This window comes from Tachyglossus aculeatus, chromosome 2 (assembly GCF_015852505.1).
Source record: "Tachyglossus aculeatus isolate mTacAcu1 chromosome 2, mTacAcu1.pri, whole genome shotgun sequence".
In the NCBI taxonomy this organism is placed as follows: Eukaryota; Metazoa; Chordata; class Mammalia; order Monotremata; family Tachyglossidae; genus Tachyglossus; species Tachyglossus aculeatus.
Genome location: NC_052067.1, coordinates 22,340,562 through 22,461,845, shown reverse-complemented (window position 1 = coordinate 22,461,845; position 121,284 = coordinate 22,340,562). Strand labels below are relative to the sequence as shown.

The 121,284-nt window shown below is 42.0% G+C and overlaps 1 protein-coding gene and 1 long non-coding RNA gene across 3 annotated transcripts; one reads left to right on the top strand and one right to left on the bottom strand.

Moving 5' to 3' along the window:
- The first annotated feature begins 43,190 nt into the window (after positions 1 to 43,190).
- Positions 43,191 to 111,710, top strand: CNOT10 (CCR4-NOT transcription complex subunit 10). Of its 2 annotated transcripts, none has more exons than XM_038770148.1 (19): positions 43,191 to 43,371; positions 56,657 to 56,751; positions 59,280 to 59,441; positions 61,689 to 61,839; positions 69,132 to 69,277; positions 71,990 to 72,076; positions 74,437 to 74,520; positions 75,531 to 75,648; positions 78,239 to 78,388; positions 81,040 to 81,242; positions 82,291 to 82,412; positions 85,187 to 85,363; positions 90,143 to 90,220; positions 100,866 to 100,979; positions 105,444 to 105,574; positions 106,074 to 106,109; positions 106,599 to 106,726; positions 109,779 to 109,854; positions 111,454 to 111,710. In XM_038770148.1, the coding sequence occupies exons 1-19, from the start codon at positions 43,350 to 43,352 to the stop codon at positions 111,606 to 111,608; spliced, it is 2,235 nt and encodes a 744-aa protein (XP_038626076.1). In that variant the 5' UTR covers positions 43,191 to 43,349; the 3' UTR covers positions 111,609 to 111,710. The 2 variants fall into 2 exon arrangements, with proteins under 2 accessions (XP_038626076.1, XP_038626075.1); XM_038770147.1 differs by having other exon boundaries at positions 90,140 to 90,220.
- On the bottom strand, positions 108,872 to 120,259 carry LOC119948549. The gene is made up of 3 exons (XR_005456943.1): positions 120,175 to 120,259; positions 112,056 to 112,130; positions 108,872 to 108,972 (listed from the first exon to the last, which is right to left on the bottom strand). It is a non-coding gene; the product is annotated as an uncharacterized LOC119948549 (long non-coding RNA).
- Between the last annotated feature and the right edge of the window lie 1,025 nt (positions 120,260 to 121,284).

Genomic DNA, 121,284 nt, shown 5'->3' with positions numbered 1-121,284 from the left:
CTCTGCAAAGGATGGCTCATCTGCTTGCATAAAACAGCCTGTCAAATCTGGTTCCATAAAAGCACTTATTCTTTTTACTTAAAAAAATTAGAGCCATCACCTGATAATAAGAGTGATTGATTAACCACTTAAATGCACCAGTGGCAGCTATGCAAAGTCTGAGGGTCTTTGGGTACCAACCTTGCTCTCCTGACAGTTAATGAAATGGGGAGAGAGAATAAGGAGGGTTATTGGGGCAGTTGCCCAGATGCCTCTCCAAAGGGTTATGGGGGCAAGGGGCAGATGGCACGTACTACTACCATGAATCAGGATCCTAGATCCCCAAGTATTGCTGGGGGTCATGAGTCAAATTAATTTTTTTTAGGTCATACTGTGGTATATTTTCAGGCAAAGCACAGTGATGACTTTCCTGCCTTTTCCATCTTATAGAAATGTTCAGGACACACCAACGTCTTCCCTCTCCTGTCTCACACTTGCCAGGGGTGGTTCCAAAGAGTGTTGCTGCAAAACGGACAGTTCCACTAAGCTCCCACCCCAAGTTCTGCACCACACTACCTTTGCTCTGATTGCTGGAGAAGCAAAGAAAATAAGGATTTCAACTTCTCAAAGATGACTCACCCCATCACCTTGGGATTTCCAGGGATAGGCTCAAAATTCCTGTTTCCCAAAATGTTTCAAAGAAGTGCTTATTCTTGCCTTTTATTCCCATATAAACCATACATAATCCCTTGTCCTTTGCTCAGAGGCCAATATGGCAACCATCCAGTTCAAATTACATCTGTATTTCTTATCCAAGATGACTCCTGCTTGCTCCCCTCCCTTCTAGCTCTGCATGGGAACTGGTTCGCCAAGATGTAACCATGCAGTGGTTAGGAAAGATAAAAGTAAACAAACTATAACCGATAGGTAGGATGTGAATTTTGAAGGGCACCTTTACATTTTTCCTTTTTGCAAATAGGCGCTCCGTCTAAATTCTGTTTTAAGAAAGTTTGGCCACACTTTGTTTTTAAAAATTGTTTCAATAATCCCTACTGACAAATTCCAAAATTTATGTGTGACTTGCAGACCAATTTCCAACCACTGATTGATATTTCATTGCTTAACCAGATACGGGTAAGATGCTGAGGGAGTAGGGTATATTTTATGCACAGATAGTTTATCTTTATAAGTCATATATAGGATATGTTCAAAACCTAAAGCCTTAAGGTTTCTTAGAGAAAACAAATGAACTTGCATAAATTTACCATTAACCCATTTTTATATCTAGTCCATATAAACAAAGTCAGTTGGGCATTTTTTAAAAAACCATTTCAATACTGTTCATTTTTACTGGCATGTAAGGCAGCCAAAACAGCTTTGTTGATTAGGGAGAAATCTGAAACTTCTTTCCTCTGCTAAATCTCAACATCAGTCCTTTCTTCTCTATATCTTCTGTCATGACACCTGTCAGTACTCTTTTTCTTATTCCTATTGCAAGGGGTCTGATTTGTGTTTGGTCATAAAGCAAAAAACAAGGCAAGATGCAGAAGAGACATTACACTGTAAGAGCTAAATAAGACACCAAAAAGGTGAAAAATGTCCATGTTTAGTAAGATAGTTGAGACACTAGAAGCCTCAACCACTGATAAAGAGTGAGGCGAAAATGCTCCTGTAAGTGGTAAAGTCATTCTGACAACAGGTTCTTGGATGAAAATCTAGGAGAAAAAATTCGGTTAACAGACTCAGAGATTTCCAACATCCATCTTGCCCTTCTCCAATCAGGACTCTGCTCCCAACCCACTATTCCTTTTGTGCTATTCTTTTTTCTGCCCCTGCAATTTTTTCCCTTTTCACTCTTCTTTCACATTCATTGCCTTTCTTCACATTTCCTTAATTTAACACAGATTTCCCTTTTGTTTTTTGAATACCCAACCTGCTCCTTTGGTCCATTCTGACCTTCATCCTTCTCTTTTCTGTCCACTGGACACAGTTTAGCCATCCTCTCCTTTCTACTTTAAAGATAAAATTGAAGGGAAAAGGGCTCCCCTCTTTCCCCTGTCTTCTCACAGAGGAGCACAGTGATGAAAGTGTGACTTGATTTGCCAGAGGACTAAATATTGGCACTTCTCCCAGGCTAGTCTGCAGAACTGAATTTATCTGGGTAGAAAGGTTTTAGTCAATCAATAGTATTTATTGAGCACTTACTATGTGCAGAGCCCTGTACTAAGCATTAGGGAGAGTACATAGAGTGAATAGATATGATCTCTGACCTTAAGGAACTTACAGTGCAGAGGGTGAAGCACTTGTTAAGCACTTACTATGTGCCAAGCTCTATTATAATCCCTGGGGAACATATAAGTTAATTAGGGTGGACACAGTCCCCGTCCCACATGGGGCTCACTTTCTTAATTCCCATTTTACAGATGAGGTAACTGAGGCCCAGAGAAATGAAGTGACTTGCCCCACAGAGCAGACAAGTGGCAGAGCCGGGATTAGAACCCAGGTCCTCATGAGTCCCAGGCTCTACCCACTAAGCTACACCGCTTCTCAGCGCGAATAAAGCAGGTGAGTTTGAGCAGCGGAAGACATATTTATTACTCTGTTTATTTATTTATTTATTTATTTATTTTACTTGTACATTTCTATCCTATTTATTTTATTTTGTTGGTATGTTTGGTTCTGTTCTCTGTCTCCCCCTTTTAGACTGTGAGCCCACTGTTGGGTAGGGACTGTCTCTATGTGTTGCCAATTTGTACTTCCCAAGCGCTTAGTACAGTGCTCTGCACATAGTAAGCGCTCAATAAATACGATTGATTGATTGATTGATTCTCCATTTCCTAGGCAGAGCTAACGGCAGTGCCAAAAGAGGCACTTGGTCCTTAAAGTAATCCCCCTTAGCTGGTGCGGGGTGGAGGGTTTGGAAGAGCTTACCCACTCACCTTAGAGGCAGAGGTCTGAAGTTTCAGAGGTCTAAAGTGGCAGAGGTCCCAGGGTTTTGCTCACAGTTGCCAGGGCTGAGCCCCAGTAAACCCAAGCACAAATTATGCTCTGCAACTTCCACCGTTTTGTTGAGCTCAGCAGGCTTATGAATGCAGATATAATTACAGTGGAGTTTGGGGGCCTGTGTGTCTGCCAGTGTGGCCTGTCAACTTGGCCCATATGTTAGTATCCCAGGGTTGATTCCTGAATGTTTTGTTTTGGGGAGGAGAACAACTGGAAAGGAAAGAGGAAAATAATGAGCAGAAATGAGTTTTGGAAGCTGAGGCTAAATAGAATGTTTACTCTAGGAAGTTGGTGAAGCAGCTTCTGCGTGAAAATTATGGCACATCTGTACAAGGTCTCAGATGGAAATGCTGATAATTGATGTAAATAGACCTGAAGCACTGGGAAACTAAGTTTTAATTTTGGGAATTTGCCAGCTGCTCCATCTGGTTGCTGAAAAATTTCAGAAAAAATCCCCAGTGGGGTGTGTAGGGCTTATAGTGGGGAGCAGGTTGCTTTTAACACTCCATCCTCTCTGAATTGCACACTTTGGGAGATTTAGAGGCCATAGGGTCTTGTTTCTAGCCCTTTGATGAGATTCAGGGCCCCTCTACTGCTGAATCAGAAATGAGACCCAAAAGCCCCTCTCTGAAAAGCACTCCACACTTCCTCAACTTAGAGGAATCCAGAGGCACTAGTACTTGAGGGAATCCCTTGGTTCAGTTTCTGACCAATGGTTGGGATCAAGAAATATGCCCTAAACCCCAACCATTGCATCAGAAAGTGATCCCAGTACTGGATGTGGTGTTGACATCATAACACGATACAATATCCAAAATACCTTGCGTCTTCAAAATGATTTTATGATCATACTACTTATAAGCCTCAAGCAGAGACCACCCAAACCCAGCTCATGAAAATTTAAGCAATTGGTTAGGAAAAGAAAATCTATCCATTCAAATGGACAATGAATACATTGTCCATCACTGTAGATTTTCTTATTAGGCCTGCGGCTGCCTGTAACTTCTCATTTTTCAAGTTGATATTTGGACAGCTTTCACTTGCCTCTCCCAACCCACCCTTCCCCCAGGAAGCACAATGTAGTAAAAATGAATAAAATTATGATTCTTTTCTATTCATTTGGCATAATCATTATTCACCTGGCATGATCATTATTCACCCTTGGTGAACCACTACATTTTCTGCAAGACAGCATTAAATTCTTAAACACCACCCTCCAATTAATGTGCATTTCCACTTTCCACCTTATCCTATTAGTAATGAGTCTCTTTTGCTGGGATATTGAATTTCTGATTTCAATCAATCAATCGTTTTTATTGAGTGCTTACTCTGTGCAGAGCACTGTACTAAGCACTTGGGAGAGTACAATATAGCAGCGTCAGCAGGCACGTTCCCTCCCCACAAGGAGTTTATAATCTAGCCAACAATAGATTATTAAACACATTCAATGGAGCACTCTTTTGCTTAGGTTGAAAACAAGTTCCTGGGCATTTTCATTCACTTTTAGAAGAGCCTAATTTTAAATCTGAATATATTGCAAGATAATTCAAATGGCTGACCGTCACTAAAGCCAAAAATGTTCACAGAAAATCTAGTTGGGATTTCAGATCACGTTTCCTTTTTCCTTAATTTTAGGATGTGAGGTTATAAAAACAAGTTGTCCTAAATGATAAGAGGAGAAACGATGCTACATGTAGCAAGATACTAGCCACTGGGGAAGCCTAATATACTACTGTCAATCCATTACACTCAGGGTGGGTTATGCATAGACCACACTGACTTGCTGTTCCTGGTGCTGTTTTCATGTATTCATGGAATCCAGGTATTCCCAGATTCTGAGATCAAAGAGAGTCTTCCCTCTTGTGACTGTTGTACCCCAGAGTGGTCTTTCTGATGTCTCCCAACTACTTTACGGTTTCATTCTAAACGGGATATGACTGTGTGTCATTGTGATTCTGGAAATAAGAGATTATGGCAGTTGCAGAATACAAGTGCCACATTAAGGAAAATCTTGGTTGGTTTCTGGTGTTATTAGAGCGGTGATCATTCATTTAAATGAGATTTGATATACAAAAATAGCTCTGAGGTTGATCCCATAAAAGAAGAAAATGCTTAATTAGGGCAGCTTCCTACGTATAAATTTCACTGTTTCAGCGGTAGGGGTAAAACTAACCATGACAATTTGATTTCTCTATGGAAACAGTCAAGCAAGATGTGACAGATTCCAAACAGTATGAAAATAATCCTCTCTTTATCTTGGTTGCCTGGCAACAATATTTCTGTTTTTCGGGGAAAAGTCTAAGAGATTTCCTAACTAGTGCTCAGTCAGATGTGATAATTAGTGGCCCAGCTGTCATCCTGTGGACAGGAAGGGGGCTGTTGTAGACCTGCTGGTGTTCTGTTCTGCCTTGATTACTGCATCAGCCTCCTTGCTCTTATCTCTCCCTGCTTCTGTCCATACTTCATTCTGCTGCCCCGATCATTTTTCTACAAAAACGTTCAGGACACATTTCCCCTCTCCTCAAGAACCTCCAGTGGTTGCCATCTTCATTCATACGAGAAGAAGCGTGGCCCAGTGGAAAGAGCCCGGGCTTGGGAATCAGAGGTCACGGGTTCTAATCCTGGCTCTGCCACTTATCAGCTGTGTGACTTTGGGCAAGTCACTTAATCAATCAATCAATCAATCAATCAATCAATCGTATTTATTGAGCGCTTACTGTGTGCAGAGCACTGTACTAAGCGCTTGGGAAGTACAAGTTTGCAACATAGAGAGACGGTCCCTGCCGAACAGCGGGCTCACAGTCTAGAAGGGGGAGACAGACAACAGAGCAAACCATATTAACAAAAATAAAATAAATAGAATATGTAGCAAATAAAATAAATAAATAGAATAATAAATACGTACAAACATATATACAGGTGCTGTGGGGAGGGGAAGGAGGTAAGGCGGGGGAGAGGAAGGAGGGGGCTCAGTCTGGGAAGGCCTCCCGGAGGAGGTGAGCTCTCAGTAGGGCTTTGAAGGGAGGAAGAGAGCTAGCTAGGCGGATCAATCAATCAATCAATCGTATTTATTGAGCGCTTACTGTGTGCAGAGCACTGCACCAAGCGCTTGGGAAGTACAAGTTGGCAACATAGAGAGACAGTCCCCACCCAACAGCGGGCTGACAGTCCAGAAGGGGGAGACTAACTTCTCTGTGCCTCAGTTACCTCATCTGTAAAATGGGGAGGAAGACTGTGAGCCCCATGTGGGACAACTTGATTACCTTGTATCTCCCCCAGTGCTTAGAACAGTGCTTGGCACATAGTAAGCGCTTACCAAATACCAAAATTATTATTATTATTATCATCCACCTTCCCATCAAACAAAAACTCCTCACTATTGAGAAGCAGCATGGCTCAGTGGAAAAGAGCACGGGCTTTGGAGTCAGAGGTCATGGGTTCGAATCCCAGCTCCTCCACATGTCTGCTGTGTGACCTTGGGCAAGTCACTACACTTCTCTGAGCCTCAGTGACCTCATCTGTAAAACGGGGATTAAGACTGTGAGCCCCACGTGGGACAACCTGATCACTTTGTATCCCCCCAAGTGCTTAGAACAGTGCTTTGCACGTAGTAAGCGCTTAACAAATGCCAACATTATTATTATTATTATTATTATTATTATTATTATTGGCTTTAAAGTACTCAATCACCTTGCCCCCTTCTACGCCCCTCTTCACCTACTTCAACCCAGCCCCACTTTGCTCCTCTAATGTCAACCTTCTCACTGTACCTCAATCTCGTCTATTTTATTGCCGATTTTTCGCCCATGTTCTGCCCCTGGCCTGGAACCCTCCCTCCTGAAATCCAACAGACAATTATTCGATTACCTCTCGATTACGGGTAGCGAAAAGTAGTAAAGTCTAAGAATATTTACATAAGCACTAGGGGCCTGGGGAGAGTAGCAAAATGCTTAAGGGGTGCACAATCAACTCAGCGGGAAGGATGGATCGGGGAAATAAAGGGCTTGGACGGGGAAGGTCTTTTGGAGGAGATATTTTAGGTGGGTTTTGAAGGTGGGGAGAGTGGTGGACTGTGAATGGGAGGAAGTTTCTCCTTAATGGACATTATACTCACATTGATACATGAAACTCCTCTTTCAGGAGGCATTCCCTCTTTTCCCCTTGTTCCTCTTAAGATGTAGCTTCCTCATGGTGTAAGGGGAAGAGAGCCTGGGCATTCCCAGCCCTTCTACCCCCTCTCCCTGCCCCCAGGGATGGCGGGAGCCTCAGGAGAAATGATTGGAAGGGTCCTATAGGCCCCCCGTCTGGCAGTGCAGCTCAGACTTGATTCATTCAATCATATTTATTGACCATTTACCGTGAGCACAGCACTGTACTAAGTGCTTGGAAAAGTACAATAAAACAATAAACAATGACATTCCTGGCCCACAATGAGCTTGCAGTAAAGATGTCTGTATTGACAGACATCAATACAAATACATAAAATGACAGATATGTGCATAAGTGCTGGCAGGCTGGGAGGGGGGAAGAGCAAAGGGAGCAAGTCAGGGCGATGCAGAAGGGAGTGGGAGATGAGGAAAAGTGGGGCTTAGTCTGGGAAGGCCTCTTGGAGGAGATGTGCCTTCAATAAGGCTTTGAAGGGGGGAGAGTAATTGTCTCAGATTTGAGGAGGGCTGTTGTTTCCCAGTTGCTCCTTTCAGCACTACCAGCCTATAAGTAAATCAGAAATGGGGTACCTGACACCCCTCCCTGGCTTCCCACCATGAGCCTTTCCTTAGGTAAATGGGGGCCACTCTGCTTGTGTCATCTAGGTTTGAGGCTAGGTGTTGACTGTCTCCCCTTCTAGACTGTAAGCTCACTGTGGGCAGGAAACGTGTCTACCAGCTTTCATTCATTCAGTCGTATTTATTGAGCGCTTACTGAGTGCAGAGCACCGTACTAAGCACTTGGGAAGTACAAGTTGGCAACATATAGAGATGGTCCCTACCCAACAGCGGTCTCACAGTCTAGAAACGTGGTTATATTGCACTCTCCCAAGTGCTTAACAATGCTCTGCACACAAAAGCGTTCAAGAAATATGATTGATTGATTGACTGGTCTGGGGGATGGGCACTAGTGACCGCATACTTGCAGCGAGTCTGCAGTATATATAGCACAATTGGTGCACTTCTATTAATTGTTTTCCTTTACTATCTTTGAGGCGGTGTACTAAGCTTTTTTGGTCTCGGCCTCTTTAGGCTGCTGGACACTGGGAGAATTCAGGAGAGGAATGAATCCCTAAGAGGAGATGAGCTCCCCTCTCAAGCCTGAAGGAAAGAATAAGTAATGCCATTTTTCTGCTTAGAAGTCTATTTTCTCTTGACACGGAAAAGAAAAGAGTATGTTTCCAAATGTAAAGGATAAAGGGTCTGGTTACTGTCCCATTTAACGTGTGCATAGCTGGGGTCCCTTTCCCTCTGGGAAATATAATGGAGCCAATGAAAAGGCCACATAAAATAATCTGAGAGGCCTTCTCAACAGCTCCACTTCTCTCTATTCCATTTCTGCCAAACCTCTTTGGGGGGTCCATGCTCCAAACTCTGCATTTTAAAATTGACATTTAAAGAGGTCCTTTAATAAGACCCGTTTTGTACTTGGGGACTTTTTAAGAGAGTTTTTTAATGGTATGAACAAAATGAACATCTAAAGGACAAACACAAAAGGGGAAAGGAGGACCATGTACTTACCCTTTTTATTTTCTTGGGCCTGTCCCATATCCTCCAATGACATTTAATCTTCTGTTTTATAAATTATTTTGTGTGTTGTAGGAAGAGGGATCAGGTAGTGTGGTCTAGTCAAAAGAACATGGGCTAGGAGTCAGAGGATATGGGTTCTAATCCCACTCCTCTGCTTGCCGGCTGTTTACTTTGGGCAAGTCATTTAACTTTTCTGTGCCTCAGTTTCCTCATCTGCAAAGTAGGTTTTCAGTACCTGTTTTCCTCCTACTGTGAGCCCCATGTGGGACTTGATTATCTTGTGTCTACCCAGGGCTTATAGTACAATGCTTGGCACATAGTAGGCATTTAAGAAATACCACAATTATCATTATTATTATTGCAATTACCCCAACACTTAGTACAGTGTTTGGCACATAGTAAGCAACTAGTTCCATAATAATGATAACAATAATAATAATAGTAATTATATTGGTTAAATGCTTACTATGTATCAATCACTTTTCTAATGGCTGGGGCATTATTCTACTTGTACATATTTACTATTCTATTTTGTTAATGATGTGCATATAGCCATAATTCTATTTGTTTCGATGATTTTGACACCTGTCTACATGTTTTGTTTTGTTGTCTGTCTCCCCCTTCTAGACTGTGAGCCCATTGCTGGGTAGGGACTGTGTCTGTATGTCACCAACTTGTACTTCCCAAGCGCTTAGTACAGTGCTCTGCCCACGGTAAGCACTCAATAAATACGATTGAATGAATGAATGAATGAATGAGAAATAAACATCTGAACACATCAATCAATCAATCAATCAATCAATTGTATTTATTGAGTGCTTACTGTGTGCAGAGCACTGTACTAAGCGCTTGGGAAGTACAAATCGGCAACATATAGAGACAGTCCCTACCCAACAGTGGGCTCACAGTCTAAAAGGGGGAGACAGAGAACAAAACCAAACATACTAACAAAATAAAATAAGTAGAATAGATATGTACAAGTAAAATAGAGTAATCAATCAATCAATCAATCATATTTATTGAGCGCTTACTGTGTGCAGAGCACTGTACTAAGCGCTTGGGCAGTACAAGTTGGCAACATATAGAGACAGTCCCTACCCAACAGTGGGCTCACAGTCTAAAAGGGGGAGACAGAGAACAAAACCAAGCATACTAACAAAATAAAATAAATAGAATAGATATGAACAAGTAAAATAGAGTAATCAATCAATCATATTTATTGAGCGCTTACTGTGTGCAGAGCACTGTACTAAGCGCTTGGGAAGTACAAGCTGGCAACATATAGAGACAGTCCCTACCCAACAGTGGGCTCACAGTCTAAAAGGGGGAGACAGAGAACAAAACCAAACATACTAACAAAATAAAATAAATAGAATAGATATGTACAAGTAAAATAGAGTAATAAATATGTACAAACATATATACATATATATACATATATACATCCCAAATCCAATTAACCGTGACTTAGATAAAGTCAAATGAATAATGAAGCAGTCTTGCCTGGAAGCCCCTTTGTCATTTGAATTTCACTGGAGAGTGCAGAGTACCAGCTGGACAAAGACTAAAAACATTGCAGGGTGTTGGATTCTCGGCACTCAACAGAATTGCTTTACTGTACACCCTGACTTGGTGAGCTCCCAGTATTATCAACAGGTGTCCGCTGTGTTGTCAGACCTCACCTCTCTCGGCATGGACAAAAGGGCAAAATGTCCAATTGTCTGCTGCAGCCACTGAATAATAATCAAAATCAATACCTCCAAAAGAGAACTCTTTCCCTTCTGAAAGCTGGGGTGACTTTAGTTAGGATTTGTTCTCGATTGTGGTATTCCTTCCTCCCACCTCCTCTCCTCTTCTCACCACATCTCTAACTTCCTCCCATTACTTCCCTAAAAGAAATTTGCTTCTACACGTTTTGGAGTCCTCATTTTCTTTATCTAAACTCAGATCTTGCTTTTCTGTGTACCCTTCCCTTAAAGATGACGCCTTCTGGTTATTTAAATAATATTAATTTGATTACCTACACATCAGGCAAAAACTCCTCACTCTCGGCTTCAAGGCTGTCCATCACCTCACCTCCTCCTACCTCACCTCCCTTCTTTCCTTCTACAGCCCAGCCCGCACCCTCCGCTCCTCTGCCGCTAACCTCCTCACTGTGCCTCGTTCTCGCCTGTCCTGCCGTCGACTCCCCGCCCACGTCCTCCCCCTGGCCTGGAATCAATCAATCAATCAATCAATCGTATTTATTGAGCGCTTACTGTGTGCAGAGCACTGTATTAAGCGCTTGGGAAGTACAAGTTGGCAACATATAGAGACAGTCCCTACCCAACAGTGGGCTGCCCTCCCTCCACACATCCGCCAAGCTAGCCCTCTTCCTCCCTTCAAAGCCCTACTGAGAGCTCACCTCCTCCAGGAGGCCTTCCCAGACTGAGCCCCCTCTTTCCTCTCCCCTTCCCCATCCCCCCCACCCTACCTCCTTCCCCTCCCCACAGCACCTGTATATATGTTTGTACAGATTTATTACTCTATTTTACTTGTACATATTTACTATTCTATTTATTTTGTTAATGATGTGCATCTAGCTTTACTTCTATTTATTCTGATGACTTGACACCTGTCCACATGTTTTGTTTTGTTGTCTGTCTCCCCCCTCCAGACTGCGAGCCTGTTGTTGGGTAGGGACCATCTCTATATGTTGCCAACTTGTACTTCCCAAGCACTTAGTACAGTGCTCTGCACACAGTAAGTGATCAATAAATACGATTGAATGAATGAATGAATGACTTAAGAATGCATGCAGTAACAGAGACGTCAGCATTCCAGAATAATTCCCAGAATTAGAGGGTATTAGTGTTTCATACCAAAAAGCCAAACTGTATTTCTACCTGAAAATTCAGACGTTTGCTTAAAAGGTTTTTTATTTTGTTGTAACAGCCTCAGGGGGCTCCTCTCTTATTTCTCCTGTTCAACACACACGTGAGACTCCTGAAGGAAATCAATAATCAAAAGTATTGATTGACAACCTACTGTGTTTAGAACATTGTCCTAAGATTTTGGGAAAATGCAATAGCAGTAGGAGACACAATTCCTTCCCTCAAGAAGCCTGTAAGTTAATAGGAAAGACAAACACAAAATACAGATAGGAGGACCAAGTGCTTAAATAGAAGGTCATGTAAATAAATGCCTATAAAAGTGCTATAGAGGTTGTGTCTAAGTGTTAATAAAGTAAGTCTTGCAGAAGAGCTGAGATAGTAGTTAGAAGGACTGGACCTGGAGAGAAGGAAATTAATCAGGGAGTGTCTCCTAGAGGAGGTGGGATTTCAAAAGGGCTTTGAAGCCGGGGAAATAATAATAATAATAATAATAATAATGTTGGCATTTGTTAAGCGCTTACTATGTGCAAAGCACTGTTCTAAGCGCTGGGGGGGGATACAAAGTGATCAGGTTGTCCCACGTGGGGTTCACAGTCTTAATCCCCATTAAGCTGAGGCCTGGAGGACTTGAAAAGGGAGGAAAGAGGAAGGAAGGATGTAAGCGAGGGGTAGGAGACTGGAGCACAGAGAGAAGCAAGCGAGAAGATGAGTTTGGGAGAAATCAAGTGGAAGCAGGGGTGTAGTAGAAGACAGTGGATAAGTAAGGAGAGGGATGATGGAGGAACTTTAGACTGTAAGCTGGTTGTGGGCAGGGAATGCACCTACCAATCCTGTTATATTGCTCTCTCCCAAGCGCTTAGTACGGTGCTCTGCACACAGTAAGTGTTCATTGTCAGGAGTTTCTGCTCAGTGAGGACAGCAACGGCTAAGCATTGAAGGTCTTCGAAGAATGGTGACAGAAAAGCAGTATGACCTAGTGGATAGAGCACGGACCTGGGCATCAGCAGGATCTAGGTTCTAATCCTGACTCTGCCTCTTGTCTATATGACCTTGAGCACTTTACTTCTCTGTGCCTCAATTACCTCACCTGTAAAAGGAGATTAAGACTATGAGCCTCATGTGGGACATGGACTGTGTCCAACCTGATGAGCTTGTATCTGCCCAGTGCTTAGTACATAGTAAAACAAATGCCATTAAAAAAATGGAGACCTAGATGCAGAGTGACATTTTTAAAAGGTGATTCAGGCGGCAGAATGCAGTTCTGACTGGAGAAAGGGAGACTAGTGAGGATGTCATCATCATCATCATCAATCGTATTTATTGAGCGCTTACTGTGTGCAGAGCACTGTACTAAGCGTTTGGGAAGTGCAAATTGGCAACATATAGAGACAGTCCCTACCCAGCAGTGGGCTCACTAGGGCCAGAATAATAGTCGTTTGGATGGAGAGGAAGAGGGGCAGATCCAGGAAATGTGGGGAAAATACCGACAGGATTTAGGGACAAACTTTGAATATGAGACCAAGAGCAGCTGTGGCTTTGGAATCATAAACTCCATTAAGACAATATTCTGTTTTTCCCAGGTTTTGTTACAGCTCTAGACTGTAAACTCCCTGTGGGCAGAGAACACTTCTGCTAACTCTGTTGTACTCTCCTAAGCTCTTAGTACAGTGCTCTGCGTATAGTAAGTGCTCAATAAATACCATTTATTGATTGAAGAATTCTGTATATTTGCCCGTAACTGGAATAAAGGAAAGGATAATCATTTTATTAGTCCATTTCCTCCAACAGATTGATTCAGAGCTACAGACAATGACTCAAAGTACACTTTCAGCTGGGGATGAGAGTCATGAAAGCTCACTTTAAAAAATAAACCTGAGGGAATTGAGGATTCCCTATTGGTCTCCTCTTTCTGATATGTATCCTAAGCTTAGCCATACATGCTTGGACATCACTCATGTGATCTGCAGATGTAAATAACCAGTCACAGGGTCTTTTTCGTGATTGAAGAATCCTTGTTGATCTAGCAGTAAAACAAGGAAGGAACTAAATAGCCTAGGCCTGCTTGAGTGAAGGAATCTTGGTCAAAATATACTAAACCCCCTGACAAATTGCATGGCTTGTGGTGCTATTTTTGCCATATGCTTCGACTACCAATCAATCAATCAATCATATTTATTGAGTGCTTACTGTGTGCAAAGCACTGTACTAAGCCCTTGGGAAGTACAAGTTGGCAACATATAGAGACAGTCCCTACCCAACAGTAGGCTCACTGGAAACGTCAGCAAAGTTTAGGGCCTGACTGATGCTTTAAAAACATTTTGCTTTGATTGTTTTTTTTTTACTATGCCTACTGAATTAAAATGTTTTATTGCCTCCCATTTGCAGCAAAAGGGGTAGATCAGCTTGGGGAAATTCCACTGTAACCCAAGATATGGCTGTGGTTCAGTTCACCTCAAACTTTATTGCAAAATGCCTGATAAAATTCTGCATTATCTTGATTACAGTTCTTCAAGGTAGAACTCATTTGGCTTTTGCCAACTCCTTTCTGGATGGCTTTCACTCAGACAGCCAGACTCTGATATCTCCAGGATCGTCCACATGGAGAGGTGTGGGGCCTAGGGTAACTAATCCATGGTTAGGCCCTGTTTTGGGAGGGGAAGGTCGAAAGTGCAGCAGTTAGTTCCACTCTTAAAACCTCCTCCCTCTCTCCCCTTCCTACAAAGACTGTAAACTCATTATGGGCAGGGAATGCGCCTGCTAATTCTGTTGGATTGTATTCTCCCAAGCACTTAGTACAGCGCTCTGCACATAGTAGGTGCTCAATAAATACCATTGATTGACTGACTGATGGATTATAAAGATGAATCCTGGTGGCCCGGAGCCTTGGACCCTTTCCTTCCTGGCAAGTGGAACTCCAGAAAACTTCTGCTACTGCAGGAGGCAGTGGGAGCAATTAAGGGGCAGAGTCCCTGGTGACTTCTTACTCTCCTATGCCCCAACCAACTGCCTTCCCACCCCTCCTGACACACCTGTGTGATTGCCTCTGCCTTCCTCCCCCCACAATCTCACAGGAAAGCAACTCCCCAAAGTCTACCTCACCGGGAAAGGCAGGGTCCTCTAGGGTGTGGGATCAAAGGTAATGCCCCAATTATCCCCGTCATAGGGACAGCCTTAGGGATGCTTGCTGGGTTATCTTAAAAAAACGAAAAGCCCACTATTTCCAGGAATGCAACGGTGGTAGTGGCTGTTTTTCTTTTTGTCATTGCATGCTCAGATTTTCTCACTGATCTGGACCAATTCACTTAGTCGCTGTCATCACCTCTGAAGAAGCAGCTTGGCCTGATGGAAAGAGCAAAGGCCTGGGAGTTTGAGAACCTGATTCTAATCCCAGCTCTGCCACTTGCCTGCTGTGTGACCTCGAGCAGGTCATTGAACTTCTCTGTGCTTCAGTTACTTGATCTGTAAAATGGGGATAAAATCACTGTTCTCCCTCATACTTACACTGTGAGCCTCATGTGGGACAGGGACTATGTCTGACCTGATGGCCTTGTATCTACCGCAGTGCTTAGTAATAATAATGATGGTATTTGTTAAGTGCTTACTACGTGCGAAGCACTGTTCTAAGCACTGGGACAGTGCTCTCTCTCTCTCTCCCCCCATTCCTCAGACCCTCTCTCCAACCCATCCCTCAGGCATTAAAAAAACAATCCTGATCCCAATCACCATTCCACAATCTTCCCCTTACAAATTACAGATCCAGACCCACCTCTTCCAGAAGGATTTCCGTTTAAATTCATTCCTCCCCTCCTCGGCACAACCCATGATCCTCTCCTCTCCTTTAAATTCATTCTTGTAATAGTTGTTTCCATTACCACATATTTGCAGGGATGGTGTGTTTGAAGTCTATTACGAGGTTTTTAAGGGCATGGGAAATATCTAGTCTTTAAAATATACTTGGATTTCGAGGATAACTCTAGTCCTTCCATGGGGTGAAATTGATGCAGCAGTAGCAGCACCAGACAGAGGACCATCACCCGGGAGAGACACTGCCCACCCCCGTGCCATCTGAGGCTCTGGTTCGGCCCTGGTCCAGCACAGGGTGAGAAGTTGATGAAGTAGCAGAGCATGGCCTTGGCTGTTCCTTCTCCGTCTGAGAGCCAAGGCTTGAGAGAGGTGCCTCCCATCAATCAATCAATCAATCAATCAATGGCTTTAAATGCTTACTGTGTGCAGAGCACCTTACTAAGCACTTACAATCTAGATGGGCAGATAGACATTAATATAAATGTTGATCTCGCATGTCTCACCGCTGACCCACAGCCCACATGCTGTCTCTGGCCTGGCATGCCCTTTCTCCTCAAATTCGACAAGACAATTACTCTCCCCCATTTCAAAACCTTATTGATCATCATCATCATCATCATCATCAATCGTATTTATTGAGCGCTTACTATGTGCAGAGCACTGTACTAAGCGCTTGGGAAGTACAAATTGGCAACATATAGAGACAGTCCCTACCCAACAGTGGGCTCACAGTCTAAAAGGGGGAGACAGAGAACAAAACCAAACATACTAACAAAATAAAATAAATAGAATAGATATGTACAAATAAAATAAATAAATAAATAGAGTAAAAAAAATATGTACAAAACCTTATTGATGGCAACAACTCCTCCAAGGGGCCTTCGCAGACTAAGCGCCACTTAGAACAGTGCTTGGCATATAGTAAGCGCTTAACAAATACCATAATAATTATTATTGTTAACTGGGTGAGTGGGCAAGATAATGTACACAGGGAAAATTAATCCAAAATATGAACTGCTGCATATTGCATTTGGGAACAGCCAGGGACCTGAGTTTGCAGGTCCCTGCTCCTGCAAAGCCCCCCCAAATGCCTCCCCATCCCTCGTGGCACAGACTGTGATGTTCCTGCTTTCCTCAAAAGATGGTCTCCGAGCTATTAGTCATGACTCAGGAAAGACATCTTTGAATCCTTCTTGATTGGTCCTTTAAATCGGGGTTGCCATGGTTGTGGGGAGAGGGTGTTAGTAAAGCCAAGTACTGAAAAGGGTACAGTCATTGTGGTGGACAATAGGGAGAAATAATGACAAGAGCCTACCAAGAAGCTGCGGTAGGAGCAAGTGATAAGAGATTACCTCAGGACTTTGAAACAACCAGGAGCTGTTCTCTTTCGTCCCTTGCTCTTCTCTCTGCTGATACTCTCCCATGGGCTCCACGAAGTATGTGTGTTAATGATGGGAGAATCTTGTGTAATGGGGTTAGTTAGAAGGCGTAGCAGTATAAGAAAGGTCAAATGTGTCGGAACTGGGGATGAATCATAGTGATTTGTGGTGCTAAAAAATAAAAAACCCATAAAATTTTGTTTTAAAATATCAATTCAATCTACAGCAGCAGGCAAAAAGTTCACCAAAATCCTAAGCATCTTCAAAAAGTCTTTTTTGTATCAATTGTTTGTACCTACTCTAGCAACTATCACTGAGCTTGGCATATAGTAAGATATTAATAAATATAAGCAGCGTGGTCTAGTGGATAGAGCACAGGCCTGGAAATCAGAAGGCTCTGGGTTGTAATCCCAGCTTCACTACTTGTCTGCTGTGTGACCTTGGGCAAGTCGCTTCACTTCTTTGTGCCTCAGCTACCTCATTTGTAAAAAGCGCTTGTAAGCGCTTTTTGTAATTTGTAAGCGCTTAGTACAGTGCTCTGCACATAGTAAGCGCTCAATAAATACGATTGATGATGCTGATGATAAAAAGGTGATTGAGACTATGAGCCCCATGTGGGACATGGACTGGGTCCAATCTGATTCCCTTGGATCTACCCTAGCTCTTAGAACAGTACCTGGCACATAGTAAGAACTCAACAGATATCATTAAAAAACAACAACTAGGAAGTGTATAGATTTAGCTTCCTTTTCTCCTGGCTCCATTTCCTTTCTGCATCATCTGTGCACTTGGATCTGTGATATTTGGGCATTTAATTTTTGCCCCACCCTCAACCCCACATCACTTATGTACATATTACATTTTACAAATTAATTTATATTAGTGTCCACCCTCCCCCCCATACTGTAAGGTTCTTAGGGAAAGTGTCTATCAACTCTGTTAAATTGTAATCGTAAGTGCTCTGCACACAGTATGCACTTAATAAATACCATTGATGATGGAAAATAAAACAAAATCCATAATTGTAATATTTAATAAAATCACAGTATGCCCATACCTCAAATACCCTATGGACTTATGGTCACCACCCTTTAGGAAAGCCAAAAAAGATTTACAAAGAATAATCAAAATGATCTTGCCACTATCATCCCCCATATCTTTCTTACCCCTATGCTGTCTATAATCCTATTTTCTTACCTATACTTCCCTTAGCCATTGCCAAGAAACCACTACTCCTTTAATTGTTCTCAGTTAAGACCGAACAGAAATTGAGACACACTTTCTCTCTTCTCTTTACATACAGCTGTTCACCCCTATCCACTCACCCTCACTTACTCTCTATATTGGCACTGAGGTAAATGATGTTGGAAAAAGTTCCAGAAAAGAGCAGCTGTATTTGAGCTTAGTGAAAATAATCCTGGCAATTGAAGCAGCTGTGGACTTACTTACTCATCACCCAGTTTTCACTCAATAGGGCTAGTTTCCCTCCAGCCATGCCCAGTGATTCATCAGCAGTCCCTATCAACACTAACTTAAAGTTAAATAGTTAAGCAACTTTCTCTCGTAATAACAATAAATAATTGTTAAGCACTTCTTTTGTGCCAAGCACTAGCCAAAGATAATCAGGTCCCACATGGGGCTCATAATCTAGTTGGAAGGGAGAAAGTATTGAATCCCCATTTCGCAGATGAGGAAACTGAGGCATAGAGAAGTTAAGTGACTTGCCCAAGGTCACCTAGCAGACAAGTGGAGGAACCAAGATTGGTTCCAAGATCTCCCCCTCGCCCCCCTCTCCATCCCCCCATCTTACCTCCTTCCCTTCCCCACAGCACCTGTATATATGTATATATGTTTGTACATATTTGTTACTCTATTTATTTATTTATTTTATTTGTACATATCTATTCTATTTATTTTATTTTGTTAGTACGTTTGGTTTTGTTCTCTGTCTCCCCCTTTTAGACTCTGAGCCCACTGCTGGGTAGGGACTGTCTCTATATGTTGCCAATTTGTACTTCCCAAGCGCTTAGTACAGTGCTCTGCACATAGTAAGTGCTCAATAAATACGATCGATGATGATGATGATGATGATTGGAACCCAGGTTCTCCAACTCTCAGGCTTGTGCTCTTTCTATTAGGCCATGCTGCTTCCCTAGGCTACACTTCTGCCCTTTCTACTCCTTTCATTTTACTCCCTTTCCTCCGCACCTCATTTTCCCTCTTTTCTTCCCCACCAAAATAATCAAAACATTTAAATGAATCTTCTGCTTAGAATGCCATCTGTCACTTTAAATTGCACCCCAACATGTTAGCCGTCTTATTATGGTCATGCCTCCATTTGCCCAGTGGAGCAATTTGGGGACGAAGGACTTTGTCAAATGATAAACTGTCTTCTCAACTCCATGAAAGCTCTCCAGTGATTCAGATCTTCAAATTACGAACTGTAAATCTCCACGCTGAATTTGGAGTGGCAGTTGCCAGAGTCCCAGCTTTTAGAAGTCATTTTAGATGGAGATGGCTAATCCAGAGTAAAGAGACTAGGGAAAATTTATCTTGAATTTGTCCCAGATTTTAGCTTGGAAGACTTATTATTAGTATTATTTTTATTAGTAGTTGTAGCATATTTGTTAAGCACTGACTATATATCAAGCACAGTAGTAAGTGCTGGGGTTGATGCAAGTTAATTAGGTTGGACACAGTCCCTGCTCCACACAGGGCACACAGTCTAAGTAGGAAGGAGAACAGGTATTAAATCCCCATTTTACTTTTGGGGCAACTGAGGCCCAGAGTATAATAATAATATTAATTATGGTACTTGTTAAGCACTTACTATGTGCCAAGCACTGTTCTAAGAGCTGGGGTTGATACAAGGCAATTGGGTTGGACACAGTTCCTGTCCCACATGGGGCTCACACTCTTCATCCCCATTTTACAGATGAGGTAACTGAAGGCCAGAGAAGTGAAGTGACTTACCCAAGGTCACACAGCAAACAACCGGCAGAGCTGAGATCGAAACCCAGGTCCTCTGACTCCCAAGCGCATGCTCTTTCCACACTGCTTCTCAGACTCGGCATCGTTCCTCCAAGCGGGATGGGTAGGAAAAATTTTGAGCTAACTTTGTTTCATCTTACGTGCTTAGCCAGACTTTGCTTCAGAAAACACACTTACTGGCAGCTTCATCTTCATATTCAAAGTACAAGAGAGTGTATATTACGCAGGCACCGATTAGGGGCTATATCTTTCAGAGACATACTCTCCTAGAGTGAAAGTTATCTCCAGGAGCACGCGAAGCACTTTGGAAGCTGCAGTAGTTCTTTATAGCCTTCAAGATACCATTTTGTTCATTTCTATTTCATTTCTAGGGGTTTCAGGAATATGTATAGACTCCCCCTGTAGACTGTAAACTCAATGTGGGCAGGGAATGTGCCTGTTTATTGTTATATTGTAATCTCCTAAGCACTTAGTACTGTGTTCTGCATGCAGAAAGCGTTCAATAAATACAATTGCCTGAATGAACTCCAAAGGGATCTCTTTTTATCTCTGGTTGTGGTTGAAGCACTAAGCTTCTGGTTTTTTGTTTGTTTTTTAAAATAATAATAATAATAATAATCATCATCATCATCAATCGTATTTATTGAGCGCTTACTATGTGCAGAGCACTGTACTAAGCGCTTGGGAAGTACAAATTGGCAACATATAGAGACAGTCCCTACCCAACAGTGGGCTCACAGTCTAAAAGGGGGAGACAGAGAACAAAACCAAACATACTAACAAAATAAAATAGAATAGATAGGTACAAGTAAAATAAATAAATAAATAAATAAATAGAGTAATAAATATGTACAAACATATATACAGGTGCTGTGGGGAAGGGAAGGAGGTAAGATGGGGGGATGGAGAGGGGGGCGAGGGGGAGAGGAAGGAAGGGGCTCAGTCATTTGTTAAGCGCTTACTATGTGCAAAGCACTGTTCTAAGCGCTGGGGGGATACAAGATGATCAGGTTGTCTCGCGTGGGGCTTACAGTCATCATCCCCATTTTACAGATGAGGTAACTAAGGCTCTGAGAAGTGAAGTGACTTGCCCAAGGTCACACAGCAGACATATGGTGGAGCTGGGACTTGAACCCATGACCTCTGACTCCAAAGCCTGTGCTCTTTCCCCTGAGCCATGCTGCTTCTCTAACAAATAGTATTTTTTAAGCACTTGCTATGTGCCAGGCACTGTACTAAGTGCTGGGATAGATACACGTTAATCAAGTTGGACACAGCCCATATCCCACATGGGGCTCAAAAATTCCCATTTTACAGACGAGGTAACTGAGGCGCAAGGAAGTTGAAAGACTTGCTGAAGACTACACAGCAGACAAGTGGTTGAGTCAGGTTTAGAACCCATGTCCTGTGAGTTGCAGGCCCGTGTTTTATCCACTAGGCCCTGCTGCTTCTCAGCTCGTTTTGGGCAGGGAACATGTCTAATAATAATAATAATAATAATGATAATAATAATAATAACAACATTTATTAAGCGCTTACTATGTGCAAAGCACTGTTCTAAGCACTGGGGAGGTTACAAGGTGATCAGGTTGTCCCACGGGGGGCTCACAGTCTACCAACTCTGTTACATTGTACTCTCCCAAGTACTTAGTACAGTGCTCTGCACACAGTAAGCACTCAATAATATAATAGATTAATTGATTGACTGAGGTAATCATACATTCTGTTTTCGAAGGCCCAGGGTGCCTGAAAATATATTGACTAGACAACTTTCCAATCTTCATTTCACTCTCAGGTGTGTAAGCACAGTATATGTTCGCAAGGCTCTTTCAGTTTCTAGAGGACCTAAATAGTGTATATTTTAAATACTCTGCATACATCTCAGGCTACCTTACCAGAGTACAAAGTCCTTTGTGGTGTGGCAGGTGTAAAGTTCAAAGCCTAAGGATGAATCATGCACTGTAAGACTGTAGATGTTGTAAATCTTACCACAGTTAGTAGGAAAAAAAACAAACAAACCAAAAATCCTCAAATGTAGACACCATGATATAAAAGATGGTTATTGTAGGATCTCAAATTGGAAAATGATGCTAGTCTCTCTTGCCTAGATATGTAGTTGCTGAAGAAGGTCCATCTGTGGGCAGTAATTATGGAACCTTGTTAATCATACAGAGCAAAGGAAAAAGTAGACAGAACATGTGTTCTGATCCCATCTCTGCTACCTCTCTACTGTGTGACGTTGGACAAGTCACTTCACTTTTCTGGGCTTCAGTTACCTCATCTGTAGGAATTAAGGATGTGAGCCCCATGTAGGACAGGGACTGTGTCCAACCTGATTAACTTATATCTACCCCAGTGCTTAGGACAGTGCTTGACACATAGCAAGCTCTGAACAAATACCATAATTATTATTATTAACATTAACAGACTTCAAACCTGACTGGGTTTCTCTGACCAGGTTCAGTTTGGATTTTAGATTAAGGAATGGGAGAGTTCTGCTGTAAAACTACCAGTTCTCCCTGCCTTCCAACAAATCTGAGTATATCTCAATTGGTGTATTTGTATATATTTGCCTATTGTGTTTATGGGGCCCAATCTCCAAGTGAAAATTTAAATTTACAGGAGGCCATAGGGTCTCAGAGGAGGTGAGGGAGCCCAGCTTCTTTGCTTTTCATTTCGCTGCCCCAGAAATCAGCGGACTAACTTCTTTACCCACGGATGTTCATGGCTTCTCACTCATCTTCCCTCCACTGTGCTTCCAGGGCTTTTATGGAAATCCTAGTGAGAGCAGGGAGGTGACATACTTAGAACTGGGGATGGGGACACTGAGGCAATTGTCTGCATTGTCCCTCTTCCTTCTGCTGGAGGCCCTTTCATCTGTCATTTCTAGTGACCTCCTCAACTTTACACTTTCATCTGTGCCTCCCAAGGAAGAGAGAGAAGCATTAGACAAACCTTGCATTATTATATGAAATAACGCAGATAAAGTGGTACAGAACGAATTTACGGGAATTATTCAGAAATCCCATCCTTCTATGGAAAAATGAAGAGTGAAAATGCTGGAACCAAGAGGAGAGGAAAAACGTAAGTGAAGAAGAAAAATGAAGGTACTCTTTGGGTAAGGAGTCTCTTCGTTAATAAGCTACCCTTATAAGCCTTAATAAGCAGCGTGGCTCAGTGGAAAGAGCACGGACTTTGGCGTCAGAGGTCAGGGGTTCATATCCCGGCTCCACCAATTGTCAGCTGTGTGGCTTTGGGCAAGTCACTTCACTTCTCTGTGCCTCAGTTACCTCATCTGTAAAATGGGGATGAAGGCTGTGAGCCCCCCGTGGGACAACCTGATCACCTTGTTACCTCCCCAGTGCTTAGAACATTGCTTTGCACATAGTAAGCGCTTAATAAATGCCATTATTATTATTATTACCCTTGCGATAACAAGTCGAGGCTCTTCTTTACTTAAGTTATACATAAGCAGTTTCCCCAGAATTTGTTTCATATACATGTCTTCTCTAGAATTCATGTATTAATCCCCTACTATAATACGATACCCTTTCTTGGCCTTCCAAATCAACCACAAAGACAAGTGTGTGGGTTTTTCTATTTTATTTCTGTATATATTTGTCTTGTTTTATTAGGATATCAGTCTTTGCCAACTTGTACTTCCCAAGCACTTAGCATACTGTAAGCGCTCAATAAATATGATGGAATGAATAAATGAATGACAGAAGGGAGCATTTTTTATAGGTTATGAACAGGTCATAAAATCTGCTGGAGCTTATTTGATGTAAGTCTTATAATTACTAATAATGAGTGGCCTAGTGGCTAGAGCACAGGTTTAGAAATCAGAAGGACCTGGGTTCTAATTCTGGCTCCACCACTTGTCTGCTGTGTGCCCTTGGACAAGTCACTTAACTTCTTTGTGCCTCAGTTACCTCATCTATAAAATGGGGTTACGACTATGAGTCTCATGTGGGATGGGGGCTGTGTCCAACCTAATTAGCTTGTATCTACCCTAGTGCTTAATACAGTGCCTGGCACATAGTAAGCACTTAACAAATACCTTAAAAATGTGATAGCAATTTTCTACTGATTTTGGCAGCAGAAAGGCCTGTAACCTGTTATGTCCCACTGTGATTCCGGATGATATCCCATACCAATCCCCCCCGGCCCACAACCAGATTTCAGTTTTGAGACTATGGGACACCAGTTGTCATCCTACTTCATCCACCTCTGCTCCTGAGAAGAGGCAAATCTTTTGTCACTTGACTGTGTGATTATTATCTCCCTAGAGATATTTCCAAGAAAACTGGAACAAGTGAACGGAATAAGAAACAATTTTACAGAGTTAGGATTTCTGGCAACTAAAGGGCAGTGGTTTTATTTTTAAATATACATTTTCTTTCTTTCTCTCTCTCTCTCAATGCAAGCAAGCCACAGCCTGGTCTTCACCATACCCCTACTCCAGTAGGGCGACTTTGCTGGTCAAGAATGGAGTGGTCCTAATGGGACCTGCTTCCAGTTAATTCTTTTTTTAAAAGTATTTAAGTGCTATGAGCCAGGCACTGTACTATGAACTGGGTTTGATATGTAAATCCGGTTGGACACAGTCCACATCACACATGGGGCTCACTGTCTCAATCCCCATTTCACAGATGAGGTAATCGAAGCAGAGAGAAGTTAAGTGACTTGCCCAAGATCACACAGCAGGCAAGTGAAGGAGTCTGAATTAGAACCCAGGTCCTCTGCCTCCCAGGGCCATGCTCTTTCTACCACAAAGAAATATACAGGAACTGGTGAGAAGCAGTGTGGTCTGCTATGTTGCTAGATGTAGTTTATCTTACTCTAGATTGGAAACTCCTGAGGGGAGGGATCATGTCTTCTAATTCTTTGATACTTTCCTAACCACTGAGTACTGTGCTGTGCATACTGTAGAGGCTTAATAAATACAATTAATTCATTAATTATTTCACAGCTGCATGTGTGTGTGTGTGTGTATGTGTGTGTGTGTTGGTGGGGGGTGGGTGGGTAACCCATGAAGACTTGGGCTGGTTTCAGAGTCCAGTATACCTCAGAATGGGAAGAGCACCTCCAGGGCCACCCTGGGGACTTCTCACTGGTCCATGGGAAAATCCCTACAAAGGCCTAGAATGAATCATGACCCTCCCCAGGCTGAAAAGAAGTGGGAGGAACTTAAGGCCAGTTTGTTCCTAGTAGAGTCAGAGTTGGAGAGAATAATGAGCCCTGAACTAAGAACACAGAAGATTTGTCAGCCAGATGGAGATAGGGTAGAGGGTGTCAGAAGATTAAAGATCATAATGAGGATGGTGCTAGGTACATCACCTTCTGGGGAGACTACCACAAATTGGGAAAGTGATGATAACAATAATAATAATTGTGGTATTTCTTAAGTGCTTACTATGTGCCAGGCACTGTATTAAGCATTGAGGTGGGGATAAGCAAATTGGGTTGGACGCAGTTCCTGTCCCACATGGGGCTCACAGTCTCAATCCCCATTTTACAGACGAGGTAACTGAGGCACAGAGTGAAGTGACTTGCCTAAGGTCACACGGCAGACAAGTGGCAGAGCAGGATTAGAACCCACAACCTTCCGTCTCCCAGGCCCACGCTCTATCCACTAAGCCACGCTGCTTCTCTTGTAGTAGGTGGATGTGCAATCCATGGACGGAAAGCAAGAATCCATCAACGGTGGGTACCAAGCCATGATCTTTGTGCTATGGATAATTAAGAGAAAGTATGAACAGACTTTAAGCAGTTTAAAATTTAATTGGGGAGATATTTATAACAACACGGAAGGTAGAAACAATTAAACACAGTTGCAGTCATGTATGGATGAACTAATACATTTGTAAGGACTAGAAGTGAGGGAGCTGGAAAGGCTGAAAGATGACAGGGCTCAGTGAGTCATAGTGAAAGTGTCCAGCTAGTTTCTACATAACCTTCCTCCGTTCTCACGGGTCATCAAACTATCTAGGTCACCTCAGGACTGTCAGGTGGGTACTGCAATGCTCAAACAGGTTTGACTAAAACATAATAGGCGCTTTTTGAATATAATTACAATCTAGGTAATATCAAGGTACCCGGCAACGCTGCTCTTTTCCAGTCTTTCCTTCCAAGTTCCGTAGCCCTCATTCTTTCAGTCAGTGCCATTCAGGCTCCACAACCTTCCTCCCCGCAACTCGTTTTTTTTCCCCCCCAAACCCCTATTATGGCAGAATGGGCTAGATCAATCTGGAAATTACTGTTTGGCTCCTGCCCACGTTCGTCATCTTTTCCAAGTAGGTGTCAGCGTGTGCAGTAATTAATGCGCGATAGGAAGAAATGCAGTGGAGGCGAGACGTGTCGACCAGGTGAGCCTGTCTTAATGAGAAAAAAAGCTGAGCCAGTTGATTAACTTACAATAGTGCCTGAACCATGCAGCCAGTGCTCTTAATGGAGACCAGGAGCGGTTTGCATGACTGGCACCTTTCCCAGTCTCTGCTGCCACGTGTGTTCTTTCCTGGCCAAAAGACTTAAGGACGGATGTGGGGAGTGGAGAGCAGAAGTCCTGCTTCTGGGCTTCAGTGCAGGCTGTGCCAGAAGATGCACTCAGTCCCAGAAATAATGTTCCCTTTATCTAAGTCTACGAGAGATCCTGAGACCGTGCTCGAAGGTGTTCCGGCAAGCCCCAGCATAAATTAAACTCTGTGAAGCAGTCAAAACCGGTGTTGATGGAGATATTGTGCTTTACTGCTACATTGTACTCTCCCAAGTGCTTAGTACAGTGCTTTGCACCCAATAAGTCCTCAATAAAGATGATAGATAAGTCTATGAGAGATACTGAGACCGTGCTCGAAGGTGTCCCGGCAAGCCCCAGCATAAATTTAACCCTGTGAAGCAGTCAAAACCGGTGCTGATGGAGATATTGTGCTTTACTGTTACACTGTACTCTCCCAAGTGCTTAGTACAGTGCTTTGCACCCAGTAAGTCCTCAGTAAAGATGATTAAATGAATAAATGCAAACCATGTCTCTAAGCCTGTCCCAGGAACCCTGACATTACTATACCCCTTCGTCAGCTCCCTTTCCGGCTCCTCCCTTCCTTCCACCAGCTGCTGTCCCTGGTGACCTCAAGACAGTCCTCACAGTCTACTCTGGGTGCAGAGAAGGAAGGGGGAGACGGACAGGGCTGCCCGAGACCCCCCGCCCCCAGCTCCTAGGAATCGTACATATTCCTAGGCCACAGAAGGAGGCATTCACAGTGGCAGATTCCCGGTCCAAAAGCTATTAGATTGTAAACTCCTTGAGGGCCGGGAACATGTGTTAGCTTCCCCTGTGCTCTCCCAAGCACTTCGTATTCAGTGTTAGTTGCACCATTGATTGGTCTGGAAAGGCAGGATCCAGAGGAATCGCCACTGACTCAACCCTTCCTAAATCTGGTCGGCCTCTCCTACTTGCCCCATCAGTCGTAGGCAGGTGGGCTCTCCTCCTTCAGCTCAGCTTGGCTGACCACACTCACATAATTCCTCTTTCAGAATCTGAATTCAATCCCTGGCCTCACCCAGGACCCCTGGTCTTGCAGTCTTCGGGAGGGTATGTGCTCAAATCCCTGGGAGATCCTGGCCCAGCTTGATCACTTCAAATATTTCTTATATCAGTTAAAAAGAAGCAGTGTGCCTAGTGGATACAGCACAGGCCCGGGAGACAGAAAGACCTGGGTTCTTATCCCGTCCCTGCCATTTGTCTGCTTTATGACCTTGGGCAAATTACCGCACTTCTCTGGGCTTCAGTTTTCCCATATGTAAAATGGGGGTGAAGACTGTAAGCCCCATTTGGGTGTCCAACCCGATACTCTTACATCTACCCCAATGCTTAGTACGTACTCCGTGCTGAACAAATACCATAAAAAAATAAGGAAAACAAGAATCCATGTGGACTTGGACATCTGATTGCAGTTTCTGAACGAGCAAAGTGTGGTAACTAACAAACCTGAGAAGGTAAAAGAGGCAGCTCAGATAGTGAGTCATCAATCGGTGCTTGTGCATGCATAGATGCGTAGTCAGCTAGGCTACTACACCTGCCAAGTCAGTCATTCACGTCTTGCCGACTTTAGCCACAAAATATGCAAGCAGGAGCAAATCAGCCATTTCCCCAGTACCACCTGTTGATGGAGACGGGATGCTCACATAAAGGAGAAAACTTGCATTTGAAGAAAAAGGTATAGGCGCATAATTTTCATGTTTTTATTAGGTGACGCATTATTAAAAACAAAGAAAAATACTTAAGGGAGCATATATCATAGATGTGTCCCAAGCCCTTACTTTGCTTTTTTTTCAGGCAGACTTTGTTAAAAAAAAAAACAGAACGCTATTCCCCAAGTCCTCTTTTAGTTAGACTGAAAACAAGTGGGCTTAAATCTATGTTCTTGAGAAAAAACAAGATCCATTCAATTCCTTTTAGTTTTTATCAGATTCACTTCCTGCAGATAATCCTGGCTTTCTGGGAGGTCACGCAGAATCCTAAGCCTTTTCTGGGAAGCAGCATGGCCTAGTGGAAAGAGCACAGTCCTGAAGTCAGAGGACCTCAGATCTAATCCTGGCTCAATCAATCAATCAATCAATTGTATTTATTGAGCGCTTACTGTGTGCAGAGCACTGTACTAAGCGCTTGGGAAGTACAAGTTGGCTCCTCTACTTGTCTGCTGTGTACCTTGAGCAAGTCACTTCACTACTCAGTGCCTCAGTTACCTCATTTCTAAAATGGGGATTATGACTGTGAGCCCCAAGTGGGTCACGGACTGTGTCCAACCAGATAAGTTTGTGTCTATTACAGCGTATAGAGGAGTAACTGGCACCTAGTAAGCGTTTTAACAAATACCATTTTTTTCAAGCTTTTGAATATTCTGTAGAATGGCTTTTTGGCTTTCTCTGGGGATGCTGTAACTTTTCACTAGGCTAGTAGAAGTGCACTTTCAACCCAGCATGTAGAGTTTCAGGGATCAAAGCCACTGCGGGGGCAGTTCCAGACCAGGTTGGGTCTACGGACATGATAATGATGATAATAATAATGGTATTTGTTAAGCACTTACTATGTGTCAAGCTCACTGTGGGCAGGGAATGTGTCTACCAACTCTGTTATACTGTTATATTGTACTCTCTCAAGTGCTTAATACAGTGCTCTACACACAGAAAGCACTCAGTAAATACGATTGACTGAAGTACTGAATTAAGCCCTGGGGTAGACATAAGATCATCAAGTCTATGTAGGCAAGAGAGTAGGAATTGAATCCTCATTTGGCAGATGAGGGAATTGAGGCACAGAATCAATCAATCAAATTTATTGAGCACTTACTGTGTGCAGAGCACTGTACTGAGTGCTTGGAAGAGCACAACATAACAATATGACACATTCCCTGCCCACAATGAGCTTACAGTCGAGAGGTGGGAGTTAAATGAGAAGTTAAATGATTTGTCCAAGGTCACAAGGCAGACAAGTGGCAGGGCTGGGATTAGAACCCAGGTTCTCTGACTCCCACCCAGGCCCGTGCTCCTTCTCAGGGAAAGTAGGTGTTCTATGTTCATCCCTGATAATTAATTATTAATGTCTGTCTCCCCCTCTAGACTGTAAACTCACTGTGGGCAAGGAAAGTGTTTACCAACTCTGTTGTACCGTACTCTCCCAAGCGCTTAGTACATTCCTTATCCCACAGTAAGTGCTCAATAAATTGAGCACTGATTGATTGACTGGGGCATACCCAGGCCAGCTCTCACAGGAAGTTAACAGTACATTTTCGAAAGGCAATAATTCTTACAGGGGAGAAACTCTCCTAAGCAATTAACTGCTCAGTCTGCTGATAGCCAGAAGCCTACGCAAATATTTATCTACAAAATGGTGTCCCCTGTGGGGGTCAATGATACAGTTTACACATTACAAATCATCGGGTTTTAAATGTCTCAGGATGATACCGTAGGCCTTTCACAATAGGGCCGGCCTGCATTTTCCACTAGTGCCTATTCCCGATTCTATGAGGTCATGATCTTCTATTTTAGGACTTTGATTAGAGAAAAGAGCAGGCTGCAGATTCGAGCGGGAATATTGCCAGTTCTCATTTAGAATGGGGAAGCGGAGGATCACATCAGACTCTGTGGGTCTGAGTGGAGCCACGGTCTTCTGCTTTTCCACTGGGTGGAAGCTGAGGTGGAAGGACGGTGGCCAATCGTGCAGTTTTGGACCAGACAGTCGAGTTTTCAAATGGCCTGTCCTCTGACCCGTACAGATATGGTGGATACCTTCATGTTCTGTATTTTATAAACACTCTAGGTTTGGGTGGCCAGGCATTCTTCCACAAAATGGTGTATACGACATGATTATGTTATGCAGAGGGTATAGCATAAGAATAATCATCGTCATCATCATCAATCGTATTTATTGAGCGCTAACTGTGTGCAGAGCACTGTACTAAGCGCTTGGGAAGTACAAGTTGGCAACATATAGAGACAGTCCCTACCCAACAGTGGGCTCACAGTCTAGAAGGGGGAGACAGAGAACAAAACCAAACATATTAACAAAATAAAATAAATAGAATAGATATGTACAAGTAAAATAAATAAATAGGTCATAGTGTCAAGCTTGGACTAAGCGCTGGGATTGATATGGTATTTGTTAAGCACTTAGTATGTGCCAGGGACTGTACTAAGCACTGGGGAGATATGAGTTAATCAGGTTCGACACAGTCCACACCCACATGGGGCTCACAGTCTCAACCCCATTTTACAGATGAGGAAACTGAGGCACAGAGAAGTTACTTGCCCAAGGTCACACAGCTGAAAAGTGATGGAGTCGGGCTTAGAGGTCCTTCTGGCTCGCTCCTTCTGACTCCCAAAGTTCAAAGTTCTGTCAAATCTTCAGTTAATACCTACCAATCTTTTTCAATCAATCAACTGAATTTATTGAATGCTTACTGTGTGCAGAATGCTGTACTAAAGCGCTTAGGAGAGTACAGTAGACAATATAACCAACACATTCCCTGCCCACAACGAGCTTACAGTCTAGAGGGGCAGCCCTCGGGGGCTTATGATATGGGAATAAACACGGGAAAGAGGATTGGAGACAGATAGGCCGGGAGCAGTGAAACAATAAAATATTCAAATGGCATAAGAGGTCAGGCCTGTCATGAAAAAGCAGCATAGCCTAGCGGATAGAGCACATGCCTGGGAATCAGAAGAACCTGGATTCTAATTCCGGCTCCGCCACTTGTCTGCTGTGTGACCTTGGGCAAGTCACTTCACTTCTCTGTGCCTCAATTATCTCATCAGTAAAAAGTCCTTCTGACTCCCAAGCCCATGCTCTATCCACTACACTATGCTGCTTTTCAGTCCCTGCCCCACATAAGGCTGACAGTCTAAGACGGAGGAATGTCCATAGATCTGTCAGATACCCGTGAGGGCTGTTACTGTGTGCTCTGCACAAAGTAAGCGCTCAATAAATACGATTGATTGAAATACGATTGATTGTTAATGGCCACCTTAGGGAGATGTGGCCTTAGAGTCTGGCCAGAACAGGACAGGTGAGCTGGACCCACCACAATCAATCGTATTTATTGAGCGCTTACTATGTGCAGAGCACTGTACTAAGCGCTTAGCACTGTACTAATATGGCTAGAGAGAGAGAGAGTGACAGAAACACCCTGCATGTAGCCCCTGCATCTCTTCTATTCATTCGTTCATTCAATCGTATTTATTAGTACAAATCGGCAACATATAGAGACGGTCCCTACCCAACAACAGGCTCACCATCTAGAAGGGGGAGACAGACAACAAAAAAAGTAGACAGGTGTCATTACCACCAGAATAAATAGAATTATAGGTATATAAACATCATTAATAAAATAGAGTAATAAATACACAAATATACACAAGTGCTGTGGGGAAGGGAAGGGGGTAGGGCAAAGGGAGGGAGTGGGGGTGATGGGGAGGGGAAGAGGAGCAGAGGAAAAGGGGGGCTCAGTCTGGGAAGGCCTCCTGGAGGAGGTGAAATCTCAGTAGGGTTTTGAAGGGAGGAAGAGAGCTAGTTTGGCAGATGTGTGGAGGGAGGGCATTCCAGGCCAGGGGGAGGACGTGGGCCAGGGGTCGACGGCGGGACGGACGAAAATGAGGCACAGTGAGGAGGTTAGCGTCAGAGGAGCGGAGTGTGCAGGCTGGGCTGTACGAGGAAAGAAGGGAGGTGAGGTAGGAGGGGGCAAGGTGATGGAGAAGTTTGAAACCAATAGTGAGGAGTTTTTGCTTCACGCGAAGGTTGATAGGCAACCACTGGAGACTTTTCAGAAGAGGAGTGACAAGCCCATAGAATTTCTGTACAAAGATAATCTGGGCAGCAGAGTGAAGAATAGACTGAAGCGGGGAGAGACAGCTATCTCTTTGCCTTCCCTATATCTGTTACTGTCCAAGTTTCAGTCCTCTTTCATTTCTATTTTTAGTCTTTTTCCTCTTTCGTTTTATTTCCTTTACTGTCTGAACTTTGCTGGATTTCTTTATTTCTTTTTTTCCTGACTCTTTGGCTCCACCCCTGAAGGCCCCCACTGGTCCCAGATCAACCTTCAATTTGGTTATTTTCTGCAGGGAGGTTGCTTACTTGTTTTAGTGCCACTGTTCCAGTCCTTAAACTGCCCCATTTTCCCAAACTGATTCTGTGAAATGGCTTGGTTCTTCCTGGGTTGATTTCTTTTGGATTGCTGCTTGTACAAGGACTGGGGAGGAGGGGAGATTGGGGGGTGGGAGGGGGAGGAAACTTGAACAACTGCCAATGAAAGGGACAGTCCTGTTCATTTTGCATCTTTAATATAGAAATGAATCCCTCAATGTTAATTAACAGAAGCAATACCAAACACCAGCTAATTTTTATTAGAGAAGCAGCATGGCCTAGAGGAAAGAGCATGGGCTGGGAGTCAGAGGTCCTGGGCCTCTGGACCATTATTATTATTAATAACTTCTTGGCACCTGTTCCCTCTTTTGCAAATAGGGACTCAATACCTGTTTCTCCCTCCTACTTACTCTGTGAACCCCATATGGGACCTGATTATTCTGTATCTACCGCAGAGCTGAGTACAGTGCTTGATACGTAGTAAGCACTTAAATGCCACAATTATTATTTCAACAAAATATCTTGTATTTGCCTGTTACGCATTATTTAAATTGATATCCACAAGAATGACAACTGGCTATCCAAAGTGAAGAAAATGAACAACAGGTATGAATTTATACTTCAAACACAACACAAGAGTTGCTATAGTTTATTTTTTTTCTATTTAAAAATTAAAGGGTATAAAATTAAAATTTCTTCTAATGCAAGTTTATCAAAAAAGCTTTTTTTTACTTCTGGATGTAAACACAAAAACTGATTTTTCTATTTCTACTAGCTGGTAAGGACTCATTTGGAAGATGTGAATAGAGATTCTCAGGGAATATTGACTTAATTGGGGATGTACTTTAGTCTATCAACTTGGACCCTGAGAGGTTGTTTTCTTTTTTAATATTGAAGCTTATGCTGTAAAACGTTCAGGCTACATTTTGTACAAAAGAGTCAAGAGGGACTACTGAATTCAGGCTACATTTTGTACAAAAGAGTCAAGAGGGACTACTGAACTGCAAGTAGTAGACTGAATTTCTACTTGCAAAATTAACCCTACGATAGGAAGAAATGTGTAATTCTTCACAGTAGGTGGCTCGAACACTCCACTAAGGAGGCCAACAAAATGAATGTAGGTCGTAGATATTCAGTATTTTTTATTAATAATTAGAATAATGAGTGGTGATGATGGTAACAGTCTGCTTTATTTGCTTTGTTCTTAGTTCTTCTTCAAGTCTTCATAGTAGTAATTGTGGCATTTGTTAAGCGCTTACTCTGTGTCAGGCAGTATACTAAGTTCTGGGGTGGATACAAAGAAATCAAGTTAGAGTCCTTGTTTCAGATGTGGCTCACAATTTTAATTTCCCATTTTACAGATGTACCTGAGGCAAGTGATTTGCCCAGGGTCACAAGCAGGTAAGTGGCAGAGCAGGGCTTAGAACCTAGGTCCTTCTGACTCCTATATCCACTAGACTACACTGCATCTAGTCTTAAAACTAATTGTGTACGTAGAATATTTGCCTGCATTTTGCTATGCTATACACCCCTGCCCCCCACTCATGGTGTGTGTTGGGTTTTTTTTTTTGGTTTTTTTTTTTTTTTAATGGTAATTATTAAGCACTTACTTTGTGCCAAGCTGTTTCTGCATCCACTACCCCAGCCAGAGCCCTGGGAAAGATTTTGTTTCAGGATGTAGAAGGCAAAATGGAGAAGAATGCATGAATCCTTAAAGAGATCTAACCTAAGCAGGTCTGTAGGAACAAGGGAAGAAGAACTGATTTGAAAGAATCAAAAGTAATTTCAGAGGCAACAAGAAAATGAATTATAGCCTAGAAGATCAGAAGTTGGGGCAAGGAGAAGCTGCTTTCATCTGTCCTAGTTTCTAGGCCCTGCTCACACTCTTCTCCCTTACTTGAACTCCCTCCCCTTTAAAATCCAATCCACAAACCCTACTCATCTTCATAGCCCTTCTTAAAAGGCCAATTTAATGCCATTCCTAGGAAAGTAGTCAACTAGCCAGTAGCCTCTCCCCCTCCACCCCCTCTCCACCCCCCCGCCTTACCTCCTTCCCTTCCCCACAGCACGTTTGTACGTATTTATTCCTCTATTTATTTATTTTGCTTGTACCTATTCTATTTATTTTATTTTATTAATATGTTTTGTTTTGTTCTCTGTCTCCCCCTTCTAGACTGTGAGCCCACTGTTGGGTAGGGACTGTCTCTATATGTTGCCAACTTGTAATTCCCAAGTGCTTAGTACAGTGCTCTGCACACAGTAAGCGTTCAATAAATACAATTGAATGAATGAATCCCAATCACTTTGATTAAATAAATTCTTTTTGTCATAGGGAACACTTGAAGGAGGGCAGTGCCTTGGTTTTAAACCTTCTATGCAATCCCTTTGCAAAAGCACTCACATCCGTGGGGGCCATCTCCACCGAACCCTAATGATCAAATAAAAATCATTAGGGTTCGGTGGAGATGGCCCCCACGGATGTGAGTGCTTTTGCAAAGGGGTTGAGTCCGACGTGTCCGATCTTCTCACATCAATTCATATTTATCATCAAGAGCAACATGGAAATAAGCAGATTATGTCCAGGGGGGCAATGAGTTTACAGTGTGGAAAGCGTTCTCGAGACTAGATGTCAGACCTCTTGGCTGAGGATGCAGTTCTCAAGAACTGCACAACGCTTTTTATTGGGACCAACATTGCCAATCGCCTAGGGTTGACCCCTGGGCCTCCACCACATAAGTCCGATCCACGTCTCAGTGTCGGGGGTGAAACGGGCAGAAGGAGGGGAGTCCCCGCTGGGGCCGTGCCATCAGTGGGGAAGGTTTCTGATCAAACAACTGTCTACCTTAGAGAAGCAGCACGGCTCCGTGGAGAGAGCACGGGCTTGGGAGTCGGAGGTCGTGAGTTCAAATCCCGGCTCCACCGATTGTCAGCTGTGTGACTTTGGTTAGTCACTTGGCTAGTTACCTCATCTGTAAAATGGGGATGAGGACTGTGAGCCCCATGTGGGACAACCTGATCACCTTGTATCCTCCCCAGTGCTTAGAACAGTGCTTTGCACAGAGTAAGCGCTTAAATGCCATCATCATTACCATGTTTCCCTTGCGGGACAGCCTCAGCGTGAAATGAAATCCTGAAGTTTGTTAGTATGTTTGGTTTTGTTCTCTGTCTCCCCCTTTTAGACTGTGAGCCCACTGTTGGGTAGGGACTGTCTCTATATGTTGCCAATTTGTACTTCCCAAGCGCTTAGTACAGTGCTCTGCACATAGTAAGCGCTCAATAAATACAATTGATGATGATGATGATGATCTGGGGAATGTGGGCGAGAAGGATGGTGGTGGCTGTCCAGGAGACTGCCTGAGAACAGCTTGCTGGTCTGCTGGCACTATGGCAGGGCGTTACGCTTTAATCACTTTGGCCGTACATGGATTTTGTGTGTAATTTTTGCATGCACTTCACTGTGTGTACCATCCCTGCCCACCTACCCTGCTCTGAAGTCTCAGGGCTGAGGCTCATCCAGAGTTCTCAGAGGAAGACTCGATCATCATCCTCATCACCACAATGGGCCTCAAGCTTTGTTTTTTGGTGTTTTTTTTTAAATGATATTTCTTAAGTACGATGTACCACGCACTGTGCTAAACATTGGGGTAGATACAACTTAATCAGGTTGTACCTGACGTATGTTCTAGCCACTATGTCATGCTGGATCCCAATATCACATAGCAAACAAGTGGCGCTTAGAACAGTGCTTGACACACAGTATAACAAATGCCATTATTACTATTACCCTAGAGCTTAGAACAGTGCTTGGCACATAGTATAACAAATGCCGTTATTATTATTATTACTATTACCCTAGAGCTTAGAACAGTGCTTGACACATAGTAAGCGCTTAACAAATGCTATTATTATTATTACCCCAGCGCTTAGAACAGTGCTTGGCACATAGTATAACAAATGCCATTATTATTATTACCCCAGCGCTTAGAACAGTGCTTGACACATAGTAAGCGCTTAACAAATGCCACCATTATTATTATTACCCCAGCGCTCAGAACAGTGCTTGACACATAGTAAGCGTTTAACAAATGCCATCATTATTATCATTACCTCAGTGCTTAGAACAATGCTTGGCACATAGTATAACAAATGCCATTATTATTATTATTACACTAGTGTTTAGAACAGTGCTTGGCACATAGTAAGCGCTTAACAAATGCCATCATTATTATTATTACCTCAGCACATAGAACAGGGCTTGACATATAGTAACTGCTTAACCGACTTGTACTTCCCAAGCGCTTAGTACAGTGCTCTGCACACAGTAAGCGCTCAATAAATACGATTGATTGATTGATTAACAAATGCCATCATTATTATTATTACCCCGGCGCTTAGAACAGTGCTTGACACATAGTAAGCGCTAAACAAATGCCGCCATCATTATTATTATTACCTCAGTGCTCAGAACAGTGCTTGGCACATAATAAGCGCTTAACAAATGCCATCATTATTATTATTACCCCAGCGCTCAGAACAGTGCTTGGCACACAGTATAACAAATGCCATTATTATTATTATTATTATTATTATTACCCTAGAGCTTAGAACAGTGCTTGGCACATAGTAAGCGCTCAACAAATGCCATCATTATTATTATTACCCCAGCGCTTAGAACAATGTTTGACACACAGTAAGCGTTTAACAAATGCCATCATTATTATTACCCCAGCGCTTAGAACAGTGCTTGGCACATAGTATAACAAATACCATTATTATTCTTATTACCCTAGAGCTTAAACAGTGCTTGGCACATAGTAAGCGCTCAACAAATGCCATCATTATTATTATTACCTCAGCGCTCAGAACAGTGCTTGACACATAGTAAGTGCTTAACAAATGCCATTATTATTATTACCCCAGCACTTAGAACAGTGCTTGGCACATAGCATAACAAATGCCACTATTATTATTATTACCCTAGAGCTTAGAACAGTGCTTGACACATAGTAAGCGCTTAACAAATGCCACCATTATTATTACCTCAGCGTTCAGAACAGGGCTTGACACATAGTAAGCACTTAACAAATGCCATCATTATTATCATTACCTCAGTGCTTAGAAGAATGCTTGACACATAGCATAACAAATGCCATTATTATTATTATTACCCTAGCGTTTAGAACAGTGCTTGGCACATAGTAAGCACTTAACAAATGCCATCATTATTATTATTACCTCAGCGCTCAGAACAGTGCTTGACACATAGTAAGCGCTTAACAAATGCTATTATTATTACTCCAGCGCTTAGAACAGTGCTTGGCACATAGTAAGTGCTTAACAAATGCCATTATTATTATTACCCCAGCGCTTAGAACAGTGCTTGACACATACGAAGTGCTTAACAAATGCTATTATTATTATTATCCCAGTGCTTAGAACAGTGCTTGGCACACAGTATAGCAAATGCCATTATTATTATTACCCCAGCGCTTAGAACAGTGCTTGGCACATAGTATAACAAATGCCATTATTACTATTATTACTATTACCCTAGAGCTTAGAACAGTGCTTGGCACATAGTATAACAAATGCCATTATTATTATTATTATTATTACTATTACCCTAGAGCTTAGAACAGTGCTTGACACATAGTAAGCGCTTAACAAATGCTATTATTATTATTACCCCAGTGCTTAGAACAGTGCTTGGCACATAGTATAACAAATGCCATTATTATTATTACCCCAGCGCTTAGAACAGTGCTTGGCACATAGTATAACAAATGCCATTATTATTATTATTACTATTACCCTAGAGCTTAGAACAGTGCTTGACACATAGTAAGCGCTCAACAAATGCCATCATTATTATTATTACCCCAGCGCTTAGAACAGTGCTTGGCACATAGTATAACAAATGCCATTATTACTATTACCCCAGCGCTTAGAACAGTGCTTGGCACATAGTAAGCGCTTAACAAATGCCACCATTATTATTATTACCCCAGCGATCACAACAGTGTTTGACACATAGTAAGCGCTTAACAAATGCCATCACTATTATTATTACCCCAGTGTTCAGAACAGTGCTTGGCACATAGCATAACAAATACCATTATTATTACTATTACCTTAGCGCTTAGAACAGTGCTTGACACATAGTAAGCGCTCAACAAATGCCATCTATTATTATTATTATCTCAGCGCTTAGAACAGTGCTTGACACATAGTAAGCGCTCAACAAATGCCATCATTATTATTATTACCCCAGCGCTAAGAACAGTGCTTGGCACATAGCATAACAAATGCCATTATTATTATTATTACCCTAGAGCTTAGAACAGTGCTTGACACATAGTAAGTGCTCAACAAATGCCATCATTATTATTATTACCTCAGCGCTCAGAACAGGGCTTGACATATAGTAAGCGCTTAACCGACTTGTACTTCCCAAGCACTTAGTACAGTGCTCTGCACTCAGTAAGCGCTCAATAAATACGATTGATTGATTAACAAATGCCATCATTATATAATATTACCCCGGCACTTAGAACAGTGCTTGACACATAGTAAGCGCTTAACAAATGCCATCATTATTATTATTATTACCTCAGCGCTTAGAACAGTGCTTGACACATAGGAAGCGCTTAACAAATGCCATCATTATTATTATTACCCCAGCGCTTAAAACAGTGCTTGGCACATAGTATAACAAATGCCATTATTATTATTATTATTATTATTACCCTAGCGCTTAGAACAGTGCTTGACACAAAGTAAGCGCTTAACAAATGCCGCCATTATTATTACCTCAGAGCTCAGAACAGTGCTTGGCACATAGTAAGCGCTCAACAAATGCCATCATTATTATTATTATTACCTCAGCGCTCAGAACAGTGCTTGGCACATAGTAAGCGCTCAACAAATGCCATCATTATTATTACCTCAGCGCTCAGAACAGTGCTTGGCACATAGTAAGCGCTCAACAAATGCCATCATTATTATTATTATTACCTCAGCGCTCAGAACAGTGCTTGGCACATAGTAAGCGCTCAACAAATGCCATCATTATTATTATTACCTCAGCGCTCAGAACAGTGCTTGACACATAGTAAGCGCTCAACAAATGCCATCATCATTATTATTATTAAGTCGGCGCTTAGAACAGTGCTGGGCACATAGCATAACAAATACCATTATCATTATTATTATTATTACCCTAGAGCTTAGAACAGTGCTTGACACATAGTAAGCGCTTAACAAATGCCGCCATTATTATTACCTCAGCGCTCAGAACAGTGCTTGGCACATAGTAAGCGCTCAACAAATGCCATCATCATTATTATTATTACCCCAGCGCTTAGAACAGTGTTTGGCACATAGTATAACAAATGCCATTATTATTATTATTATTATTACCCTAGCGCTTAGAACAGTGCTTGACACATAGTAAGCGCTCAACAAATGCCACCATTATTATTACCTCAGCGCTCAGAACAGGGCTTGACACATAGTAAGCGCTCAACAAATGCCATCATTATTATTATTATTACCTCAGCACTCAGAACAGTGCTTGGCACATAGTAAGCGCTCAACAAATGCCATCATTATTATTATTACCTCAGTGCTCAGAACAGTGCTTGACACATAGTAAGCGCTCAACAAATGCCATCATCATTATTATTATTAACTCAGCGCTTAGAACAGTGCTGGGCACATAGCATAACAAATACCATTATCATTATTATTATTATTACCCTAGAGCTTAGAACAGTGCTTGACACATAGTAAGCGCTTAACAAATGCCACCATTATTATTATTACCCTAGCGTTTAGAACAGTGCTTGACACATAGTAAGCGCTCAACAAATGCCATCATTATTATTATTACCCCAGCGCTGAGAACAGTGCTTGGCACATAGCATAACAAATACCATTATTATTATTATCATTACCCTATAGCTTAGAACAGTGCTTGACACATAGTAAGCGCTTAACAAATGCCGCCATTATTATTATTACCTCAGGGCTCAGAACAGTGCTTGGCACATAGTAAGCGCTCAACAAATGCCATCATCATTATTATTATTACCCCAGCGCTTAGAACAGTGCTTGGCACATAGCATAACAAATACCATTATTATTATTAGTACCCTAGAGCTTAGAACAGTGCTTGACACATAGTAAGCGCTTAACAAATGCCGCCATTATTATTATTACCTCAGTGCTCAGAACAGTGCTTGGCACATAGTAAGCGCTCAACAAATGCCACCATCATTATTATTATTACCCCAGCGCTTAGAACAGTGCTTGGCACATAGCATAACAAATACCATTATTATTACTATTACCCTAGAGCTTAGAACAGTGCTTGACACATAGTAAGTGCTTAACAAATGCCATCATTATTATTATTACCTCAGCGCTCAGAACAGTGCTTGGCACATAGTAAGCGCTCAACAAATGCCATCATCATTATTATTATTACCCCAGCGCTTAGAACAGTGCTTGGCACATAGTATAACAAATGCCATTATTATTATTACCCTAGCGCTTAGAACAGTGCTTGGCATATAGTAAGCGCTCAACAAATGCCATCATTATCATTATTACCTCAGCGCTCAGAACAGTGCTTGGCACACAGTAAGCGCTCAACAAATGCCATCATCATTATTATTATTACCCCAGCGCTTAGAACAATGTTTGGCACATAGTATAACAAATGCCATTATTATTATTATTATTACCCTAGCGCTTAGAACAGTGCTTAGCACATAGTAAGTGCTCAACAAATGCCGCCATTATTATTATTACCTCAGCGCTCAGAACAGTGCTTGGCACATAGTAAGCGCTTAACAAATGCCATTATTATTATTATTATTACCTCAGCGTTCAGAACAGTGCTTGGCACATAGTAAGCGCTTTAACAAACGCCGCCATTATTATTATTACCTCAGCGCTCAGAACAGCGCTTGACACATAGTAAGCGCTCAACAAATGCCATTATTATTACCACCTCAGCGCTTAGAACAGTGCTTGGCACATAGCATAACAAATACCATTATTATTATTAGTACCCTAGAGCTTAGAACAGTGCTTGACACATAGTAAGCGCTTAACAAATGCCGCCATTATTATTATTACCTCAGCGCTCAGAACAGTGCTTGGCACATAGTAAGCGCTTAACAAATGCCATCATTATTATTATTACCCCAGCGCTTAGAACATTGCTTGGCACCCAGTATAACAAATGCCATTATTATTATTATTATTACCTCAGCGCTCAGAACAGTGCTTGGCACATAGTAAGCGCTTAACAAATGCCATCAGTATTATTATTACCTCAGCGCTCAGAACAGTGCTTGACACATAGTAAGCGCTCAACAAATGCCATCATCATTATTATTATTACCGCAGCGCTTAGAAAAGTGCTTGGCACATAGCATAACAAATACCATTATTATTATTATTACCCTAGAGCTTGGAACAGTGCTTGACACATAGTAAGCGCTTAACAAATGCCGCCATCATTATTATTATTACCTCAGCGCTCAGAACAGTGCTTGGCACATAGTAAGCGCTCAACAAATGCCATCATCATTATTATTATTACCCCAGCGCTTAGAACAGTGCTTGGCACATAGTATAACAAATGCCATTATTATTATTACCCTAGCGCTTAGAACAGTGCTTGGCATATAGTAAGCGCTCAACAAATGCCATCATTATCATTATTACCTCAGCGCTCAGAACAGTGCTTGACATAGTAAACGCTTAACAAATGCCATTATTATTATTACCCCAGCGCTTAGAACAGTGCTTGGCACATAGCATAACAAATGCCATTATTATTATTATTACCTCAGCGCTTAGATCAGTGCTTGGCACATAGTAAGCGCTCAACAAATGCCATCATTATTATTATCATTACCTCAGCGCTCAGAACAGTGCTTGGCACATAGTAAGCGCTCAACAAATGCCATCATCATTATTATTATTACCCCAGCGCTTAGAACAGTGTTTGGCACATAGTATAACAAATGCCATTATTATTATTATTATTATTATTACCCTAGCGCTTAGAACAGTGCTTAGCACATAGTAAGTGCTCAACAAATGCCGCCATTATTATTATTACCTCAGCGCTCAGAACAGTGCTTGGCACATAGTAAGCGCTTAACAAATGCCATCATTATTATTATTATTATTACCTCAGCGTTCAGAACAGTGCTTGGCACATAGTAAGCGCTTTAACAAACGCCACCATTATTATTATTACCTCAGCGCTCAGAACAGTGCTTGACACATACTAAGCGCTCAACAAATGCCATTATTATTATCACCTCAGCGCTTAGAACAGTGCTTGGCACATAGCATAACAAATACCATTATTATTATTATTACCTCAGCGCTCAGAACAGTGCTTGACACATAGGAAGCGCTCAACAAATTGCCGCCATTATTATTATTACCTCAGCGCTCAGAACAGTGCTTGACACATAGTAAGCTCTCAACAAATCCCATCATTATTATTATTACCTCAGCGCTTAGAACAGTGCTTGGCACATAGTAAGCGCTTAATAAATGCCATCATTATTATTATTATTAGTAGTAGTAGTATAATTAATTCCCTGCAGCCAAACCTCGCAACGAGCCACCCCGCCCTCACAGCAGGCGCGCATGCGCGCAGCCCCGCCCTGCGCGGGAACGGCGCGAGGCCCCCGGAAGTGGCGCGCGCGCGCGTGTGTGCGCATGCGCGGAAGCGGCGGGGGGGAGGAGAAGAAATAGTCCCGCGGGAGGACATCGAGGTTTCCGTGGCTGCCTTTCGCCTCGCGCCGCTCCCTCCCGTCATCCGCGCGGTCGAGCCGGCGTAAAAAGACAAAAAAAGTCCGGTTCCTCCGTCGGTCAGGGAGAGCCGCCCGCGGCGGAGAAGAAGCGAGGGGAGGGGAAAATGGCAGCGGACAAGGCCGCAGGTGAGGCAGCGCCCTTCTTCCCCCCGCCATTGCTCCCGCTTCTTTTCTCCCCGCGCGCTCCTTCCGCCGGCCTTCTTACGCCGTGGCGGAGGGATCCGTTTCGGGGACGTGTGCGGGATCCGTCCGCGGTGCTGCGGCTCTCCTCAGGAGTCCATCCCCCTCGATAGTCATTCATTCATTCAGTCAATCAATCAATCAATCGTCTTAGTAAGCGCTCAGTAAATACGATTGAATGAATGAACCTGATTAGCGCGTATCTACCCCAGAGTTTTGGCCCATCATCATCACCATCAATCGTATTTATTGAGCGCTTACTGAGTGCAATCAATCGTATTTATTGAGCGCTTGCTGTGTGCAGAGCACTGGACTAAGCGCTTGGGAAGTACAGTTTGGCAATATATAGAAACAGTCATCATCATCAATCGTATTTATTGAGCGCTTGCTGTGTGCAGAGCACTGGACTAAGCGCTTGGGAAGTACAAGTTGGCAACATATAGAGACAGGCCCTGCCCAACAGTGGGCTCACAGTCTAGAAGGGGGAGACGGAGAACAGAACCAAACGTACTAACAAAATAAAATAAATAGAATAGATATCATCATCATCATCATCAATCGTATTTATTGAGCGCTTACTGTGTGCAGAGCACTGGACTAAGCGCTTGGGAAGTACAAGTTGGCAACATATAGAGACAGGCCCTGCCCAACAGTGGGCTCACAGTCTAAAAGGGGGACACTGAGAACAAAACCAAACGTACTAACGAAATAAAATAAATAGAATAGATATCATCATCATCATCATCAATCGTATTTATTGAGCGCTTGCTGTGTGCAGAGCACTGGACTAAGCGCTTGGGAAGTACAAGTTGGCAACCTATAGAGACAGGCCCTGCCCAACAGTGGGCTCACAGTCTAGAAGGGGGAGACAGAGAACAAAACCAAACGTACTAACAAAATAAAATAAATAGAATAGATATCATCATCATCAATCGTACTTATTGAGCGCTTACTGTGTGCAGAGCACTGGACTAAGCGCTTGGGAAGTACAAGTTGGCAACATATAGAGACAGGCCCTGCCCAACAGTGGGCTCACAGTCTAAAAGGGAGAGACAGAGAACAGAACCGAACATACTAACAAAATAAAATAAATAGAATAGATATCATTATCATCAATCGTATTTATTGAGCGCTTGCTGTGTGCAGAGCACTGGACTAAGCACTTGGGAAGTACAAATTGGCAACATAGAGAGACGGTCCCTGCCCAACAGTGGGCTCACAGTCTAGAAGGGGGAGACAGAGAACAAAACCAAACGTACTAACAAAATAAAATAAATAGAATAGATATCATCATCATCATCATCAATCGTATTTATTGAGCGCTTACTGTGTGCAGAGCACTGGACTAAGCGCTTGGGAAGTACAAGTTGGCAACATATAGAGACAGGCCCTGCCCAACAGTGGGCTCACAGTCTAGAAGGGGGAGACAGAGAACAAAACCAAACGTACTAACAAAATAAAATAAATAGAATAGATATCATCATCATCATCATCAATCGTATTTATTGAGCGCTTACTGTGTGCAGAGCACTGGACTAAGCGCTTGGGAAGTACAAGTTGGCAACATATAGAGACAGGCCCTGCCCAACAGTGGGCTCACAGTCTAAAAGGGGGACACAGAGAACAAAACCAAACGTACTAACGAAATAAAATAAATAGAATAGATATCATCATCATCATCATCAATCGTATTTATTGAGCACTTGCTGTGTGCAGAGCACTGTACTAAGCGCTTGGGAAGTACAAGTTGGCAACATATAGAGACAGTCCCTGCCCAACAGTGGGCTCGCAGTCTAAAAGGGGGAGACAGAGAACAGAACCAAACGTACTAACAAAATAAAACAAATAGAATAGATATGTACAAGTAAAATAAATAAATACATAAATAGAGTAATAAATATGTACAGACATATATACATATATACAGGTGCTGTGGGGAAGGGAAGGAGGTAAGGCGGGGAGGATGGAGAGGGGGAGGAGAGGGCTCAGTCTGGGAAGGCCTCCTGGAGGAGGTGAACTCTCAGTAGGGCCTTGAAGGGAGAAAGAGGCCTATATTATGTATATATGTTTGTGCATATTTATTACTCTATTTATTTGACTTGCACATATCTCTTCTATTTATTTTATTTTGTTAGTACGTTTGGTTTTGTTCACCGCCTCCCTCTTTTAGACTGTGAGACCACGGTTGGGTAGGGACCGTCTCTATATGTTGCCAACTTGTACTTCTCTAGCGCTTAGTACAGTGCTCTGCACACCGTAAGTGCTCAATAAATACGATTGATTGATTGATTGATTGAGCGCTTATCGTGTGCAGAAGCAGCGTGGCTCAGTGGAAAGAGCCCGGGCTTTGGAGTCAGAGGTCATGGGTTCGAATCCTGGCCCCCGCCAACTGTCAGCTGTGTGACTTTGGGCAAGTCACTTCACTTCTCTGGGCCTTAGTTACCTCATCTGGAAAATGGGGATGAAGACTGTGAGCCCCCTGTGGGACAACCTGATCACCTTGTATCCTCCCCAGCACTTAGAACAGTGCTTTGCACATAGTAAGCGCTTACTAAATGCCATCATCATCATCACTGGACTAAGCGCTTGGGAAGTACAAGTCCTCACGCCCCGACAGTCGTTCATTCATTCAGTCCTATTTATTGAGCGCTTACTGTGTGCAGGGCACTGGGCTAAGCGCTTGGGAAGTTCACGTCCCCACTCCCCGGCAGTCGTTCATTCATTCAGTCCTATTTATTGAGCACTTACTGTGTGCGGGGCACCGGACTAAGCGCTTGGGAAGTGCAAGTCCCCACTCCCCAACAGTCATTCATTCATTCAGTCCTATTTATTGAGCGCTTACTGTGTGCAGGGCACTGGGCTAAGCGCTTGGGAAGTACAAGTCCCCACCCCCCGACAGTCGTTCATTCATTCAGTCCTATTTATTGAGCGCTTACTGTGTTCAATCAATCAATCAATTGTATTTATTGAGCGCTTACTGTGTGCAGAGCACTGTACTAAACGCTTGGGAAGTACAAGTTGGCAACATATGGAGACAGTCCCTACCCAACAGTGGGCTCAGGGCACTGGACTAAGCATTTGGGAAGTACAAGTTGGCAACATATAGAGACGGTCCCCTAAAGCGCTTAGTCCAGTGCTCTGCACACAGTAAGCGCCCAGTAAATACGATTGAATGAACGGGCTCGCTTCGGGGGAGCAATTAGGTGATAATAAGTACGTTCCTTGTTAAGCGCTTACTCTGTGCCAAGTACTGTTCTAAGCGCAGAGAAGCGGCGTGGCCCAATGGAAAGAGCCTGAGCCTGGCTCTGCCCATTGTCAGCTGTGTGACTTTGGGCAAGTCACTTCACTCCTCTGGGCCTCAGTTCCCTCATCTGGAAAACGGGGATTAAGACCGTGAGCCCCCCTCCGTGGGACAACCTGATCACTTTGTAACCTCCCCAGCGCTTAGAACAGTGCTTTGCACATAGTAAGCGCTTAATAAATGCCATAATTATTATTAAATCCAGTTCCGCCACATGTCTGCTGTGTGACTTTGGGCAAGTCACTTAACTTCTCTGTGCCTCAGTTCCCTCATCTGGAAAACGGGGATTAAGACTGTGAGCGCCCCCCCCCCCCCCCCCCGTGGGACAACCTGATCACTTTGTAACCTCCCCAGTGCTTAGAACAGTGCTTTGCACGTAGTAAATGCTTAATAAATGCCATAATTATTGTTAAATCCAGTTCTGCCACCTGTCTGCTGTGTGACTTTCGGCAAGTCACAACTTCTCTGTGCCTCAGTTACCTCATCTGGAAAATGGGGATTAAGACTGTGAGCCCCCCGTCCCGTGGAACAACCTGATCACTTTGTAACCTCCCCAGCGCTTAGAACAGTGCTTTGCACATAGTAAGCGCTTAATAAATGCCATAGTTATTATTAAATCCAGTTCCACCACATGTCTGCTGTGTGACTTTGGGTAAGTCACTTAACTTCTCTGTGCCTCAGTTACCTCATCTGGAAAATGGGGATTAAGACCGTGAGCCCCCGCCCCCCGTGGGACAACCTGATCACTTTGTAACCTCCCCAGTGCTTAGAACAGTGCTTTGCATGTAGTAAGCGCTTAATAAATGCCATAATTATTGTTAAATCCAGTTCCGCCACATGTCTGCTGTGTGACTTTGGGCAAGTCACTTAACTTCTCTGTGCCTCAGTTGCCTCATCTGGAAAATGGGGATTAAGACTGTGAGCCCCACGGGGGACAACCTGATCACCTTGTATCCCCCCCAGCGCTTAGAACAGTGCTTTGCACATAGTAAGCGCTTAACAGATGTTATATAAAAAAAAGCACCGAGGCAGATAGTCCCTGTCCCCCATGGGGCTCACAGTCGCAATCCCCATTTTACAGGTGAGGTAACCGAGGCACAGAGAAGTTCAGAACCCACGACCTCTCACCCCCAAGCCCACGCTCTTTCCACTAGGCCATCCTGCTTCTCATAAGCACTTAAATATCTTTAAAAAAATCAGGAGAGGGATTGTTCCACTTGAGTCGGGAGGCCTAAAGAAAACCCTCATGCAGATGGTGGGACCATTCATTCGGTCTCAGGGTGATAATAATATCAATAATAATAACGGTTTTAATTGCTTTCTATGTGCCAAGCACTGTTCTAAGCCCTGGGGTAGATACAAATTAGGTTGTCCCACGTGGGGCTCACAGTCTTAATCCCCATTTTACAGATGAGGTAACTGAAGCACAGAGAAGTTAAGTGTCTTGCCCAAGGCCACACAGCAGGCTAGTGGCAGAGCGGGATTAGAACCCACATCCTCTGACTCCCAAGCCCGGGCTCTCTCAACTCGTTCTCTGGGTAAACCGGTGATTGCCGCTTGTTCTTTCTGCCAAGATTTTGGTCTGTATTCTTCCCAGCCCTGCCAACTGTCAGCTGTGTGACTTTGGGCAAGTCACTTCACTTCTCTAGGCCTCAGTTCCCTCATCTGTAAAATGGGGATGAAGACTGTGAGCCCCCGTGGGACAACCTGATCACCTTGTAATCTCCCCAGCGCTTTAGAACAGTGCTTTGCACATAGTAAGCGCTTAATAAATGCCATCATTATTATTATTATTCCCTAACTTTTGTGGACCCTCTCCCTCCGATTTTTTTAAAAATCCGTTTCCAAAGATTTAGTCGTACCTTGCGCAAATCTCAGACCCACTCCCTACTCTTCCGCCTCACAAATAGCCGCAATCTCTGTTCCTGCTCATGAGAAGTCATCTCTCACAATTATTTATGTCATTGTGGAAGCTAAGTGCTAAATGACTTAAGCATTTCAAGCTAATATTTGTGGGGTTTTGAGTTCTGTGTGCTGAGCACTGGGGTAGATACAATAGCAGCAGATCAGACTCAGGCCAATAAGAATCTGAGTGGGGTTTCACAAAATCAACATTTCTTTCGATAACTTGGTGGACAATATGTATGTGAATGTGTGCATATCAATCCATCAACTGTATTGATCGCTTACTATGTGCAGAGCACTGTACTAAGCGCTTGGGAGAGTACTTATCTTTGTTGTGCATGCTGATCATATTTGTCCCCCCCCATCCCCCCCGCCTTACCTCCTTCCCCTCCCCACAGCACCTGTATATATGTATATACGTTTGTACATATTTATTACTCTATTTATTTACTTGTATATATTCTGTTTATTTTATTTTGTTAATATGTATTGTTTTGTTGTCTGTCTCCCCCTTCTAGACTGTGAGCCCGTTGTTGGGTAGGGACCGTCTCTATATGTTGCCAACTTGTACTTCCCAAGCGCTTAGTACAGTGCTCTGCACACAGTAAGTGCTCAATAAATACGATTGAATGAATGAATGAACGAATATTTGACTATGAGGCTACTGACAGTGAGAGCCTACCCATGTGGTACAATAAATTTACATGTAACACAAGGCTGTTTTGTGTGCCTGAAAAGATTGTGTTTTGACAGCCGCTGGTGCACCTGTTGCACGTTTTCAAATCATATCTTTTGGCTTCCCGGCTCAAGTGAAATAATCCCTCTCCTGATCTTTTTTTTTAAGGTGTTTTAAGTATTTACTATATGTCAGACTCTTCCCGGCTCAAGTGAAATAATCCCTCTCCTGATTTTTTTTTTAAGGTGTTTTAAGTATTTACTATATGTCAGACTCTTCCCGGCTCAAGTGAAATAATCCCTCTTCTGATTTTTTTTTAAGGTGTTTTAAGTATTCACTATATGTCAGACTCTGTGTTAAGCAGATAAAAGGTGATCAGGTTGGACCCAGTCCATGCCCCACATGGGGCTCACAGTCTTAATTCCTACTGTACAGTTGAAGGAATGGAGGCACAGAATAGTGAAGTAACTTGCCCAAGGTCACACAGCAGACAAGTGACAGAGCTGAGATTAGAACCCAGGTCCTTCAGACGTCCAGGCTCATGCTTTATTCACTAGATCACACAGCTTCCCAATGCCGATTACCTCTTGTCAAGCCGTGTAGGAGAGTTTGGGCAAATGTGAACAACAGCTCTATTATACTCTACTCTCCCAAGCGCTCAGTACAGTGCTCTGCACACAGTAATTTAATCGATTCATTGGACTTTACCGTAGCTTTAAACATTTTCATTTTGGTGTCAGGCTTAGTTTCCAGATGTTGCTGAACTTTATTAGTTTGCCTAAAGACAAACTGTGAGTTAGACTGTGAGCTGGTTGTGGGCAGAGAATGTGTCTGTTGTTGAATTGTACTCTTCCAGTCGCTTAGTACAGTGCTTTGCACCCAATATAAGTGCTCAATAAATACTATTGAATGACAAGCTGTCTTGATTACTATTTACTGCTTTGTCCACGTGAATCGTTGGATAGCATGCTATCTAGGTAGATAAATTTCCACCCAAATTCTGTCTTGCAAAAATGGGTGATAGACATCAGCGTGTCTTCTTGTTTATGTGCACAGTCAACAGCAAATAATAGCTCTTGAATAATTGCCCTCAAGACTTTCATTAATGCTAATAGTCTGTTGGTGGAAATTTTTTAGTGGTTGGTGGATTATTTGTGGATCGAAAGTGTTTTCTAATACCGGCTTTAACCCTCTCTCTTCACCCTTTTTTATGGAATTTGTTAGGTGTCATGTTACCATTGTTCTGGTATTTGTGTCAAATACTGTTCTAAGCATTCAGTTGACTTGCCCAAGGTCCCACAGCGGGCAAGTGGTGGAGGTGGGATTAGAACCCAGGTCCTTTGGCTCCCAGGCTGGTGCTTTGTCAGTGAGCTTTTTCAATGCTCAAAGTCAATGCTTTTTCACCTCCTCCAGGAGGCCTTCCCAGACTGAGCCCCTTCCTTCCTCTCCCCCTCGTCCCCTCTCCATTCCCCCCATCTTACCTCCTTCCCTTCCCCACTGTACCTGTATATATGTATATAGGTTTGTACATATTTATTACTCTATTTATTTATTTATTTATTTTACTTGTACATATCTATTCTATTTATTTTATTTTGTTAGTATGTTTGGTTTTGTTCTCTGTCTCCCCCTTTTAGACTGTGAGCCCACTGTTGGGTAGGGACTGTCTCTATATGTTGCCAACTTGTACTTCCCAAGGGCTTAGTACAGTGCTCTGCACACAGTAAGCGCTTAATAAATACGATTGATTGATTGATTGAGGCCATGCTGCTTTTCCTCTTCATCTCAGACTGGCTGTCTTACTGCAGCTTTGTAATAGCCCAAGGTTCTCCTACTTCAACCCAGCCTGCACATTTCGCTCCTGTAATGCTAACCTTCTCACTGTACCTTGATCTCATCTATCTCCCTTCCGACTGTAACCCACGTCCTGCCTCTGTCCCGGAATGCTCTCCCTCCTCAAATCTGACAATTACTCTGTCTCCTCAAAGTCTTATTGAAGGCATACCTCCTCCAAGAGGCTTTCCCTAAGCCCTCCTTTCCTTTTCTCCCACTCCCTTCTGTGTCATCCTGACTTGCTCCCGTTATTCATCCCCTCCCAGCCCCACAGTACATATATACCTATCTGTAATTTATTATGGAAATGTCTGTCTCTCCCTCTAGACCATAGGCTCATTGTGGACAGGGAATGTGTCTGTTTATTATTATATTGCACTCTCCCAAGTGCTTAATACAGTGCTCTGCACACAGTAAGCGCTCAGTTAATATGATTGAGTGAATGAAAGCCAAGGTTGCTGCTGATATCGCACTTATGAGAGTACTTACTTGCTTTCTGGCCAATAGCTATGAATGCACCTGGACAATTCAGGTACGGGCATTAGTGGTAATGCAAATCAGCCCTCTTGTTTAAAGCTGTAGTAGTTATGACATTGGCAAAGGCAGTTCTATCCATGTCAACTGGAGGACCTTGCAGGATTCTTAAGATGTACATTTTTTAATTTCAAAAGGAGAGGAAAGAAAATGTCGTGCTGTCAAATAGTTCTGTTTAGGTATGGCCGGTAAGGGGTGAGTTGAAGCAAAAATAGACACAGATCTGAAGGAGTTGAATAAACTGAGAGGATGAAAAGGAGGCATCTAAAGTGAAGATAAATCATCTTATGGAGCGCTTACTATGTAAGAGCACTGTACTAAACACTTGGGAGAGTACAGTACAACAGAATAAATGTAAAAAAGGGTGAAATAAACTCAAAAGGGATCACGAGCCATTCCTATATTTACACTCTAAACTATTCTTAAGAATTTTAAAAGTAAAAGAATAATCCAGTCATGGCCCTTGCCCAGGCCAGACTGCTCAAATCTAGTTCTGGTCATGATTCGGTACGAATTTGGCCTAAACTGGAAGAGTCTTGGAGCTTGTTTCTGGGGTTACTGTCATCTGTGTACTGTTTCCCAGGGGCCCAGTAGACTATAGGGCAATTTCTGCTCACCTCAGAATCAGGAGTATCCTTGGAGGACTGTGAGCCTCAGAGCAGCTCATTCATTCATTCATTCAGTCGTATTTATTGAGCACTTACTGTGTGCAGAGCACTGGACTAAGCGCTTGGGAAGTACAAGTTGGCAACATACAGAGATGGTCCCTACCCAACAGCGGGCTCACAGTCTAGAAGGGGGAGACAGACAACAAGACAGAACATATTGATAACATAAAATAAATAGAATAAATATATACAAGTAAAATAGAGTAATAAATATGTACAAACATATATATATATATATATATATATATATATACAGGTGCTGTGGGGAGGGGAAGGAGGTAAGGCGGGGGGGATGGGGAGGGGGAGAGGAAGGAGGGGGCTCAGTCTGGAAAGGCCTCCTGGAGGAGGTGAGCTCTCAGTAGGGCTTTGAAGCTCATTGTGGATAATAAGTTCTAAAAGGATGGAGGCTTTGTCCATAAATATCCTCCTCCTAATTATAACTGTAGTATTTAAGTGCTTATTCTGTGCCAAGCACTGGGCTAAGCCTGCAGTCCTTATCCCGCACAAAAACCATAGGAAGTAGTAGTAGTAGTGATTGTATTTAGTAAGCACTTACTGTGTGCATACCTCTGTATTGAGGGCTGGGAAAGAACACAAAGGTGGAAATCAAGAACTTGTAGTGCGTAAGACCTAATTCTATTAAAGTACATAAAGATGGTCGTTTGGAGTCAGTTTAGGCAATGCAGTGCCTTTGGATTTTAGTGTAATTTTGTTTTTGGGATATAGCAGACCAACAAAATGTCTTATGTTTTGTATAAGTATTGAGCGTTTACTATGTGCAGAGCACTGTACTAAGAGGTTGGGTGAGTACAGCACAACAATTTATAATGGACACAGTTCCTGTCCACAATGAGCTAAAAGATGGATTAAGAAAGAAGACCATAGTGGGGTAATAAGTCAGTTTTATTGACAGGAATTAATGCTTGAATAAAATACTACCATCAGGGTCTGTTAAGAACTTTGAATGATCCTTTTCCAAATAGTGCTGCCCAATTAGTGTATTTAGTGAGGCTAGATTTCCCAGAAAGTATAACAGCCATGCAAATTAGTTAAGAAACAAGGGGTCCAGAGCCTGGAAGTAATTAAGCTAGTCTTAAAAGAAATCAAGCTGTAATCAAATTATTTAAAAAAAAATATGGAAAAATCTCTGATTCATTAGTTTTAACTTTGGAAAATGTGGGTAGGGTTGGAGAAGCTTTGCGGCTGGTGAGTTTTGAGCGTCCATCTGCAGGGGTGGTTTGAAGTGCAACACTTGGAAAAACAATAGTATCTTGTCATCTGCAGAAGCATCATCTCTTTTTTTATTAATTTTTACTTGCAGTTAATTTTAAAAATGGTATTTAAGTGCTTACTATGTGCCAGAGACTGTATTAAGTGCTGGGGTAGCTACAGGGTTGTCAGGTTGGACACAGTCCGTATCCCGCATAGACCTCATAGTCCAAGTCCCCATTTTACAGATGAGGTAACTGAGTCAGTTATCCACTGTTGAGGTAAATGACTTGCCAAGGTCACATAGCAGACAAGTGGCAGAGCTGGGATTAAAACGTAGGTCCTTTTAACTCCCAGGCCTGTGCTCCATCCATTAAGCCATGCTGTTTCTCAGCAGCAATTCAGCTATATCATATTTTTTTCATTATGCAGTTTGCATATAGCATTCTTCCCTCCCCATGATTATAACGTAATCTTCAAGTTGAAGCAAGTAGACTTGGTGTTGGAAAATAAGATTGTGCACTAACATATGACATCAGTCAGGACGTGATGCTGCTTCACCTTTTTATTTTATTTTTAAGATATTTAAGTGCATACTATACGTCAGCCACTGTACATCGTGCTGCCCTTTTTTTTACTGCATTCTGTGAAGTTGCAAAAATAAAAGAAATACAAGAGGTTTTGTTAATGGTATTTGTTAAATATTTACTATGTGCCAGGCACTGTACTAAGTGCTGGGGCAGATGGAAGCTGATAGGCTTGACACAGTCCGTTTTCCACGCGGGGCTCACAATCTTAATCCCCATTTTACAGATGAGGTAAATGAGGCACAGAGAAGTTAAATGACTTGTCCAAGGTCACACAGCAGCCAAGTGATGGAGGCAGGATTAGAACCCAGGTTCTCTGACTTCCAGGCATGTGCTTTTTCTACTAGTCCATGCTATTTCTCCATTTCTTCATCTCTGCCCTAAACCTGATCTTACTCTTAGAGAAGCTGTGTGGTCTAGTAGCGAGAAGCAGCGTGGCTCAGTGGAAAGAGCCCAGGCTTTGGAGTCAGAGGTCAGGGGTTCGAATCCCGGCTCCGCCAACTGTCAGCTGTGTGACTTTGGGCAAGTCACTTAACTTCTCTGGGCCTCAGTTACCTCATCTGTAAAATGGGGATTAAGACTGTGAGCCCCCCCGTGGGACAACCTGATCACCTTGTAAACTCCCCAGCGCTTAGAACAGTGCTTTGCACATAGTAAGTGCTTAATAAATGCCATTATTATTATTATTATTATAGTAGAGCACAGGCCTGGGATTCAGAAGGACCTGGGTTTTCCAGTTCCACCACTAGTGATCTGTGATCTTGGGCAGGTCACTTAACTTTCCCTTGTCTGTTACCTCATCTGTAAAATGGGGATTGAAACTGTGAGCCCCGCATGGGACAGGGACTAATGTCCTACCCGATTTTCTTGAATCCACCCCAGCGCTAAGTACAGTTCCAGGCACATAGTACGTGCTTAACAAATACCATCATCATGACATAGTAAATGTTTAACAAATACCATTAAAAAAGCACTCTTGTGTTTCTTTGTATTTTTGCAACTTCACAGAATTCAGTAAAAAATGAGTGGCTGGGGTAAAATATTTTGCTAATTGTGGACTTAGTAATACAGGAATTGGAATTGAAGAATGCTAGTTATGGGGGTGTTTTCAAGCCATCTACCTTTTGCCCCATTAATGAATACTGAATCCATGGTTACTGCAGTTTTCACATAACACAAAGTTCAAGCACATAACTACCGAGTTATAGCAGAAATGATTGACTTTATTTTTTATCCAGTATAGAGTGGGATAATGATAAACTTAAATATTGAATTATCGTAATTCATCTCTTTGTTTCCGCTCAAAAAGCCAACATAAAATTGTTTTGTATTTGTGGAATTGAATAGGGTCATGGTTTGAAAATGTTGAAACCATGACTTTTAAGCACTGTATAATTTACAAATAAAAAGCATTTGGAACTTATAGAAATAAAACAAGAGGCTTGTTGTTTTTAAAGAGAGCAGTTTAGATTCTTATCACTTATGTGACATCAAGGCTGAAAATTCCAGAGAGAAAATTTCATGGAGAAGGAAACAGGGGTTGGATAATGTTCCCTTGGGCAAACAATCACTAGAACAAAATGTAGGTTAACACCAATGAGCTAAGACCAATACAAGAGAAGATGCAGTTTTACAAAGGGTGAAACAGCACAATTGCTGCAGGTTTCTTTTTTAAATTTTCTAGCAGCTTCAGTTCCCGTTTCACAGTAGTAGGGTCAATCAATCAATCAAATTTATTGAGCGCTTACTGTGTGCAGAGCACTGTACTAAGTGCTTGCACTGTACTAAGCAGATCGATAGGTATAGGGTTAAGTATATTACATTTTGAGTAGTTTTAGGTTTTCATTAATACTCTCTAAATTTTATTTTCATTTTTGATTGCATCTTCAACATAACTAACTTTGAAAAAGAATAGGGTGAAAAGTGATACTAAATTCCTTTGGAAAAAGAACAGGGAATATTTGTGCCAGTTGGAGTACTGGAAGTGGAAGTACTTGGGTGGGTGAAAGAGATAATGGAAAATGGGAACATACTAGTTTTACTAATTTTAATACATTTCAGGACATGTACCATCACTAGGCAACTGAGGTTTAAGTGATTAGCTAAGATTAAGACACATGTCTGCTACTTTCTGAGTAAATGAACACATTTAATCTTCAGATTTAAGATCAGATGTAATTGTGGATTACCGAAGCTCGCTGTTCATACTTCAGTTGCCAAATAGCAGTCCTGATTTAACATCTTAACCTTTTTAGGAGAAATGCTGATACCAGGAATTCTTAGGAAAAGATATGGTTCAAAACCAAAATGTTAATGTAGTCAACTACTAAGCATCAAAGGAAGGTTCCATTTATTTCATTTGTAGGGCAGAAATCTTGTACCAGGTAACAGCATTAGTTCTTTAGAGTTAGACTAAATAAAAAAGAGTGTCCTGGGAAGGGACATGGGTAGTCTGTTTATGGAGGGGAAAACCTGGAATACTTTGTTTCCCTAACACAGGGTGTTTTCATTATTTCAGATCAAGGAACAGAGAAACATGAAGGAACGGGTTCCTCCTCAGGGATTACAGATCAAGAAAAAGAGTTATCAAGTAATGCCCTGCAAGCTTTCACAGTAAGAAATTAGTTCGTATTAATCTATTGTTGTTCAGGATTCTGTCAAGTTCAATAACTTTTTTGTTGATTAAACTATTTTATTTGCAGGCCTGGTTCTGTATCACCACAAGATCAAAGCTGCCAAGAAATTGGTTGGCTAATAAAATTATGAGCATTCAGTAGTTTCATTGTGGGTAGGGAATGTGTCTGTTGTATTCTCCCAAATGCTTGGTACAGTACTTGGCACAAAATAAACGTTCAATAAAGACTATCGACTAGTCCTTCATAAATCCTGATGATATGAGAATGGGGGTATAATAAAATGAGCACATATTAAAGCATACTTCCAAACTCTAGAGGTTCCAACAAGGCTTGTTTGTATAATGTTTCTTAAGAAAACTAAGTGAAGACTCCTCCCTCCAGCCCCCAACACCCACATACACTCCTTCATTCATTCAATCATATTTATTGAGTGCTTACTGTGTGCAGAGCACTGTACTAAGCGCTTGGGAAGTACAAGTTGGTAACATATAGAGATGGTCCCTACCCAACAGCAGGCTCACAGTCTAGAAGGGGGAGACAGACAACAAAACAAAACATATTAACAAAATAAAATAAATAGAATAAATATGTACAAGTAAAATAAATAGAGTAATAAATGCATACAAACATATATACACTCCCTTGTCGCCACACTCAGATCAAGCCTCCAGTAGAGTAGTACAGCTCAAATAGTTTTTATAAATCAAGTGAGTATGTACATGGAATTTCTATTCATATTTTGCCCTCTAGCTCTTGTAATTTTATTTAATACTATATTTTGGGTTTATGTGCATGTCTAGCAACCCACCCCCACTCTGCTTTCCCCTTATATTGTAAACTCCTCTAGGACAAAGAGCTTGTCTTATTTATTGTAATTTCCCTCAGGTTCCAATAGAACATTAGGCCCAAAGTAGCTTGGTTATTACTAATGATGATTCATTTGGTTATTTTGTTCACTTGCCTAGCTCCTTTTATTCTTTATTCATTTGCCAGAATTCAATTTATGCTTTATTGTTTTGTTTTCTTCATGTCCGCAGAATTTCCTAATTTTCTGACCACTTGGTTCCCATGTTCCTCTTCTGCCTCCCATCCCTTAAACTCTTGGTGTCTCGCAAGATTCTATCCAAGTTCTCTCCTCCCTCTACACCCACTTCCTTAGAGCTCATCCACCTGCATGGCTGTAGCTACTGTTTCTATGTGGACAATTCCCAAATCTACCTCTCTAGCCTTAATTTCTCCCCTGCCTCCAGCACATCTCCTCTTGGATTTACCCTAAGCACCTCAAACTTAGTATGTCTAAAACCAAACTACTCGACTTCCCCTCCTAGTTTTTCCATCCCAGTCAATAACACCACTATCTTCCCTGTCCCAGAAGTCCACAACCTCAGTGTGACCTTGGAACCCTCACTGTTTCTTAATTCTCCCATTCAACCTGTTGCTAAATCCTGCCATTCTTCCTACATGGCATCTCCCAAATTCAGTCTTCCCAAATAGCTACCATTTTGGTACAAACCCTAATCTTATCATGACTAGACTATTGTATTATCCTCCTCACTGGTTTCCTTGCCCTCAACCTTTCCCTAAACTACATGCCGCTGTTAGGATTATCTTCCTGAAGTGTGGCTTGGCACATATGTCTCTGTGCTCCTTAAGGCCTTCAACAGGCTCCCTTTGTCCCGTGCATCAAACCAAAATTCACAACTGACGTCAGGGTTCTCCAACTAGTCACCCCTCATACATATCTGTTCTCTTCAGCCACAGTATCTTGCTCTCTACTCTCTGTTCTTTTGCTCACGCTGTCATCTTGGATTGGCACTCTCCTCCCCACAAATCCATCAGATCATAGCCTGCCTTCTTCAGAGCCCTCCCGAAAATCCACCTCCTTTATTACGCCTTTTCCAATTACTTCGTGTCATCCCCATCATACAAAGCTATGTACTTCTATTTGCTTATACAGTCGTTCTTTCAATTACTTTGAAAGAACTTTTGAAAATACTTTTATGTTGCTCTCTGAGTTTAAGCTTGTGGGCAGTGAATGTGTCATTTGCTCTAACCTTACCAAGTCCTTAGTACAGGGCACTTTACTTATAAAATAACTCTCAATAGAGCAGAAAAGAGCACTTAACTTTTTAATTATTGCTTAGTATTTTCAGCCTATATGTGACTTGACCTTTCAGGATGTGTTTCTCTGCATTATTTGGGTACGAGAGTTGTATATATTTTGATTTCATTTTTTTGCATTCAGTGTAGGTCCTGGACAAAACCAAGTGACTTCTGGAGATTGCTACGCTTACAGGATTTGAATATTTTTTTCTAACTTTCCCGACATTGATATTCCTGCTAAACGAAGTGACTGTTTTTATTTTGGGCAGGGAAAGTTAATATTTTTATTCTGCACCGTAGATGAATTGAGCCTTTTTGTCTTAGCAGATTTTGCTTAAAAGCCATTTTAATGCGTAACTTGCTACTGAGAATTCCTGTAATAATTCTGTGTACTATTTTTAGGCTGGAAATTATGATACTTGTCTGCATCACCTTGCCTGCCTGCAAGATATAAACAAAGATGACTACAAAATTATTTTGAATATTGCTATAGCAGAATTCTGTAAAAGTGACCAAACAACCACAGATAATTTGAGACAAACACTTAATCAACTGAAGAATCAGGTAAGCCGCAAATCGATGAACTTCTTAAAATGTATGAACGTTTTGCTACTCCTGGTAGAGAAGGAAATATTGTTTCTAATCTAGTACTACAGAATCCAAAATACAATTTTAAAAATATAAAAATCTTAAAGCATGGAAAAATATTCTTAGGGAAACAGCACGGTGTAGTGGATAGAGCACAGTCCTGGGTGTCAGAGGACTTGGGTTTTAATCCTGGTTTCACCACTTGTCTACTGTGTGACCTTGGGAAAGTCACTTCTCTGGCCTTCACTTTCCTCATCTGTAAAATGGGAATCAAATACCTCTTCCCCCTCCTTAGACTGTGAACCCCCTTGTGGAATAGGGCTGTGTCTGACCCCATAATCTTGTATCTACCACAGTGCTTAGTTCGGTACTTGGCACTTAGTGCTTAACGATAACACTATTACCATCGTTACTGTTGTTATTATTATTATTTTTCCTCAACTAGTGTTTCATTATGCTTTTGGTCTAAAATATTCCTGAGAAACTAGGAAACCTTTTGTTTAATAACGTGAGCCTGTTTAGGTATAGCGAACCCTGGTTTTGGAAGAAATGGTTTGTGCATATTTGTGCAGCTTCAAGCATGTTGACTACTACAGGAAGTCTGACTTATGACAATGGGCATTTACATCATCTCTGAATTTACACCTTGTTTCAGTATAATTATGACACCTGAGTGAAATAGATCCAGATCTGAATGAATGGAATCTCTTCCTGTCAAAACTGCTGACCTGTCCTTTTCTTTTCTTCTTCTCCCTTTTTTTTTTTCTTCCTGTACCCCAGATTCTGGTCCAAACTCTTCAAAAAGTCCCTTCAGATGAACGCAACACCTCCAATCTCACCCAATTCCATAAATCCATTTTTTTATTAAGAAAAAATAGGTCCAAAATTTGCAGTCCATATCCCACCTGAGGCTCACAGTCTTAATCCCCATTTTACAGATGATGTAACTAAGGCAAAGAGAAGTGAAGTGACTTACCCAAGGTCGTAGAGCAGACAAGTGGCAGAGCTGAGATTTGAACCCAGATCCTTCTGTCTTCCGGGCCCGTGGTCTAGCCGTTACATCGCTTTGCTTCTCCACTAGGCTAGCTTGAGGGGGCTTGTTGAAAGCAATTCTCTGCGGTCAGCTTGTTTTGTTGCACAAAAAAGGAAAACAAGTGATATTGGAAGTGTAAAATCCACCCAACATTGTGCTTTTTCCTTTTCAAATAATACAAGACTTTTCTAGATATGGTTAAAGCAGCTCAGTGCTACTTATTTTTGGCCTTAAATCCTCTCTCTTCTTTGTGCCTTAAAAATAACTTCTTATGTTGAATTACTGTTATAAATTTGTTTTTAAAATGTTTCACTGATTATTTTAGAAATTATTTTTGTCTTTTATCCATACATTATTATATAATTCACTATTGAGCTAAATAATGCTATAGTCATAATGTGTATTAAAACACATTTAATTACATTGCCTTCTAATCAGTATTTTTATATGGGTGTATTTATATATCAATCAATCAATCATATTTATTGAGCGCTTACTGCGTGCCGAGCACTGTACTAAGCGCTTGGGAACTACAAGTTGGCAACATATAGAGACGGTCCCTACCCAACAGTGGGGTCACAGTCTAGAAGGGGGAGACAGAGAACAAAACCAAACATATTAACAAAATAAAATAAATAGAATAGATATGTACAAGTTAAATAAATAGAGTAATAAATACGTACAAACATATATACATATATACAGGTGCTGTGGGGAAGGGAAGGAGGTAAGGTATGTAAAAATGAGTCATATAGAGGAATATGGATTCTTTTTCTTCTTCTTAAGAATATGGATTCTTTTTCTTCTTATTATTATAATGGTATTTCTTAAGTACTGCTATGTGCCAAGCACTGTTTTAAGCACTGGGGTAGATACAAGGTAATCGCGTTGTATTAATCCCCGTTTTACAGATGAGGTAACTGAGGCACAGAGAAGTTAAGTGACTTGCCCAGGGTCACACAGCAGACAAGTGGTGGAGCTAGGATTAGGACCCACGTCCTCCGACTCTCAAGCCCATGCTCTTTCCACCAAGCCATGCTGCTTCTCTTAGTATTCTTTAGCCCCTCCCAGGTTGAAAAAGACAAGAAGGTGATAGCTGAATCGTTGGTGTTCACCTTTGTTAACGCTGATGTTTCTTTAAATTTTTCAAATTGTAAATCAAAGTAAATTATTTTCTGGGTCTTTTTCAGGTACACTCAGCTGTTGAAGAAATGGACGGCTTAGATGATGTTGAAAATAGCATGTTGTATTACAATCAAGCTGTTATTCTTTATCACCTGCGCCAGTATACTGAAGCTATATCCATTGGAGAGAAACTTTACCAGTTCATAGAACCTTTTGGTATGTTATGTATGGAAGCAGAGAATGTTGTGTTTTCCTTAAAATTCATTAGGTTTTATCATACTAAATTTATTAATGTGGCTAAGTTCTTGAGCAATATTGCCAGGGCCTCCTAAAATTGAGAGGCATGGCAGGGAACCAATTGTGCCACATTCATTCATTCAGTCATATTTATTGAGCGCTTACTGTGTGCAGAGCACTACACTAAGCACTTGGAAGGTACAATTCGGCAACCTATAGAGACAGTCTCTACCCAACAACAGGCTCACAGTCTAGAAGGGGGAGACAGACAGCCAAACAGAACAAGTACCCTCTCTAGTAGAGCTGAACCAATTCTTCCAGGCCACTGGTGGGAGTTTCCAGGGAAGCCTGGAAGCTGACTGTGTTGGAAACTTCCATTAACAGTTTGAGAAGGACAGCTCTGGTGTAGAAGTAGTGGCTGTTGTGTCCTCCAACCCCTGCAGACTCTTGGAAGGTCAAAAGCCACCCCGAACCTCCTCTATCTCTCTCCTTCTCTCCCCTCTCCCCTTCTCCTTCTGTCTATCTGTCTGTCTCTCTCTCACCACTCTCTCTTTCCTCCATTGTTTTTCTTTGTCCCCCATTCCCTTTTGGCCCCACACCCTAGAGGCCTCCATGCCCTGACCTGCCTTGGGCCATCTGGTCACCTAATTAACACATATAACAAACACCCCCATGACCCCTCCTTAGTCTGCCTCTGACTCCTTAGTTCCCTTTCCTCGTAGACATTCACATAATCTTCTGCTTCCAGATTCATTAGCAAATATAGGAGGAGAGTTTTAAGTTTAAAGTAGAGTTTCACAGTCAGATCTGTGCAGCTGGTGATAGTAGTCATTACTATGAAATTAATGGTCCTTTAGAGATCACCCAGGCTGCTATTAGTGCTCTGGCATTGTCCCTTCATTTGGGTACAAGTCATTCAGAGGGGAGTGTCCCAGGAAACTAATTATGGGTTTCTCTCTCCCTCTCTCTATCACTCAACAGTATTTAGTGAGTACTTTGAGTACTTGGAGAGAGTACAGTAAAATCAGTAGTTGTGATATCTGCCCTCAAGGAGCTTCAACCTAGAGGGGAAGACTGACACAAAAATAAATTACAGATAGTCCAGTGTAAATATATGTACATACCTGCAGTGGAACGTGGGGTGGTGGGGAACAGAGATGGGAGGGACAGTACTTAAATCCTTAGGTGACACAAGCGCTAGAGAAATAAAGTATTGATTAATCAACAAAAATCTCCTGGAGGAGATGGGATTTCAGAAGGGCTTTGAAAACGGGGAGAGCAGTGTTCTGTGGAGGTTAAGGGGAAAGGACTTCCAGATAGAAAGGAGGGTAATAATTAATATAATTATTAAGTACTTACTATGTGCCAGGCACTCTACTAAGTGCTGGGGTGGACACAAGCAAATCGAGTTGGACACAGTGGAGCTCACAGTCTCAATCCCCATTTTTCAGATGAGGTAACCGAAGCACAGAGAATGAAAGTGACTTGCCCAAGGTCACCCAGCAGACAAGTGGAGGAGCTAGGATTAGAACCCCATGACCTTCTGACTTCCACGCCCTTGCTCTATCCACTATGCCAGGCTACTTCTCCAAAGGTGTGAGCTTTCTTTGGAAAGCTGAGACACATTGGGTAGGTTAGTATGAAAGGAATGAAATGCGCAAGCTGGGCTGCAGTGGGAGAGGAGCAAGGATAAGCAGTGGGGAGAGAGCAGATTGAGGGCCCTAAAGCCAACAGTCAGGAGTTTTTGCTTGGTGTGGAGAACAGTGAGTGGTGATTCAAGAAGATGTATAGCGTGATATTTTAAGAAGTGATCTGGGCAGCAGAGTGAAGTGTGAACTGGAGAAGGAAAAGACTGGATGCAGGGAGTTCAGTGAGATGGCTGACACAGTGGTCACACGGGGATATGAGAAGCAGGGTTATGAGAAGCAGCACGATCTAGTGGAAAGAGCATGGACTTGGGAGCCAGATGATCTGGGTTCCAATTACAGCTTTGCCACTTACCTGTCGTATGACATCGGGCAAGTCACTTCACTTCTCTATGCTTCCGTTCCCTCATCTGCAAAATGGGGATTCAATGCCTGTTCTCCCTCCTACTCTTCCTGACATTTGGGAGAGTTTAAAAAAAAAGTCATAATTAACATAAATACAGTTTGTAAGAGTTCAGTCAGAACTGCTTAAAATCATGAAGGCCAGGAGGGCTACCCTTTTCCTTTTTTTGGCCCCTTTAACCCGGAAAAGCCACCATTTTCTCTTCTGGTAAATGAGACTTCATGATTTCATGATGACGCCTCTTGTTACCTTGAACTGGATTCTTAAAAAATGAGAAAGGGAAGAGAGCCTGGACTGTTGGACTGTTGGAGGACAGCATTCTACTTGGTTAATCAATTAGTGGAATTTATTGTGCACTTACTGTGTGCACTCAGGAGTGTAGAATACAGAGTCTCTGGTCCTGGTCTCTGCCCACAAATAGTTTCCTGGGTCTGTTCAGTCTAACCGAACAGAAGGATTAAATAATTATTTGGTCGCGATACCCATATAGCCTGCCTAAATTGATTTCATGTGCTTCAAATTGATTATTATATGTATTGTATTATCTGAAATGGACTCTACATAGAGCAAATTAACTGGATATATGGTGGGCTTGGCAGACCTAAACCTTGTAAATAACAGCAGAAACTGGGCTCCGAGCTCTCTCTAACCTGACTTGCTATGCTGTAAAGAGACTAGAAAGGGATAGATTTTAAGAAGAGGGAACTAAGATTTTCCAACATTTATTTGGGAAGTCTTTTTGAAGAAGGTAGACTTAGGGGAGAAATCTCAAGGTGGGTTGCTGGCTTGAGGGAGAGGAGGAGGATGATGAGCTTGTTGTTGGGTAGGGATTGTCTCTGTTGCCAAATTGTACTTTCCAAGCGCTTGGTACAGTGCTCTGCACACAGTAAGTGCTCAATAAGTACAATTGAATGAATGAATGATGTCACTGTGATCATTATCAATCAATCAGTAGTATTCATTGAGCACTTAAAGAGGGATGGACATTACTAAGCCCATCATCATCCTTAGGCTTTGAGAATCTACTCTGTGCAGAATGGTACTAGTTGCTTGGGAACTTAGGGTAGATGTGATCTCTAATCTCCAGGTTTCTAAAGTCTCAAGGAGGTGGCAGGCAGGGAGACAAAAGTTGTTTACATACAATAGGAACAGAGTAAAAGAGCAACTAGAACTGATAAACAAAAGAAAATGAATAAATAAATGGGGAAAATAAACAGACATACCCATATGATGAGTGTGACTGATGGGATAACTAGCCGAAGAATAGAGATTGGTCTGAGATGCCTTCTGGAGGGAGTGCCTTCTTGAGGGAGTTTTCAAGAACTCTGAGTCAGACAGGAGAGTTGAAAGCAAAAAAAAAAAATTAAGAGATTATTTTATTGTGAGAGAAGTCAGGAGTGGAAGCTGGGTTGAAACTGGAGATTAGAGTAGAAAGATGAGACAGCTGGTGAAGAGCCTTCAAATCAATGCCCTTTGGAGCTCGATGCGAAGAGAAGTAGGTAAGCATTGGAGGTTTTTGAAGAGAGGTGGTGATGTGCTCTGAAATATAATTGTGTTATATGTAAAGCGCTTAGTATGTGCCAAGAGCTGGGTTAGCTACAAAGTAATCTGGTCCCACATGGGACTCACAGTCTAAGTAGGAGGGCAAACAGGAGTGAATCCCCATTTTGCAGATGAGGTATCTGGGGCACAGAGAAGTTAAGTAAATTGCCCAAGATCACACAACAGGCAAGTGGAAGAGCTGGGATTAGGAGCCTTGTTCTTCGATTTAGCCATGCTGTGTTTTATGGTATTTTATGTTGCTTATGTTGCTTCAGACATCTGAAAGTTGAATAACCTGTAGAGAGAAGAGTCTTGAGGCAGAGAAACAAGTTAGAAGATTTTTTTTTTAATGGCATTTATTAAGCGCTTACTATGTGCAAGGCACCGTTCTAAGCTCTGGGGAGGTTACAAGGTGATCAGGTTGTCCCACCAGGGGCTCACAGTCTTAATCTCCATTTTACAGATGAGGTAACTGAGTCACAGAGAAGTTAAGTGACTTGCCCAAAGTCACACAGCTGACAATTGGCGGAGCCGGGGTTTGAACCCATGATCTTTGATTCCAAAGCCTGTGCTCTTTCCACCTAGTCACGGTGCTTCTCATCCAGTCATCCAGTCTGGAGGTGAAGAGGACATGGATGAGGGTTGTGGCTAAATGGATGGAGAGGATGGGCCAGTTCTAAGAAATACTGTGGATTAAAATGGGCAGGATTTAGAGCAGACAATGTGGGAGGTGGAAAAGAAGAATTAAAGACAACACCAAGGTTGCAAGCTTCTGGAAAAGAGATGATGGTGATTGTGTTGAAAATTGAGAAGAATTAGGTTTAGGAAGGAAGATGAGGAATTTGACTTTTGTCATACTGAGTTTGAGCTACTGCAGGGAGAAATGTGCTGAAAGCAGGAGGAAATAAAGAGTTTGGAAATGGCAGAAACCAGCCTGACTTCCAGATTTTTCCTAACAATTTCAGGTGCATTGGGTGCAGGAGTGGAAGAAACAGATGATCGTGAGTGATCTAGGTCTGTGGTTTGAGAGTGTGAGAGTAAAAGAGGAACAAGGGAGCAAATGAATTGTTCAGTACATGGAAAGTTCATGGACTTTCTTGACTAGAGAAAGGAGTGGTGTTAAAATCCAGGAGTTTTAAAATAGTCCGGCCTGGGTGGAGGGGGTGTGGGCCTGGAGGTCATAGTGAGCAGAAGGCAGCTTTGGAGGGTGAAGAGTTGTGCATGAGGTGGCAGATTAGCTATCATCAGAAGAGGTAATTCAGAGAGGGAGTGATGTAAGACATCCATCGCTACTTGAATGTCATTCTGACACCTCAGACTTAACATGTCCAAAACAGAACTCCTCATCTTTCCCCACAACCCAGTCTCCCCCTAAATTTTTCATTAATGCAGACAACACCACTCTATCCTCCATGCTTCACAAGCCTTTAATGTTGGCATTATCCTTGACTCATTTCTCTCATTCAGTCCGTCACCAAATCCTGTCGGTTCTGCCTTCACAACATCGCCAAAATTCAGCCTTTCCTCTCCATCTCAAGTGCTGCTATGCTGATCCGAGCACTTACCATACCCCACCTTGATTACTGCATCAACCTCCTTGCTGACCTCGCTGTCTCTCCCCACTCCAGTCTATTCTTCATTCTGCTGCCTGGGTCATTTTTCTAAAACACAGTTCAATTCGCCTCTGCCCACTCCTCATGAACCTCCAGTGGTTGCTCAGTCACCTCCTAATCAAAGAGAAATTCCTTATCATTGGCTTTGAAGTATGCAATCAGCTCCTCTTGCTCTTAACCTACCTTGATGATTTCCTACTACAGTCCAGTCTGCACAATTTGCCCCTCTAATGCCAGCCTAGTCTACTTCACTCTCCCCCGATCTCTAGTCTGTAAGCTCGTTGTGCACTTGGAACAGGTCTACAAATCTATATTCTACTCTCCCAAGCACTTCATACAGTGCCCTGAACACAGTAAGTGCTCAGATACCATTGATTGCTTCATCTTGCCACTGACCCTTTCCCATGTCCTCCCTCTGGCCTGAAACTCCCTTCCCCTTCACGTACAGCAGACTGCCACTCTTCCCCAACTTCAAAGCCTTATTAAAATCATATTTGCTTCAGGAGGCCTTCCCTGACTAAGCCCCCATATCCCCTACTCCCTCTCCCTAGCTGCGATGTTGCCTATGCACTTGAATCTATACTCTTTAAGCACTTGACATTCACACTACCCTCTGTAACACTTAGGTCCGAATCCGTAATTTATTTTAATGCCTGTCTCCCCCTCTAGGCTCTAAACTCCTTGTGAGCAGGGAACGTGCCTCCTAAATTTGCTGTATTGTACTCTCCTAAATGCTTAGTATAGTTCCCTGCACTTAGTAAGTGCTATTGAGTGATTGATTTATTGGTTGATTTTAAGAGATAGAACTTGTGAAATTAGAAGTGGTGTAGCATTTTGTAATGTTGAAGCCCAGCGTTTTCCCATGTTGGTACACAGTTGATGTGGACTGCACCTGTATGACAGCAGATAAGTATTGTGAGTACAGTTTATTGTGTGCTCACTTGGTATGGTGCTTGGGAGGTACTGAATAAAGTTACAGTGTCCCTCCCCACAAGATGCTTACACATTTCTAGGGGAAACAGACAAGTAGAATGGAGACACAAGGATCTGGGGAACCCAAACTTCTTGTATCGAAACTGATTATCTTGTATCTACCCTAGTACAGTGCTAGGCACTAGTCAACACTTAAAAATTACTACTGTTCTTTATTATCATTATTATTAAAGTCATCTTGTCTCTGCTTCCAAAATCAATGTCAGTAGCATATATTGAATACTTTCTGTGCGCAGAACATCATCAATCGTATTCATTGAGTGCTTACTGTGTGCAGAGCACTGTACTAAGCACTTGGGAAGTACAAGTTGGACTACTCTAAGCACTTGGGAAAATGCAGTGGAATAGAGTTGGTAGACTGTTTCTTGCCCACAGGAGTTTACAGTATATAGGGGATACAGTCCGCTACCAGACAGTCAGTCCGTGGTACTTACTGAGAGCTTACTGTTTGCAGAGCACTGTAGTAAATGCTTAGGACAGTTCAACAGAGTTGGCAGACACAGTCCCTCCCTCTAGGGGCTTACAGTGTAGAGGGGGCGACAGACTTTAATATAAATGAATAAATTACAGCAATGACCTCTCCTGTCTAAACTACTTTACGTCTGATAAATAGAAAAAAATAGAAAATGTGTGGGAGGATCTGAGTTTTAGCACTTGCTAAAACAGGTGTGTTTGAAGGAGACACTTAAATCTCTAGACTGTAAGCTTGCTCTAGACTGTAAGTTCGCCTCTAGACTGTAAACTCCTTGTGGGCAGGGAATGTGTCTGTTTATTGTTGTATTATACTCTCCCAAGCGCTTAGTACAGTGCAACACGGTAAGCACTCAGGAAATAACAATGAATGCAAGCTTGAATGAATTCAGATTCAGAACACATGGAAATTCAGTGATGTATTATCATTAGCATTATTAAAAGATATATTGAACTCATGGCTCTGGGCTCTGTCTGGAGGATCTCATGATTCCTTTGCTTTGGAAGGTAGGTTTTAACAGCTTGTTGTTTATTCTTTTGTATTTACTGAAAAGATGTTTAACCATGAGCTCTTATGTCTTTTTTTTTTTCTGTCTTGCATAGAAGAGAAATTTGCCCAGGCTGTGTGCTTCTTGCTTGTAGACTTGTACATACTAACTTACCAAGCTGAGAAAGCTTTGCATCTTCTTGCTGTTCTGGAAAAAATGATTTCACAGGGCAGTAATAACAAAAATGGAAAAAATAATGAGGTAAGTGTCCCTAAGTGGCCAAGCCAAGTAAATAATCAAATTGTGCTTGGAGACTTATGATTGAAGGTTATTTAATTTCCAAATCCCATACAAAACTTTATTTCATTAGCCATTCCAGCTCTACATTTTATAATTCTTACCTCTGTTCAGTTAAATTCCATATTGATAATCAGGTTGAACACAGTCCCTGTCCCGCATGGAGCTCATTGTCTAAAATGGGAGGGAGAACAGATATTTAAGTATGAGGAAACTGAGGCCCAGAGGATTTGAGTGACTTGCCCAAGGTCACACAGCAGGCTGGAACTAGAACCTGGGTCCTCTGACTCCCGGGCCTGTGCTCTTTCATCTAAGCCACTCTAATTTTATAACTCGAATAGTGGCTTGTATTTTAGATTTCTTTGAAAATAATTATTCAGCACCGAAATAAGTTGTTGCTCTTTCATCTTTCCATTTATCTTAAGGCCCTTGAGCATAACTAGAGAAGCAGCGTGGCTCATTGGAAAGAGCTCGGGCTTTGGAGTCAGAGGTCATGGGTTTGAATTCCGGCTCCGCCACATGCCTGCTGTGTGACCTTGGGCAAGTCACTTAACTTCTCTGAGCCTCAGTTACCTCATCTGTAAAATGGGGATTAAGACTGTGAGCCCCACGTGGGACAACTTGATCACCTTGTATCCCTCCCCGGTGCTTAGAACAGTGCTTTGCACATAGTAAGCGCTTAACAAATGCCGTCATTATTATTATTATTATAACTATTAAAACATCTGTGATTCTTCCAATGATGCAAGCATAGGGAATGGATTCTGAATTTACAAATGCCAAATAACTCCACCTCCTTTGAGTTCCTGAAAGAGAAGAAAATTATCCAAATAAATTGTTTCCATCAGTTTTCTATGATGGGGTGTGCTTGCAATCTACCTTCACAACCTCTTTTTTATGTTATTTGTTAAGTGCTTACTAAGTGTGATGCACGGTTCTAACCACTCGGTTAGATACAAGTTAATCAGGTTGGACATAGTCCCTGTCTCTCATAATAATAATAATAATGATGGCATTTACTGAGCGCTTACTATGTGCAAAGCACTGTTCTAAGCGCTGGGGAGGTTACAAGGTGATCAGGTTGTCCCCCGGGGTGCTCACGATCTTCATCCCCATTTTACAGACGAGGGAACTGAGGCCCAGAGAAGTGAAGTGACTTCCCCAAGGTCACACCGCTGATAATCGGTGGAGCCGATTATCAGGCTCACAGTCAAATAGGAGGGAGAACAGGTAGCTAATCCCCATTTTTACAGTTAAGGAAACTGGGGCACATTGAAGTGAAGTGATTTATCCAAGGTCACACTGAAAGGCATGCAGCTGAATTGAGATCAGAACCCAAGTCCAGGCCCATGATCTTTCCACTAGGACAGAAAAGGGTACATCAGGTAATGGCCTCTGCAGATTTCTTGAATGAAATATTCTTCTTGTAAGAAAACGCCCCCTTCTCTCCTGTGTTAGGGTTTCTGAGACAGAGCTAAAGGCCATCCTATATTCCTGTAGTGTCCAACCTGATGAGCTTGTATCTATCCAGTGCTTAGTACAGTTCGTGGCACATAGTAAGCACTCAATAAATACCATAAAAAAAATAGCAGTTGGCTGGGTTGGATGTCTGACAGGCTGCTGTAAAATACTTCAACCGGAATTATGTACCCCTCAGCATAGGCAGTAGCAGTAGAGAAATATTTGTACTTGATACAACTCTAGGTGAGAATTAAATGCTTCATCTTACACCCCCAAAAAATTGTCAGGGATGAGAGCATTAACGAAACTTAAAAAAAAGCCAAATTAGCTGACGTCTGTCTCTGACAATCATCCACTCCCGTTCCAGTCTTGAGCTCTGTATGGTGCCAAGGGAAGACTTGAAATATTTCTTCTCACTGCCACTTCTTTCAGCCCCTCAAGGACACGTGAAATCGGGAAATCTGGAGGGCTAGCCAGACATACTTGTCTAGACATACTCTCTCTGTGTCACTTTTAAAAGTAATATAAAAATCCCACCTTATGAAATACAGCAAATCCATTCCTCAGATAAGTAGGTAAAACAAGGGATTTCCATTGGGTAATTTAATATCGTGGTAATTGATGTAGTAAATCAGTTGTACTTATTGAGTGCTTACTGTGGGCAGATCACTATACTAAACACTTGGGAGAGTTTAACACATTCCCTGCCCACAATATACTTAGAATCTAGAGGGGAGGCAGACAGTAATATAAATAATATAAATAAATTACAGATATTTGCATTAAGTGCTGGGGTGGGGCACTTGAATAAAGGGAACAAAGGGTGATGCAGAAGGGAGTAGGAGAAAAGGAAGTGAGGACTTGGTCAGGGAAGGCCTGTTGGAGGAGATCATCATCATCATCATCAATCGTATTTATTGAGCGCTTACTATGTGCAGAGCACTGTACTAAGCGCTTGGGAAGTACAAATTGGCAACATATAGAGACAGTCCCTACCCAACAGTGGGCTCATGTGCCTTCAATAAGGCTTTGAAGGTGGGGAGAGTAATTGTCCGTTGGATATGAGCAGGAAAGCATTGCAGGATGTGGGTGGGAGGTCAGCAGCAAGATAGATGAAGTCGAATAAGGGACTGCGGTCTTATTTGGTCACGGATTTTTAATAGTATTGTTCTTGCATGTACCTCTAGTTACTTTTGCTTCTCCATTTGAATGTAGACAGGTAATAACACCAGCAAAGATGGGTCCAACCATAAAGCTGAAAGTGGAGCCCTAATAGAAGCTGCAAAATCCAAGATACATCAGGTGAGTCTATTTAAGTGAGACCATTTGTGTTTATTCTGGACAGTATACCTTTCACCTTGAAACCTTTTTAAAAATAGATGCGAAACTTTTACCTATAATATTTTAAAAATGCTCCATAAGACTGTTGTGTCCTGTGGACACTAAGTTTCTGTGATTCGCTGACTGCCAATTTTTCCACATTGAACCCAATTCTCAAATAGAGACTTCCGAGGGCACAACAATGCACCCCTAAGGAATTGCACAGGAGAGACTATCACTCTCCAGGCACTTTCTGTAGTCTTCCCTCACCCCAAATTTATTCCTAGCCCAATTGAAAAATCCCCTGCTGGGTGCCAGTAGTTTTCACTCTCACCCTCCATGTAATTTCCCTAGCAGCATGGCATAGTGGATGGAGCCAAAAGTCAGAAGGGCAGGGGTTCTAATCCCTGCTCCACCACGTGCCTGCTATGTGACCTTTGGCAAGTCACTTCACTTCTCTGGGCCTCTATTACCTCATCTGTAAAATGGGGATTACGACTGTGAGCCCCACGTCGGGCAGGGACTGTGTCCAACACGATTTACTTGTATCCACTCCAGCACTTAGTACAGTGTGTAACACACAGTAAGTGCTTCACAAATGCCATTATTATTATTATTAATAATAAAGTTATGGAATCAAAGTAGTATTTATTATGGACCTAATGTGGCATAGCACTGTACTGAGCGCTTGGCTAAGTAGAATTAGTAGACATATCTGACTTGAAGAAGCTTAAAATCTTTAGAATAAATTACAGAAAGGAAGTCAGCGTGGCTCAGTGGAAAGAGCCCGGGCTTTGGAGCCAGAGGTCATGGGTTCAAGTCCCTGCTCTGCCAATTGTCAGCTGTGTGACTTTGGGCAAGTCACTTCATCATCATCATCATCATCAATCATATTTATTGAGCGCTTACTATGTGCAGAGCACTGTACTAAGCGCTTGGGAAGTACAAATTGGCAACATATAGAGACAGTCCCTACCCAACAGTGGGCTCACAGTCTAAAAGGGGGAGATAGAGAACAAAACCAAACATACTAACAAAATAAAACTTCACTTCTCTGAGCCTCAGTTACCTCATCTGTAAAATGGGGATTGACTGTGAGCCCCCCGGGGGACAACCTGATCACACTGTAAACTCCCCAGTGCTTAGAACAGTGCTTTGCACATAGTAAGTGCTTAATAAATGTTATTAAAAAAAAGTAGCAAGACTATGAAAATACATACATGAGTGCTAAGAGATTTTGAATACTTGTGTGGAAATGGTAGTTGGAATTATGAAATAGGGAGTTAAGAAATCAGCGGGAAAAAGCCTCCTGGTGGAGATGCAATTTCAAAAGGGCTTTGAGGATGGGGAGAGCAGTGTCCTCTAGACTTTAAGCTTGCTATGGACAGGGACTCTGGTCTCTAATTCTGTTCTGTTGTTCTCTCTCAAGCGGTTAGTACAGTGCTGTACATAAAGTAAGCACTCAAATACCATTGATTGATTGATAGCTATCGAGGGACAGATAATGACATGAGCTAGAGGTTGGTGGTGGAAGTGGTGAGATGAGGCACAGTGAGTGAGTTAATTTGGAGAGGAATGAAGAAATTGAGCTGGGGTTAAATGGGACAAAAAAGTAGATAAGTAGGAGGGAAATGCCAGCGGAAGGTTTTATGTGGGACATGGAACAGCTCCTTACTTCCACATCATCAGCAGAATCTCTACAGGCATGTGGGTCCAGCCCACAAATTATGCACCGTTTTATGTATGTGCATGTGCCTGCTTGCCCAAAGAGACGTCAGAGCTGGTGCCCAGAGTTTAAGACATTTCAACACGAAAACCTGGTGTGTCTGTTTTTTACTGATTTTCATTCATTGTCGTATTTATTGAGCGCTTACTGTGTGCAGAGCACTGTACTAAGCGCTTGGGAAGTACCAGTCAGCAACATATAGAGACAGTCCCTACCCAATAACGGGCTCACAGTCTAGAAGTGGGAGACAGAACAAAACAAAACACATAAACAGGTGTCAAAATCATCAGAATAAATAGAATTAAAATTATATGCACATTCATTCATTCATTCAATTGCATTTATTGAGCGCTTACTGTGTGCACAGCACTGTCCTAAGAGCTTGGGAAGTATATTTTCAGTCATCTATCTCCTGGTATGTCCAGCTCATTGAAACATTCCTTATATTTAGTGCAATTTATTGACTTGGTCTAGGTTTTATCATATTTAAATATGGTGGAGTATGTGACTGGTAAACACATAGTAATTTCATGAAATAGAAAGTAGTTTGGTTTTTTTTTTTTTTACAGTTGATGCATAATACTCTGTTAATTTTTGTCTTCCTGTAAATTAACAGTATAAAGTGAGAGCCTATATCCAAATGAAGTCTCTGAAAGCATGTAAAAGGGAAATCAAATCTGTGATGAATACAGCTGGAAATGTAAGTTTCTCCAATATCATTGCTATTTGTAATTAGTCTCATTGCTGTCAAGTTCCTTTGGAAACTGCGAAGCTCCCTTAGAAAATAGCGCTAGACTCTAATCTAATATGTAGTTATTATCAATGAAAAACTATTCATTTTTACTAAAAGAGTTGGCCTTTATTGAACTTATCAGTGATGCAAAAACTGGAATTTTGTGGAATTTCTTGATACTTAAATGTATATTTGAAACAATTATTTTTGACAATACTTGTAGCCTTTTTAAGGAGAATAGATAGTCCCTTCTGCTTTGTCTGTGTACTTGGATCTATACCCACTGGACACTTAGCATTCACCTTACCCTTAGCCACACAGCACTTATGTGCATATCTGTAACTTATTTATATTAATATCTATCCCCCCTCTAGACTGTAAATTCATTGTGGGCAGAGAACAGGTTTCCCAACTCTGTTGCATTGTACTCTCCCAAATGCTTAGATCAGTGCTTTGTGCACAGTAAGTGCTCAATAAGTGCTCCAACTTTTATATGCTAGAGATAACTCTTCATTAGAAGGACCGTGGTTTGTTTCTGTTGGTTTATTCAAAAACAAGCGGTATTTATTGAGGGCTTACTTTGTGCAGAACACAGTACTAAGTGCTTAAGTTTTAAGTAGACTTCAAATCAGTGACTTAAATGAAAAGCTTCAAGATTCCATATTGTGGATCATACAAAGGTGCAGCTCTTTTTGATAGTTCCCTATAATTTTATGAATTGCTGATTGGAAATCAGAAATTTTCATTGGTTAATACTGAACTAAACATAAACTGGAAGATTAGATAATATCAAGTTTCAGTTTGCAATTTCAGTTTTAAGGTAGTTTTTCTATTATGGCTGTTGGTAACATTTGTGAGTGTTGATTCTAGTTCTGAGTCCATCACTTGTTATGTAGAAAGCATATGTTAGAGTTATGGTTCTGAATTCGTAGGTGACACTTAAGATGATTATAAATAACTTTTATGCTTTCTTTCAGTCTGCTCCCTCTCTATTTCTTAAAAGCAATTTTGAATATTTAAGGGGCAATTATCGAAAAGCTGTCAAACTGTTAAATAGTTCCAACATTGCTGAACATCCGGGGTTCATGAAAACAGGTAAGATGCGTCCATTAAATCTGGATATTGCATTTCCTTAAACCTATTCTTTGTGTCCCAGACTTATCACCTGTTCAGAATGGCATTTTAAATGAATATTTCTGACATTGACACAAGTAAATTTCACTTCACCTTGCCCAAAATCTCGGGAATTTTAGTGGGCCGTTCCCTCTAATCAGGCCTTAAACGAGTATAATGCTGGAAGCTTTGCGATTAATCGATCCTTTACATATGCAGCTCCCATGGGGTGTTTGCATAAGTTCCCCTCATACATTTTCTGCCTACATGATTAGCTTCAGCTCCCTTATGTCTCTCCTCAGGTTGCTCCTTTGCTAACTTGATTAGCAAGCAGTCCTTTGGGCTAAGACCTTCCCAGGGCCTCCCTCTCCTTTTTTTTATGACATTTATTAAACATTTATGATATACCAGGCACTGTATTAAGCACTGGAATAGATACAAAATAATCAGATTGGACACAGTCCCTGTCGCTCATGGGACTTGGTCTTATTCCCCATTTTACAGATGAGGGAGCTGAGGCACAGAGACGTTAAGTGACTTGTCCAAGACCCCACAGCAACAAGTCCTCTGTCTAATACTACAAAATTCTCCTGGGCAGCTCTGACTGTCAACATTCTTAAGTGGCAGTAACAGAATTTACTGTATGTATGATTCTTCAGTATTTTATTATATGATAGAGTGAATGACTTGGGAGATTTTGGCTCATGAGGGATCCAGAAGTTTTAGCGTTGGGCAGTATCATTTTGCTGTACTTAAGAAGAATGGAATTGGATTAAGATGTGATTATATTGATTTTTTAAATAATGCTCCAATACTCGTGAAATTTAAATGGAGGTACGTCTGATTTGTACGGAGTAACTGTTACTTGTTAAGAAGCAGCCCTAGATGGTTCTTTATTTTTCAAATTTTTTGTTATTTAAAAAATGGATAGTGGCCCAGAATTATTGTGTTTTAATCCCATTTAAAATAAATTGTGTGGATGCCGTCTTTAGTCAGACAACCTGGTAAAGTATGAAAACTGAAGTTTCACTTGATTAAAAGTGTAAAGTTAGGCTTTTTGGGAGATGGTGGATGGAGACTCCTGTTGAATTAAAGGTAAGCCTTGGGCCTTCGATTTTAGATCTGAGAATCCACTCGGAGGAATTGATTAGACTAATTGTGTAGTGCCTTTTGCACTCTTGTCCCTGCCAGTCACGCTGCTCTTCGGGCAGCAGGTGCAAAGAATGAGGAGGTGGGTTGGGGTGCAGGACATTGTGAGCATGTATGGATGAAAAGACTGCAGCATGGTGCAGATGCTGTGCTGTAATCCCATAGCCTAGCAGAAAGATGCTTTGGTGGTCACCGTGGTCCCTGCCCATGGTAGCCAGCTATTTTTCAGGATTCCTTTTGGGTTTGCATCCTTGCCAAATGCCCTAAGGGATTCTTTGCTCAGACACTTTCACCACTGATGGCAAAGCCCAAATAGGCAGAACCGGGACTAGGACCCAGCTTTTGGGTACTGGACGACTACCCGTTGAAGTTGAACATACTGGCTGTTTATCATCAGTTTCTAAGTGCTTATAAAGTATTGAGAATTCTTTAAATAATTTGCATTTGAAAAACTTAATTTCTCTGACAGCGTTGCCTGAATGAGGTAATATTTTACCATTTTTTCAGACCACTTTGCTTCCAGGTTGCGGGTGTATTTCAACTCTGTGAAATTAAAACCCAACTTTTTTTATGGTAAACTTTTAAGACCGTCTGTTATGTTTAAGAGATTCATCAGAAAAGGCTGGAATAGGCTTATACTTAGGTTTTGGGAAGCACTGTGGCCTAGAGGAAAAGCACAGGCCTGAGAGTCAGAGGACCTGAGTTTTAATCCCGGACTTGCTGCTTACCTTCTTTGTGACCTTGGGCAAGCCGCTTAACTTCTCGGTGACTCAGTTCTCTTATCTGCAAAATGGGGCTGTGCTCCCTCCTACTTAGACTTTGAAACCCGTATGGGACCTGATTATCTTGTATAAATCCCAGCTCTTAGTTCAGGACTTGGTACGTAGTAAATGCTTAACAAAATACCACAAATTATTTTGTATAATGTACATGAGAAGAGCTTTTATATATTCCTCAGCTTTCATTTTGAGTGCATTTTTATGAGTTCTCTATTCATCATCATCAATCGTATTTATTGAGCGCTTACTATGTGCAGAGCACTGTACTAAGCGCTTGGGAAGTACAAATTGGCAACATATAGAGACAGTCCCTACCCAACAGTGGGCTCACAGTCTAAAAGGGGGAGACAGAGAACAAAACCAAACATACTAACAAAATAAAATAAATAGGATAGATATGTACAAGTAAAATAAATAAACAAATAGAGTAATAGGAAACTTTCTTCCTATAGAAAGAGCCTGCTCTGAAATAACACCTTCCACATTTGACCGACAAAAGCCGGAATTGACTTAATGTATATACATTATTATATTTGTATGTGTGCTCTATATTTTTTTAATTAAGAGACTAGTAAAGATGAGGATAATTCCTTTAATATGACGTTTTTTTTCCCCTTATCCAATATGGTGTCCTTTTTTTGCAGGAGAATGCTTAAGATGCATGTTTTGGAATAATCTTGGCTGTATCCATTTTGCCATGGGAAAGCACAATCTCGGAATTTTCTACTTTAAAAAAGCTCTCCAGGAAAATGATAATGCATGCACTCAGCTAGGTGCAGGTAGCACAGATCCAGGTAAGGCTATCAGTCGTTTCCACAGTGGGGTGTTCTAGGCAAGGGGCTAATCCCTCACCCACTCCAACCTCCTAACAAAGTGTTGAATCACAATATTTCCTGAAGTAAAAAAGATTTTCATTTATTGAGGACCCATTGGGTGCAATGCGTGTACTGAGCACCTGACAACCAAACACAGAAATAAATAGCAGAGTCTCTGCCTTTGAGGAACTTACTGGCCAAGCAGTTGGACACAGATTACCGCATATACAGTTGATAAATTGTAAGAGCATAGAACATGATAAAAACAAAAGTAAGCAATAAACAAATACACAAATATACCGGAGTGCTAAAATGACTGGTGGAGTCGCGTGACCAAGGAGGTAAGAGGCTAGCTGTGGAGTGCCTTTTGGACTAGGTGGTTTTTTGGAAGGCTTGGAAAGTGGGTATGGCATTCCTTAAAATTAAAAAAAAAAACCATAATCAAATTAGGCTCTGGTGATAATTTAAATTTATTTGCTTTTATATTAATAGCAATCCTTTTTCTGGCATATTATGATCTTTAGCATTTTACTTGGAGAGGGAATTAAGATTTTGATTTCCTTTGGTTGCTTTAAATTCTTTACCTGAGGAAAAAAATATATTGTTCTTAAATGGACCAATCCAAGGAGATTACTACTTTCTACTGATATTAGATTTTGGAAACAATTTTACAACAACGTTCCACTTGCAACACTGATAGGCAGTAGCATAGACAAAAATGCTCCACTTAGATAAATATAGGAAGAAGAATGCTGCTAAGTCCTCTCCCCCACTGAATCTGGCAACATTGGTAAGAAAGGCAGGGAGTGACTAATTAGTAGCATTTATTGAGCAGTCAATAAATAGTATATATGGAGCTCCTTCTCTGCCTCCCACCCCCTAACTGTGGGAGTCCGTCAAGATTCACTTCTGTGTCTCCTTCTATTCTCCATCCTCCCCCTCCCATCCTCTTACTGTGGGGGTTCCCCAAGGTTCAGTGCTTGGTCCCCTTCTGTTCTCAATCTACACTCACTCCCTTGGTGACCTCATTCGCTCCCACGGCTTCAACTATCATCTCTACGCTGATGACACCCAGATCTACATCTCTGCCCCTGCCCTCTCCCCCTCCCTCCAGGCTCGCATCTCCTCCTGCCTTCAGGACATCTCCATCTGGATGTCCGCCCGCCACCTAAAGCTCAACATGTCGAAGACTGAGCTCCTTGTCTTCCCTCCCAAACCTTGTCCTCTCCCTGACTTTCCCATCTCTGTTGACGGCACTACCATCCTTCCCGTCTCACAAGCCCGCAACCTTGGTGTCATCCTCGACTCCGCTCTCTCATTCACCCCTCACATCCAAGCCGTCACCAAAACCTGCCGGTCTCAGCTCCGCAACATTGCCAAGATCCGCCCTTTCCTCTCCATCCAAACCGCTACCCTGCTCATTCAAGCTCTCATCCTATCCCGTCTGGACTACTGCACCAGCCTTCTCTCTGATCTCCCATCCTCGTGTCTCTCTCCACTTCAATCCATACTTCATGCCGCTGCCCGGATTATCTTTGTCCAGAAACGCTCTGGGCATATCACTCCCCTCCTCAAAAATCTCCAGTGGCTACCAATCAATCTGCGCATCAGGCAGAAACTCCTCACCCTGGGCTTCAAGGCTGTCCATCACCTCGCCCCCTCCTACCTCACCTCCCTTCTCTCCTTCTACAGCCCAGCCCGCAACCTCCGCTCCTCTACCGCTAATCTCCTCACTGTACCTCGTTCTCGCCTGTCCCGCCGTCGACCCCCGGCCCACGTCATCCCCTGGGCCTGGAATGCCCTCCCTCTGCCCCTCCGCCAAGCTAGCTCTCTTCCTCCCTTCAAGGCCCTGCTGAGAGCTCACCTCCTCCAGGAGGCCTTCCCAGACTGAGCCCCTTCCCTCCTCTCCCCCTCGTCCCCCTCTCCATCCCCCCATCTTACCTCCTTCCCTTCCCCACAGCACCTGTATATATGTATATATGGTTGTACATATTTATTACTCTATTTATTTATTTATTTATTTATTTTACTTGTACATTTCTATCCTATTTATTTTATTTTGTTGGTATGTTTGGTTCTGTTCTCTGTCTCCCCCTTTTAGACTGTGAGCCCACTGTTGGGTAGGGACTGTCTCTATGTGTTGCCAATTTGTACTTCCCAAGCGCTTAGTACAGTGCTCTGCACATAGTAAGCACTCAATAAATACGATTGATTGATTGATTGATTGATCTACACTCACTCCTTTGGAGAACTCATTTGCTCCTGGGCCTTCAACTACCACCTCTATGCAGGTGACACCCAAATCTACATCTCCAGCCCTGATCTTCCTCGCTTTTTGCAGTCTTGCATTTCCTATTGCCTTCAAGACATCTCTACTTGGATGAACTCCCGTCACCTCAAGCTTAACACGTCCAAAACAGAACTCCTTATCTTCCCTCCCAAACCCTGTCCTCCCCCTGACTTTCCCATCTCTGTAGACAGCACCACCATCCTTCCTGTCTCACAAACCCATAACCTTAGCGTTATCCTTGACTCCTCTCTCTCATTCCATTAGTTGTAGAGGAAAGGAAGTCCTTAATTTGATCTTTTCGGATGGCAATTCTGACTTTATTTGTATTCGTATTTTCCAGGCAAGAAGTTTTCCGGAAGGCCTATGTGTACGCTGCTGACTAATAAGCGGTATGAGTTGCTGTACAATTGCGGGATTCAGCTTCTGCACATTGGTAGGCCATTAGCCGCTTTCGAATGCTTGATAGAAGCTGTTCAGGTTTATCATTCAAATCCACGGCTCTGGCTGAGACTAGCAGAGTGCTGCATTGCTGCCAATAAGGGGGTAAGTGAGCCTCGTAAGTGAGATCGTGATACCTTCCTAATCTCAGTCGTTTTTATCAAAAATAGAAATCCTTGAATTGTAACTGGGTGAATCTGAACCTCAAGTTTATCCAGACTTTGAGGACATTAATCAAAATAAAAGACCCACTTTATTGTTTGATGGTCCAAGTACAGGGAAGACCTGAGATGTTCTCCTGGAACTAGCAGTCCAGCCTTTGAAAGTATTCCATATGTTTAGTAATGCTGGGGTGAAAATAAGGTCAAATCCACAAAATCTGAATGAATTAGTTTACATTTTGGTTATTTTTAGGATAGTGGAAGCTTCCAAAATTTTTTCTTTTGGTTAAATCATAAATATCTAATTGCTCAGCACTAACATAGAGCTGACTCTCCTGCTGTACCTCCCATTTGTCTAAAGTTATTTGATGCAAAAAGGTGCTCATTGAGGCATTTCTTAAACCTTTTCTGATAAATGAAGCAAGGAATCAATCAATGGAATTTATTGAGCACTTTCTATGTGCAAAACCCTATACTAAGTGCTTGGGAGAATACAGTACAGCAGAATTAACAGACACATTCCCAGCCCATAAATGAGCATAATCTAGAGGGAAGAGAAAAACCTATGAAAGCAAAGCCTGGGTGAGAGTTCAGAGAACTACACAGGGCACTGAATGAACCACCTATTGTGGACAAAAAGATGTTAAGGAAGGTATTAGAGCCACTTGTCTGCTGAGTGACCTTGGGCAAGCCATTTAACTTCTCTGTGCCTCAGTTACCTCACCTGTAAATTGGGGATTAAGACCGTGAACCCCACGTGGACAACCTGATTACCTTGTATGTACCCCAGCACTTAGCACATAGTAAGCGCTTAACAAATACCGACATTATTATTAGAAGTTCATTCAAGCACAGTCCTTCTGAACATTTAGAAGTTCCAATCGAAATTGGTTTTAGTATTTATCAAAGTCATTGTGATTAATCTATACTTAGCATTTTCAACATTGGCCTTCTTGCATTTTCCCTCATTTCCTTCTAATTTTTTTTTGTAGACACCAGAACAAGAAACTAAAGGTCTTCCAACCAAAAAAGGAATTGTACAGTCCATTGTGGGTCAAGGCTATCACCGTAAAATAGTTCTGGCATCACAGTCCATACAGAATGCTGTATATAAGTAAGTATATCAAAGAGAAACATACATTTTCCTTTTGTTTACATTAGATTTTAAGCTCCTTGAGGGCAGGGATTGTCTACTAGCGTATTGTGCTCTCCCAAGCACTTACTACAGTGTTCTCTACACCGTAGAGAAGCAGCATGGCTTAGTGGAAAGAGCATGGGCTTGGGAGTCAGAAGACCTGTAATCCTAGCTCCGCAATCGTGGCTCAGTGGAAAAGAGCACAGGCCTTGGAATCAGGGGTCATGGGTTCAAATCCCGGCTCTGCCAATTATCAGCTGTGTGACTTCGGGCAAGTCACTTGACTTCTCTGTGCCTCAGGTCCTTCACGGGATTAAATCATCAATCGTATTTATTGAGCGCTTACTGTGTGCAGAGCACTGTACTAAGCGCTTGGGAAGTACAAGTTGGCAACATATAGAGACAGTCCCTACCCAACAGTGGGCTCATAGTCTAAAAGGGGGAGACAGAGAACTAAACCAAACATACTAACAAAATAAAATAAATAGAATAGATATGTACTAGCAAAATAAATAAATAAATAGAGTAATAAATATGTACAAACATATATACATATATACAGGTGCTGTGGGGAAGGGAAGGAGGTAAGATGGGATGGAGAGGGGGACGAGGGGGAGAGGAAGGAAGGGGCTCAGTCTGGGAAGGCCTCCTGGAGGAGGTGAGCTCTCAGCAGGGCCTTGAAGGGAGGAAGAGAGCTAGCTTGGCGGATGGGCAGAGGGAGGGCATTCCAGGCCCGGGGGATGACGTGGGCCGGGGGTCGATGGCGGGACAGGCGAGAGCGAGGTACGGTGAGGAGATTAGCGGCGGAGGAGCGGAGGGTGCGGGCTGGGCAGTAGAAGGAGAGAAGGGAGGTGAGGTAGGAGGGGGCGAGGTGATGGAGAGCCTTGAAGCCCAGGGTGAGGAGTTTCTGCCTGATGCGCAGATTGATTGGTAGCCACTGGAGATTTTTGAGGAGGGGAGTAATATGCCCAGAGCGTTTCTGGACAAAGATAATCCGGGCAGCAGCATGAAGTATGGATTGAAGTGGGGAGAGACACGAGGATGGGAGATCAGAGAGAAGGCTGATGCAGTAGTCCAGACGGGATAGGATGAGAGCTTGAATGAGCAGGGTAGCGGTATGGATGGAGAGGAAAGGTCGGATCTTGGCAATGTTGCGGAGCTGAGACCGGCAGGTTTTGGTGACGGCTTGGATGTGAGGGGTGAATGAGAGAGCGGAGTCGAGGATGACACCAAGGTTGCGGGCTTGTGAGACGGGAAGGATGGTAGTGCCGTCAACAGAGATGAGAAAGTCAGGGAGAGGGCAGGGTTTGGGAGGGAAGACAAGGAGTTCAGTCTTGGACATGTTGAGTTTTAGGTGGCGGGCAGACATCCAGATGGAGATGTCCTGAAGGCAGGAGGAGGTGCGAGCCTGGAGAGAGGGGGAGAGAGCAGGGGCAGAGATGTAGATCTGGGTGTCATCAGCGTAGAGATGATAGTTGAAGCCGTGGGAGCAAATGAGGTCACCAAGGGAGTCCGTGAGTCCCCCGTGGGACAACCTGATCACCTTGTAACCTCCCCAGCGCTTAGAACAGTGCTTTGCACATAGTAAGCGCTTAATAAATGCCATCATTATTATTATTATTCTCTGACCATGGCCGAGTCACTTAAATTATCTACCTCAGTTATCTCGTCTGTAAGATGAGGACCCTGTCCCACAAAGGGACAGGGACTGTGTCCAACCTGACTAGCTTGTGGTTACCCCAGCGTTTAGCACAGTGCCTTGCACGTAATGAGTGCGTAACAAATCTCATAATATAAAAAATAGACCCTCAATAAATCCTGTTGACTGGTTGATCACTGCATTTGTATCCCTTTACTGTCTGCTTGACCTGCTGTAGCTTATTATGCACTTCCCAAAATGTCCAGGAGAGGGCCTATTTGTATGTTAAAACGTTTTATAGTGTATGGATTCTTGCAAATGTAATGGTCATTCAGTTTTGATAATAATAATAATAATAATAATAAAAAAATAATAATAATAATGCCATTTATTAAGCGCTTACTATGTGCAAAGCACTGTTCTAAGCGCTGGAGAGGTTGCAGGGTGATCAGGTTGTCCCACGTGGGGCTCACAGTCTTAATCCCCATTTTACAGATGAGTTAACTGAGGCCCAGAGAAGTTAAGTGACTTGCCCAAAGTCACGCAGCTGACAAGTGTCGGCCCCAGGATTTGAACCCATGACCTCTGACTCCAAAGCCCATACTCTTTCCACTGAGCCATACTGCTTCTGTTATCCTTTTAGAAGCAGAAAGACCTATCATAGGAAATGGGATGGAGAAGATATTTTTGCTTTTTAACAAGGCTAACACACTCAGGGCAGCTAGAATAACTTGAACGTGGTTATCCTCAGTTTAGTAACCTCTAACAATGACTGAAAAGATTTCCATTGGTATTACTCATGTTTTGGGGATAGTAGCGCAAATTCAGTGTTGATCTAGTGATGTCTAGTGTAGAGGCATCCTGGAGTAACTGCATTTTGCCTAACCTGCTGCATATTCAGTGTTGATCTAGTGATGTCTAGTGTAGAAGCATCCTGGAGTAACTGCATTTTGCCTAACCTGCTGCCTACAAAATAGCACAGCTTTAGTTGAAACCTTCACATCTAATAATAAAATTAGAAAAGAAGGCTTTAAAATATTTTCAGTAAAGATGCTTTATAAAAATCCATTTCTCACCTGTATGTGAACTGATGAGTTAATTTTGTTTTCACAAGCGATGGACAGTCCTCAGCTATTCCTGTGGCTAGTATGGAGTTTGCAGCCATTTGTCTCAGAAATGCTTTGCTCCTCTTGCCTGAAGACCAACAAGATCCAAAGCAGGAAAATGGGTCTAAAACCAGTAACCAGTTGGGTGGAAATACTGAGAGCACTGAAAGTAGTGAAACATGCAGGTAAACTGTCATAGATATTTCCGAGATAATCTCCTTTTTCTTTGCCAAAGGTTTACAGCAGCTACAATGTTAATGTTTAAAATGTTGTGCTTGTTGGTTTGAATCTTGAGAAAATAGCTCAAAGTTGTTTCAGGCAGTCCTCGTGAAGAAATTAATTCTCTTGCTTCATCGGAGGTTGAGGGAATTTGTTTTCCTAGTGAAAATATTTGAAGAAATAATTAACAGTTAACTTTTCATTGGTGATTTAAATAGCTTTCTTTGAGCTTCCTTTTGTTATGTCACCTGTTGTCTTTTACTCTAGTTTGCTGAGGTTCCTTGTATGTCACTCATATAAACGTTTTTTCTCAAGACACTGTAGATCTATTCCAGTAAAGAATTATGTTTTAAAATCTTGTTTATTTTAATTACTGGATTTATGTATTTGGTTAGTTATGACTTTTGAGAGAATGGCAAAGGAACCCCAGGTTAAAATAATTGAAAATGTGTAAATATATTTTGAGGATTTAGTAGGAATGTGCCTTAATTATAATGAGTAAAACTTCTACCAACAAAGTAAAATTTACTGTATATTTTTGTTATATTTGTCCACTTACTAGTTCGCCAAAGTAGGTACTGTAAGTGCTTGTGAATCTCCCAGTCATTAGAGTAAATTAGTGAAATTATGTGTTAATATTCAATATGTTTAATGGAAATGTACCCTATAAGGATTTAGAGCTTTAAAAAAGTCCATTTAATATTTTATCCATCAATTAGTCTTACTTCCTGCTAATCAAATTGAAGGCTTTTGGACTTAAAATTTTAGGGGTTTTATGCTGGCAACATATTTTGATCTTTTCATCTCCCTGTTTTAGTAACAAAATATGTTTAAGCCATTTTGTATCCAAGATAGTCAATTTATCCCATTGGGAGAGAGGTTTCATGTATTTCCCAGTCAGCTCTGTATTATCAGTTTACTCAACCCTGTGGTAGTAATGAACCTTAAAAACAGTGAATTGAGAACTGAAGAAAAAGTGAAAATATGTGTTTGGCATTAAAAATTAGGACTCTGAAACCACTTAGTGTGGTTCTCCCCTTCGACAAAAGATCAGTTGTCACCACATTACGGTGATAGTAACACTTAGTAACTATCTTACTAACAACTTAGTGTTGAAGAATCAAAGTCCGAACACTACTGATATACGTTGTGCTAGATTCTAAACAAAGGTAGTGTAAAAATAGATTGTTCTTAAATTCTTATACTTTTATGATCTAAAGCAGGGGATTTAAATATTTTTGGAAACTATATCCGTGCAGTCTTAGAATTTCACCTGAAATTTCCTATCACGTAACTCACGTAGTCATAGTAAAAACATTTGTTGAACCAACTTCTTGGTGTAGTGTACTGTACTACATGCTTAGGAAATATAGAATAAAGAAGTGACCTGTTCCCTGTTCTCCTTCCTACTTAGACCCTGAGCCTCATTTGGGGCAGGGACTGTGTTTAATTTGTTTTGTATGTACCCCAGCGCTTAACAAATATCCCATGTATTATCATTATTATTTATTTAATTGTTATCACCACCTGTGGTTGATGTGATATGAGTGAGGGAGTTCCAAGTTGAGGGGAGCAGCGTGAGCAAGGGAGTGGAGCAAAGTGCAGCAGATGGTTGGCTTGTGGGGAACAAAGACATTGAACTGGGGTGAAGTTATAGTGGTGAAGAGATCACTTAGGTAAGACAGGGCCAGATGGCCGAGCGCCTGGTAGCTGATTGTGAGGGGTTTTTGTTTGATGCGAAGAGACACAATTAGCCACTCACAGTCAATCTCACGAAATCCTGTCGGTTCTACCTTCACAACATCTCTAGACTCTACCCGTCCCTCTCCATCCAAACTGCTCTGATCCACTGCTCCAAGCACTTATCATTTCTTGCCTTGCCTGCTGCTTCAGCCTTCTCGCTGACCTCCCTGCATCCTGTCTCTCCCCTCATCAGTCCCTATTTCACTCCGCTGTCCGGATCATTTTTCTGCAAAACCGTTCATTCCATGTCTCCCCATTCCTCAAAAAAACTCCAGTTGTTGCCCATCCACCTCTGCATTGAACAGAAACTCTTCTTTAAGATACCCAAACAGCTCTCTCTCCCCCGACCTAACTTCGCCGATCTACCTCCTCTAACACCAACTTACCGCATGTATCTTGAACTCACCTATTCAACCACTGACCACTGGCTCAAGACTGGAACTTTCATATCTGGAACTCCCTCCCCTTTCACTCTACCTTCAAAACCCTCCTAAAATCCCATCTCGAAAAGACCTTCCCTTACCAATCAATCAGTTGAATTTCTTGAGCACTTAGTGTATGCAGAACACTGTAGTAAGTGCTTAGGAGAGTTGGTAGGCATGTTCTCTGCCCACAAGCTGCTTAGCTCTTTATTTCCCCTATCCTTTGTATCAACTATGCCCTTGGTTGTGTACCCCTTAAGCACTGTGATATTCACCTCAGCCCCACAGTACTTAGGTAAATATTCTTATACTATACTATTTCCCCTGTCCTTAATGTCTGTCTCTCCATGTAGATTGTAAGCTTCTAATGAGCGGGGGGACATGTCTACCAACTCTGTTGTATTGTACTATCTCAAAAGCTTAGTTATTACTGTGCTCTGCATGCAGTAAGTGCTCAGTAAATACCATTGATTGATAGGAGAGGCATGGGCCTAGCAATGCTTCAGGAAGCTGGTCTATTCCTTCCCCTCTTGTACCCCTCCTTTTTCATATTGGTCCTCCTCCCATCCAGATGGCCCAGTCACATCCACTCAGCAGCAAGAGATAGCCAGAGTGACTGAACCTCCTTCAGTACTTGGAAGAACTCTCACAGGGTCAATAACCTCTGATCTAAAGGATCAGAGAGTAGTATTACAAGTAATGTACTTTCTAAACAGGGAGAAGATGCACAAAATAATAAGTGTTTTACTTATTTTGAAAATTTAAGACTTACTGCACTTCTGAGGGGGAAAAGTCAGGAGGAGATAAATGGCTAAAGATTCAGGAGAAAGGAAATGGAGAAAGGCTGGAAGTGGTGGACCCATCAACTAGTGAAATGGGAAAATGATGAGCATCCTGAGGGTTTCCATATTTATAGGAAGTAGAAGGGTGAGATGCAGATCTCTCTCTGAGTAGTTTAGAGGTTGGCTCAGCCCAATATAGGAACCTGGAACATTTGTTACCCCCTAGTCAAGGGTAACCCAGAGCCAGTCTGAACTTCCTCCCCAGTCCTCTAAATTGCCACCTCTCTGCTTTTGGGCTGACCTTTGGATTTGCAACTTTAGGACTGAGGAAGGCCGTGAAATTGTTTAGATGAGGCAATCATCCCGAAGCAGTTGGTACTTTTTGCCGTTCGGTTATTTCTGAACTTGAGGGGTTTCAACTTTAGTTGTGACTGTTACTATAGCAATAGATTTTAATAAAGTTTAAACTGGGGGTTTTGCCACAGGGAAACGGAAGCTTAGTGTGACTCTCTTAAGTATTCTCTACAACTTGCTGAATTTATCTTCCCTCCCAAATCCTCTCTGCCTCGTCATCTTCCCAACATTTGACCATATCACCGTTCTCCCTGTCTCTCAAGTCCCAATCATGGCATTTATCCTTGACTAGTCTCTCATTTTCAGCCCCCAACTCCCGATGGTTCTTTCGTTACAATTAATCAGTTCCATTTATTGAGAGCTTACTGTGTGCAGAGCACAGTAGTAGGTCCTTGGGAGACTGTAGCACACCGGAGCTGATGATACGCACGATCCCTGCCCATAGCCAGCTTGCAGTCTTACACATCTCCAGAATCTGCCCCTTCTTCACTATCAGAATTGCCACCACGCTAGTGTAAACATTTGTCAAATTCCGACTTGAATACTGCACCCTCCTCGCAGAACTCCCTGCCTCCGGTATTTATCTTCCCCAGTCCGTTCTCCACTGTACTGCCCGGGTCGTTTTTCTAAAAGATCGTTTTGCACACATCTCCCCACTCCTCAAAAACCTCCAATGGTTACCCATTCCTCTCTGGATCAATCAGAAATACCTGACCATTGGCTTTAAAGACATAAGCTCGCTCCTCTCTACTTATCCTTGCTTGTCTCCCATTAGCCCCAACTTACATGCTTTATTCCTCTCAAGTCAGCCTACTCACTGTGCCTCATTCCCATCTCTCTTGCAGCTGACCTCTTGACTACACCCTCCCTTCTGCCTGGAACTCTCTCCCCCTTCACATCCGACAGACCACGGCTCTTCCCATCTTTAAAGCTGTCCTCAAATCATCTCCAGTATGTCTTCACTGATTAATTGCTCATCTCCCCTCCCTATTTCCCCCTCTCCTGCCACTTGAGCACTTCCACTTCACCTAAGCTCTTAGAGCCTCTCCTCCACCCTGCCCATAGTACTAATGTTTATATCTTTAAATTACTTCCCCCAACTGTAATTTATTTTAGTGTCTGTCTCACCTGCTGCGTTATAAGCCCTTTGAAGCTTACTAAAACTATGTAGTCTCCTAAGCACTTAGTACAGTACTCTGCACAGAGAAAGGGCTCAATACATACTATTAATTGAAATGTATTTTGTAAAATGAATTCAGGAAATGTTAGTAATGCCAAATATTAAAGCAGTTTAAAAATTGCCCCTCTTCCAGTCAACGTGTTGGACTAGACTTATTCCTATTCTTTATTATAAACTACATTAAATATTGGGATTAAAATGTGGGCAAGATAGAGTGTGATTAATTAATAGTTTTTGCCTCTAACATGCTGCCTCTTTCAGCAGTAAAAGTCATGATGGAGATAAATTCATTCCAGCACCCCCTTCTTCACCTCTGAGAAAACAAGAATTAGAAAATTTAAGGTAGGTAGTTAAAATTAGCATTATATTTGTAACATTTGCAACTGTAAATGGAATACTATTTTATTGGCTTCTAGTAAGCATTGTTAAAACCTCCATAAGAGAAAATACTGCTCCTTAGCTGAATAGCATTTATGCTTTGATCGCCAAAAGACTTTGAGATTTGTTGACCCTATGAAATGTGTTAGGATCAGATTTCTCTCTCTTCGGTGCCCTTTGAAAGTTTTGCATTTTTTGGATATTTGCCAAAATATTTGTTTTGAAAAACCTGAAATCGCAAGAATCTAACCTCTTAATTCCAATGAACTCAATCATTTAGTCGTAATTTAACAAAGATTCAGTCTAGCGTGGTGGCCATTGGGATAGAGAATAAGGGGTAGATTCTGGAGATGTTGTGTAAGGCATTAATTAAGATGAGATTAGTGTCTTTCTCCATCTCTAGACCTTGCTCGCGTTGTGAGCAGCGAATATACCAACTCTTGTTGTACTTTTCCAAGTGCTTAGTACAATGCTTTGCCCACAGTAAGCGCTCAGTAAATATGATTGATTGATTCAGCACAATTTCATGTTAGATGGAATTTTCTAAGAACCTAAGGACAGTGTTACCCATATTCCTTAGAGTTCTTCAAGTGCTTTGCTTTTCTCTTTTACTAAGGCAGGTCTTGGATTAGTTAGTGTCAAAGAACAAATAATAATAAAAATAATAATGGTATTTGTTAAGCACTCACTATGTGCTATGCACTGTACTAAGTGCTGGGGTGAATATAAGCAAATCGGGTTGGACACAGTCCCTGCCCTACATGAGGCTCATAGTCGTAATCCCCATTGTACAGATGAGGTAACAGAGATCCAGAGAAGTGAAGTGACTTGCTCGAGGTCACACAGCAGACAGGTGGCGGAGCAGGGATTAGAACCCGTGACCTTCTGACTCCAGGCCCATGCTGTATCCACTAGGCCATGCTGCTTCTAAATAAAGAACTGGGATTGGGAAGGAAGATTTCAACAAGGCACTAAAGTAAAATTAAGAAAATGCATTATCAGTGCATGAGAAGGGCTCAAGTACTCGTAGAAGAAACCAAACTAAAGCTGGATTTAATAGGCTTTAGGCCCATTTCTGTAAGAACTGATTCTCTCCTCCCCTGCCCCCCCATTCAGAATTTCTCCATTTCTGTCACCTTAATTCTACAGTGCTTTCTTCCCTGTTTTCCATGAAGCACCCCAAATCTGAAGCACTTTTCAAAGCCTGATTACTAATTGTTAGTGTTATTAGATGCAGTTTGGAAAGGCTGAGCTTCTTAATATGCACTTCCTTGCATATAACATGCCTTAAGGGAATAGCAGTGGCAAAGTAAATGTTCCTTTCTAATCACACTGTTTCCTGTGTGGTCTGGTTTGTGGTCTTCCAAAAGGCCTTGGAGGGTGGTTAGTAATCTGTCTCAAGATGTACAATTAGAGTGAGTGTGTGCGTGTGCGTGCATACACTTCCATTCAGTTTAATCAAACAACCAAAAGGGTGTTGGCCTTAGCTTTCCCGCTCACCCATTATTTAATTTTATTTCTGTCAAAGAACATAGTAATTTCCGACGTAAGCTCTAAGTAATACCTTCTGTAACCTAGGCTATATGCCCTCTGCTTCCTGTTGTCATAAGGACAGAATTAACCTTTGTTCTAATTCTGCTGCAAGGGGGAAATTTAACCCTAGATTTTTTTTTCAGATTCCAAGTTTAGTTCAAGCCGATAAATTTTCCATGGCATTTTGCTTTTTAAATATTTTCTTTTACCTCAGAAAAATTGACCTGCATTTTAAAAATTCTTTGATTTTAAAGGAATGCCTTTGTTTTGACTTCTCTACAGTGTTTCAAGGGAACATCTTTTGGGGGAGCGATTCATTATTGGAACTTAATAGCAAGTAAAAGATGTGCAATGATAAAATGGCCTGGTGATTGTGACAAGCATGTCTTGTGACCATGCCAGAAATCCTGTTGTTTGTAAATTAATTTTTAGTAGGGATTTTTGCCCTAGCAATGCCCAGTACCAGTTTCATGCCCGTAATCATTGGGATACATAGGCTCAACTCTGTTTGGGAGGCATTTACCACTTATCTCATCTCCAAACCCATACCTCAATAATCAGTGAGGGCAGGGATCAAGAGCAATGATTCTGTTGTATTTTCCTAAGGGTTCAGTGTAGTGCTTAGCACACAGAGTGATTGTAATGGGTAGGGAATGTTGCGGGCCTTTTTTCTCCTCATCTGCATCCTTGAGAGTCCAGGCTGACTGACAATGAGCTACAGAGACCAGGAGGACAACGTGACCAGCCATGCCCGTAAAGAAGACCCATAAAGCAGGCATGCACCGCTGCTCTAATGCCTTTTCTCCAAGCCCCGAATCCTCACATTTTACAGGAGTACCTTCGTGATTGGCAACAGAGAAGACCTGTCATCAGTCCTTTTCATTGAGCTAAAAATGAAGCAAGAGCTGCTGAACTGCTGTTAAGCAGCAGGGAGTACTTGTATAGATTTTTTTAAAATGGTTTAAATGCCATAATAATATTACATTTACTTTTCTTCCTCTCCTCTCCACCATTCCATAGACATGAATGTACTATTGTTACTATTTCCTTAGGATAGAGATTTTAAATGTTGTGTCAAATTTAACCAACTTTAGGGTATTGGAACATTTTGACCAAAAAGACTGGAGCTGTTACGGTGATTGATTATTTTCTTTGGTGACTTTTTTAGACATAGCTATAATCCCAGTGTGATTTACAGTACTTTGCACATGGTAAGCGCTTAACAAATATCATCATAAGTAAAATAAAGTAAATTAAGTATTGGTCTTCTTAAACACAGACTAGGCCATCCCACCCCTAAGAAAAGTATACTTGGAACTGAAACAAAAATACAGAAACTTTGGCAAAGCAGTACAACTGTGAAATCCAACTACAAAACTGCTGCTGATGATAATGATAATTCTGTTTTTTAAGCACTTACTATGTGCCAAACACTGTATTAAGTGCTGGGACAGATGCTAGTTAACCAGGTCAGGCACAGTTCCTGTTCCTGGGGCTCACAGTCTGAGTAGGAGGGAGAACAGGTATAGCTCCCCATTTTATAGATGAGGAAACTGAGGCACAGGGAGGTTGTGACTTGCCCAAGATCACATGGTAAGCAGAGCTGAAATTAAAGCCCAGGTCTTCTGGCTCCCAGGGCCATGTTCTTTCCACTAGGCAATGCTGTGGTAGTTTTGGGATGCAACACTATTATAGTAGAGCAGCTAACAGTTTGCTTCAAATTGCATTCAAAGCAAAAGAAAGCGTGGCCGAGGCTCAAGCAGTTATTTAGCCTTTGGTTAAGATACACCGAACAATATTAAAAAGAGTTTTATGAGAATGATCATAAGAAATATAAGCAATGCCATGCTGTTAGACCCGTAACCCATCTGTTCCAGTTTTCTGTTTGACAGTGGCTCATGAGATGCTTGATGGAACAGGAGCCTCCTGATATCCATTCTTGAGATCATGATTGTATTGTCTAATATTCTTAATTATTCCCTTTAATAATCCTCCATCGAGCTCTCATTTATGACCTGTTTATAACAAACCTTCTGAATTCCAAATTTGCCATCTACTACTACATGGTTGCCCTTATCTAATCCAAGTTCTTTTTGAACGTCATTCTGAAAAATGCATGTAGGATTCTCAGTCTAAGTCTGTTTTACTGTTTGGCGGTGGAATCAGAATTTGGCCCCAAATAATTGAATAGCGACTAGGAAGAATTCCTTTGCCTTTCAGTTTTGACTGGGGCTGAGTGCTGAGACCAGAAAACCATGTGCCTTACCAGAAGCATCTCTGACCCTCAGAACAGTAAGTGCTTTTAACAGTCCTGTGCTAAAAGCTGTAAGAAAACTTACAACAGATATAATTATTATTGTAACTTCGGGTAATTGCTCCACAGATATTTGATATTTCCACCTTCCTCAGTATTGTAAATTTTTGGTGCACTCCAGGCATTTCAGAACTCTTAACCAAGTGTGAAAGTGGTTATTACTCTCATGAGGCTTTCCTTGGCCAAAACTTTATTTTGTTTCTGATAGATGCTAATGATTTTGTTGGTTGTTTTTGCTTTGAAATGATTGACTTCACAGAATTTTAAACTTCTATCCAGGAAATCACACCTGGCCTCTGAGCTGTATCTGAAGTAAACTTCCCAACAGTCTTGCAAAACTTTTTAAAAACCTCCAAACAGCTTTTTTTAAAGTACTTTGTAAAAAAAAAAAGTGCTCTAAGGAGTAACTGGGAGGAAAACGGGGAGGCTCAAGGAAATATTTTTTTGTTTGCAAAGAATTGTACTTTTCTCAAATTTTCTTTGTAGTAGAAAATACTTTGAAATCAATGGTCAAGAAGTACACTCGTTTGTAAAACTAAAAGTTCCCAACTATTTTTCAAGTGGTCCTGATCATCTGATAAGCAGTAAGAATCTGCTTTATGTCAAGATTTTCCAAGTGTGCTGCACATGGTGCTGGCCATCATCTGCTCGGAAGTTGTGACCTCAGTTGAACTCTCATTTTCTACAACTGAAATCAAGCTTGCTGTAGGTCCTGATGAAAAGGCAGAACTGTGAAAGAAAAATAGGAAATGAGGAAGGAGAATAGAGAAGTCCTTGAAGGAATTTAAGGATAAAATTAAAATGGCAAGAAATTCCCATAAAAAGAATGGCTTTACTTAGATGTTCATTTTTGTCCTTAGTCCCTGGTATTCTATATAAATTGCTCAGGCCTACTAAGTAGGATAAGAAGAACAACTTCTTCAGGCCACAAAGGTGCCATTTAATTAACTATACCCAAATGAGTGAAAAGGTGCATTTGTAGCACAAAATTTTCAGGAAGAAGGTGGTAATTTTAAGGAAAAAGATTTACTGTTACCTGCTTTTTATTTATTTTGGGAAAAAATGATTCCCCAACCATCCAAATCTTCTGGGTAGTTATGTTAAATAAGCAATTCCGCTAAATAAAAATGGCTCCTCATCTAGTCAGTCATATTTATTGAGCACTTACTATGTGCAGAGCACTGTATTAAGCGACTGGGGGAGTACAATATAACCATAAATGCCCATAACGAGCTTACAATCTAATTTGTTAAGCACTTACTATGTGCCAAGCTCTGTACTAAGCCCTGAGGTAGATACAAGCTAATCAGGTTGGACACAACCCCTGTCCCCAATCAATCAATCGTATTTATTGAGCGCTTACTGTGTGCAGAGCACTGTACTAAGAGCTTGGGAAGTACAAGTTGATACAAGGTGATCAGGTTGCCTCCAGGCCCCTTCTGTGGGGTGGGGGAGGAAGGGACGCACCCCCCATATAGACACACACAGGTACACAAACACACATATATATACATATACATACACATAAACACACACACACACACACATATATATATACATACACATAAACACACATATATATATACGCTGATGAAAATCACTGCTCCAATATTGAAGGAGACGGGCCATGTGAGCCCGTTGTTGGGTAGGGATTGTCTCTGTTGCCGAATTGTATTTCCAAGCGCTTAGTACAGTGTTCTGCACACAGTAAGCGCTCCATAAATATGATAAACACACATATATACACACACACATACACACGTGCATGTAAGCATGTACATTTGCACATGCACATATATGTGTGCATATGCACACATATATATGTGCGTGCACACACATATCCTAATGGGACTCCCAGTCTTAATCCAGGCTGCCAGAGCACAATGGTGAAGGAGTAACAGGGAGTCCTCTTTCCTCTCCCCTTCACTACTGCCCAATTGTACGGCATTCAATCGTTCTTTGTTTAGATTTGAAGATTGCAACTTGAGGGGTTTTTTTTTTAAACCATAGGAGCATAGGAAGATAAGATCTGTAGCCAAGTAATTGAAAGTAACATTTTGTTAATGATATGCATATAGCTTCAATTCCATTTGTTCTGACGATTTTGACACCTGTCTACACGGTTTGTTTTGTTGTCTGTCTCCCTCTTCTAGACTGTGAGCCCGTTGTTGGGTAGGGACCGTCTCTATATGTTGCCGACTTGTACTTCCCAAGCGCTTAGTACAGTGCTCTGCACACAGTAAGCGCTCAATAAATACGATTGAATGAATGACTGATTCCATTTGATTCTCTATAGAAACAGCCTGGTTTAGTGGAAGGAGCATGGGCTTGGGAGTCAGAAGTCATGGGTTCTAATCTCTGCTCCGCCACTTGTCAGCTGTGTGACTTTGGGCAAGTCACTCAACTTCTTCGTGCCTCAGTTACCTCATCTGTAAAATGGAGATTAAGATCGTGAGCCCCATGTGGGACAACGTGATTATCTTGTATCCACCCCAGTGCTTAGAACTGTGCTTGGCACGTAATAAGCACTTAACAAATACCATCATTATTTTTTACTATCATCATTATTAATAATGTCTATCATTCCCTTTAGACCGTAAGGTCTTTGTGGGTAGGGAACGTGTTTACTCCGTTGTATTGAACTTTCCCAAGTGCTTAGTATAATGCCCTGCTCACAGAAAGTGCTCAATAAATACCGATAATGATGATGATGATGATGAGTAATGAGTTGATGGTATTTTTAAAGCACTATGTGCTTAATCCTGGCTCCGCCACATGTCTGCTGTGTGACTTTGGGCAAGTCACTTCACTTCTCTGTGCCTCAGTTCCCTCATCTGTAAAATGGGGATTAAGACTGTGAGCCCCACGTGGGACAACCTGATCACCTTGTATCCCCCCAGCACTTAGAACAGTGCTTTGCACATAGTAAGCGCTTAACAAATACCAACATTATTATTATTATACTGTGGTATTTTCATTCAATTCATTCCGTTGTATTTATTGAGCGCTTACTGTGTGTAGAGCACTGTACTAAGTGCTTGGGAAGTACAAGTTGGCAACATATTTGATATGATAACCCAATCAGACCCAGTCCTTGTCCCATTGAGAGAGAGTGTGAGTGTGTGTTTTGGGGAGGGTGACAGGTATTTTACCACCATTTTACTGATGAGGAAACCAAAACACAGAGAAGTTAAGTGACTTGCCCAAGATCACACAGCAGGCAAGTGGTGGAGCTGGGACTAGAATCCAGGTCCCCTGATTTCCACCACTGCTTTTTTACTAAGCCATGCTGCTTCACCAATATTATTGGTGAACTATTGGAACTATTTGCCTCTTTACAATAGATCCTATTAGGCAATAAGAGTTAGTACCTAATTTGACTAGTGATCGAATCCCTTGTTCTTTTTGCTACCGTTGCCTTATTATTCTGCAATTTCAGCTATAATCCCATCCCCCTAAAATGGTCCTGCTTCTTGCCCCAAATTGGGATAGCAGAGGCAGATTCTGGGGGAGCTTTTGAGGAATCCTTTCTTAGGCTGATTTATAGGAGCCCATCTCCTACCCGATCCAAATTGCACCTGGATCTTCTGCAGGACTACTATGGGGTAAGGAAGGGCTAAAACTATCCGAGAGTAGGCTGTGTGATCCATCGTATTGGGGTAATTATATTGTGGATGTTTTTCCTGTCTCCAACACCTGCTTTCTTAATACGCTTTTATTGCTCCACATTCTAAAATTATTCTGTTCGACTAAAGTCAAAAGACCTATATTAATTATGATAGTACTGCTGGCTTTTTGTGCAGGATATGGAAGAAAATGAGCCATTTTATTTAGTCTGGAGATAATCTTTGCCCTTCTAATGTCCAATTAGGCTTAACCTGGGTATATTTCATCTCGTTAGTTTTGAGATAAAATTAGTGGAGGGTGTTGCTAACTCTTTTCTGACTGTAACTACTGATGAATAAACTGTAACTACATCAGAGTTTTTAAAATATTTTACTTGAAAATCATAGACAGTATTCTGGGTTTGGAGGAATAACTATTTGCTTTAGATCTTTTCCAGCCCATTCCTTAAACAGCATTGTATGCAGGCAGGTTAGGGTGCCCATTTGCTGCTTAAGAAGAATTGTGCTATAGTTTATTGTTCTCATTTCCCTTCATAAATTTTGAGTGGCTGGACTTACCCGTTAGCCTCTTTTAACATGGATTAAGCTAATTCAGATGTCTGGTTTAGGTTTAGTAAACTCACAGGGTATGTGAGTTGACAAATCTCACTGCACAGTCTCTCACATCATGTGCTTTAAGTTGGCAGTTTGGGAAAAAAAAACATTTTTCCTTTTCTAGTGTAAGCACATGTTCTAGAATCATAGAAGTTTCAAGGGACTAGATCTTTCCAGCGTGTGAAGGGAGCCTGTGGAGTTTGTCAAAACTCTCATCTGGAAAAGGGAAAGAAACAAGTTTATCTTTTCCCTTGTGATTCAGTTCTTCCACTCTGATGAACTGTCAGATCTGTTGAGTGTTTGGTAAAACAGATTGAACAATGACTCAAGAATGTAATGGTGGGGCGGAGGGGGGAATTGGAGGGCTACATTTTAAGCATCAACAGTCAAAACATAGAATTTCTTCCTAGAGGTTTAAGCAGAGCTTTATGTGTAGTGAATATGGAGGGTTACCCAAGCTGCAAAAATTGAACTGATTGGACGCAAGTGGGGAATTCCTTCCTATTCCACTTCTAAGGGATGAGAGGGGGCGGGAAGGGAAGCGGGGAGGAGGAATGAAGGTTGGCGAGGGGCACACGCAATGTGCAGATCACCGTGAGAGTGTCCATGTGGCTCTTTATGAAAAACTGGCACCTCATTAAGTGTAGTTCTTTCTCTGAGCACACAAGAATGTTAGCCATTTGTGGTGTCTTTGTTTTTGTACAGGGTTCCAGTGTTTTCAGATAGAAGAGAAAAATAACTTTATCCATTTGCCAGTGTTGAGATGTGACATCTTGGTAGGGTGGACTGGAGAGAGAAGAAAGGCTCTTTTCCTGTTTGCCCATAATTAACATGTGGGCCTCCTGTGAGACAGGAATAAAGGAAACCTAGGTCCTGCCACAAATTACATGACTGACTTTTGGACCAAAAATGAGCTTGACAGTTGCAGCTGTAATAGCCCACCTACTGTCAGGAAAGCCCAATGTAGGTTTCTCACAGCATGCTTAACATGAGACCTGTCCAAGAGCATTCACTTTACCTCCCTGAAGGAGGCAAAAAAAGCTTGTGTTCTCAGCAAGAAGCCCCCCAGTAAGAAAGGTGGGAACCGCCTCTGTTTGATGTAACTGATTTATGAAGTGGAAAAATCCTCCAAAGTGCAGCAGTTGGGTTAAAGGAAAAAAATGGTGAGCTGCAAAAACTTGACCTCATGCTGGACTCTTATTCAAAGATTTGGAAAGTGTGGTCTAGTGTTCAGTAAATCATTTCAGGTCTTTTGTCCTTGAAGAATAATATAGTGAGAAATAAATAAACTCTTAAGGACAATCCTGGATTTCAGTAGACAAAAGAAATATTCATAGTATCGTATCAAACTGACAGTGACTAGCCAAGAACATTCTTTGTTAAATAATTTCATGCTGCATAAACCTGTTTGGAATATAAATACAATGACCTACAGCTCGTATTTTTATTGGCTAAAATGCAAACGTGTTGTTCAGTTTGTGATTACAAATGAAAGCATGCGTCTATAAGCATAACGGTGGGATTTGAGAAAATTCTACGTTACATTTTCTATTTATAGTTCAGAGATTGATTTAAGTACCTTGATTTTAAATGCAGTCTGGAGAAAGATATTCAGCAATATTCTTTGTTTCAAATTATGATTTAAGTATTCTGAATAAATATGTGATTTGGAATTTGTAAGTATATAACTTAAGATCCTTTGTTGTCTCAGATCCTGTGTTCATCCTGCAAATCCTTTCAAAATATTACGTTTGTGGCAAAGGAGCTCACATTAAAGTAGCCTACCTAAAGTTAGGAATAGACTTAACAGGGGTCTCTTTTGTTATACAGGGCATATAGTAATTAGAATATAGACTAGGATATAAACCGAGGTTTTAACTTTTTCCAATTTAAGGACATAAATTTTTAGTTAAAAATTTACCATGCCATTCAGTTTTTTATTTTATAAAATCAAAGAATATTTGTTTTCATTGTCTGTCTCCCCCTGTAGAATGTGAGCTCATTATGGACGGGAATGTGTCCGTTGTTATTGTAATCTCCCAAATGCTTAGTACAGCGCTTTGCACATAGTAAGCACACAATAAATACCACTGAATGAATGAATGAAGAAATGAGACATGTTTCTCAGGCTGAGAAGCAGCGTGGCTGAGAGCATGGGCCTGAGAGTCCTAAGGTCATGGGTTCTAATGCTGGCTCTGCCACTTGTCTGCTGTGTGACCTCGGGGAAGTCACTTAACTTCTCTGGCCGTCAGTTACTTCATCTGTAAAATGGGGATTAAGACTGTGAGTTCCGTGTGGGACATGGACTGTGTCCAACCTGATTAGCTTGTATCTACCCCAGTACTTAATACAGCACCTGGCACGTAGTAAGTGCTTAACAAATACCATTAATTTTTTTTAAAGGCTACCACGGTGGATGGAAATAAGGAAGTTGCTTTTCTTTGTGAAATTTCTTATTTTCATATCTACCATGGAATCTTAATGCTTAAATATATTCAATATGAGTTTTTTTCCGTTGTTCTTCCCTTTCCTGTTGTTCTAGGTGCTCCATCCTCGCCTGCAGTGCATACGTTGCTCTGGCCCTCGGTGATAACCTTATGGCTTTGAATCACGCAGATAAACTTCTTCAGCAGCCAAAACTGTCAGGATCTCTTAAGTAAGTCTGAGCCGGTTCTGGTTGTTCCTTTGTGGGACTCTGAAGTCTTATGATGACTTCTAAAGAGGGGTGAAGAATTTGGATTGTTCATCCCTTGAGAATGCACACATCTCAACTGCTGTTAAACTCATGGAATGTCATATTTTGAAATAATATTGCATAAGTAGTTCTTATGGATGTGTTAATCCATACATCTCAACTGCTGTTAAACTCATGGAATGTCATATTTTGAAATAATATTGCATAAGTAGTTTTTATGGATGTGTTAATCCTAAACAAACAAGCTATTTGTTTAGGGACAGGAACTGATTCTTTTGAACATAAAAATGTTTCTGTTGTTGAGTAGCCATTCGTATTTGTTTTTGCTCCATATTCAAGAGCTTCAAATCAATCCGTAGTATTTATTGAGCACCTAATCTGTGTAACATAGGAGATTAGATACTTGGGAGATGTGGAATAGAATTAGTAATAATAATAAAAAATTATGATATTTGTTTAGCACTTACTGTGTGCCAGACACTGTTAGTAGGCACTGGGGTGGATACAAGCAAATTGGATTGGACACAGTGCCTTGTCCCATGTGGGGCTCACCGTCTCAATCCCCATTTTACAGATGAGGTAACTGAGGCACAGAAAAGTTAAGTGACTTGCCCAAGGTCACATAGCAGGCAAATGTTGAAGCCAGGATTAGAACTCATGACCTTCTGACTCCCGGGCTCGTTCTCTATCCACAATGCCTTACTGTTATAATCCCTGCCCTTAAGAAGTTTACAATCTAGTGGAGAGATGCACTAAAATAAACTACAATAAGGTCTAAAGATATGTGCAAGAGTGCTTTGGAGAAAGATTACCCAAGGGCTCCGATGATGGTAAAGTGGCAGTTGGGGGTGGATATATGTTGGGGAATGGAGAGATTAATCAGGAATGGGTGGATAGCTGACCTTTAAAAATAAATCACCATTGGAGATACAGCTTCTGGGTTGAGATTACCCATTTAACTCATGCCAGGGGGATAGAGACCCCGAAATCAAGTAAACTGTTGCTTCTGATCAAATATTCAATTTACAAACACCTCATCATGTGCATATTTTATTTATTGTTGGCCCAGCATTATATTGCACTGAGTGCTAGGGGATATTGAAACTCGAATCAACCCCCTTCAAAGAGGCCCTCTCCTTAGGTCCCCTTCCATCCCACCATGTGTTGGGATTTAACCTGCATCTAAGTCACCTAATTTATTAAATAAAAGTCTAGAAAATATGAGCGGTGTTTTTTCAATCCTCTGTCCCCTTCATGCACAACTGTCATCTTTTTTTTTTTACATACGTTGTGGATTGAAGCTGATTTCGTGCCCCTGCCATACTGCTCAGTAAATACCAAGAGGCCTAAATTCCCCATTTGTTTAGCTGTGACACATATTCAGGTGTGAGGCAGGTCTTGGTAATAAGTATGATGGGAGTCACCATTGTTTAAATTTGACCCTTTCTCCCATGGTTTCCCCCGTTCTTTCAGGAGTTAAGATGCCTGTGGTAGTAATTTTTTTCCCCTCTATCTCTCCTCTCTTCCCCCCACCCACATGATTCTTATCATTGTGTAGATAGAAAATTAAAATTTTCTCATAAATAGTAAAGTGAGCATCCATCCCAAGGCACTGAGCCTTTTTTTCTTGGATAATAATAATTGTTGTATTTGTCAAGCACTTAACTATGTGCCCAGCACTGTACTAAGCACTGGGGTAGATTCAAGATGATCAGGTTGGACACAGTTCCTGTCCCATATGAGGCTCAAGGCTAAGTAGGAGGAAAATCAGGTATTGAATCCCCTTTTTAGAGATGAGTAAACTGAGGCCCAAAGAAGAGATTGGCCCCAGGTCACACAGTATTGGCAAAGGTGGATTAGAAACTTGGTTCTCTGGCTCCCAGGCTTGTGCTCTTTTCACTAGGCCATGCTGCTTCCCCAAAAATTTCAAATGAAACCCACACTTGTCTGGTTAAGGCCATTTGTCTGAATTTCTAGGAAACTACCTCTTTAGCCCCCCTCGGGAGTAGGGCAAGAAATTTCTAGGGAAGTTATATGTATTCCCAGAGCCACCCGAGTCTGAGGAGCTACCCATGTTCAGGTGAACAGTAGAAAGCTAATGATCCAACTTCAGTCATTCAAACCAAGGGTTGTTCTGATAAATTAAAATGTCGATTAACAATAAAATTGAATATGTTCCTTTGGCGAATGAGCCAACTAAGCCAAATTTTGTTTTGTTATTCCCAGTTAATAATAATAACAATTATAGTGGCATTTATTAAGCTCTTACTATGTGCAAAGCACTGTTCTAAGCTCTGGGGGGTTACAAGGTGATCAGGTTGTCCCTCATGGGGCTCACAATCTTAATCCCCATTTTACAGATGAGGTAACTGAGGCACAGAGAAGTTAAGTGACTTGCCCAAAGTCACACAGCTGACAATTGGCGGAGCCGAGATTTGAACCTATGACTTCTGACTCCAAAGCCCGTGCTCTTTCCACTGTTTGCAAGTCTGTGAGCCCACTGTTGGGTAGGGACTGTCTCTTTATGTTGCCAACTTGTACTTCCCAAGCGCTTAGTACAGTGCTCTGCACACAGTAAGCGCTCAATAAATACGATTGATGATGATGATGATGTTTGATCATTTGTTTCCTTCTCTGAGACTTGAATAAAGGACTTCTTTTTTTTTAATGGTATTTGTTAAATGCTTACTATGTGTCTGGCATTGTACTAAACATTGGGGTAGATACCAACTAATGAGGTTGGACATGATCCATGTTCCACATGGGGCTCACAGTCTTGACCACCGTTTTACAAAGGAGGTAACTGAGGTATGGAAAAGTTAAGTGGCCTGCCCAAGATCACACAACAGACAAGTAAGTGGAAGAGCTGGGATTAAAACCCAGGTCCTCTGACTTCTAGACCTGTTCTCTTTCCTCTAGGACACGCTGCTTCTCAGTAATGCTGGCTATGCATTATTCCAAACCGGAAATGTTTACATACACAGATCAGTAGAGCATATGATATCTATTTGTGTCATAATAATAATAATTATCGTATTTGTTAAGCACTTACTATGTGTTAAGCACTTTCCTAAGCACTGGGTAGATACAGGGTAATGAGGTTGTCCTGGAGTAGATAGAGGGTAATGAGGTTGCCCACGTGGGGTTCACAGTTTTAATTCCCATTTTACAGATGAAGTAACTGAGGCACAGAGAAGTTATGTTATACTGTATATATGTATATATGTTTGTACATATTTATTACTCTATTTTATTTGTACATATCTATCCTATTTATTTTATTTTGTTAGTATGTTTGGTTTTGTTCTCTGTCTCCCCCTTTTAGACTGTGAGCCCACTGCTGGGTAGGGACTGTCTCTATATGTTGCCAACTTGTACTTCCCAAGCGCTTAGTACAGTGCTCTGCACAAAGTAAGCGCTCAATAAATAGGATTGATTGATTATGTGGCTTGCCCATGGTCACACAGCAGACAATTGGCAGAGATGGGATGAAATCCACATCCTCTGACTCCAAAGCCCGGGCTCTTTCCACTAAGCCACGCTGCTTCTCGTAGAAGCAGTATTCCATGCCCTTGCCTCCCGATTCAAGAAATGCTGCATCTGGCATATTAATATTGTTGTTCATATTATTCCTTAAGGGATTTGAAGGACTGCATTTCAGAAAGGACTGATTATATGTTCAGACTAAGCCTTTTATTTCCTCAATCTGCCCTCCCCTCTACATCAACTCTATACTTGGCTGTGCTACCCCTTAAGCACCTTGATACTACCCCAGCCTCAAAATACTTATGTAAATAGTCTGATAAACCTCTCTGTTCCCCTTTCCCTAATCCTTAATGATGGTCTCCCTTGTAGATTCTAAGCTCCTTGTGAGCAGAGTACATATCTACCCAACTCCATTGTACTGTAGAGAAGCAGCGTGGCTCAGTGGAAAGCTGGAAAGAGCCCGGGCTTTGGAGTCAGAGGTCATGGGTTCAAATCCCAGCTCTGCCAATTGTCAGCTGTGTGACTTTGGGCAAGTCACTTCACTTCTCTGTGCCTCAGTTACCTCATCTGTAAAATGGGGATTAAGACTGTGAACCCCATGTGGGACAACCTGATCATCTTGTATCCCCCCAGTGCTTAGAACAGTGCTTTGCACATAGTAAGTGCTTAACAAATACCATCATTATGATTATTACTGTACATCTCAAACAGAACAGTGTTCTTCACACAGTAAGTGCTCAATAAATACCATTGTTTTCTACTGATTTTGAATACTACATTAATATCAGGAGTCTTCTGTAGTTTTAATTGATCTTGAAGACCCATCTTCTCCTTCCCTCAGTATGTTTCCTTATTTAAATTTTAGTTTAAAAAGTGGGTCAGGGAGTGTATGATGAACCACTTTGACATTTGGGATTCACAACTGTTTCATTGTTGTAGGTTTCTGGGCCACTTATATGCTGCAGAAGCTCTCATCTCTCTAGACAGAATCTCCGACGCCATTACTCACTTGAACCCTGAGAACGTCACAGATGTCTCTCTCGGAATCTCTTCAAACGAGCAGGATCAAGGTTAGTGAGTGCACACTTGATTAGAAATGGTTATAATTTCTGCTGCTTTACTGCTGTAACTGATGTGTAGAAATTTAAGGCAGCAGTATGGAACGAGAGTGCTTCATTGGGGTTTTTGAGGACACATTTTTGTCATTATTTGCTGATAAGTAGATTTTTAAACACTGATAAAGTGATTCAGAATTAGTAATTACTTTATCATTTTGTCTAAATTTAGAAAAAGGCTGTTTAACTTAAACAGCGTATATTTCTTATGACACAATGCTCTCATTGGAATTAATGGCTGTTTTCATCCAACAAACCAGCAATCTTAAATAAAAATTTAGAAAACCGATTTTATCATTGTCAAATTAGTATTCCCGCTCCCAAAAGATAGTCGCTGAACAACTGAAACTGTAACTTTAATCTGCTGCTGTCCAAAGTAGTTTTAATGCATGCTTTGCTATTCTGAAGAGGTGATCTACGGGCTTCCTCAGCACAGTTTTTCTTGTCTTTCCAGGATCTGACAAAGGGGAAAATGAAGCCATGGAGTCTTGTAAGTAAGAAGTTTGTAAATCCATAGTAAGCACTGGGCTTGGGGAGGAATAGTAATGGAATGTATTTAAGTGTTTACTAGGTGCAAAGCACTGTACTGAGTGCTGGAGAGAATACACAGCGGGAAATTGAACATGGTCCCTGGGGGCTCAGAATGTAAGACTGTAAGTGGGAAGAAGGGACTGAAGACAGACGCATTAGGCGTGATGAAATGGTAAAACACTATGCAGCCAAATACCCAAAATAAAAGTAAAATCACCACTGTGCTGTGCCTATAGGAGAAGTGGTTCGGAGTTCAAGGTACATACGTAGCCACAGAAAAGAATACTTAAAAGAGAACGGGGGATTGAGGCTTCTGTTCAGAATTCCTCGTTTTCAACTCTAGAACTAATACCGGTTTGTAAATCATGTTAAGAGCTTAAGGTTGCTAAATGATGTGGGCTTTTTTTGTTTTGTTTTTCAAATAATATCAATATGTTATATTTTTAAGCTGGCAAGCAAACCCCTCAATGCTACCCAAGTTCTGTCACTTCTGCACGAACAATGATGTTGTTTAATCTTGGGAGTGCTTATTGTTTGAGAAGTGAATACGAAAAGGCTCGCAAGTGTCTCCACCAGGTGAGTTAGATATCTTTCTTGGTTTCCTTAAAGAAAATCCTGCTTTATAGCGGTTCAACTGTTGTTTTCTCTTCATTTTTATATACCTTCCCCTTGCAGTTACACTTTAATTTTCCTGATATTGGGAATCTAATCAGTAGCGTGGTTGAAAAGCCCAACAATTTATTTTAATTTGGATCTGACTTTTATCTGTGTTACATCAGCATATTAGAAGAGAATCGAAGAACATGTCCTCTGCTTAAAAAAATGGTCATCAGTCAAAAATATTTTATTTAGCATCAATTAGGGTGATGTAATGGAATTGATAAACCATTCTCAGTACTAACTAGCTTCTTGTTGCGACAGCCATATTGTGGTGAGAATCCTAGGAGCAAGGAAGGCAGCTCTCCATGAGTTGACTGATCATCATCAATCATATTTATTGAGCGCTTACTATGTGCAGAGCACTGTACTAAGCGCTTGGGAAGTACAAATTGGCAACATAATGCCAGGTTTGCCTTGAGTACTTCTTAAACTGGTCATCCAGGTACCCACTGGACATCTAACCTGGGAGAGGGCAGAATTTTGAAGGGGGAGAGACCAGTTTGGACTGAGGCTAGTCTATGTTTAGTTCACTCTTCCCTTGCTGTAGACTCTTGCATCTCTTAAGAATAAAAAAAAGTTTCCCTCTCCCTCCCTTTCAGTTCTCTGGTGATCCCTTACTGCCCTAGCTCTCCAATCTTGGTAGCCAAAGGCTTTAAGGAGAGCGAAAGACACATCTGCTATTTGTCTTGCTTCATTTTGGGTTGAGGGTTTGCATTTGGGCCTTGGCCATGATTTGATCAAAACACAGGAGCAGATGATGGCAATGGACATGTTCAGGACAACAGATGGAGGTAGAATTAGAAGCTGGGTTTGAGGTCAGGTAAGGCACCATTGTTTTGGTAGACTTGTGGTTCCAGGGCTCAGGCAGACACCAATGCAACCCTGTGGACACACAACACAGATTGGCCCTCCCAGGGGTGCTGGAGCGAGGATCTGCCAGCACAGAAGCATTGGAGCTGAAACCTGGTACAATTTAAGCCACTCTCTCTTAAGCTGAACAAGGTTGGGAGCAGTTGAAGAGAGAATTCAGGACTGGTGTGCCAAAAGACATTTTCAACTAAGTTAAAAAGGGTCTTCGGCAACATTCGCATTTTTTTTCCCTTGAGCCATCGTAAACCTCAACTAATAATAATAATTGTTATGGTACTTGTCAAGCATTTACCATGTGCCAAACACTTTTCAAAGCACTGGGGTAGATACAAGCAAATCAGGTGGGGCAGTCCCTGTCCCACATGGAGCTCTCACTCTTATCCCCATTTTACAGATGAGGTAACTAAGGCACAGAGAAGTTAAGTGACTTGCCCAAGGTCACACAGCAGACGTGTGGTGGAGCTGGGATTAGACTCCCAGGCCTGTGCTCTATCCACTAAGCCACGCTGCTTCTCACAACTCATTTTCTCATCCAGGAAAGGATGTGGGATCTCTTCCTCCTGCCTCAACTGTCCCATTCCAAGATCATAAGCAGGACAGGGGTCTTCTTCGTCTTCATGCTCTGAGTTAGAGAGCAGGAGCTGTTTTTATCCCCCGCACTCCAGATTAGAGGATGAAGCTACCTTGAGCTAGCTTCTCTCCTCAGACCCTGCAACAACATACCCTGGACAAGAATTGGTGGAAAAATTATCTGCCCAGTCAGAGAGGAGAAGGAAGCACTGGGATACGATTTTTGACCTAATGGCCAGGGGAGAGGGGTATTCCAACCCCAAAGAAGAGAATCTAGACCCTACCATGGGAGAAAGAAAGAGATCTTATTCCCCAAACCTCAAGTTATGGCTGCAGTGTATTGGATTAGGGAAATGGCAGATCATTTTTTCTCTATTTGAAAATGCCACTTGCCTTGTGGGATGGCCTAGTGGCAAGGGGATGCTGGCCACCTTTTCGCCTGACCGTACTTTTGGTTGGGGTGGAGGAAGAGATCTTAAAAGGGTTTGATACCACTGTCTTAAATACTGTTTTTCATTGAGTATCAACAGTCTTGATTTTCAGAGTCATTACAAGAGTTCATGTGTTATACTATAAAATTTTTATTTTGAGCTTTTTCAAATTTATTGAGAATGTCTTGGCCTAGAGGATATTAACCTGAAAGCTTTGAGTTTCTGCAGAAAACTGGATCTTTTGGCTCATCACCTCTTGTAGCAGGAAAGTCATGGGGTCAAGGGTGGCATCTAGGAATAAATATATAGAGAAATGTTAGATTACCTGAAGGTGCATTTTTCATATGAGGTTTTGACACAAGGCCCTAAATTCAAAGATTCACTTGGTCTGCCAGTTAAACGGCGGGAGTGTTTGCCAAAATTTCGTAAGGTTTGGTGCCAGCTGCCAAGTGCCAGAAATGGCCATTTTCAATCCATTACTTATGTTCATTTGTTTACAAAAATGTAACTAAGGTATGGCGACATAAGAAGGATTCTGACTGGATGCAAGTGCAAGCGGAACATAGATCTGCCAGTTCCCTAACTTGCTTGGCCTGAATGGTTTCTTGCCCTAAGAAAATGACTATTGATGTGGTTGTACAGAGGAAATGAGGCTTACACTGCTGACACAAATCACAATTAATTCTTTATATAAAGAATTTCACCTTTTGTAAAGGAACAAATAGACGTAGACATGAATGCCGGAACTAGGGGAATGAGAAACAGGAAGGTTAAGAAACAGTGAGAATGAAAATGGTAGGGAAATTAGTGAAGTGTTAATTCATCATTCATCCAGGTAACTGAGTTCTGAAAAGGAATTTCTCGAGCAGGAAGGCTTTCTTTGGGAAGGAATCCCCTGAATTGGCAAAGGCAATCAAGGAATTGTCAGGTCTTGGATATGCCAATAAATGAGACCAAGGACAAATGGGGCTTCCATTTTTTAATAAAAGTTTACTCGTTTGGCCCAGATATCAGATATGTACTTTTAGCACTACTTAGATTGAGCCAGTCATTTTTACGATTGTAGTAACTTCTGTTTTTGTTTGTTTTGAGAAAAGGCGGCTTCAATGATCCATCCCAAAGAGATTCCACCTGAGGCTATCCTTCTGGCTGTGTATCTTGAACTACAGAATGGTAACTACAGAATGCACATTAAAAGCACTGCACCATCTTTCTCCTTCCCTCTCTATGCCTTTTGGGTTCAGATTGCCTGGACCCTTCCCATTTACTTTCTCCTTTCTGTTCCTATTTGTTTTTCTATTTACATGACACTAGCCATTTTTCTCCTTAACCAATTTTAATGACTTTCATTTTCTTTTTGCCATTCCTTTTCCTGCCCCCCTTTTTTTCTGATAACCATCAGACAATATTATTTTTAAACAGAATTAAGTGCGTGGGAAAGTTCAGTACATTTAGTAGACATGATCCCTGTCTTGTGGAGAGGAATACACAATTATTGGGTGTTTTTGAGGAGTGATGATACATGGGAAGAATGGCATTTTAGAAAAATAATCTGAGCAGCAGAGCAAGAAGGGAGAGACTGAAGGCAGAGAGTTTGGCGAAGAGGGTGTTGATGAGGAGGAAGCACTGGAGTCTGGAAATGTTGTAGAGGAAGAAACAGGATTTGGCAAGAGACTAAATCTGGGGAGCCTACAATGATAGTACCAAGATTGTAGGCTTGAGAGTGGTGGAAGTCATCTGTGGTGTGAAGAGAGGATTTAATTAACTTCAAGAATGTAAGCCCCTTGATGGCACAGGTAGCGTATACTAATTCTGTACTCTGGACCCAGGCACTCAAATATTATTGCTTGATTGATTTAACATCTCTCAGCAATGCTAAGCTATTGTCTTTGGTCCCGAAAAGCATATTTGGCTGTAGCAGAACTTATTTTTAAGAACACTAATATTCTATCTATGTATAATATCTAACCAGATAACACAAGGATTGAAAAATGTGTTAAGTAATTCTAAGGTGGTTATTTTAGTTGTATCCCAGCCTGTAAACCAGATTGAATTAAAGACAGCCCAGTGAGCGTCCCGGTCACTGTTTTAAAAGAGGGAAGCAGAATCCTTTCTGGTTTAAGCAGACACAGACTGCAGTATCCCAACGTGAAGGCCAAAGAGTTTATGCTGCTTAGCTTTTTTGTTTGTAGGTTATAATGTTATACCTTTTCAGTTAGGAAGAAAATATCGTATAACTTCGATTTTGGATTGTCTTTTTAAAACCGTAAAAGGGTAACATGTTGACTGGGAACAGTAGATGCTTTTAATCTTTCACCCTTCTGAATGAACTAAAGCTTTTTCTGTAAATCCAGTTCCTCTTCTGCAAACCAGTCATCCAGCTGTATCTTAGGGTTTAAAATCAGTCAGGAAAGGGCCTAGTAAAATAAAGCAGTGAGTTTGACAATTCTAATAGCTTCTGCCTCTCCTGACAGTGTTTGCTGCCTTTGGGGGAACAGAAGGTGGTGAAGATAGGTAGGAAGGAGAGAAGGGGTGGGGGCCATTGGAAAATCGGAATGGGGCCGATTAATGATTTTTTAAAATTACCTTCAAAGCTCCTTTAAATATGGTTATTCTTATCAAACCTAGCCTGCTTAATGCTGAGTGTGCAGGGAGGATTATCTCTTGGTCTCTGCATCCTATTATCTAATGGGGTGGGTCTGGAAGCGGACTGCATTTTATTCTGAAAACTATATGCTGCTATGCACATTTTAACCAGAAATTATTTTACAGGTAATACACCACTGGCCTTGCAGATCATCAAAAGGAATCAGCTTCTCCCTGCAGTGAAAACGCTTGCTGAAATGCGAAAGAAACCAGTATTTCAGCCCGTCCACCCCATCCAGCCCATCCAGATGCCAGCTTTTACTACTGTGCAAAGGAAATGACACTATGTTTTGTGGAGAACTGCTGCTACCCAACACCTGATGGGATTTTGCCATTTTTTCCAGCTGGTCTGTGGCAAACTGAATAAAAGATATTGGGGTGCACTCGTTTTGTGGGCTTTTTCCCTAGGGTCAGTTGTCACTGACTATTTTTTGCAAGACAAATTATTCACCATAAGAGGTTTCAGTCCATCAATTCTATTTATTGAGTACTTACTGTGTGCAGAGCACTCTACTAAGTGCTTGGAAGAGTTGGCGCTTAGAACAGTGCCTGGCACGTAGTATAAGTGCTTAACAAATACCATCATTATTATTACAGTGTGACAGAGTTGGTGGACACATTCTGTAGTTGAGCTGTTTTCAAACTGTTACTCCCGATTTGTATCCCCTCTCTAGAGCACCCCTTAGGATGTAGCCTTGGTTATTGGTGCTTTTTGGCCAAAAACTCACCCAGTTGTAGAAAAGCATAAAGCTGAAATCAAACCAGACAGGCTGGGGGGATGATGAGGTCTGTTGTCAAGGTGACTGCAAGAAAAGAGAAAGGAAACACTCACTGCTGACAGCCAGGGCTGCATTTTGTGCTTTCTCTGTCAGACTCACTTACAGGTATCTTCTTCTTCCCAGTAGTATTACCCAAGTTTTAAAAATGTAAAGGTCTGTGAACCACTATTCCCTTGACTGCACCTGTGACTTTTTCCTACTTCTTGGCTCGTTAGTGCAGAACATAAAAAAATCCACGCTCTCCCCTCCTCCAGCTTAATGCTTTGTCTCTCAAAGTAGTCCCAAAGGTGGTTTGAAGGAGTAATTATAGGGATGTGCCTTAGAACATTTTCTGACTTTCCCTTCTAGTAACCATGACTTCATCTGAATTCTTAGTGCATGCTGCCACTACCCCTGTGGTGAACAAACCTATCCAAGAAGAATACCACCTATCTCCTGACCATCTACTGTGAACGCAGGAATTATCGCTGCGATACCATATCCTTACCGTTGGCAAATTCATACTCCCTGGATCTGGTGCAGTGAGTAAAAGAGGTCTGATAAAGAGTTAAACTATTTTACTCTATGAAAATGTCCTTAGTAGGTAATTCGCTTGAATATGGGGTATGTGTATGTATATGTGTTAAGAATTACCCCAGGCTCAGTATATTAATTGGTCAAAAGTCCTTTAAAGGCATTTGTTTTTGCTCTTAAATTCATTTGTTTTGTTAATTCAAATGATTAAACAAAAAAGAATGAACCTGTTTCAGTGAGAGCAACCTAAGCTAGATAGTTAACCACTTCTATGGAAAAAAAACACAGCTTTAAAATTCATTGACAGCTAAATTAGTAATCTTAAAATGGGACTAAGAGGTGTGACAAGTGAAATGAGTAAATTATGAAGTATTTGGTGCCTTACAGGATGCAATTTAGGATGATGGATATGGAAAGGACTAAGATGGGCTGCTGTAAAACTAAACCGTGTCTTAATTTCGTAAGGTAGTTTCTGTTCAAATAGATATTAAAGAAGATTTAGGCTGGGTATCTATTTTACGGTCATGAATTGTTTGGAATCTAAACTGTTAACCATAATTTATTTTAAATTGAAAGTCACAGGAAAAATGTTTTGGTATTGAATGAGTCTGCTGGGCCTTCTACAGTAAATGATAGATTATATTCAAATTGAGGTCATTTAATCCCCTGGGCTATGTACTGAAGGCTCTGCCCTCATTTCATGCTCCCTGCTGGGCGAACTGAAGAGTTTAGCTTTTAGCTAGGTTTTTAAACTTCATGAGGGCAGGGATTGTGTCTAATTTTACTGCCCTGGTTTTGAGCCTAAAATCACATGGAGTGGCAGAAGGCTGCCACTTTTTGAACTTTGAACTTTTTTTTGAACTTTTCCCTCCTAAGGCTGCCCCAGCCTGAGCACACCTGCCTGCACTTCAATCAATCAATCAGTCAATCATATTTATTGAGCGCTTACTGTGTGCAGAGCACTGTACTAAGCGCTTGGGAAGTAGAAGCTGGCAACATATAGAGACAGTCCCTACCCAACAGTGGGCTCACTTGCCCTGGTAGGTCAGATTCTCTAGTCCAGCACTGATATTTTGAGCACTTGGTGCAGAGAGAGCACTATTCTAAGCACCTAGGAGAGTACAAACAACAGAAAAGCTGCATGGCTTAATGGATAAAAGCATGGGCTTGGGAGTCTAAAGGACCTAGGTTCTAATCCTGGCTCCGCCACATATCTGCCGTGCGACCTTGGGCAAGTCACTTAATTTCTCTGGGCCTCACCTTGTCTGTAAAATGGGGATTAAGAGTGTGTGCCCCATATGGGACAGGGACTGTGTCCAACCTGATTAACTTGTATTTACCCCAGCACTCAGAACAGTGCTTGTCACAGTGCATAGCAAGTACCATAAAAATAGTAATTGGTATTAGTATTATCATTATTAACAGAATTGGAAGGCGCATTCCCTGCCCCCTCAGGAGCTTACTCCAATCAATACTATTATTGACATTAATCAATTCCATTTGTGTTTGAGTGCTAATTCTGTGCAGTCTTTTTTTTATAGTATTGTACTAAGTGCTGAGATAGACACAAGCTAATCTGGTTGGACATGGTCCATGTCCCGTTTGGAGTTCACGACCTTAATCCAGATTTTACAGATGAGGTAACTGAGGCACAGAGAAGTTTAAGTGACTTGCCTAGAGTAACACAGCAGACAGGATCATTCTTCTGCAAAACGTGCACGACCTATCACCCCACTCCTCAAGAAAACTCCAGTGGTTGTCCATCCACCTTCGCATCAAACAAAAACGCCTCACCATTGTAGCTTTAAAGGACTCCATCCCCTTGCCCTCCCTCCTACCTCACCTCATTACTCTCCTAAACCAGCCTGCAACTTCACTCCTCTGATGCTCACCTTCTCCCTGTGCCTCCATTTCGCCTATTTTGCCACCGCCCCCTTGCCCATGTCCTGCCTCTGGCCTAGAACACCCTCCCTCAAATCTGACAGACAAGCCACTTCTAGACTGTGAGCCCGTTTCTAGAGTGTGAGCCCATTGTTGGGTAGGGACCGTCTCTATATGTTGCCAACTTGTACTTCCCAAGCGCTCAGTACAGTACTCTGCACTCAGTAAGCGCTCAATAATACGGTTGAATATCGAAGGCACGTCTCCAGGAAGCCTTCTCTGACTAAGCCTCCCTTTCCCTCTCCTCTCACTCCCTTCTGCATCGCCCTGACTTGCTTCCTTTGTTCTCCCCTCCTCCCAGCCCCACAGTAATTATGCAACACATGTAATTTATTTATTCAGTCAATCGTATTTATTGAGCATTTACTGTGTGCAGAGCACTGTGCTAAGGGCTTGGGAAGTACAAGTTGGCAACATAGAGACGGTCCCTACCCAACAACAGGTTCACAGTCTAGGATTTATATTAATCAATCGTATTTATTGAGCACTTACTGTGTGCAGAGCACTGTACTAAGCGCTTGGGAAGTACAAGCTGGCAACATATAGAGACAGTCCCTACCCAAGAGTGGGCTCACAGTCTAGAAGGGGGAGACAGAGAACAAACCCAAACATACTACCAAAATAAAATAAATAGAATAGATAGGTACAAGTAAAATAGAGTAATAAATATGTACAAACATATATACATATATACAGGTGCTGTGGGGAAGGGAAGGAGGTAAGATGCGGGGGATGGAGAGGGGGATGCCTGTCTCCCCCCTCCCCTAGACTGTAAGCTCACTGTAGGCAGGGAATGGCTGCTTATTGTTGTTTTGTACTCTCCCACATGCTTACTACAGTGCTGTGCACACAGTAAGTGCTCAATAAATACGAATGAATGGATGATGTGGCAGAGCCAGAATTAGAAGCCTTTTGGCTCCCGGGCCCATGCTCTTTCCACTAGGGCACGCTGCTTCTCAACTGTAGGATTAAGGGACACAATCCCTGCTTACCCTCCTGGAACTCACACTGGCTAGAAAAGAGACACAAGTAATAGGTAAGGGAAAGCAACAGAGTTTACATGTGATGTGTACATAAGCGGTAACAGGGAGGAGGAGGTGGGGGAGAGTTCCCCAAGAGTTTAGGGGGTCCGAAATTGCTGGAGTGGCGAGGGGGGAAGAAAAGGAGGTATGCCTTTAATAAGGCAGTGTGTGCCAGATGTGAAAAAGGAGGGAATTCCAGGCAGCAGGAAAGGCATAGGGAGGTCAAGAGGTCAGCGGCGAGGGAGACAAGAACAAGGCACAGAAAGTAGGTTGGTTTGAGATCCTGCCGGATCTGTGGGTATCTCTTTCACCCTTTCCAAACACCTCTCCTGTGGTCTCCGGATCTATCTCCGTCACTCTCTCGCCGTTTTCCTGTTACTGGATTCGTTGGCAGCAGTGAGGAGGCCTAGTGGAAAGAGGACGGGCCTGGGAGTGGGGACCTGGGTTCTAATCCCGGATCCAGCACTTCATCATCATCATCATCAATCGTATTCATTGAGCGCTTACTGTGTGCAGAGCACTGTACTAAGCGCTTGGGAAGTACAAATTGGCAGCATATAGAGACAGTCCCTACCCAACAGTGGGCTCACAGTCTAAAAGGGGGAGACAGAGAACGAAACCAAACATACTAACAAAATAAAATAAATAGAATAGATATGCACAAGTAAAATAGAGTAATAAATATGTACAAACATATATACATATATACAGGTACTGTGGGGAAGGGAAGGAGGTAAGATGGGGGGGATGGAGGGGGGACGAGGGGAAGAGGAAGGAAGGGGCTTAGTCTGGGAAGGCCTCCTGGAGGAGGTGAGCTCTCAGTAGGGCCTGCTCAGTAGCACTGCTTTGTGACCTTGGACAAGTCACTTCATTGGCCCTCGGTTCCCTCATCTTTAAAAAGGAAAGTAAGTACCTGTTTTTCCTCCTACCTAGACTCTGAGCTCCATGTGTCTGACTTGATTATCTTGTATCTACCACAGTGCTTAGTACAGTGCTCAGCACATAGAAAATGCTTAACAAATACTACTAATAATAATTAGTCATTGGGAGATCAGTGGCCCAAGAGTAGTAAAGTCTCACACCCAGACCCAAAATCCGTATGGTACTAGGCTTTTCACCAAGAGCCTCAGGGGACATCTGGCGCAGGACACTCTGGTAGTTGACAACTTCTCTCTAGGATCAAGACCTCTTAAATTTAGAAACTAGTCACTTGGCCTAATCCTTTTCACCTTTAAGATTATTTAAATTCTTATTTGAAAATCAACACTGAGGTAGACCTTCAAATTTAGCCCGTTGTTTCCCTGCTCACAAGAAACCAACCTTTGCTTTTAGGTGCTATTTGTGTGGTCCCGGATTTTGAATAGAGAGAGTGGCTCTCCTCTTACTCCCTTCCCCCATTCCCTCCTGTCCCAGGAATGCAGGGCATTCACATGCAAAAAATGCTAATGTATTGTTTCTGCATTTCCCACCTCCTGAAGGCTAAGCTAGAAGGCAGGGAGCATCACTCAAAGCCTTTAAAAAGCCGTGCAGTTGTTGTTTCTCCCCTAGCCCACTATCAGAGCTCCATTTACATGTGAGCAGAGCTATTCATTCTCTAGTCTCCCTCCAAATGACTTCTCTCCAATGCCTCAACCTTTCCTCTTGCCTTTGCCCTCCCCACCCAACCCGTTCCTCTTAAGGGTTTCTTAAATTTTAATTCTGTGAATAGGCAGAGCAGCATTTTAAGCCCCAATAAACAACTTCTTTACTAATGCAAACAAAAAGTTTTAGGTATGTGTGTGTCTGTGCGTAGCCTTTATGGATCTGAATGTTTCTCCATGTGCTCTGGTTTCACGTATGCCAGGGTGGGCTTTTCCACATCTCCATATGGTTTTCTTGGGCTTTGTGTGTATTTGTCCATTTGTGGGGCCGAGTAAGACTGTGTCTCTTAATTGTACAGTTGAGAATGAATGAATGGAAGAAATGGGCAGTTCTTTGCTCTTCCTATCCCCCTTGTTGTGACCTCAAAGATAATATGGCACAGACCTGGGTTTGGTTTTGGCAAGGAGGTATTACTCGGTTCAGCTCTCCCCTCTCCCAGATCAGGAACTAGCTGGTGGCAGTGGCCAGCAGGATCCTGGACTTGGGCCTTTTCAGGTCTACTTGTAGGATACAATAATTTCATCAAAACATTAAAGATTATAACCTACTGGCTTTAAGTGGCGCCTAACTGAATACCCCAGCATGGACAAAACGACATTAATGCTTGCTAGAAATAATACTACTATGTCAACCAGCAGCAAGGAGTGTGTTTTTCATGATATGATTTTTATTGAAAGTACTAAAGTTGCCTGCAACTCAGCGTGGCTCAGTGGAAAGAGCCCGGGCTTTGGAGTCAGCGGTCATGGGTTCGAATCCTGGCCCTGCCACATGTCTGCTGTGTGACCTTGGTCAAGTCACTTAACTTCTCTGAGCCTCAGCTCTCTCAACTGTAAAACGGGAATTAAGACTGTGAGCCCCGCGTGGGACAACCTGATCACCTTGTATCCTCCCCAGCGCTTAGAACAGTGCTTTATACATAGTAAGCGCTTAATAAATGCCATTATCATCATCATCAAAGAGCATAGGCTTGGGTGTCAGAGGTTGTGGGGTCTAATAATAATAATAATGTTGGTATTTGTTAAGCGCTTACTATGTGCCAAGCACTGTTCTAAGCGCTGGGGGAGATACAAGGTCATCAGGTTGTCCCACGTGGGACTCACAGTCTTCATCCCCATTTCACAGATGAGATAGCTGAGGCCCAGAGAAGTGAAGTGACTTGCCCAAAGTCACACAGCTGACAAGGGGCGGAGCCGGGATGAGTCTTCTATACTGTGAGCCCGTTGTTGGGTAGGGACCGTCTCAATGAAGACTCTATTTATTACTTGTTACTCTATTTATTTTACTTGTACATATCTATTCTATTTATTTTATTTTGTTTGTATGTTTGGTTTTGTTCTCTGTCTCCCCCTTTTAGACTGTGAACCCACTGTTGGGTAGGGACTGTCTCTATACGTTGCCAACTTGTACTTCCCAAGCGCTTAGTACAGTGCTCTGTACATAGTAAGCGCTCAATAAATACGATTGATGATGATGATGATGAGAGCTAGTACATTGATGTGTAGGTGAGGTGGGATGGTGCAGGAAGACTGAAGAGCTGAGTGAGAGGAATCTTGTGGCTGGGATGTCATTGGGAACATCCATGTACATACTAAAGCTCCCCAAAGGGTCGGTGTAGGAAAGTGTCATATTCCTTCAGAAAAATGAAGAGGGTTTTTAGGGAGACTTGTGCAAACCTATAGAAAAAAAAAATGCAAGTCTGTCAGAAACCGAATTTCTGACTACCATATAAAAAAGAGAGGCCCTGAGGGTTTTGATCATAATCAACTAAAAATTCTATCCAGCCCTTTACCAATGACTGAAAGGTTTAGAAAAAAATCCATGAAAAGAAGCAAAACCTGTTTAAGCCGTTATTGCTTGTCAAGTTCTAGTTTGATGTACTTGAGTTTCTAGGTCCTATCTAATTGTCCATATTGTAGTACTCCAAAACCAAGAGAAGCAACCAGGATTGACTTAATCAAATCAATTGATGGGATTTATGAATTTTTCCATTTCCTTTTCCCACACCAGACCTTTGCCTCCCCCTTTCTTCTCTCCCATTTCTGTAGCCAGCTCATTAGTTATGCTCATTAGTACTAACTATGAGTTAGGCACTGTGCTAAGAACTAGAGAAGATACAAAGAATTTAGATCAGATGGCCCCTGTCCTACAAAAGGCTTGTTAACTTTCTGCCTTTTTTCTTTCTCCTTTACCCAAGACTTTTTTCTTTCCCCTGTGAAGTTGAGCTTGAAGCATCTTGAAGCCCATGCAGGGAAAAAGACTATTAGGTCCAGGAATGGGGAGAGATGAGGGAAGTAGAAAAAGATATCGTGGGAAGAGAGCAAAACATCAACCTCTTGCTCTTTTCCTGCACGGGGCTGCCATCCTAGGAGGAAACCCAGCTCTAACCGTGGATCACCTGCCCATGCTGCTTCTCCCTAGGAGGAGAACAGACAGAAAAGGACAGAGGGTGATGGAGAGGTGAGAAAGAGCGGGCCAAAGGCACCCTAAGGAGAAGGGGGAAAGGCAGCTCCCAAGACAAGGAATGGGCCAGCATATGGGCCCAGGGAGCAGGAGAGAGAATGATCACTATAATAAAGAGGGAGACAGAAGTAAAACATCACCCCTCTATAACCTGGCTGAAGAGCAAGTTATTTTGCTAATGTGATTAGAAAACACTTTGCCAGTTTTCTCATACTCCCTCCACCTCTCCTTCAACTATGTCCTGAAGATAAGTTGGCAAGAGAATAATTAACTCATTACCCTGGCCTTGCTGATAACTTCAAAAAGGGAATCTAAGGCCCCACCGTATATTAGTGAGTCCCACCCACAGTTGGGAATATCCAGGCTTGCAGGCCCCTTCTTAAATTACTCATTAGGCTAAAGAGAACACCTGGGTCTCTCCAGAGGCCAACAGCCACAATTACAAACCTAGGTGGAAAGCTAAGCAAATAGAAGGATGGGGCAGGACTTACCCAACTTTGCTTTCAGATGTGCTGCTGCCTTTTATTCTGGGCTTCGGGCACGTACACAGGTAGGCCGATCTCCCGGAGGCCCTCACAGCTCCCTGGATGACTCTGGCAAGCAATAAGAGGGGTGAGTCCAGGACATAACACTTCACAAGTTGTTACTGAGCCTGAGAGCCAGTCTTGCAAAATGCTTAATCAGTGGGCTCTGAGCCAGGAGGCAATTTGAGGCTCCTGTGACCAGCGCGGTGGCTCACTCAATTGCAGCCCCTGGAACTCAGCACACCAGATCCCTTGATTCCGTAGGCCCCGCTCCCTATGTTTACTAAGTGCTTGGGAGAGCACATTAAAACAGTGCCCTGCACAAAATAGGGACTAGGTGCATACTATCCATTGGCTACTTTCAGGGAACCCTTCCAAAGTCACGTAATCTGGTGATAATATTGAGCATCTATTGTACGCAGAGCACTGCTCTAAATGCTGGAGAGTGCCCAGTCCTTGGTACTCACTGAGGATTTAGTTAAACCCCCCTGCCCCGTTAATGAAGTGAAACCATGAGTCCTGCCCAGCCTGCTGGGTTTTCTAGGAGAAGGGGAAGGGGGACCGCCAGTCACTGCTCCAGGAGGAAAGGGACAGCAAGGACCAGGCAAGGACCCCCACCGCAACTGTCAGTATTGGTGTAGCCAACTGCTAGTTGGTGACAGCAAAAGACAATTGTTCAGTAGAGTTAGGCGACCCACGCACTACCCAAAGGAGCTTACAATATAGCAGACCAAGAAGGAGTTAGTCAGACCTGACCTTCTTTGGGACTTTGTAGAATTTATTTGAATGTCTTGTCTCTTCCTCAAGACTCTAAGCTCACTGCGGGCAGGGAACATGTCTCCCAACTCTGTTGTACTCTCCCAAGTGCTTTGCACACAATAAGCATTCAGTAAGCACCATGGATGAGGATGACTTCAGGCATCTAAACGGAAACTGAACATCAGTCTTGCTTCTGGCTTCCTAGGGTTCAAAAGGAGGGTGGTCCTCTAGACTGTACGCTTGTTACGGGTAGGGAGCATGTGTGCCAATTCTGTTGTACTCTCCCACGTGCTTTGCACACAATAAGCATTCAGTAAG

What these genes read in the sequence shown, in the direction of transcription:
- CNOT10 (XM_038770147.1), top strand. Translation starts at nt 43,350, where the DNA reads ATGGCAGCGGACAAGGCCGCAG. An exon ending in CCAGTTCATAGAACCTTTTG is followed by an intron (nt 61,840 to 69,131) that starts GTATGTTATGTA and finishes TGTCTTGCATAG; the next exon opens with AAGAGAAATTTGCCCAGGCT. An exon ending in TTCAAACGAGCAGGATCAAG is followed by an intron (nt 105,575 to 106,073) that starts GTTAGTGAGTGC and finishes TTGTCTTTCCAG; the next exon opens with GATCTGACAAAGGGGAAAAT.